At 42.3% G+C, this 144,179-nt stretch overlaps 1 protein-coding gene and 1 long non-coding RNA gene across 2 annotated transcripts in view; one reads left to right on the top strand and one right to left on the bottom strand.

Moving 5' to 3' along the window:
• Positions 1–29,549, top strand: part of LOC309683680 — an 81,484-nt gene extending 51,935 nt beyond the window's left edge. Inside the window, exon 3 of the long non-coding RNA XR_014270232.1 lies at positions 29,491–29,549. This is a non-coding gene — a long non-coding RNA (uncharacterized lncRNA). The remainder of the gene's footprint in view (positions 1–29,490) is intronic.
• Positions 29,550–43,669: 14,120 nt separating this feature from the next.
• Positions 43,670–117,883, bottom strand: ANO6 (anoctamin 6; the record flags this gene model as incomplete). The annotated part of the gene is made up of 20 exons (XM_082498358.1): positions 43,670–44,524; positions 45,459–45,564; positions 46,026–46,225; positions 52,026–52,231; positions 53,011–53,141; positions 56,059–56,156; positions 56,732–56,901; positions 57,786–58,011; positions 59,528–59,605; positions 61,075–61,220; positions 64,612–64,672; positions 65,945–66,050; positions 67,376–67,510; positions 67,941–68,056; positions 69,903–70,016; positions 70,375–70,653; positions 72,281–72,346; positions 80,803–80,931; positions 90,527–90,603; positions 117,796–117,883. The coding sequence occupies 20 exons, from the start codon at positions 117,881–117,883 to the stop codon at positions 44,318–44,320; spliced, it is 2,739 nt and encodes a 912-aa protein (XP_082354484.1). The 3' UTR covers positions 43,670–44,317.
• Between the last annotated feature and the right edge of the window lie 26,296 nt (positions 117,884–144,179).

Below are 144,179 nucleotides of genomic sequence, written 5' to 3'. Positions count from 1 at the left end.
TGTGATCTTGTCTCCCCTGAGCCTTCTCTTTGGCAGACTGTAGAAATTGAGTTTCTTCTGTCTAACCTAACTCACTAGATACCTTTTAATGTTGTTTTCTCTGTGTATGTTTTCTGTGGTTTCACAGCACTTCCAAGCTGTGGGGAGCAGAGTGGACCCAAAACAAGATCCCAGTGTGCTTGCCCATGGAAAGCACTCTGTAGCACATATTACCTTTACAAAATGGCAGTGTACTCATCCCTCCTGAACTTTTTCTCCAACTCTTAACGGGAAGGAAAGCATCAAGGAAAAGGGATATCCGCTAACCTGTCAACAATTTGTTGATTTAAAATCTGTGCCCAGTCTAAAACCCGTAAGGCTGTGATTCACCATGCAAGGCAGTCCTGAGACTGGATTACAGTTAAGAGTCCTTTTGGCTGAGCCTTATCTAAACTGCACTGGCTGAATACATTGATTCTAATGAAGTTATTCATGGCTTACATTGACTGATTTAAAGCCTTTGTCTTTCATGCGTAAATCTGTTCTTCCAGACGTAAGGTAGATGGGAAATCTTGTGATTAGCTGCAGTGAGGATACCTTAGAGAAGATAACTACCAGAAATGCCGCAGGGCTCCCTCATGTCCTGGATCCTTCTCAGCAAGGGACCGTGTAATAATTTACAGAATGACTTAATTGAAGAAGCTATGGAAGTACAGTGATCAGAAAATTTACAGTGGTCTCTGATGTACAAGGGTACTGTCAGCAAGCACTAATGCCTCAGCTGGTTTTCCTCCATCACCTTGTCAGTGCTATTTATTTTTAGACCCTGATGGTTTAATCAAGTGCCATGCGGGCTGAGGTCTCCACATACCTGGAGGTCATGGCAGGCTACAACTGCAGGTTGCAAGACCCTCATGGCAATGACTGCCATTCAGCCCTGTGCAATCTTGTTTTATTGGAAGTTATTCGTTAAAGCAGATATGTTGAATTGTCCAACATTTAAAATCCTGCTTGGTCTGAGAAATTTTGCAGCCGCTACTCATGCCTCTGAAAATACCTCATATTGTTTAGTGAGTATCTCTGGAAAAATAAAAGTAAACTTAAAACAATACTTTTTCTAGAATCCTTGTTTATCTCAGGATATTTTCAGCACACCACCTCCTCTTTTTGCTTTAATATAGTAAGTGATAATTGCACCCCTTGGGTACATCTTGGCTGACGCCTAAAACACATCTCGAGCTGTTTTCATATTACTATGAAAAATTGTTTGAAATGAGAGGCTACAAGTCCTATAATACCAGAACCACAAAATGAGGCATCAATAAACCTCTCCTATCATTTAAAAAAGCTAAGTGGTGCTGAGATTTATTAAATACCAAATATAATTCCATTGGTGCGCAAAATACCGTAGCTCCGTTCGGTTGCATTAAAAACAAAGGAGGAAATATAAGAATAATGAGTGTTATGCATTTAGAAGTCTCATAGAGCCCAGATAATAACTCTGGTCTTGACTTGGCAGTACACAAAAGATCTACCCTGTGCCACAGAATTTCCCAAAAACTCACTGGTACTAATAATGCTTAATGGCTTCAGTGGAACTAGAATTTCTCCCTATGAAAGTTACTTTCTCTGCTGTTATTGCAAATGAAGTCCAAACTAAATAACATAATTAAAATAATGTTGTGCTTTCTAGCACAGATGATGCTATGTTTTGTAGGCTTCCCCATAAGAGGTAAGCAGTGTGGATCTTGCCTAGTACTTGCAGGAGGGACCACCTGGGAATCCCACAAAGTGCAGTAGGCATAGTACGAGAAGTCACGGCTAACTGTCTGACAAGCGGGAAGCCACAGCAGACAAACTAGAAAACACCATTTGGCTGTAACAGAGGACCTCAGGGAACAGGTAGGGAAAAGATGAAGGGAGCGCAGCAGGTAAGTTCATGTTTGCAAAATGATCCTCTTCCAAGCCTGGACCTCATGTCATAAAGCAGTTCAGGCTGTCCACAACTGCCCCACAGGTTTTGTGCAGGCTTCTGCACAGGGATGCATTCAGTGTGAAGAAGGCATTCTAAAATATAGACGCCAACAATCATTCTTAGTCCCTGTCCTCTAAAATCATAGACATTTCTAACTGAGCAGAGAAATATTCTTTACATGCCAGTCTAAATTCAGATTTATTATGGAAAAATGTACAGTAGCTTTTCCTTATGTACAAGACCCCCATGGATTCCGAGACAATGGGATCAAATTCCACAGCAGTGATCTTTTAATTTCAAGACAACATTAATTTATTAGAACATCTTGCAATAATCTTCCTTCCCATCTTCCTCCTGGCCCAAGAAGAATCCCATGCAACCAAAGTTTGCAGTTAAATGTATTTGTTGACATGACATTTGTTAATGATTTTTCCACTATCCTTCACTTTGAAGATATTTTTTTCTTAAGATTTCTGTACTGCCTGGCTTCAATTCCTAATCCTGCACAGAACCCACACCACACAAAAGCAGGTATTTCTGTCAAACACTACCTGGCACAGTGGAGAAGGGCAGAACTGAGGGATTGTAGGTCTGCGATGGAGAGGAGCACGAGGTTGCAACTCGACAGCCCACATCTCCAAGATGTCCGGACTCAAAATGCATGTTTGTGCTGTGCATGAAGGAGTGGGACAGGGATCCTTGAGCTTTCACCTTGCCGAGACAAGAGGACCCTGTGGAAGGTGTCTGGGCTGAGTTATGCCAGGCAGCTGGCCACTGTCTGGCACCACCCTGCAGTCCCAGCTCGGAGTGTCCACAGGGAGAAAACACCTCAGCTTTTTAGGGGTAGTTCGTGCCTCTGAGGTTTTCTCTTCTGCTAGGAGGTCCCAAACTGTTATATTAAAAAAAATCCTAAAACACAATTAAGATTTTATATATAATTTCACAGCAAACATTAGGTTTTGGTAGACTGAATTACCAGGAGATTTGTGGATTCTTGCAACTTCTTATGCAAGAAGATGGAAACTTGCGTGTATCAGATGTCAGCCTTTAACAGGTTGCTTGGTGCAACAGGAAAACATCACTGAAAATGCCTCTCATCACAAACCTCAAGGATGCAAAGAACAATGCGAACAACCTGTATGTGTGATACAACAGCCCATTATCTGCTTCTTAAGTAATTATGTTTTAGAAACGAATCCCATGCACACGTCTCTAAGAGCGAAAGGAAAGAAACAAAACAGGTACGGTATGAAATGTGTGCTGCTCAGCCTTCAGAGAAGTGGGGAAAAGGTAAAGAGAAAGTACAATTTTGTATTCTGTGAATTCCAGTTCTTAAAAGCTGCCTGAGCAAACTATCTACTGTTAGCTGCCCTATAAAGAAGAATGGGAAATGGGCATCTGAAATATATGAAAGGAACAATAGTCTAAAAGCTAATTGCTCTTATTTCCATATAATTCAAAAAGATAAAATTGCCTGAGCAATATGACAGAAGTAATTTACTCCCAGCCTGTGAATAACTTAAGGCTTACATGTTTCCCTATTCGAGAAAAACTTGCGGAGGAAAGTTGAAACAGTATGCTTATGTATGCATTTCTTTCCAGGGTGAGGTTTGCCATTTAAAGATGGTATGTAGCTCTTGAGCCCGAGCAGGGACGAGTCTCCTCCAGAGAAGCACCCTTCCCCTGCACAGGGCTCAGGTCCCTCGCCACAGCTTAAAAGTCAGCACACACAACCCTTTTTTGTACTAGCAAGAACTCCCGCTGTCCCCAAAAGCCTCCTGGGGAGGGTCTTTGTGGTTCGTAGTGCCTGACTATATGTTGTAACCCTCTCCCCGCAGGAGCGGGGCATGGGGTGGCTGAGAAACCGAAGGTCCATGGTGCCAGAGCTGCACTCGGCACTGGTCCATCAGCCTGAATTGCTGGATCTCTGCCTTGCCTTGCAAAAGCAGACGACGGCATCTCCTGCCTTAGCAGTAGACTCCCATAACAGGGAGCACTGCTGTAACTGGAAGTAGCAATTAAACTCGATACTGGCAGTGCTACATAGCAGGACTTCAAGTTTAATAGCTCAAAAGTTAGGAGAGTAAAAGTAATCATCGTTCACACAAAAGCACACTTCAAAATGTATTTCTTTGAAAAACTAAAGCAATTAATCTAAAATCACCAGGACATAAAAAATAATTAAATCTATAGCTCTGAGTGAAAGAAAGTATTGTCACTACTATCATAGTATCATAGACTCATAGAATAATTCAGGCTGAAAAGGACCTCAGAAGGTCACTAGTCCAACCTCTTGCTCAAAGCAGGGTCACCTCTGAGCCCAGACCAGGTTGCTCAGGGATTTATCCAGTTGGTCCTGAAAACCTCCAGGGAAGGAGACTGCACAGCCGCTCTGGGCAGCCTCTTCCACTGCCTGATGGGGAAAAAGTATTTCCTTTCAACAAATCTGAATGTCTCTTATTTCAATTTATGCCCGTTCTCTCTTGTTCTCCTGCCATGCACCACTGTGAATAGCTCAGCTCTGTCTTCTTGCTAACCTCCCCATAGGTACTGGGGGGCTGCTGTTGGGTCCCCCCAAAGCTTCCTCTCCTCCAGGAGGACCAAGTCGGTTCCTTCAGCCTCTCCTCACAGAGCAAGTGCTCCAGCCCCCAGCCAGCCTGGGGGCCTCTGCTGAACTCATTCCAGTTTGTCCATATGGTTCTTGGCTCAGTATCTAGATGTGGGGTAGCAGCTGCTGAGAAAGGGGGGATAATCCCTTCCCTCAATCTATTGGCTAATGCAGGCCGGGAGTGCTCCCAGTCACCTTCTTCTCCTTCATGTGCCCAGAAGTGTGCTCCAAGAGGACTCACTGAATGATTTTCTGAGGGAATAAAGTGAGGCTGACCAGCCTGAAGTTCCCTGGGTTGACCTTTGTGCCTTTATGAAGATGGATGAAACACTTGCTTTTCTCCAGTTGTTGGAGACCCCACAATGATCTCCATGACCTTCCAAAGATGATCGAGAGCAGCCTTGCAAGGGCATCAGCAAGTTATCCCAGCAACGTTGGATGTAGCCCATCTGGTCCCATGGACCTGTACAGTTGAAGTTCTCATAAGTAATCCCTGACTCAACTCTCATCCACTGCTGGCAGTTCTTCCCTTTGAACCCTGGGAGACCTTGTAACTGAAGATTACAGCAAAGAAGATGCTGAGAACCTCACTCTTATCTCTGTGTGCTGTCACAATTCACTTGCCCAGGCAGCAGTGGCCTTGTTTTCCTTGTTCAGCCTTTTATCATTAATGTAGTGCCTGAAGCTCTTCTTATTGCCCTTGATATCCCTTGCAAGTCTCAATTCCAGCCGAGCTTTGGGTTTCCTGATATCATTGCCTGGGCAGTATTTCTAAACTTCTTTGTAGCTTGTCCTCCTTCCACCTCCTATAAGCTGCTTTTCTTCATTGGAGCTCTGCCATGAGCCAAGCCAGCTCCTGTTACACCCACCTGTCTTCCTGAATATCAAGGTGGACCCCATCTGTGCTTGGAAGGTGCAGTCTTGAAAAGCTTGCCAGCTCTTCTATGCATCTTTCACAGCTGCCCCATGGGATCCCACCTACCAATTCCTTGAACAAACGGCAGTCTGCTCACCTGGAGTCCTGGGCCTGTGCTGTGCTGCACTCCTTCCCCACAGGATCATGGACCCCACTATTGAGTGGTCACTACAACCATGGATATCACGGACTATCATGTCTCCAAGCAGCTCTTCCTTGTCAGTGAATAGCAGATGCTGGGAATCATCACCCTGCTTGATCCACCCAGTACCTCTATCAAGAAGTTCTCCCTTGTTGCAAAGCAAAACATTAAAAATAGGTATTGAAATGATAAAAATATGAGCCAGGTTTACAAGTTAGCATTCAATAAACCATCCTCTGTATTTCAAGCCATCTCTGAGTTTGATCAGAAACCTATTTTATGTAACAGGGGAAGAAAGAAAAAAACCCTTTTCGTTTATGTCTTTTTTTTTTCTTTTATGTGGAAGGAATGCAATAGAAGAATGGACTATTTTAAACTCTGTCTTACTGCATGAGATTTCCAGCTATTGAAAGGTCAGAAAGAACCCTGAAAGATCCATGGATTGTCTTCTGGAATGTGAGAACAACCAATTAGGTCAAATTACATCTCTGCCAAATAATGCAGAATCTAATAGTGATCAATATAGGATGCCTAGGGTTTGAGTATTAGAAAGAATACAAATGAAGGATGCCCTTGTGTGGAACACCATCTGGTACCCCAGGACACCGTCTCATCTTCAGCAGCCATTGGGTTTGGACTGTTGGAGCTGCAGATTGCACCTAAACCAAGCTGCTAAACAGTCCTGGTAATCCCCTCCTTTACAAACTCACCTAATTTCCTTTAGAGCTCATTTATAACTTTGGTAACAATAAATTACACAATTAAATTGTGTGTTATCTTGGAATAATGCTTCCTTTTTTTTTGTCTTAAACATACAGTAGAGGCTGTCCTCTAGCTCCTCTGCAACAGGAAACAATGGGAAACAATGAGCAACAATTCCCCATTCACCTTCTTTCCACTGTACACGGTTCTCATAGATCCCCATCAAGCAGCTCTCAAGAGTTTTCTTTTCTGATAAACTTCTCTTGGGATACATGTTATATGTCCATCTGTCTCTTATCCCCTTCCCATGTGTCTCTCCCACAAACACCAGTTTGAGAACTGTTTACAAAACAGTCCACAGGTCTCCTGGCAGACTCTTAAGCAAAACACAGTCTCTAGCCAAAGTCTGTGTTTTGGAAACTGTGTTTCTTTAGTAAGTATAGTTTCGGTTTTATTTGATTATCTCCATTTGCTAAATGTGGTTAGCTAGCATTTTACAACAGCTATATTTCATCAGCTGGAAAGACGGGAGGGACTCCGATGCTGCATTTGGAGAAGGGAGTAGGAGAAAGATGTCAGGAATGGCCTTCACCAAGGTCTTTTAAGTTTTATGTATGTAGAGGGCTCCCCACATCCTGTGTCAAGGCGACTGCCCTGTGGAGGTCATCCCTGCCACTCAGGAATTCAGGTGGGAGGCTTTGGATGAGGAATTGGAGATTGTGAGGGAGAGGCAGGACAGAGATGCTGAGGCGCTTAGCCCCGGCGCAGAGCGCAATCGGGCGTTTGCCCCCTGGGCTGTTGGCATCCTACTAACACGGTGCCCTGCTCACCGTCCTGGCTGCCTCACGACCTCAGGAGCTCGGTTTGTGCCTTTCGTGCCACCACCCTTTGCCTCCGCATGTGACGTGGGGCAGGGAGCAGCACCTTCGCCATGCCACCACCAGGACACAACTCTTCCTCCGTGTCAGGGCTCCAGCAGAGCATAAGGCAGTCTTGAAATATTACTCTCGGTGAAGTCAGTGGGATTTTGGGCATTTTTGCCTTGGCTTTAGTGACCTCGGGAGCAATAGCTGTATAAATCAGTGCCAGAAAATCATTTCTTGCTGTGAAGGTAGTTTGAGCACACAGCAGGTGACAGGGGTGACGCAGCAGCAGGTCGCAGACCAGCTCCGCCCACAACTCCCTGCACTGATGTGTGAGGCTTTACAATTCAACATGGGGCAGAGTACCTCCTTTCTATTTTTTTTCCTTATGGAGCTGGTCAAGGTGCATTTTACCCTTTTGTTAGCAAGCCAGGTCCAGTAATAATTTTAATTCTCAGGGGAGGACTTACTTTGAGGATAATTCTACTGGTCATTCGGTTCACAGTCAAATGTGTTGTCCTTACGAAAACCCAAACTCCTTCCCCTGCCTATCATCATCTCTCCTGTAAACACAAAACCCACCAGTCAAAGACATTATTCTAAATATAGCTGGGACAGGACAATGTCTTGTCTTTTCCTCAGGATGGCCAATAATTGTGACCGAGATTAAAAGAGGAAAGAAAAACAAGGCAAGGCTTTCATTCTTTCCTCGGTGACGTTTGGTTTTAGTCAAGGCTTTGGGAGACATAGAGAAGATTCGTCCAGTCTATCGTATTTTATGTCTGTCTAACTGATTTCTGTTTTGAAGTCTTGGCTGTCAGACACACGTTTGTAGTTTGTGGATGGAGACAACCAATGGGGGACTTCCTCAGATACAGCCTCTGAATTTTCAGTTTAGAGAGTCATACGCTGTTTAACCTTTTTTCCAAGCGGTGTAGTAAAGTAAATCAATGCTCATGTTTTCTCTTCCACAAATAAAGCCTTTTGTTTTCTAGCAGCGTTGATGTGCTAGTGCACCACGCAGACGGATAGTTCTTTTTCTAACTATTTTCACATCACAGTGAAAGGAGTAACCTGAAGGTACTTAACAAAGTTGATGGGCATTTCCTTTGGCAGTACTGCCCATATTTCGAAGACTTTTCACTTTCTTGCGGTTTAATCATTTAGCGCATTGTTTTAGTTTTCTTTAGCACAGTAATGCGGTAGACCTTTTCCTCTTATCTATCCAGACTTCTCTGCTAATGGCTGCAAGCCTTAATTGTGTAAAGTTAAAAAGAGAAAAACGTAAAGCATTAGTTTTGCCAGTGCAGATAACATACAGGAGATAACAGCATTTACCTATGACTTTCTCCAACATAATCTCTTACAGAGTATACTGAAAATATGCAGACAGGCAATCTGCGTAAGGTTTCTGAGAGTGCTCTGGACAATATTTCCGACTAGATCCTCGGCTGATTTAAGTTGGCATTAATGTTTAGACTACTCTTTAAAATTATTTCAGTTATGCGCACCGAACTAATGTTTATCTCAAATTTAAACAAAGTCTAAAGATGGCCGACGATCACAAACTCTTCTAACCAAGAGCCCATTTATTCCTACTTGAGTGACAGAAATTTTAAAGCTGGTTAAAACTGCCATGCAGCCAGGCGCTTTTCACTGAGTAAAATGAAAAATGAAAATCCTGGTTCAGAAAGGCTGCCGGCATATATTCAGTCTCTTTGCTACTCTGTAGAAAGAATATGGTACAGAAAAGTTCCAGAAGTTTTCGGGGGGGGTGGGGGGTGGGGGAGTCCCTATTTATTCCAGGGGACTCATCTGGGGAAAAAAAAGAGTAAAAATAGATTTAAAATAAATGTTCGTGTCAACCATTAAATTACAAACTTACCAGTGATGAAAATTGACAAATATTTAAAATGTGCTTTGCATGGGCAGTATTTCGTATTATGATACTTTTCTTCAGAGTTTATCAGTTCAGAGTTACAATTCCCATGTATCATCAACAAAATGTACTGTTACTTTTGAATATGATCCTATTGTGATGAATATTAATAGGAATACCATGGGTATTTTGAAAATTTTTCTCTATAGATGTCTGTATTCCATATTTGCATTACAACATCAGCTTAAATTCAGTTAAATCCTATTTCGAAACTCCACAGATACTCTTATTTTCATTTGTGATTAAAAATATTGATGGTTTCTGTTTTCAAGGGTTTTTTTAAGAGACAAATTTATATACCTTAGTTCATCGTACATCTTCATCTCTAATACTAAGTTTATAAAACATTAATTAGATGTAAATAATGTGCACATTTCTTTTATATATTATCTAATTGCACTTATTTGATACTATCCAAGTTACACATCCTGCTTTTTTTTTTCTTCAAGGTATACATACAATTTAGTTTCCACTTTGTTTAGTTTTAGTTAGCAAGTTTCTGTTACAGATTTTATTGCTTCACTCCTCTGTTTTTGGTGAGGGTATTTTCCTCTCGAAACCACACTCATCCATTTTTCCATGTGGAGCTGTAGATGGACCTCTACCTCTGGAAAAATTGGAAAAATTGTGGTGTTCTCCTTCATTGGCAATCTTGGTGGGCATACTTTATTTTTATAGGACTTGTAGGAAATGTGGCTATAATTTAATAGGAAACATTCAGTTTAGGATTTAGACTTTTGGTTAGACCTTGAAAAGAGTTTGAGGAAACTGCCGTACTTCATCAAAGTGCTTGAAGATCCTATTTCCTGAAGCACGAGGAAAAAAAAAATCAATATTTTATTAAATAAGCTGTTAACCACAAAAGGTTTAGATCATCCAGCATGAGTTTTTGAACAAGGGAGAAGCAAAAAAAAAAAAAAAAAAGAAATTCAGAAACTTTGTGCTCTATGTCCCCGTGGAGGGGCTGGGCGAATTCCTGCCTATGTGCTGAACCTTTCAATGCCAGTCGTGGCGTGGGGGGGGGATCTGGGGGGGAGCAGAGTCACCGCAGCCAGTGCCGCCACTGTCCCCCTGCCCAACCTCTGCTGTCGCTCCTGCTCTGGGAACAAGTACTAGGGGGTCCATAATGAAAATTGAGCTTGTGCCTCTTTCCAGCAAGAAGGATTACCTCTGCATTTCTCCAAACTCTGCAAAGGTTGTGGTTTAAACGCTCTGTTTAACCCCACATTAGTACAGGTCAGTTGAATATTGAGTTGGCTCTTTTATTTTCTTTCAAGCAGGGCAGAATATAATCTGATGTATTTCTAAGCGGTGGCAACACCTGGAAATACATCTGCTTTCTTTCCTGCATGGGGATGTTGTATACCAATTGTGACATGGAGAAGATTTCTATTGCTTTTTAATTTTTCTTCTGCTATTTTTCGTAGTCTTATATGTGTTTGGAAATTCTCCAACACAGAAACTGCTAATTCACAATTTTTTGTTGTACGTTACTGGATTTGCAGTTTTGGCAGTTCTTAAGAATTGATCTTTGATCAGCAGCTTACACATTTTCTGAAATGCATGTATTCAGACTGTTAAAAATACTATATATTTACATAAAGTATGGTATATATTAAACATAATTCAGTTTTGCGGGATTTTTCTGAGGTCACTTGCTGTGGAAGGATCACAGTTCTGATCAATCTGTTAGATCTACAGGTGCTTCAGTGTTTCCTGCCCTCTGTCACCCTCTGTTTTCTGTTTCATTGTGCGTTATTAGGACCCTTTTAAACTTTGTCCCCTAAATTATGCCCCAGACAATTACTCACTGGCCTTGTGCTAAAGAGAGCTCTGGATAATCTACCTGCAGGACGGGAACATACTTCCCTGGGATTCACAGTTGACAGCCCAGCGAGTACGCTGTCCTTCTACTTAGACACTGTGCTGCTGGAGGATTAAGAAAGGTTTAAGAAACCACATGTTTATTTGACTTATCTTCCATTACGTACAGGGTTAGTCCAAGCTTTATGTTTCTCTCAGCTCTCTGAATCCTTCACTCTGCACAGGCTCTCTCGGCAGTCCCCTGCCTTCCCAGTTGTGTGTGGCCGGGTGGGTGATGGCCCTTCTTTTTGCTTTTGGTTTCTTCTCTCATCCGTAGTTTGCCCTAAAGGTTGCCCTTGAACATCTTCCTTCTGCTGTTCCCACCCACACACCGCCTCTTGGGAGCTGCTTCAGTGCAGTATGGTGTTTCACGGCTTTCACTACTTTAGGTTCAGACTGATGCTGTTAACATACCTGTCATGACAAGCCAGTTCTGAGACTTAATTTTATTTGCTACCATTTATGATGGTAGAATTACAACAAATAGTGAATAAGCAAGCCCCGTTCATTTTCTCCATAGCACTCGATTTTATTGACCTTAGATGTCTCTTTTCCATATAACAAGTCCTGCTGAATTAATCTTTCTCCTTTCAGAAGATACTCCAACATTTGGACCATCCTCTTTTTCTTTCTCCTACACTGTATTATTTCTGCTATGATTTTTCAGATGATGGGACCTGAATTGTCCCAGGGTAAATTCACACGGTCTACACAATGCAGTAATTTCATTCCTGGTTTGGTTTTTATTCCTTTCCTATATACTGACACAGTCTTTAGGTTGGGACTCCGCAATCACTTGGCGCAGCACAGGGGAGCAGAGAGGGCAATGCTGTTCAAATGTTCTCTGCCTGTGATCGTGATTAATAAATCTCCTGTCTGACCTGTCCTAAATTGTACTTGTGTTATTATGCACTTGGAGTTCCCAGATCTCCAACACTTAACAAAGCCATGTGTCTTTCTTACCGCTGTTAACAGTGAACTGAGAGCTTCCCACAGACCTACCAGCAGTGACTCCTAGTTCTCTTTTGTGAATGGTAATAGCCAATTTAGAATCCATTAAATTATATATGTCTAGTTAAGGTTATTTCCCTCCATATTCATTACTTTACATTTATTGACATTGAATTTTGTCTGTTATTTTACTGCCTGCATACTCAGAGCATGTTCATCAGACTAAATGTAGATGAATGCATTTGAGCCAGCCGCTGTGTGCTCCCGTTATAGGCAGCAGAGAAAAAGAAGCATTTCTAGGGTTGTGATTCCTCCAATTCTAATGTATATACCTCAAACAGATCAGAGGAATCAAGCCTTTATAGTGATTATTTCTCTCCACTGAGTACGAAAGGAGCCTCAGGTGACTCATGGTTTCTCTAACAGCTATGTTGTAGATGTCCTTGGTTAGGTAAGGTGAATCCCACGTGTGTCCTATTGCGAGCTGTCGCTATTACATTGCAGTCAGCTTTTGTTTATATTATCCTAAACTATTTTGTGTGATCAACGAACTCTGCCATGCTGCTGTTCACTTTTCTCAGATGATTTATGAGTAAATGCAGCACACAACTTCATAGATGCTAGTGACACTCCTCTGGAAAACTCCCTTTTTTTAAAAAAATGACATTTTGTCCATACCCTTTCTTTTTGACTATAAGAGCTTTATTTATTTAAAAACCTCTTGGGAAAGACCTTGTCAAAACCTTTTTGGAAACATAAGTACGCTGCATCGACAGCACCGCCGCAATCTGTGCTCTCACTGACTCTTTCCAAGAGCTCGGTGGATTTATGAGGTAAGATTTTCTCCCTGCAGAAGTCATAGTATTTTTTTCCAGTTGTATCATGTTTGCCCAGGGTATCTTAGTTCTGCGCTTTATCATAAGTTTCCCAGGTCAGTGTTCCTAAGTCAGAATTACAGGTCTGTAGATGTCTGGAACTTTCCTAATTTTCTTTTCCAAAACGGGGATCACATCTATGCTAGGCACCAGTACAGGTTAGGGGCTTACCTGCTGGGAGATAGCTTGGAGGAGAAGGATCTGGGGGTTGTGGTAGACAGTAAATTATCCATGGCCCAGCAATGTGCCCTTGTCGCCAAAAAGGCCAATGGAATCCTGGGCTGCATAGGGAAGAGTGTGGCCAGTAGGTCGAGGGAGGTCATTCTCCCCCTCTACTCGGCACTGGTGAGGCCACAACTGGAATACTGTGTCCAGTTTTGGGCTCCCCAGTTCAAGAGGGACAGGGAACTGCTGGAGCGAGTCCAGCGAAGGGCAACTAAGATGATTAAGGGCTTGGAGCACCTCCCTTATGAGGAAAGGCTGAGAGAGCTGGGACTCTTTAGCCTGGAGAAGAGAAGGCTGAGGGGAGACCTGATTATGGCATACAAGTATCTAAAGGGTGGGTTGAAGAAGGATGGAGCCAGGCTCTTTTCATTGGTTCCAAGTGACAGGACGAGGGGCAATGGGCACAAGTTAGAACACAGGAAGTTCCGTTCAAATACACGGAAACAGTTCTTTATGGTGAGGGTGACAGAGCACTGGAACAGGCTGCCCAGGGAGGTTGTGGAGTCCCCTTCTCTGGAGATTTTCAAGACCCGCCTGGATGCAGTCCTGAGAAATGTGCTCTAGGCAATCCTGCTTTAGCAGGAGAGTTGGACTAGATGATCTCTAGAGGTCCCTTCCAACTCTGATAATTCTGTGATTCTCTGTGATCTGCTTTTTTATTCCCTTAGTACTTCTTAAGTGCTGGGTTGTGCACTGCAGTTAGCAGTCCTTTTACAATCCCGGGGAAATAGGATACCGTCCCGCTGATTCATTACTGCCTATTTTATTGATCTGTCCTAAATCTTCCCCTACTACCTTTGAGCCGCTCCTATTTGTTCTCACCAGGAAAGCCCATGCAATGGGAATCTCCCCGAGATCCTCTGCCGTGGTTACAGAGTCCACTTAGCTTTTCTCTTTCTGGAAGCCCTGTGGGCCTTATTGATTACCTGGCAGGCTGCCAGCTCGCCGCCTGTTTGGGAAAGGTCTGACTACTTCTTTTGATTCCTTTTGCCAATGGTATCTCAAAATGTTTTTCTGACCTGCCTCCTTATGATTTTACCTTTTGCTTACCAGAACATATTCTTTACCTGCCTCCTAATGATTTGTCCTGTATGTTGTTTATAGCGATCAAATATTTTTTCTTTCTTTTTGGGTTGTAGAGGAGCAATATTCTGTTTACAGCGGATTAGATTAAGTGAAGCAATGACCTTCATTAGGCAGATATTATTTCCCGATTATTATGGTGAAGAGGTAGTTCGCCTATTTCTGCTCCCAATCTATACTTTCCATAATGGGAAGGAGAATAATTCCCATTAGTCTGAGATGGCCGAATGTAGGCAGCAAAGGTATTTGTGCTCTGGGACCCTTCCTTCCCATGCCATTTTTAGAACGCTCTCTTCTCCATTAAAAAAAAAGAAGAACCACCTTCCATTTTTAAATTAATTGAGTTAATATTGTTCTCACAAGAGAGGAACTTCCTCAGAGGAAGGTCAATAACATAATTAGCAAAACATAATTAAGAAAATGGTGCTGAAGAACCAAGTTGCTGGCCAGATGCTTCTCTCAATACGCCTGGTAGACCCATGGGGCTGTGGGTGAGGTGGGTGTATCCCTAACACCAAAGGCCAAAATCTGCCCTGAGAGAGCAGAGCGATGCAGGGTGAGAGGCAGGGTCTGTCCTTTGGCTAGGCTTGTGGAAAAGATAGAATTTGGCAAAAAAAGCTCTCGGGGCTGAATATCCAGCACTTGAAAATCAACACACGCTATTATTTGGTTTTATAAGCTCTTGATCTTCTGCAACTTTGCATCACAAGTGCACACAAAATGCGTCATTTACATTCTTTTTTTCAAAAGTTAGATTTTCATCACATATTAATTCATAATATTCAGTGTTTTCAATATGTACTTTGATATTTATTTGCAGATATGAGCCTGACCGAAGCCTGAAACAACAAAAAGCCTACTAATGCAGTCCACACTGTCAAATTTTTGATCTTAATGAACCCTCTAATCTCTGGGAGGTTTTTATAGAGAGAATCACAACTAATTTGGAATAATAGCCATATTTGAAAGTTTGGACCTTTGTCTGTGACAGTTCATAAAGAGAAAAATCAAGTTGTCCAATAAATTACTGTCCTTGGTCTGTTAATTATCACAGGAACAGAAGAATGGTTGTATTTTAACAGACCACTAGTCTGATGAGTCCATTGTCATTTCTTGCACAGTGGCCAATACAGTATGTTTCAAAGAAAGATTCAACAAATCCTATGAAAATATTATGTAGAAACCTGCTCACAGGAGCAGTTCCCAACTTCTGGCAGCTAGTGCCTGATTTATGGCCTCGAGCACGGCAACAAAAATCCTAAATGGTTTCATGCGTCTTTTCCCAAAATGACCCCTTTGAGTACCTGAAAGACTGTAGACCAACACCTTGGTTCCACCTGCACATTGTGGTTTTGGTTTTATTTTTTAAAGAAGAGTTAATGGCATTTTGGGTATTTACTTGGTATCTTCAGAAAAAGACACTTGTATTTGCCTCTGTAACAGATACTGGAAAGGCAGTGGAAAGGGGAATTTCCCCATCCTGTTCTATGGGGAGAATTTAACCACCGCATTAACGGAGAGAATAAAGTCTACCTTACCTCTTCATTTTTGCTTCTCAAACTCCAGCCTGTGTTCCATCAGAGCACAATTGGATTTAATAATACAGACACCTTCTCGCTGCTGCTAACTGGATTAAGACCAACAACTAATTTTACATACAGCAATGTCATTTGCTGATTGCTAAGCACTGTTATCTTTCAGTCGCTACTATGCAGAACCATTTTCATTTAACAAGTCAAAATCTGCTGGGATTTTTTATTGCTTGTGACCCTTTTTCCTCATGTGATTCAGTTCTCACCTGGGTACATAATACCAGTGAGACTGTAAACTCTAATCATTTAGTCATGCAGAGCGCATCTTTAGGTGTTTGAACACTCTAAGCATGGTTTTCCTGATGGTCACTGACTAACATGTGATTCCAGATTTTATTTAGTGGCCTGTGATTGTTTCCATAAATATATGTTTGGGCATGGATTGAATTCATTTGGCAACACTACTTAGGCATGAATGACTGATGAACCATTACAAGTCATTGACTGTAGAGAAGGTTAATCAGACAAATGTTCTCATTAACCTGAATCTGATTCTCCTCTTCATTATTGAAAGTCAGATAATTTTCATTTTCACTGTGAAGTCAAGGAATGAGTTATCTTATTATAAAATATGTTTATATACATATTAGGAGTGCGTGTAATTTCTATGAGAGCTTTATAAAATAAGGAATTTATTGTGCAAAAGCATTTTGTAGTGCTGTACAATGAGACCCCCCCCCCCCAATGTACATGTAAATGAACAGAAGACCGTTCCTTTCCAGTGCACAAATGCATGAAAATGCTTTTCAGAGACTTCTTTTGTCAGCTGATGACCTTGATGGCTCTTCTTCTTTTCTACAATTTTTCTATTATTTCTTGTGTTCTTGAGGTTTGTTGTTTTTTGTTTTTTTTTATCCTGCCCATTTTTTCTTCGTTGTTTTATGTCGATGTTTCATTTTCCTCAGGCTGCTTCCTTGGTTAAAATACATGATTTGCCGTTCTCATCAGTGGTGGTCCTCGCATTATTTTGTCTAGCCTCTTCCCAGTCACACAACCTTAGTAATCTCATAGGTGGCAGACATTTGTCTTCTAGTAGCGTATTTATGTTTTTAAAACAGATCTGCTCATTGTGAGCTTTATTTCTCAGATCACCAGGTAAACCCTTATTCATTTATCTTATTTGGCAAGCATGCTAAGCAATATTCCATGGTGAGTGGTATGTAGATATCAGGTCAACTCATTCCTTGTGTCATTCAAAAATCACATAGTTATTAATATAATTTTGAGTTATTAATGGCAGTGTGCTACATGTATGCCTCCATCTACACGTGGGAGAGGGAACAAGACTAAATGAGTCCAGGGTGTCCTCCTTTGCAGTTGTTGGACTTCCCTGTAAGGTTCATGTCGTAGAGAAGGAAGCAGTAGTATCTCTAGCACATCCTACATGCATATGGGGGTGTCAGGCCATAATTTAAGTACTTAAAATCTTGTCTCTGCTGCTAGCTGACCCTGGCAGGATCAGAAGTCTCTAGGCACCTACAGAATTTCTGTCAGTAACATCCTTAATTTCTTGAATGATAGGTTAGGAACATGACCAACACTGTCTCATTACTGAGAGTGTTCTCAGATATCCACTAAACATCTTTGTATTGTTAACCAGATCAAGGCTTTGATTTCTTCTCCAATTAATGTTTCATATCAAATAACTGAATAATCCTGAGAACAGAAACCAGAATGCAGTGTTCTTCTACTCCAAGTGACTAGATTAGATAGCAGTTGGGCAGCCAGCCCAACAGACATGCAATTGTAAAACCTGGAACAATTTACTGGGGGAAACTGTGACAGCATCATCCAGTTATATGCTGGTGGCCACAAGGTCTAGTTTAAAATTGCCTTGGGCAGAGAAGAGAGTGGAGCCAAGTCCTCACTGCTCCTAGAAAGTGAGAAGGTTGCAGCAGCAGCTTCCAGGGGCTAAGGGAGAAGAGGCTTTCACAGACAGTCCTCTAGTGCCAACTAGGTGAGAGGGTTCCCCGTTCCTTCCGGTGGCCTTCCTAGATTCAGAGGCATGTGGATGTCTCCACGTATTCAGCAGGGAGCCTAGGTGCATAACCCAGGGCTGGTTATTTCTGGGGGGGCCAAGATCTTGGATTCATCCCATGTAACAGTCAGTCTAAATTATTGTCTAGAGTTCTCTGTTGACTTCAGAGGAGCCTAGCAAGATTTTTGTTCCCAGCTAAGGTTCCCAAAGTCAGTGGGGATGAAGCCAGTCGAAAGTTCAGAATTGCAACACTCAATATTGCAACATCTAAAGCCTTTTGTGGACTGATCTGCTGGGGAAATTCTGGTTAGGTAAACGCAATGGTGTTTTACAATTGACTGTAATGGCCCTAGAAGTCATTTAAAGAATTCTGTACAAAAGCTAATGCTGCTACTCTAGAAGTAGGTATTAACTGCCTTTGCTCCAGTAATATTGAGGGATCAAAGCCATTCCTCCTAGGTCTTGCTGTAATGAAAGATGGGTTTTAACTGTTCTTTAAAAGCAGTGAATCTTTTCAATTCTTTTTCTCCTAAAAGCTCTTTCTATCAGATGTATTTCGATAGAGATAGAATCATGTCCCTGTTTTCTTACTAAATGCTCCTATTTATATGTTAAAAAACCTGGCAGGTTTGCAAGTACTGAAAAAAATCTCAAGGGGACAGCATTTTTGAAATGGAATGGGATTTAAAGTGAGAATTCATGAATATCCCTTTGGCTGGGTATGACTGCAAATCTTACAGAGATCTGTGACACGCTCTTCTTATTCAGCAGAGTCCAGCTGGGAGCTGGCAGGTTGTGTCTGTGCAGCCCTTTGCTCTCTGCCTAGGTAGAGAAGGAGGTCAGCTCTGGAGCCCAGCTCAGCCCAGCCTGGTGGTGGGGAAGGATGTGGGTGCTCTGGTAGAGGTAGGAGAGGGGGCTGGCGCTGGCATGGTGGCTGTGGTACAGCTGAAGAGTGAGCTGTCTGCGGGGGTTCATAAAACATGGATGACTTTCATGAAACTGCGCTACTTGGTTTGGTCCTTGAAGAAATTCAAGATTGCGGCAACCTTTCTGAGCTCATCACTAACACACATACCACTAGACATCTGGTTTGGCTTTTGCCGGTTACTTCTGTATTAATACTGACTCTACAGATGTCTTCAGAATACAAATCACCATATTGCACCACACATCCTTAATACAGAAAGCAATTATAGCCACTGCCAAGTCAAAAACTTCTGCCTGAGGGAAGATCTTGAAGGCCTGCGGCATGAAGGTGTTGCTGTGAGATAGACCAGTGGCCAGTTATTCCAGCACTGCCTTGTTATGTGGCTCAGCTCAGTTCACTTCATCTGATCGTGCCTCCATCTTACTTTTTTTTCTACAGTGCACTTAAACTGATGGATGAAAAGGGCCCCAGGAACTGAGAAGGGCCGGAGGAACTGCTGTCAGCTGCCAGGGGATTAGATCAAGCACTGCCAGAGCTATAGGATGGTAGGAAGGATGGCACCACTCAAGATGCGGGTCCAAATATATATGCCTGATTAAAAGTCACAGAAGCCCAAGAAGATATACAAAGATAACTCATTGTTATACTTAATGGGAGGTTGATCATATCGTATCGTGTTTCCTTTATGTTACAGAGTAGTTGGACAAAGCAGAGTCCGGCCACATCAACAGGCATCATCTGAAAACCTGGAAATACTTCTGGAAAGAGACGGAGGGACCACAGCTGCTTGATTCAGAAAGCAGATAAAAAAGTAAATGTATGAATAGAGTCAATACTGAGTGGAAGATGCACAAAATAATAAATGTTATAGAAAATCAAGGTCTTCCTTTTATTCTTGAGCATAATGCCAAAACAAGGCAATTTGACAATGGCAGTGAAAAGCAGCATATCCTGAGTGGTGCATTATTAATTTATGGTATTGATTGATGCATCAAAATGAAGGATTTAGTAAAAATAAAGACAAGGAAACATCTCTGTATGGAGAATGAGAAGATCTAAACCCTGTTAGACAGCACAAAGTGACGTAAGCCACGGGAACAAAAGGCAGGCCTCTAATTAATTGGTAGTGCGTTTCTTGTCCCTTCATTTTTGGCAGTGATCTGAGCAGGAGCCTGAGATGGCCAGATCATTTCTCTGGTCAGGTGTTGCAATTCTGTGCAGACAGGTTTAGGCATGATTTTGCTAAAACACTTGGTAGGGCTTGTGGGTATCCACATTTCCAGCTAAAATATGTTTGACGTGACTTCAGATGCATGCGCTATGGACAACCTGTTGTCAGCAACAATTGCTTTTCACAATCTAAGCAGTGCTAAGGAAATTGAATTTGGCAAGAAACTTAACCGAAGAGGAGTATGCTCATTCCTGAGGTAACTCCAGTGACCTCGCTAGAGCCGCTCTGGAGTTCAGTCTAGCCTTGACCTGTTTTTCTGCAGTTCGCGAGTCATGCAGCAGGAGAACTGCTTCTCCTTCTGCTGTTCCATCCATCTTTGTTCAAAGTAATAACAAGAGAATTCAAAAGGGTTCAGGGAAGGGTGACAAATACGACTGGAGCGGAGGAAAACTCTCATATCAAGGGAGATTGATAAGGTTGGAGTTGTTTCCCTTAGAGATGAGACAAATAAAAAGGAGACATAAAAAAGGAGACAAAATAATAAATAGTATAGAAGGACTCATCCACACACCCCTTGTGATCTGCTAAAGGACCTTTTGAGGTCCCTGACAACGTAATCGAATTAAGCTGCTGGTACCTGCCTCTCCCCGGCAGCTGGGCTCTCTGCCCCATGCCTCTTCTGCCTTTTGGGGTCTAAAGGCTGAAAGCCATTAGTATAGGGAAGGAAGGGCAGGGGCAGCTGTCGTCTCTGTTTCCCTCCCGTGAAAACAGGGATAGTCACAGAAAGTCATAGAATATTCCAAGCCAGAGAAAAGGGGGATGCTTTTCCACATAATACACAAACATCCACTGAGCCAGACAATAAAGAATGGTTGAAGAGATTGTGTTTTGTAACAAGACTTTCCTGGGCTGTAGGAGTTGCTGGTGAAGCTGGGTGCAGCTGTGCACGCTGCGGGAGGCTGCAGGCTGATTTCTCCATCCTGTGAGCCAGGCTGGGTGCCCCGGAGGGTGGTGGTGATTAGAAGGCTGCTGCCCTCTCAGCCAGCTGCTGTACGTCTGCCCCTGGTTACTGCTAACAGGTACGCTAGCATGTTTTCAACAGCTTCCAGCAGTTGGGGTTTAGGGGAATCCTAACGTGGCACATTCATTATGCCACCTCTGCTTAAAGCGGGGGATCTCATAACGTCTAATGCTGACCATCTGTCTTCTGTCAGGGTGGATGGACAGGGTGGGATGGACCGTTCCTACAGCTCCTGTGCTCCTGGGTCTGCATCTGCCAGCACCAGGACCATGTGGCCACACTAAATCCCTAACTAGTAATTTCTTCCCCAACAGGGAAATCACTCCTACCTTGACTCCAGAACCTGCTATGTGTTGTCCAGAAGAGAAGCTTTTGCAAATAATTTCATTTTAGAGAGGGGTCAGTGTTTTTAAAAGGTGTCCTCCTGTGCTCTTTTGAACTCTATCCTTTCTTAGTTACATCCCTGGCCAATCCCGTCCTGTGGCCGAGAAGACCACCTAGTACCCTTTTGGATCGGTTAAGGACTAACACACCACCAAAGTCATCAAAGTTTGAAAGTCATAAATAGAAACAGGCTAAAATTACATGACATGTCTTTAACTTTTCTAGCAGCTCATTGCCTTCCCCAACTGAAGGAGTACTCCACACCCTGCCATTCCCACCTCCACCTCCTGCCTACCACTGGTGTTTGCTTTGGGCTCTGTTGAGCTGATGTGACTCACCACAAGGGCAAAAACCTAACATGATAAAACCCAGGAGCAGTCATCTGTTGGGGTGGCAAGCTGAACCGGCTGATTGCAGCTGAAGCGAGTGATGACTGGGTGCTGCTTTTAGTTGCAAGGCACCCAGCTTAGGGTTTGGGGTTGTGGTGTTGTTGTTTTTTTTCTGCTTGAGGTAGTGTAAAATATCTTTTCTATATCTGTCTTCTACAACCGCTTTGATAAGCAGGTAGGTGATAAGGCATTGTGCGATGCAGCTTTCCCGGCTGCAGCTAGTCCAGTCTCCCTGTCTAAAATACGCATTGGTCCCAAAGGATGACACACAGCCCAGGGCAGGATGGCTGTACCTGCTGCCTGGGGCACTCACCCGGGCTGGCAGAGGTCTAGTCTACTCTTTCTGTGCCAGTGTTTCAATATTATAGAGTACGCTGCTTTTATTGGGATGAGCAATTTGATAATTGATGAACTGATTAAGAATCTCTTGCTCTGTTGGCGCCGCTTGCTTTCCAAGAATGAAGTTTGGACTCGCTCACTCTTTCACAGCTAGGAGCACCCTGTTTCACACTCCACAGGGTTATCACACGCAGCGGGGAAAGAGCAGACCTGCCCTCCGCTGCTTTTGCTGCTGAAGGAACAGTTAATTTCCCTCAATCACCTCTCGCTTCCTGAGAGCCTGTGCCGGCACGTGGGAAGACGCCTGGCTGCTCCCGCGGGATGCGCTGTTCCCTGGGCAGGAGAGGGGATGCACGAAGACAGGCAGCGAATGTGCTTCCCAGGGAGAGGCAAGGCTGAGGTGTCTGAGGCTTCAGCCACGCCGGGGAGTTATCAGGCAGATAACTCAGGCAGAGTCAAGCCGTTATCCGCCATCGTCTGAGCCCTGAGAGTCGACCTAGCGTGGGTACGTACCCCGTGGTCAGCGTGGAAAGCAGTATCTCACAGAGGGATGAAAGTGGGTCGGAGCGAACGCGGTTTCTCACACATTCACAGTAGACTGGCAGCAGAAATGCGTATTCGGTTACCACGGTTCAGTTGGTGTTTGGTAACTCTGAGTGATGGTGAGATATCACGAGACAAAGTCCTAAAAACACGCTACTTCGTGCCTCTATTTCATAGGAAATAACCATCATAACAATCCCTGAGGACTAACTCAAACGAGTTCCCTAAGCAGTTGATGATAGCGCTGGCCTTTCTCAGTAAATTCAATTTTGTGTCAGTGTACTTCATTCTATGAATTTTTCATTTTTTGATGCACAGCTTCAGCAGCAGCGGGGATGGAGAGTGCCGCGTCTATGTCTTTCACTTGGTGGTTCGCTCACAGCACATGTGGGTTTGTAACCCAACAAGCCCCAGAAATGGTAAAAATGCATCACCTGCCTGGGCTGGGTACTCCGGCTGGTCCCTTACTGCCCAGCAAGCATCCGCAGGGGTGGCTGCAGGAAGAAACACGATCATTTGGGAAACGGGAAGGACCAAGGCAGGTGCCAGGGCATCGGGACCCACTCACAGGGATGCAGCCCTGGGGATGGCGGTGGATCCCTGCTCCTGACCTGCTGGGACATCTGAGTCTCTGGGGCTTTTCTTTTTAACTTCTCTTTCCATCTTAACTTCTCTTTAACTTCTCTTTCCTTTTCAACTTCTCTTTGCCTTATAGACTCTTCAAATTCCAGGAGTTTATTCTTGTCTTAATATGAAGCGATTTACACTGACCATTCTTGTTAATAGCTGCTAATTAATGGGAATTATATTCTTAAATCTCCTGTGTTTTCAAAGCAAACTCAAATTTGTAAGCATTCATGGGAAGAAAAAAACGACGAGACTAGCTTCTGCACTGCCTAGCTGATGTTATACAGTCTTCTCTGATTAGCTTTTAAAAAATATTTTTAGTGAAGTATGCAGCGTAGAGCCCTAGACACGGAGCTTTATGGTGCTTCTCACTTCAAACACAATATCAACAACCTCCCCCCCCAAAAATAGAACAGATTGTAAGTATGTAAGGGACTCCCTTTTTTTCCTCCTGCAGAGAGTCTTTACTTTTGATATCAAAAGGCTCGGCTGCAGCAATTCCCCCAGCTGCTTCAGCCTGACTCCAGCGATGGTGGAGGCTGCAGGTGAGCTCCCTGCAAAAACTGGGGCACCCCCCAAGTTCAAAGCAAAGCAGCTGGAGCTGGATGGGATGCGCTCTGCTGGCACATTTCCTTTCATTATTTTTTAAATTCCCTTTACTATAATATTTTGCTATATTTCTGTTCTTTTTTTTTTCCCCCCTCATTTTTTTTCTGACCCAATTAATGTAGTTTCACTTGAAATGGTTTGTACAGTCGTTAGAGGGGATTTGGGGAGAAATGGCAGCTGTAAAGTAGATGCTGGGATGCTTTATCTGATAGCCCTCTGTGGCTGCCCCTCTTTGTGTTCTGAGGTCTTTGTACATGCTAACCTGACTTAGGTGAGCTTATCTAAGGAATTTAGGCAGCCACATAGCTCAGTTTATGGGGGATTGGGTGTATTTGGGAAGTTTATGTGAAAATTGAGTATATATGTGGAAAAAAAAAATAGAATAGAAAACAATGTAAAGGAATTGCCTTTCTAACACCCAGACAAAAATAACAGGTTTGTGTAACCTAAAGCACATAGGATGAGCTTTCTGATGACTGAGCGTAGGAATGTTTATTTAGGCCCCAAATACCAGGTCAGCAGGTTTTTTTTGACTGTAATGTATGTGAAGAAGTGAAAGATCTTATGATGTTAAGATGTTATGAAGACAGGGTGAGAGAGTTGAGGTTGTTCAGGCTGGACAAGAGAAGGCTCCAGGGAGACCTTATAGAGGCCTTTCGGGTACTTAAAGCGGGCCTACAGGAGAGGTGGAGAGGAACTCTTTATTAGGGAATGTAGCAATAGGACAAGGGGTAACAGTTTTAAACTGAAAGAAGGTAGATATAAATTAGATGTAAGGAAAAAATTCTTTATTGTGAGGATGGTGAGGCAAAGGAACAGGTTGCTGAGGGAAGTTGTGGATGCCCCATCAATTGGAAGTGTTCAAGGCCAGGCTGGATGGGGCTTTGAGCAACCTGGTCTAGCGGGAGGTGACCCTGCCCATGGCAGGGGGGTTGGAACTAAATCTCCTTTAATGTGCCTTCCAACTCTTAACTGTTCTATGATTCTGTCATTTGCAAAGTTAAGTGAAAATGTAACAGTGTCATGCAACAATTGCAATATTTTTTCAGGTGAACTTCTGAAATTTAACCTTTATGTATTTTATTTTCTTTAAAGCTATAATTAAGAACATATAAGATTTTCCATCCTGACCTCTGGCTCACATCTATTGAGCATATTTGCATATACTTGCATATTTGTTCTTTTCTAGAATAAAAGTCACTTGCTTTTAGACTGAGCAAAATTTTATCAAGGGGTCTTCGGTAGGAAAATGATAGAAAATCATTTCTATGATAATAAAAACATGTATATGATAATAAAAATGATAGAAGATTCATAATCATTTCCATATTTTGTGAGATTGTCCCAACTTGAAAGCTTCCTAAGCTACTCTTCAGAATATGGATGCAAAGGTTAATTTCTAAAGATATCTGGCATATTATTTTTATAATGGCATTAGAAAACTGCCCTGCATTGCTGCAAGTCAGGAGGGATGGCTATTTACCACTCCTGCTATACCAGCCAATCTCTAGAAATGTGTCTGGCCAAAACAAAAGAAGACGACAAGTGTAACAATCTGTATTTGTATTTTATTAACATTCAGAGTGGGTTGCCTTTTCACGTTAATAGGCTTTTAATGATTTTGCATAGGAGAATGTCCTGTTGAAAGAAAGAGGGAACAGCTGATAAGTTCAAATGTAGGAAAAATAATTTAACGTAACTCGTGTAGCATGGCAGCGTATTGAAATTTATAATGTAACTTGTGCTGCCTCAGTTGTGAAATGCCCTCATCTTTATTCTACTCCATGCAGTTTAGTAGTCAGCTGAAAGACTGTTGCTAATAACTGTTTATCTTTAATACCTTCACTAACAGCATTATTTTGCAGCCCATTTTAAACGCACGCTGCATTTTAGAAATAGGCCCTATATTAGATCGCATCATAACGGCCTCTATCCCAGAGGGCAGAAATAAGCTGCTTAAATAACTTCATTATTGCCTTTGTGAACGCTTATGTGGGCAACCCTGAGACTTGTAGCTTGTTGGACGATGGGGCTGGATTGCTGAAGCGTGGGCCGGTGGCTGTATCTGTTCGCTATTAACAGCGGCGGTTGTGACGCCGGCAGAGGGGGGGGTTCTTCACTTACCCCCCTGCAGCCACCAGCAGGACCTGCCCCGCTGTCAGCGTTTGGGAACACACTGATGGATGACAGCAGGTTTGCCTCTGACGTGTCGGCAATTCTGAACTTTATTAAAGCTGCCTTTCACTTGAGTTAAAGGCAGGAAGGATTGAGAGCTGGGCGGGGGGGGGTGGGTGGGTGGCTAAATTCACGGAAAAGAAAGCACCTACAATCAGAAGCACAATAGATAAATGAGTGCAGAAAAAATAACTCGGTCGCTGCCTTGCTCCTGTTTGCCCTGTCTTTTGAAAGTGCAGTGAAACTCCATTTCTGTACCTTTAGATGAGGAGCAGAGCGGTATGTGACTTACGGGCCTTACCTTACACAAGGAGGAATTGCTCTCCTAATCCATCAGACAGGTAAATTGTATTGCATTTAGCCAGGAAAAGGTGGATATTGGAGGAAACAGCCCATTAAATTACCATTTACTAGTGCTAGAGAGATGTTTCTGAAGAAATAGATCACAAAGGTGTGAGAGAGCAACCAAGTCTCTCATCAGTTCTTGGTTTTCAGTTTGGAAGAAAGACGGCGGCACCCGGCTCTGGCTGAGTCACACAGCTTAGAGTAAGTCCCTTTAAAATCTTCTTATTCGTTACTGCACAGGCGAGAGACACGTGTGCTACACGTGTCGTGCGTTATGTGCAAGCGGTATCTTGGATGCTGTAGAGGACCTTTCCAAAATGCCTCCTGGTAAGCGGGATTAGACCCAAGCCTGGAGGAAAGCCTGCCTCCACCCCAGGACACGAAAGTGCATGTGCTCTCAGCCACCCTCTCACCAGCCTTGGAAGTAAAGTGGGGTTATCCAGTCTTTACTCCTATTTTTTTTTTTCTTTTTTCTGGTGTTTCAAATCCCAGCACAGGCTGGGTGAGGTGGCGGGGCAGGGTCTTGTTTGGGTGCAGGCTTGGGGTGAGGTGTTGTGGGAGGGTTGGAGCCAGGCTGGTAGCAGAGGGCTGCCTTCGCACCCCAGAGGTTTTGGCCGCTGGAGCACCCTGGTCCTCCTACCTGCTTTGCCTCTCCCCAGCACCTTCAGGAACCACTTAGCTCATTAGCACAGCAGAAGGCTAATCAAGCAGCAGCGTTGACTACTTTTCCAGCTGTAGGGAGAAAAAACCCTAATTTGGACTCTGGTTTGGGGACTCAACCTCAGGATGCCTCTTCCAGATGAAGTTGCACGCTGTGGAGTTGATGGCTGTTGCAGGTGAGGGTGTTGTGTGTGAAATCCTGTCTCTCAGGACTTCAGCAGAAATCCTACCTTTTCAAAAGCAAAAATGTTGGTTTTTTTTTTTTTTTTCTTTTTCCAATTTCTTCCACTCTGCTCCCACCGACAGATTTCTGCTCGAGGTTTGCCTTTTCATGAACCGGTATTTTTTCTTGAAGAGAGATAGGCTTTGTTGAAAAACTCCTAGTCAGCTGTATCCAGGATGATTGAAAAACTTCCCAGAGAGCCAGTCCTGGTAGCAAACAGCTCGCAAACATGGCCCTCAGGACTGGAACAAGCCCTTCAGAAACAGCTCCAGGGTGCTGTGGATATGGTGGGCGAGCAGAGGAGAGGGAAACCCAAGGGCTGGATGTCAGTTTGTAAAAGAAAAAAAAAAGTGCAAAAAAAAAAAAAGTATAAAATGTAATGCTTGACTTTGGATGTCCATATCTCATGGAGAGAAAATGCAGCTGCTGGAGAACACCCCCTCCTGCTTTTCCTCATTTAAAAATGCAAGTAGGAGTGGGAGCCGGAAGCCCGCTCCCTCTGCAGGCACCCATGATGCTGTTCCCCCTGGTGGGACCACGCTTTGCCTTGGGGCTTCCCAAAGCAGTGAGAATACTTGTGCTAGTATTAGTAAAACTCGTCTGGTTTTGTAATGAAGAAGCCAGGTTTTGAAATAAATCCAGTCTTTAAAAAGTGATGCAAATCGGTATTTCATTTCATGCAGTATCATACATTTCATTTTATATCTAAGCTAAAGCATCACTAACAATTGTAAACTATATATCAGAAAATATTGCATTCCTTTGTTAACTGAAATATTTTCAAGTTTTTTTTTTCTTTTAATTGCAAGATTCTTTGTGAATTGTGCTTTTTCCCAATTTACAATCCTGAAAATTTGTTCAGTCACATTTGGTACATACCTAAGATCCAGATCCAAAAAAGCACTCCCATGTCTTACCTAAAAATTCCTCTACCGCTTAAGTTTACAAGTGTGAATCTTAAAAACCGCCTAGCATCTGTGTAGCTTTTTTATGGACTGATACAAAAGTGATGGAACTTCTCCCACCTTTCTGCAAGTTATAAAAAACATATAAAGCACTGATCAGGTTTTCATTCAGCCTCCCAACAAGGACAAAAACTGAACACACTTGACAGATGCAGTGAAAATCAGCCAAAAAGTGAAATGAAAACAATCTTAAAATTGACTCTGTTTGGCAACTAACATTTCAGTCCTGGCCAGCATCAGCTTTTGGGCTGTAAATGGCCTCAAAGCCTATGTTAATGTCACTAATAAGGGAAAGGGTCACATAAAATCTGTATTTTTTTTATTTTGGTCAAATTGCATGATAAAGCTATGAAAAATTAGGCTTCTGGTGTCACCTACTCTATGTTGTGAACTTAGATGTATTATAGCAGTGATACTTCAGTCTTAGGGCTTTGTAGAATTATGTTACTTTTCATACTGGGAGATCTATAGATCAATATGAGCATATACATATTTATATATTTTTATATTTTTTAGCTCATTCACACACTTGCTATGGAGTGAATATCTTTCACTCTTATTTGTCATCACTAAGCTGATTAATTTTAATTGAATCTGTTAATGTAGAATACAATTTCTTTTTTCTATTAACATATACAAATCCTTGTAGAAAGCTTTCTGGCTGAAGTATGGTGTTTCTGGTCCAAGCTGGGAGGAAAGAGGAGGAGGAGGAGGGAAAGGAGGAGCAGGGAGGAACATTTCTCCTCTTCCTCCCGCGGTGGGTGAGTGTCCGGGGCCCATCCAGAGATGCTGAAGGCCTTGATCCAAATCAGACCTCCCTGGCTTCAAACTTGGCAGGAGCGCACCCAAATACTGTATGGTAGCTGGGATAAGAGTTAGCTGGGAAGGACTCTCCGAGTTTCTTCTAATGAAATAATTTTATACTGTCATTTTAGATAATTATGCATTGGCATAGGGACCTCAAGCTGCTTTCCCCAAATCCCAGGTGAAAATGCTTTATTCCAGCCTTTTCCAGGCTTTTAAATCTGTTTGTGGAAAACTTCCCAAGGTCTTGGGTTTGCCTTGAGTTATGGAATATAAAATAGTTTGGACTCTTAGAAACTCTCAGGGGAGGGAAAATATTTCCCTTTCAGCTCTAGTAAAAAAAAAAGTTTCTTTTCTTTTTTACTCAGTTTTAAATGTAGCAAAGAGATTGATAATTCATTCCTGAAAGTTGTCTTTTCATGGAGCAATTGATGTACAAATGTTAGCAGATTAAACAAGCTGCTCTTGCTGTATTGGAAAGTGTTGCAGACAGCAGGCCCATAAATAGATTGAAAAGAAAAAAAAATGCTGGGAAATGCTTGCCATGAAATTAATTATGTGTTTAAATAAGAGGAGCTGATTTCTGTAAAACCAAGAGTGCTTTTTAATCTTCCAGAGTGGTTCAGAGATTCAGTCCTCAAGTGGAAGAAGTCCTAGAGGGCAGCTCTAATGTGTTGGTAAGCAAAGGACACGGACCAGTGAATAAGACAATATCTGTTTTATAAATACATAGAGACACCTTCATCTCTGTAATGTATTCATCATGCAGCAGTAAAAGCACTTTGGCCCCATGTCTTGAGGAACACTTAAATTTTACCGTTATTGCAGCACATTACATGTCCTGCTTGATGCTCCTGCATGCTCAATGTAACTTTTGGGCTTCTAATTGGCGTATGTTGGGAGGTATTTCTTTATATTGAAGTAATCACGGGCCAGATTTTTAAGGATTGTCAATATGTTTGGCTGCAATGGAGTCAATGGGACAAAACTCCTGTATACCAGCTAAGGATGTGCTCCTGTGTCCTTAAAAATAGTCTAACGAGGGAAGGACCCATCTACCTACTGAGAGGTTTCATGACCTACTTCAGCAGCTCTCCTCGTCATTGTTTGGGAAGGCTCTGCTGGGCTTCTGCTTCTTCGTCTCCTTGGTCTCCCCTGAATTGCTCACAAAAACCAATTCCACCAGAGAGAGAGACAGCTGCTTTTGCATATATTAATTATACGCAGCTCTATAAATGATTAATAAAAGATACCACTGACTTTGAGGCCTTCATCCTGGTGTTGCACAAGGCACTCGGGATGAATGATTACCCTGTCATACAGACTGTTTCTAGGTGCTTCAATTGAGCACTGCACATATTGGACGGGATCATACAGCTGCTTATGGCACACCAGAGAAACTTTGTCCACCACGTGGATGGTCAAAATCAAAATGATCAATTTTTCAAATTGCTTAAGGATGCATCTGTGGGACTGCTGTAAGACATGGACTGCAAGGTTCCTTCCTTCAGCATGCTGGGGATCTAGAGCTCATCCAAAGAGGTGTTTAAATTTGTGATGATATTTAATCACATGTGCAGACATTTTGGTGGATCCTATGAAGTGCCTAGTGCAGAGCGAGGTCCTGCTGCTCCTCCAGCGATGGATGTGGTCACGTTGTCTTTTTCCACCTGTTCGCTCGACAAAAAATCACTGCACTTTCTGCTGTGCCTCTCTCTTGTCTCTGTGACCTTTTTGTCTGTGTGAGGTCTATCCCTAAAAAAGAATAGACCTATCTTCATTTTTAAAAAGCTTTGCAGAGGTGAGATTGTGCTTAAAAAAAAAATAAAAAAAGGAAACTGAGAAGCTGGGGGCTTAATGAATTAAGTTGTCCATATATGATAGAGAACAGAAGCAGAAATACAACCTTGCCTGGCCACCTGCAGAAAACTGAGACAGTTCTTGTTTGTCTCCACATCCCAATGTCAATCAAAATGGATCAGAAGGATCACACCAAAAAAGTGCCAGTTTTTCTCTGTTGATTATGAAGAGATCCTAGGGTGGCTCGCTCAGATATAGATGTCTATGCTCCAGAGCCCTCAAACTTGGGGAGGTGAGGCTTAGCCTTTAAATCCCTGTTTTCCCCATCCTCTATCACATTCTGTTGGGGTGACAGTACACAGGAGATGTTCTATATGCCGTCTCCTTAGCACAAGTGAGTGACAGGCCACAGTCATCACAAACATCCTGTTCATCAAATAATGTTCAGTGTTAAAATGTAGTTAAAAAGTGGCTCTGCTGATGTGGAGCCTGTAGTGGTGTAAAATTCCCACAGAAAACTTCTCCCTTATGATGGTCTGCAAATGGGAGGTGGAAAATCGGGTTGGGTTGTCCCAGATGGAAGGATAAACTCCAAAGCGTTTCGATCCGCAGCTGAAGCCTCGCTCCTCTTCAGAGGAGAAAATGGGGCCTCAGGAAAGAGTTTGGTGCCTTTGTGCTGGTTTCTGAGTGAAACAAACCTTTCAGGGGAAACAATGCTAATAGAGTCATCGCTTTGGCACATGAGCCCTGCTGGAAAGAAAGTCTGTTAATCCCCTCTATAGTCTCTCTGTTTATACCCTTAGGCTGCACATAAACTGGCCAAGTACAAGAACAAAAGCAGACTAGAAATATCTCCTGTGACTGTTGTTCTCATGAGCTATTATCCCCTTTATTAAGGATTGGGCGAAGAACAACCTCTGTTAAGGACAATGTTCTGCGAAGAAATGTGATTATCATGCTGATTTAGGTGAAACTTGGCCCCGTGGCTTGCCTCTACCTCTGCCCTCGCTGCCCATTTTTCTTATTGTGCTTTTAAGTGGTGGTGCCATCAGCCAGGCTGGAGGAACGCCCCAACCCCAGCCGTGTCCTTGCTCTGCTTGGGGAGGAAGCCTGGGGGCGGCTGGGCTTGCACATGCACCAAGATGGCTATCAGCCTGGAAGTACAGATTATCTTCTCAGCCATTACTTTCAGACATTCAGTAATTTGATTTTTACAATAAAAAGAAAAAAAATAAATCTTGGCCTACGGATTTATGTGTCATCTTAGAGATGGGGTCTTCTAGAGAAGGGCAAGGCCCGGGACTGTTTGCCAGATCACTGGTGTTCTTTCTTGTTTCCTTACTTGTGAATATCTTAGATGATCTTAATGTATTTGATATTTCGTGTTTCTTCAATATATCTGAAGCTTGTTAAGAATTGTGATTATCTTCTCTGCAGTTTTCTTTTCATGAAAGTAAAAATCCATCTCAACGTCCTGTTTCACCATGACTAAATGGGGATGTGCCTTCCTGACCTGGAAGGCTGTACAGCCCAGGTTCCTATGTGCCAGTCAAATACAAAGATGAAAACAGGCCGAAGATGGCTTTTCTGATCTTTCTGCAAAGCACATTTCCAGAGGCTTCTGGAGAACTTCATCCTTCATGGAAATGCACCACCGAGTGGGAAGATGCTTTGGAAATGTAGAGTGTAAACAACTCCAGTTGTTTTGCTAGAGAAAAAGGAGAGGGAAATTCATCATACTTGACTGTACTGAACATGAGATTTCCTTTTGTGAAAGCTGTTTGTCTGCATCAAGAATAGCTGTGAGGTACCCTAGGTTCCTGCAGTCAGAATTGTTGAAAAGATTTGATTAGATTTATCTGTAACAGTTTTACAAGCTGTGACCAAATGTAACATTTCCATTCGCATATTGGAAGTATGATTGAGGATAAATCATCAGGTAACGTGGACTTAAGGAGTCTATGAACTGAATGATGGAGATTCTTGAAGTAAAGTAGTAAATTACTTTTTTGGACTATGCGGTTACAATTTTCTAACCCTTCCAATGTTGGATAATCAAAAATTTTATCTACAGGATACCCTGACCTTTCAAGTCATAATCCCATTTAAGGCCAGACAACAGGGATAAATGAAATCAATTCAAAGAGTGACACATTAATTTGTGTATTTGTTGAGCTATGATACTCATCTGTGAAATGAAAGTAAGCTACTCTAATAACAGCTTAGTTATAGATAGGCCAGATGAAGCTGTTGGTATTTAAAGACAGAGGTTGTTCATATTTAAAGAGATGAAACTCCTGTCACAGTGGAAAGAAAAAGCAAAAAAAGATAATGAGATAAAGAGTGGTAAGTGTTTAGGGTTATGTCTGAGGCTGGCCAGGGGCCAGATGTTGGACTTAGATGTGGTGGTGCAGGATTCTTATGACTGTACTGCTGCTGAGAGAGTCCACCAGTGTGGGGCAGAGAAGAACTGCCCCGATGCCATTTTGACCATAAACTACAAAGCGCAAGTATAGCCAGTCCTCTTTCTTTGCAAGACCAAGTGAACACCAGAAGCAACAGGAGAATGCAAAGATTTGGGATTTTTTTCACAAATGTGACTCATTCTGGGATTTCAAAGTGGGTGAATCGGGTATTTCTAATTTTTATAAAAGCAAGACAAATAAGAGTATGTTTATAAGGTCATGTGCACAAATCAGACAATCCTGAATCTGGAAGAGGGAAAACCAATACACTTCAGAGTCAAGGTTGAGGCATGCTTCTATGTTATTCCTGGGTGAAGAAGAGAGAAGTTGGAGACCCTATTGCCCACTACGCTGAAGATTGTCTCTTTGGGCTTGACTGCTGGAATCCACAACTTGTCTCTGCCCGTAAATCAGGAATTATCTCCTAAGAGCGTGTTGTACAGAGCCACTAGCACCTATGTAGGAGCTATAGTAGCAAATATGGGAGGAGAACCACTGCGAATATCTTGACTGGTTATTATAAGAATGTCTTTCTCTATTGAAAAAGGTCTATTTAAATATTTCATAAGTTTTTCTTTTCCTCAGAATTCACCTTTAATTGAAGAGAGAGATGTTGAAAATGGAAGTGGTCTTCCGGAGCCAGCTGTTTGTCAGCATTGTTAGTGTCTCTTTGAGAAGCCACTTCTGAGAAGAGGCCTCGCTCCTTCCCCGGCCCTCCTGCATCTTCCTGGGCTGAGTCTTGGGAGATGTCCATCTTCCTCGGGGAATTTGAATTCAGTCCGCTTTCACTTTCTTTCTGGCCCTGGCTCTGCATTTTGAAGATTTGTACTCACAAGTTAAGGCATCCCATATTGCTCACTCCTGCTCCAGTAAAGACCAGGTTTAATATTAATCTTTGTTTACTCAACAATAAAAGTTGTATTCAACCTAAGATCTTTTAAATTTAATACTGATAAATAGAGCACTTTATTAATGCATGCTCACACTCTGTCTTAGTCTATTATATATGCGGTGTACAAATATGATGCATTGGCTTTGTAAACACACAAATAAAGACAAGGAGAAAAAAAGCATTTGCAAACCAAGTTACTTTTCTGTGAAGTAGTGGAGCTGTGAGAGCTGCGGTTCTTCCTGTGCGAGGCTGAGGATGGCTCTGCTAAACTAATGCGTCATTACCCCTGAGAGGGCAGCTCGGATCCCCCAGCTTCTGGCCGTGTTCTCCCTCACCCCTTGCACTGGTTCTGGTGCTGGCTGGATCTGTAACGAGCCAGTTGCACTTGCTAATCCAGAATAGAACGGAATACACAACAATGGAATTAATTTTCTGCTGGGTTGGTGAGGTGAGTGATTTTCACAAAGGGCCTGAGAAATGCTGTGCAGAAGTGCACGGTGAAGGCTGATGGAGAGGGGGAGCGAGGACCCTTTTGGCTGCAGAGATCTGTTAGACCTACTCAGCTGCCTCTTCCACCTCCCCAGCCGGGATGTGGGTCCATGAGAGTTTAAAGCAATCCAGATGGGTGTTGCTGTCCTATCCTGCTGTGCTGTGACATGATGTTCTGCTCTTTCCTTGCACCAGCAGTAGTGTCCATCTGGCCCAGCGATGAGCTGGTTCAGTGTGCTAGACTGGCAGAAAAATATTTAGTAGTTGTATTGTTTTAGTTAGGTCTCTCCCAGTTTTGCATCTTAAGCTAGTTCTCCATGACGTCAAATGAACATCAGTTATAGCAGAGAAATGTGTCGAAAAGTGCTTGGGGACACAGGAGGTGGTTGGACTATGGCAGAGGTGGCTTAGATTAGTTGAAACTGTGGGCTGCAGTTCTACAACTTACCTGTTTTCTGCCTTTCTGTTTCCCCTTTGCTTGGATGAATTTGGGAAGCACAGTTACATTTTCTGCCTGATTGATTTTTCAGCTGTACAAAGCCATATGTATACAACGGACCTAACTCTGATACCTGGTTTGCAAAAATCTCTGCTTACCCACAGGATGCTGAGAGGACCCTACAAGAAGGAGAATCTATCTAAAGAACAAAGGTATTTTAATAATTTTAGTAAGTTCATACACAGACATGAAAACCAAAATCCAAATAACCAACTCACATTCACTCGCCAAAAATGTCTGCAACTGATGAGGTACAAAAATTAGCAAATAACTTACCTTAGACTCTGATAAGGTTAAACCAGGTTGTAAGAAATGGATGGGCCTGGAAATACACGTCCATCCATACATCATACAGCGGTGAGAAAAAGTTCCAGCCCTGTTCCCATGTGTACCGTAGATCATACTTTAACTGCTTGCTACTGTGGGCATCCCTCTTGTAGTAAGGTCCCTGTACGTGATTGAGTTTGTGGTTCGGGTGATACCTCAGTGAGCTATGAACACCTTCTGTGTGCCCGGGACTGCTAAAGACCATTGGAGAACTAGAGCAGTCATTGTCTTTGATTTAGTAGCAAAACCTGTTTTCATTACTTGGTTTCAAGTCCTGAGGACAGCCCAAATCCTCCAGCACTGGAGCCTTCAATAAGACATTGTTTGCTCTGCTGCGCTGTCAATAAGTTGTCATTACTTTAGCTGCAAGATAAGAAAGGATTTGTTAATGGCTCCTCTTGGGGGATGGTGACATTTTTTTCCCCTTATAGATCACCAGGGAAAAAATATGGGAGCAGGCTGACAAGGAAAGAAAATCAGTTCAGTTTATTTTTTGTATTTATGCCTCCCAGTTAAAGCTTTAAGTTATGAAGAGCACAAATGCAGCCTTTTTCTTTTATTTGTAGTCATGTGTGAAAACTGTGATATAAGATGCAATGTGCGTACTGTATATACCTTTTTAAGAGAAAAAAAGAGACACTTTAGCATCTCTTTAAAAGCAAACTGCTGTGAGCAGTAACAGGTCTATAACCTATCATTAATCTGGAAGAACGATAGTCCACGAGAGGCAGGTAAGTTTTTGCCTTTCCCAGATCTAACTAAGTAGTTACTAATTAACAGCAGATATGGAAAAAAAAAAAAATCAGGTCTTGCTTTGGCCTAGCTGTCAGTGCTGTAACCCGGGGGCTGCGCAGCTGGGGATGGAGCAGCTCCCGCCCTCGCCCCGCGACCTCTGCCTCTGGCCTAAACCTCCTGCAAATAGCCCTGTCTGGTGTCACCTCTGCCCCCAACCGCACAGCAAGCTTCTACGGGCTGCCCGACACAAAAATCCTTGGTCATCCTGGGGTTTGCAGAGACCGGGTGACATTTTGGCAACCGTCTCAGAAATAACAATGCCTTATTCTTTGCAAAACTGCATTAAAGACAACAGTTAAGGGCCTGATTCTGCCCGTTTGTAGCCGCCTGTATAATCTTCTATGTAGTTAAAGTTATGAGGGCATGTCTGAACTTGAAAATTCTCTTGGCTTCAGGTGAAGCCTGAGCTCAAGGCACAATAGCTACCCCTGAATAGGGATATTCAGAGGACCCAGACCAGGTGCCAAGACCAGCCCAGGCGTTTGCAGTCGTGCAGGGGGACTCTTAAAGGCACAGCCTGGCCCCGTCAGCTGGATAACCAGCTCAGGAAGGCAGGAAAGTCCCTTCCCCCCCCCCCCCCCCCCCAACTCATTAAAATAATTGTGGGATGAGGAGTACGTTTGATTGCGTTTGGGTAGATTTCTGGGGCTGGAGCCTGCCCTGCTGCTGGGCTGCCTCTCCCACTGCCCCGTCCCCCACGGCCCACCCTGCGTGACCCTCTGCCGGGCTGGCCGTGCGAGCACAGCCACCCATGTGGCCACAGCCGCTCATGCCAGCACAGCCACCCGTGCCACCGCGCTCACGCACAGCTGCACAAACAGAGGGGTTGGCAGGAGGCAGCCCCGGGGTGGCTGGGAGGAGGCAGAGCCCCTGCCCGCTTACGCTGGCACCGCCACCAAAATATTTTCGTGGGACAAGTAACCTTAACCCCTGGCTCACCTCTTGGTAGCCGGGCTGACCTCAGCTCCCTAAAACCCAAGAACGTGACAAACCCGTCAACCCTTGGTGGAGGGGATGGATGTTGAGGGCTGAATGCCAGGCTGGGGGTATCGGCCACTTATTTCCACCATCTTGCCAGGCTCTGGCAAGCGAAGGCCCTGCAGTATCCTTGCCACAGAGGCTTACATGTAACTCTGCTCACTCTGAGCAGCCAGACCGGTTTAGAAAATGACTGCATGAATGAGCACAATACAGCTGTAACAGGAGACCAAATGGGATCCCAGAGAATGGGGCGGTAAGATGATAGCCACAGGTGGCTGTGGCTCCCAGCACAGCTTATTTAGCCACTCGTTGTGTGACGTCCACCCCGAAGCTGAGAAATGATGCGAGAGACTTAAATGGATACTACCTCAATAGCTAAAAGAAAACAAATCCCTGATATTGTGTTATAGCTATCAGAGTTGGCTGTAATTTCCCTCATGTTGCACAATTTAAGAATTTGCGTTTCTATTCCCCCCTCCCCCCCCCATAAACTCTCTCCTCATATGTCAGATGCGGCTTTTTGGTGTCCTGACTTGTGCTCACTGCACTGTGGAACACAGTGGGATTTTCTCCATGGTCTGCGCTGCGTGCTTTTTCTTCTTTTTTATCTCTTCAGCATTTAGCAGATTACCATAGCCTACATATTTATAGAGAATAACATATCTTGATACAATTGGATGGAAAGACTTTTTTTCTTCACTGGAAAAGAGCATCTTGCAGTGTGAGGCAGGCCGGGAGTTACATTCTTTATAATTGGCATCAGTGTGTGCGTGCGTGTGTGTGTGCTTGAAAGAGGACAGAGGATACGTGTTCACATGTGCACTTCCATACCGTGTGCTAGGACTGCCTGGAATAACCACAGAATTGACGAATCCATTCTAAAAGCAAGATAATTGATTTATTTCTTTGCATTATTGCTGCCTGATAAACTGTGACTTTAATCCCAGCGATTAGCATTGCTTTTACAGCATAGTTGTATCACAGAATGCAATAAAAATTGTAGAAAGCAACTTTAAAACGCTCTTGTTTCGATGCACTTCCAGCTTGTAAATAAAAACCACTTTCTTCAACTTTCCTGGAAAGAATTTCTTACTATTATCAGGCTATTAAGATCCATTATTTTCTTATGAGGAAAGTGTTGCCCCAAGCCACGTGGAGGTTATTTATGATTAACTACATCCATATCTGTGCTGATTTTGGCTGGGATAGAGTTAATTTTCTTCACAGTAGCTAGTATGGGGCTATGTTTTGGCTTTGTGCTGAAAACGGTGTTGATAATATAGAGAGGTTTTTGTTATTGCTGAGCAGCGCTTACACAGAGTCAAGGCCTTTTCTGCTCCTCACACCACCCCACCAGCGAGCAGGCTGGGGGTGCACAAGAAGCTGGGAGGGGACACAGCCAGGAGAGCTGACCCCAACTCACCAAAGGGATATCCCAGACCACATAACATCGTGCTCAGCTGGGGAAGAAGAAGGAAGGGGGGGACGTTCAGGGTGATGGCGTTTCTCTTCTCAAGTAACCATTCCATGTGATGGAGCCCTGCTTTCCTGGAGATGGCTGAACGCCTGCCTGCCCATGGGAAGTGGAGAATTAATTCCTTGTTTTGCTTTGCTTGTGTGCACGGCTTTTGCGTTACTTATTAAACTGTCTTTATCTCAACACACTAATTTTCTCACTTTTACTCTTCTAAGTCTTTCCCCCCTCTCGCCGTGGTGGGAGTGAGCGAGCGGCTGTGTGGCGCTTAGTTGCCAGCTGGGGTTAAACCACAACAGTATCTTCCCAGTGTTTTGTGTACCTGTTACTGAACCATGGTTGATGCCCACGTAAATGCAGATAAAAATAAAGCTCGCAGCCACCAGCGCTGCTCTCCCGTATAGGAACCGCAGCCTTATTTAGTAGACTAGAAATGGCGTGTGGGCATACCAGAGAAAAATCTGGACTTGGTGTGAATTGCTGATACTTTTGCCGGCACCTCTGGTGATGTGCAGGTGGAGCTCAGTGACGAGGTGGGGTGTACCAGCTGGGGCAGAGCACAGCTTGCGTTCACCTGGCACATACTGGCTACCCAAAATAAGCGCAATTCATCCGCTCTGTGACAAAAAGAATTTAAACTAAGCAGGCATCACCAGAAGTAATACGCCACGTCGGCTACTTGTGTATTAAGTACAAAAATACTAAAGCCTGTTCTCTGAAGGGTTTTAAAAGTATGAGTCAATTTAAAAACACACCGTCCTCACGTAGATTTGGCCTATGATGATACTATATCCTTCTGCTTGTAGGACAATAACCCTTATTATGCGTCGTCAAGAAGTTTCTTTTGTTCTTGCTCTGACAAAGCCAAATCGATGCAAGAGCGGCAGAACTGCCTGGGTACTGGCATCTGTACGACACGTAGCCCTTAGTCAGCAGAAAACAGGTTGGAAGCAGTAGTACTTCTGCTTCCATAGCTATCACAAAGCTCCTGAAAGCAGATCTTGGGAAATAAACCCAACACACCTCAATGCAAAGAAGGTTTCCGTTTAAAATGTCTCTCTAACCTTGCTGTTCTCTAACTCTTAGAAAAGGATTTCCTCGAAGTAGAGGAGTCAGAGCAGATGCAGAAGAGACCTGATGGCTGGCTGGCTGGCTGGCAGGGAGAGATAGAGAAGGTGGATTGCCCGGAGGTGGGAGCATCACAGACTCAATCCAGATGAAGAAATAAATGATGAGTCTGAAACATAACACAGGGTTTATCATGACAGGAGTGAAAGGGTATGAAGACCTAAACTGTTTATTTGTATGAGAACATAATGGTCCTTGTCATCGACTTGGTGTTGAAAGGAATGACTTCCATCTAGAAGATGCAGGAAAAACAGGAGATAAATTTCAGCAGTAGTAAGAGTTTAATGGAAAAAGACTGAAAAAGAGGCAGAATATGGAAATTAGACAGGGATGACATCGTAAGAATTTAAATGTGGCATTGGGCAGCAGCATTACCATTCATGGATAAACAAACAATGCTAATCAATATCAGATGTATTGTTATTTTAAAATAGACTTTATTTAATGACAATAAATATAAAACCTTAATATTCAGAAACTAATAGCAAACATTCTTAAAAAAATACAAAAAAATACATTCTTACATTCTGAATTTTATCAACATACACAGAGTCTAGAACAGTGGCGATGGTCTGTAATTTATGCTGCGTGTTAAGGCAACAAAATGGTTATTGGTCCAAATTCACCCTGACTTCAACAGATCTGTATAAAGTAAGAGTCTGGCCGACATATCAAGTGTAAAAAAGAGTAAAATTGAGTCATAGTTTAAAACGAATGTTAGTTTTCCCTTCGAGCAGATCTTTAAATATTATTAAAGTGACCTGGCCTAAAAAAAAAACAAAAAAAAGTTAGTTATGAATACTCATATGTTGGCAACTGCTCCCCCCCCCCCAGCATTTTGTTGTGATGCCTGCGCAGCGCTCCCTGTGTATAAGCAGAGCACATTTCATCAGTTGGAGGTAGAGGCTACAGAAATTGCACAGCTTAAATCAAACTATTAAAATGCAATTATTAGGCACTCTGTTGGTTTCCCTCTTCTTTCTCTCTCATTCAGAACTGTGCTGTGAATAACACTGTGCACATGGCAAACTGAACTGAATTCCTGATATAACGTCTTCTGAAATTCAATGTTACAGCTACATTAGCACGGAGCGTGGCACTTCAGAAGCAAATCACTAGAGCAAAAAGTTGATGTTGACTAGGTGATGCCCACGCAGTGCTCACTGCTCTTTTCAGCCTAGCTCTGGTTTTAGCTCTCTGGACTAAGTGCCTGTCAGAGACCATCAAGTGCATACCTAAAACCTGCTTTCTGGTTGAGTTTAAACCAAGAGGAACTCAGTCCCTGTGCCCTGAGACCAGTCTGTGATGGGAAGCTCTGCCCAGAAAGCGGGGACAAGTGGAAGACTAGTTTCAAAAGCACACTCCTGATCTGAACAAAAATGGCAATGTAGTAACACACCCAAAGCTGATTAGGATTTTATTATGGGAGGAGCCCAAGTCGTAGATATACACACTTTGCTGATGTAGCACGTTTTTTTTAAATCATTATTTTAAAGGCAGGAATATAAACTCTAGATGACACTGAGGGCCAGCTCCCCCTTTAGGAAATACTGCCAACTGATGTTAAAAAGGGCAACTGAGAGAGGCCACAGGAACCAAACAAGGAGCAGAAGACCAGGCACTCCTGAAAATCAGCCTCAAGCTCTGCCACTGCTCACAGTGTGACCCCAGGCAAGGCACTCAATTCCTTTGTTTCCTAGTCTCTTACCTCTCAAAGAGGGCAATAAATGCTTCCTAAAGACCAAATAATTACCCGAAATGGTCCATTTTGTGCTGCATTTTTTCCCCTTTATCACAGGATGCCTCCTTGCCTGCCCCAGCCCTCCAACACCGCACCTGAAAAGGTATTTAAGGCACTCTGGCGCTGTCATCACTGATGGGGGTATGAAAATGGCATCTCTCAGCTCAACACAACTACAGATGGGGAAGGGCCAGCTCAAAGCTAAAACCAAAAGCTCCAAGTCTGAAAGGAGCTGACTGGCCTTTTTAACTAAACTCATTTTGCACAGGGAAGTCCCAAGCGATTCACTAAAATTGTTCCATGAAACAGTTTTTTGGACAAAAATTTGTTTTAAAGAGAAGTTTGGTATACTACGCAGTGACCGGATGCACACAAAGTGAAACACAGGTGGTTCCCTCTGAACCTCAAGAAACACCTTTTCAGTGTGAGGGTGACTGAGCACTGGCACAGGTTGCCCACCGAGGCTGTGGAGTCTCAATCTCTGGAGATATTCAAAAGCCATCTAGGCATGGTCCTGGGCAGCCTGGTCAAGGTGGCCCTGCCTGAGCAAGGCAGGGTACGGCCAGATGACCTCCAGAGGTCCTTTCCAGCCCCAACCTTCCTGTGATCCGGGAAAAAGGTCAAACCAGTATCGAGGGGATATATTTTGATACAAAATCCTGTCTTGTTCAGAAACTTGAGTGTTTGTCCATCTGTCCAATTTATACTTGCTTCCTGGTTAATTGAAGACTTGTCATGATTCTGTTGAAACCAAAATAAATGGCAATGGGTAGAATTCCCTGTGCAAAGAAGCACTGGTTCCATCACTGCTCTGGTTGACTTGTCATTTATCGTTACGGTTTATCTTATTACTCTGTCCTGGGTCTTTTTTTGTCTTCAGGTGGTGTCTACACACAGTTTTCTGGGCATTATAATAAGTAAGCTTCGGTCCTTCAGTGCCAGAAATGCAAGCGGTTCTCTGGAACCTGAGTTTCTTTCTTTTATCTTTCCTTGATTTTTCAACCAAACTTTCCTCTCACATTCTTCTCCGTACACATGCAATCACGCTAAGTCTTGCTGAATAAAGCTTATGTACCATAACTGCTGAAAGGACTCCCCTTCTAAACTCTTAAGTCTCTTTTTCCCTTCTCTGCTTCTGTCTTTGAAGAGAGGTGGGGGGGAGTGTCTGTCGGTCCCATCTGGGGTGCCCCACATCCCCAGTGGCCAGTTCAGCCTAAACCACCACAATGTGCTACCTCTTCTGGTTTAAATGTCGCCATTTCAAAGGACAGGCTTGAGGTACACAGCAGTCACTATTTGGAAGTTTTGCTACAAAATTCAGACATTTGATTCCTTCTGATTATTAGTGGGATAAAACACGTCTTATAAATGCTACTTAGTTTCTACAAATAAACCTCTTAATATGTAAAAAAATATATGAGTAATCTGCCTAAAAATTCTGCGTATCTATTACATTTATGAAGAGTACAAAATTACAAATGCATCAGTAATCTCCTGGTTTACAGAGTCCAGGCATACTTTTGCTTTTTTTAACAAGATTTTGGTTTTCAGAAGTTGTAGAAATTGGTCCACTAAAACTGCTGAAAGAGAAAGCACGTTATTAATCTGGAATATCACTGCTGCAGACACAAAGCAGAGCTCTACATACATGCTTAATCTGTAATTCCCTAACGCCCAGTTTGCAACTGGAGCCAAGATAGCCAAACAGATCTGCAGCCTAATTTGAGGATGACTGATGGCTCTAGCACATGGATCCACACCTCTAATGTCCTTCCTAGTTATTTAAAGCTTCATAACACGGTTAAGGCATATTAAATGGTTTATTCCAATCTCCAGTTTCAGTAGATTCATGGTCTTGTCAGAATTCACTTTATCACGCAATGTTGTACCACAACAGGTCCAGCTCCACATTCTTCCTATCTCGAAATATTGCAGGGAAGAGCACGGTGCCTCTGGTGTGGGAGAAAACTGCAAAAGACAGCCCTCCACAATTATTGATATAGTACGTGAAAAGACTTTTAACACTCATTACTGTTACAGGTAGGAGACCTTCAAGGCTATGGTCACTCAGAGCAGAACGGGCAAGGGAACTGATGAAAGTCCATTGACTGGGGAAAGATAAAATGCCTGAGTTTTCTACTCACTTAGAGTGCTGTAAAGTCAGTTTGTATGCATTGATTTCAAAGGTAATTCTCCTGTTTACACAGAGATTGATGAACAGGATGGGCTTACAGTCCTGCTGCTTCTTGTGATCCACGTCCATGATTAATTGAAATATCTTGTTATCCATTTGAGTCTCAGTATGCATAGCTAATTCAGAGTAGCACACAACAGCTCTTAGTATGTCAATTCCAATGGCTTAACAACATGATTTTCAGTTGTATTTTTCTTCTCTTTCCTTCCTGGTTTGGCTTTGCCTCTTCATTTTGTAGTTGGCGTTTGCATCAGCAAGTAATCAAAACTCGTTCAGAAGACATGATGGTATTCTTACAACAAAACATTCTTGTTCTTAAGTTTTTATTCAAGTCAAACGAGATCTAATAGCTGATGCCTAAATAAAGTGAAAAGCACTCTATGCATTTGAGAATTAATCTGCATCTTCTTAAGATGAAAAATAATTTTTATCTTCACATGTTAGAAAAAAGTCCTAGTAAAGCCGTTAAAAAAGTTGATAACTCTTATCTGAGTCACAGTGGTTGCATTTGTCCAAGGGAAACTGGTAAATGAGCAGGTAACAGTTGCAAGAAATAATGTTTAGTAAAGGGAATTAATCCAAAGTGTTTGATTAGCTATTGGTAATATCTGGACAGGTATTAGTTGGCTAAATACTGTTATTCCATACAAAAAAGTAATTATTCAGCTTTAGGTCGGAAAGTGCTGTCGACTCCTTTGATAATTTTGTCGGCTATTTTCCCCATGGTTTTTTTCACAACTTTGAGATCGTTCTCATGCAAGAGTTTCTGTGTTAGGTACTTCTCTCGTTTGACCTTGCTCTTGGTCTTTTGTGATACATCCGGAATTACATATGAAATAATAAAATTCACAAAGTATATGACATGCTGGGGAAGGTGAAAATGAAAAAATGTCAGTCAGGCTGAACAGGACGTTATTATTATTATAAATGAAATCTCACGTTACCTCTTAAGACTCTGAGCTGGTTCTGTACCAGTATCTATCACAGTGGAATGGTATTTAAAAAAGCAGACATGACTAATGAATAGTATAATTGTCTGATAAACAAGAATTTCTGATTTTCTAATCCTGATTTTAACAAGGACTTCTCTGCCTACTTTGGGGGAACCCTGGTAGCCAGTGCTTCCCTCCTGCATGGAAATATTGGTTACAGTTTCTTTTAAAATTGTTTTAGGTTTGTTCAAATGAATCTGGGGCAATGGACTTTTCTCTGCAACAGGAACCCTGATCTAACCAGTTGCGTGTTTCTGATGACTTCAGTAGTCCCTGGATCAGTTCCTAAGTATATTTTATAATTAAATAATACCTAATATTCCTCTCCCTTCATCTTGGACCGACCCCTATCTTTTATTAGCCCATACTGTAGCTGCAGAGGAAGGAGCAATTGCTTCTTGAGCATCTAGAGACTCACCTCTTGCAGTGATCATCTTCATAGACTTCACTCTGCTAGTGCACGCGTATTATCTATATTTATTCATGAGGCTGTGCACAAACTTCCTTTAAGTATATGTAAAAACATTTTTGGTGTAACTGTCCCTTCTATTTCTGATACTAAAAGTAATTTTACAGTTCTTGAGGAAAGAAACAGCAAACACGTTGGGCAATCCTCAGCTGATGTCATGACTTCAGAGACTTCTTTTCTAACGGCACTACACTTAATTTACATCTCCCAAGCTCTTGCCCATGCTAGCACACATCACCAGCTCTGATAGCCGTGCCTGGGCTGAATGTCTTTGAAGGATTTTCTGCACGAAGGGAAGAGAAGTTTAAATAACAATGCTCCAAACCCCATACACTTACTTCCATGACAATGATGAAAGCCAGCTTGGCTGCGATGACATGCCAGTAGTATATGTTGTGCTCATACTGGTGCTGGTGACCAGCAGGGTAGCGGAGATCCCGGTATCTGAAAGCAAGTTAGGAAAGTCGGGAACTTGTCTCAGGCATCTCTGCAGTACGGCACTGCGGCCAGAGGATGGAGCAAGACACGTCCCTGCTTAAGGCGTCCAGGAACAGTTAGCTCCACATAACTGCAGTAACTGGTAAAATCGCATCTGCAGAATAAGCTATATTTGGTTGAAATGACCCTTTTTTTTTTTTTTGCCACGGTATGAATCACTTATAGAACTTTTAAAGTGCCTTTTTTGATGACTATCTATTATGAGAAAAACAAAAGAACGGAAGAATTTCCTGCACAGCGAAAACTTTTGGGCGAATACTTCCACTCAGTTCTGCCTTTCGAAATGTGCTGGCTTTTACTGCGTTTTAACATTTCTTACCGGATATTGTTAACTGAATTGCATGATTTAGGTATTAAAAATCATATTTATTTCTGTCATTGGAAAAGAATGGTTATTTGACACTTGCCTGCATGTTGTTTGGTTCCCAAACCAAGGGGAAAATGGCTTGCTTGCATTCTTGAAGTCTGATATATTGAAGACAGAAAGTGTACTGTTTATATACCCTTTCATAGTGTGACTGCTGTGACTCCCATACGGAGGGACTGAAAAGGACCAGTAATAAACCAGACGAGGAATCATGTCAGATGTAAAAGCAATGATCATAGCCTGCATTTCAGAAAAAGAAGACAAAAAAGCAGAGCAGCGTTTAAGAAATAAGCCTTAATATGCATGGCTTTGCCATATACTTAGTATCTCAAAAGTTACAGTATGAGCTAAAAATAGAAAATATGTACTTTTCCAGTCAGTGGTTCCCTCTGTAAATTAGCACGTACTCACTCACAGGCATACAACAATCTCTTTCTGGAATGTGCACTCTGTATGGTTTTTAAATTACACTAGCTCTGCTGGATGCCTTAAAAAAGTTACACCATAATACACTTTGTTCCTCATTAGCACGCAGTGGAGGTCAGCAGCCAAACTCACCTTAAAGTACTCTGAGGTAACCTTCAGCAAACGTGTTTGCTACCAGATGTACTTATGAGATGCTTAAAGAAATCCTGCCTGGTGAAACTCACGGAAACAACGGAAGAGTCCTTCAGTAATAGAAAATTAAATTTCACCAGGGACCCTTAGATTTGAGTAAAGGAATTAAATAAATTATACATATATAGCCGATCCATCCCTGACCCCAGAAACATCCCACTCTTTCTGAGGCGCCGGCCAGCCCAACTCCATCTTGGCAGTTGATGCCTCATAAGTTTCATTGTCAGTACATGTGTGGAAACTGCTCGTGATGCCAAGATAATCTTTTTGGTAGCAGCTGCATAGCACTGTTTTACATATGACGTGGCCATTTGTTTTTATCTTGCTCCCAAGAGAGTCCCTGTCCTGCTCAGTCTGCCAGTCACAAACCGGGTAGGAAACTGGATCTGTGGGTTTGTTGTGGGAAGTCTTTTCTAAACTCATGAACTTCCCAAAACATCCTGTTCTTGAGGACAGGTTAACTATGCTTAATCCAATCTCCTCCTCTGCTATTGCAAATGCAAGAGGTTCCCCTATGAGGATGACGTTCCACTGGCCCGATCTGCAGCAGAGTGCCCAGCAAGAGGCCACCCGGCCAGCCCATGACGATAGGTGTCTCTGGTGCCCAGCACCCAGGAAGGAGTGATGAGCGAGCTGCACTCCAGGGCTGAAAGAGAAGTCTTTTGTCCCATTGTCCCACTTGACAACATGGATGGGAAGAACCAGGGCAGAGACGTGGAGGAGAAAGGTGTGAAGTAGGGATCTAATGGGATCAGGGGGAGGCAGATTTAGGCAAAGTTGTATAAAAGGGGCAGAAAAAAGCCATAGGAAAGGCGTGGGACAGAGGAAGCAGCAAAGTTAAGCAGTAATGGGTAACAGAGGAGCATAAGAGCTGGTTAATATCAGTATTTTATTCTCTTCATGCCAGTCTGTGATTCATGCCGTCTGCATGCCCTTATTTTCATGAGATAGGGCAAAAATTGTCCACCCTGGTGCAGCGTTCCCAGCAAGACAGCCCCAACCTGAGGGGCTATTTGTAACAGTTGAAAAAAAAGGGAAGGGGAGAGAGGAGAAAGGTACAAAAAAAGCAGACCTCTCTTCTACAGTTCCTCAAACAACACTTTGGTGGCAGTGCTAGCTAAACCAACCCCCCTCCCTCCTGCCTTTGCCCCTAGCAGTTCACTCATGCATCCATGCAGCTGTGCAGCAGACCACATCACGGCACTGATCTGGTGGGGAATCCCGGCTGGATCCACTCCCTGATGTGGTTCACGGTGTGTCTGTCGGAGCTCTGGTGCCAGTGCCACACCAGAGAGAGCAACAAGGAGAAAAGTCAGGGAAGAGAAAGGGCAAGGAGTTGAAAAGGGTGCACCTCAATTACCACCGCTGCCAAATGTTGAACACTAAAACAAGACTTAAGATTGAGACCGTGGTCCAAAATCTATATTTGGCTTTCCAGAACATTGTTACAGTTGAGTTCAGTTGAAGGAAAATTAATTTGGCTGATGAGAAAGAAAAGGGAGGCGTCCTAAGACTAAAATAAACTCATTTAAAATCTTCAAGGATACTAAGGATACTTTTTTTTTTTTTTGGTACTGTACTCTGGCTTGAATCAAGTGTAGTTGGCATGCACTTTTAAAAACTGTTTTTAAGCATTACATGTCAGTGTGCAATGAAGTGAAAATTATGTGTTGTTTATATTTACACGAAGAGTAGGTGGTTTTGGCGGACAAGAAATATATATTACTATGTCTTGCAGTTGCAGGGAGAAGACCTCGCACCTAAATTACTCTGTTTTTAACTGAAGTACAGCACAGAAAGTTTTAGTTAAATATAATTTCTTTCTGTTCATTAGCTCATCTAGTCAGACCAGAAATGAACTAACAGCAACTGAACAGTAAGGCAAAAAAATCCCTTCTCCCTTTGGACCAAATGAGTTTGATACTGCTTCTGCGTATCATTTAGAAAGATGCTGGAATATGGTATTTACACAACTTAATATTTGCTCTTACTGAATTTTTTTGCAAGGCCCCAGGTCTCTCATCATCCTAAATCTGAACCCCATCCCACTCTCCTCCCTCTCTCGGAATGAACTCCAGATGTGCTCCAGAGAGCTGTAAGGACAGAAATACGAAAGCTAATCTTAGGGCATCCTCTCAAAGGAAAAACATTTTTTCCTCCTGAATTATGGTCTGCATTTTGGGGTATTGCACTGGAGAACTACAAACAAATAGCACATTCTCTGCTTCCTAAGATTTGCTGCACACAGTTTTCCATTTATACCATAACTAATTAAAATCAGTCTTCAAATCAACAACAGATGCTTTGGTATCATGCAACAGCAAGTCCGGTGCCTGACTGGCAAGTCGCAAAACTGATAGTTTTGTGTAAAAGTTGCTTGCAAGCTACTAGCAGGTCTTACAAAGGTACTGCACAAAGGAAAAGATGATACGCTACCCAAGTCAAATCAGCTATAACAAGTCACACAGAAGAGAAGAAACACTTTCTGTGTACTAAGGAAAAATCAAGGCAAAGAGGGTAAAGGAAAGACTGATGACCTATACTAGATCCTGGATGTCAAACAAGAAAAAAACGTACTTAAAGGAAGAAAACGGTTTCTAGCATTTGATCTAGTATACGGCTTTATAGCCCACGCTTCATTAGGAAGAAACACTGATCTCTTTGAGGTCCTTACAACACCTGCAGCAGGGCCTTTGGCACACGACATGGTGCTGTGCCCCTCACATGCCGTCAATATACTTCTGCACATTGAGGACTCCCCTGGTTTCAGCGATGCTTTGAGGGGTATAGCACATAAGGAGGAATTTGGAGTGAAAGAAGTTGCAAAGCTCAGATTAGCCTCAGGTGTGCTGTGACTGGGTAGCGACAGACAATCATTGCTGGGTCATTTTTCTGCAGAAAGCGGGACATGAATCCATTCCTAACAGAAGCCTACACATGTCTGAGTCACCACAAGGTCACCAAAGCCACTTTAACTCTGCCCTGAATATCATAAGGACTACGACTTAGGTAGTCATAACAATATTTTAAAGCAAGCTCAAGATGTATACCCAACTTTTCATTTCATAGTGGTATTACAAGATCCAGCTGGATTGACGAGGGAAGACAGTTAGCTTATCCAATAGCATAACATATTTGTTTTTCTTCCAGGAACACAGAATTTTTTTTGCCTTTTATTTTATAAGTTTTCTAGCAGCATAGTTCAAAAGACGATATGGATGCATCAATAATGTTGCCTGTACTTCTAGCTATGCTAGATGAAGCTATGCTTCATCTGGGAATTTGCGTTGTCTGCCGGGATTTCCATCATTTGCTGGGAGAGTTATCTTTAACAATTTTTTGCACAAGCAGTAAACCAAAAGAGCCCAAAAGTATCTCCGGTGCCACCTGACATTTCTAAAAATCTGTACATGTGTTACCGAAGTTGCATGGCTTTTGTTTTAAATTTTAACACCAGATTTACTAGTAGGCCTTGGATGTTTCACATGCCTATGGAACAGCTGGATTTATGTTTGGTTTGCCTCAGCAGAGCACTGCAGAACAGCTGGAGCATATGCACGAGCTCGCTGTCTCCCAGATTCTCTTGTAAATTCCATCGTCAAGTTCTGCTGATTTTCTGTAGTGCGAAATGAAGTTCTGAACAAGAATAATGGTCATTTTGGGAGGCTTTTCAATACCTGAAAATACATCTGATAGCTGAGCCTGACACATAAAGTTTTCCTAATCACTGAAATCCACCCTGGACTTCTGTTTCTATGTGGTACCACCCCCAGCCCCCCAAAATAATGAAAACAAGCTACTGAGAAGATGACAACCCAATAGGCAGTCAGGTCATGAAAAAAAAATCTTCCTGTTCTTTGAAAACAGGGCCCCCCTCCTTTCAGGGCCAAAACAAAGACTTTTTAAAGTGGGGGAAAAAAGAGAGGCGAATATGCAGGGACACTCACCTTGGTGTGGGGAGAGAAGGTGCATGTACCTGTTCCATTATTTCTGAAAAGCCAGACCCCTGCAGTTGAGACCCCAGAACAGCCAAGCACCGAATGACTATAGAAGGTGCCTGAGATATACAGAAAAATAAGCTCACACCCTTTATTTAAATTTTAATTGCTCTTTTACTTGAAATAAGTCCCCTAACTATCAGGTTAGTATCTATGATTGTAGAATCATAGAATGGTTTAGGTTGGAAGGGACCTTCAAGATCACCTAGTTCCAACGCTCCTGCCGTGGGATAGAGTGCTCAGCTCCATCTCCATCCTCTTACCCGAAGTCCCCCATTCTCCGAACAGGCAGAGCTTCCTGTGAAAGCTTGGGCTAAGATGAACTTTGGTCTTCAGGCTCAACTGTTTTCTCCAGAAAATCCTACTGAGCGCAACAAGGTACTGTTACTGCAAGGACGAGGTCCTGGAGGAAGCGGCTACCTTTCAAAATGTGTCAGAAGGGACCCCTGATCTCACCGATAACAGTAGCAAATGGTGACATTGTCAAAAAGATTATTAACCATGGATAGTCTGTGGTGTTACTGTCCCTGCAGAGGAAACCAGTGGTCACTGCTGTTTTGAGAAAAGCCAGCAGTGGAAATTTTTTGAAAGATAATACATATTAGCTACTGTTTAAGAATAAGTAATCAAATAATTCACAGTGGTAAAGTCCAATGGGTTATTTTTCTCCCCACGATGCAGCCTATGTATAAGATATTGGTGAATTAACGATATGGGAAATTTGAAAGGTCTGAATTTCATTGTTAGGAGTATATTTATCAGAAAGAAGTTCTTTTTTCCTAAATATTTTAAAGAAACCCTTTCAAAATTAATTTTAAATCCAACTGAAAAAGACATTAATTTGCAAATTCTCAGAAAATTCATTCTGATTTCAAAAGGTAAGTGCTGCAATTTTCAGCACATGTTGTATGTATAAGTACAAAACAAAGAAGCTGAATTTCTGTTTTAAGTGCAAAATTGCTTAAAGCCAAATTCAAATATGAAGGCACTGACCGTAACAATTGTAACAATTAGAAAGAGCAATCAATTATAAATTAGCTAAGCTGAAACCTAATTTTTTCAAAATTAATGCATTTAGCTGTAGACTGTCTGAAAAGATCTCTGTACTATGTGCTATAATTTTAGGAAAGATGTGCTACAGTCTTCATATGTAACAGATTTTTCTGAAGATGCTAGCTCCTCTAAATAAAATGTCTTTATTCTTTAGATGTAGCATTTTAGACAGTAGCCATATTCTGTTTCCAAAACATCTGGAAAGTAACTGAGAGGCTATTGCACAGGGGCTGAAGTCTTAAGGGACTGATGCTCATAATTCGTTTAAGATCATTGAAATGCTACATCGCCACACATGGTGTTCCCACGTTTGGACGTAACACCTGCAGTGAAGGCATTTTACCCTTTGCAGTTGTTGGCCCCGTACTTACATTGGTGACCACCGCCAGAATGGCTATGCCTTGCATGATGGGCTGCCAGGCGCCGATGTCTTGTGCCTTCTGCGGAACCATGCGCCTGAACTGGGTCGTCAGCTTCCACGCATCCAACCGGATTTCCAACATGTTGTTAATAAGAGCCAGAAGAGGAGCCAGGGGGAACGACGCCACAAACAGAGTGACAAAGCCAAATTGTATAACTGTCAAAGGGGGAGAGGTTACATACATTGATGGGGCTTTCACTCACTGGAGATAAGCACATATGAGCACATATGCTTTATATACTCAAACCGTGGGAGAGACATCTTCTGTATGAGAAGATAGGAGTGCAAAGTGCTGAAAAACCCTGCCAGGTGGAGGGGCCAGGAAAACGTTACAAGTCACAACACAGCAAGAGAAACTATTGTAGGTATTTAAACATCCGTTTCTTTCTTGTGTCTTCATCATGAAGACTTGGAAATCTAATGACTAACCTAGTCTATCTGTCTCCGTGCTGTGCTGGATAGCCTCAACTAACAATCACCTTACTGGTGTCCAGGTGCTGCAACAAGTATGCTGGCAATGGTGTGACAGAATGGATGGTGGCAACAAACTGGAAATCTGCCAGCTCCCAAGAGACCAGCAAGTCCTGGTGACCGCAGGTCCCCATCAGAGCAGACCGACACAGGGCTCTACTGCACAACACTGGAACGTGGTAGTGGTCTGCCTTCTGGATGCATTTCGTGGAGGATGAGGCAAAGAAGCAGCAGTTCTTCTCCTTGTACAATCATGTGCTGTTTCCTAGTTATAAACTGGATCGAGGCGTAGCTGCTTAATAAAAGCTTGCAACGCTATCTATAATGGCTCATCAAAACTCGCCTTGGAAAAACATTCATGTCCTCTGTCTATACGCTTATTAAGCATTGCTGGTACGAAGATTTTCTTTAGAGCATGTTCGTACCCAGCAGCAACACTGAACCCCAACTAAACTGCCACTTACCCATTTCAAGATATTCGTAAAACAGTCCAAGTTTTCCAATGGGCTGCAGGTGGTAGTCCTGTTCCCAGCGTGGAACAACTTTTTCTGATCGAGCAGCTGCACAGTATCTTCCGATTAGATTCTTAACCCAACTATCAGCCAGGGAGAAAAAGACCACTAAAATAAATAAAATAACCTAAAAAGTTCAGTAAATGGAAAAAAAATTACATTCGTGCTGTTATAGCTTTGAACAGTGGATTTAGTTATTCTTGAATTACTGAAAATTTCCTTCAAACATGAGTATAATCTTCTGTTGCCTTATCCTGAAAGCAGTTATTTACAACCATAAATAAGAGTGTAAAGCTGTAATGTAACAGAATCATAGTGATTTATATTTATGTCGTACAGGTAAATGACCACATAAAATTCAAGGTAACAAAAAAGCTAGTTAAATGTAGGCCTGTGGTTGGACAGTTTAATTCCTTCTGCTGACAAAATTAACAGAATCATGGAATGGTTGAAGTTGGAAGGCACCTCTGGAGGTCATCTGGTCCAACCCCTTCTTGCACAGGCAGGGCCACCTAGAGCCGGTTGTCCACGACCATGTCCAGACAGCTTTTGAATATCTCCAAGGATGGAGCCTCCACAACTTCCCTGGGCAACCTGTGCCAGTGCTTGGTCACTCTTACAGTAAAAAATTGTTTTCTAATGTTCAGGGGGAACATCCTGTGTTTCAGTTTGTGCCCTTTGCCTCTGGTCCTATCACTGGACATTAGTCACTGAGATTAGTCTGTCTCCCTCTACTTTACTCTTGCCCTTCAGGTATTTGTACACATTGATGAGATCCCCTGAGCCTCCTCTACTCCAGGCTGATCAGTACCAGCTCTCTCAGACTGTCCTCATATGTGCGGTGCTCCAGTTCCTTAATCATCCTTGTAGCCCTTTGTTGGACTTTCTTCAGTATGTCCATGTCTCTCTTGTACTGGTGGGCCCAAAACTGGATACAATACTCCAGGTGTGGCCTCCCTAGTGCTGAGTAGAGGGGAAGGATCACCTCCCTCAACCTGCTGGCAACGCTCCTCCTAATGCAGTTGAAGATACCGTTAGCCTTTTTTGCCATAAGGACACATTGCTGGCTCAAGTTCAACTTGGGTGGCCACCAGGACCCCCAGTCCCTTTTCTGCCAAGCTGCTTTCCAGCTGGGTGGCCCCCAGCATATACTGATGTATGGGATTGTTCTCCCCCAGGCGCAGGACTTTGACCTTCCCGTTGTTGAATTCCATGAGATTCTTGTCAGCCCATTTCTCCAGCCTGTCAAGGTCCCTCTGGGCAGTAGCACAACCCTCTGACTTATCAGGTTGGTGTTATCAGCAAACTTGCACTCTGTCCCCTCATCCAGATCACTAACGAAGATGTGAAACAGGACGGACCCAGTAGTGATCCCTGGGGTACACTGCTAGTGACAAGCCTCCAACTAGACTTCATGCCACTGATCAGCACCCTCTGGGCCTGGCCATTCAGCCAGTTTTCAGTCCACCTCACTGTCTGCTCATGCAGCCCATACTTCAATAGCTTCTGTATGAGGCTTTTATGGAAGACAATGTCAACAGCCTTACTGAAGTCCAGGTAGACAATATCCACTGCTCTCCCCTCATATACTGAGCCAGTCATTTCATCATAGAAGGTTAGCAGGTTGGTCAACCATGGCTTCCCCATGGTGAATTCATGCTGACTACTCCTGATGACTTTCTTATCCTTCATATGTCTGGAAACGGTTTCCAGGATTAGCTGCTCCTTCACCTTCCCAGGGATCGAGGTGAGGCTGATATTCTCATCCGAAAGGCTTGCAGGAGAATTTAAGAAAACTGATGAATTGGCTGTAGCCATTTTCAGCATCAAAGAACCATATTAAAAAAAGGGGGGATGGGGGCGAATGTCTATCAACAGAGAAAAACCCCAAATGGTTTATACTTGCAGAGATGCAGAATGAGAAGGCAGTTAAGAACCAGACCCAGAAGTGATACTCAGCACTTCAACACCTAAATGTTACTTGTCACTCTGGGAAGTGAATTAAAAATTCTGGTCAGATGAATTTATTTCCAGTACACAGAAGGGGGAGTCAGTTGTCTATGGCTGGAGCTGACATCTGCAGGCATGTTCAGCCTAGGAACCCTTCCCCAGGGAAAAGAAGAGGTTGAAAAGACGGATGGGTCTACAGGTCCACCCTGCAACCAGCAGCACACGCAGAGCATTGGGGTCTGGAGGAACCGTACCTCAGCAGAGCACCCTAGCCTCAGCCCTACGCAGTATTTATGACACACTTTGAAATGGGGCCACTGTGCAGCAAACGAGGACAATTCGTGGGCTTGGAAGAACCACAGCCAGAGGGTATACAATGCCATGGGCTGGTGCTTATGGCATTCAGGAGGGCATGAGCAAACTGGGAGTTCCCTACTCCAAGTAACATAACAGCCAGTGATCAGCATAATAAAGAACAAGTCCTGCGAGAAAGAACAGGGTCCTGCACAGTATATGAACCTCAATGAAATGGAGGGCATGTGTGGTTAGCACTTTGCTTATTGTTTACATTAAAACATGACCTTACAGAGTTCTCTCCCACTGAAAGAGAACGTCTAGGGACTATGAATGTCACATATGACTGTAAAACTAAATGAGTTAACTTAGTAACTTATACATGACTTTTAAAAGCCCAATGTCTAACAACAAATCATTCCACTCAATATTAAGCAGCAGTCTTTAGTTTAATACTTTCAGACCTTCTATTGCCTCAGTTTTAAATATCCAACCTGAAATACATTGAGTCTGATTTGCAGAGGAAGGAAGCATTTCTGATTAGAACTAAAATCAGTCAGAACGACAGAGACAGGAGCTCAGAGCTACCAGACCAAAAACATCCAAACTGTCTAAAAAGGCCCCAAAAGACTAGCCATATTCTTCTAGAATACGATATGCGCCTATCAAATTTAGTGTCCAAATGCCTGAACGCATCAAGCAAAAGCAGTACCTTTCAAATATGAAAGAGCAGATTACTTAATAGTTTGAACTTACGGAAGAAGCACTTCTTGAATGTTGTTCCAGATTGCTTTACCTCCTACTATGATGGCAAGCTGAGTTGTGAGTTCAAGGAGACATCCGCCTGGATCACACTGAAGGTTGGGAGAGACATGAAACATTTTTGAAGTTGGATAATGTTTCAGGCATGAATGAAGCATTGAAAATAATGCATTCCTGGTTTATGATGATAACATTTCTTAAAGCAATATAAGACGACTATTTAGGCAAACCTTTCCAGTAAGGTATGCAAAAGCCAATTCCAGTCATGTGGTCACATATGACAGGTTGACAAGACACCAGTGAAAGAGTGCCATACCAGGTGAAGTCATGCAGATCTGTACTGTGCTGTCACCAGGCGAGGGTCACCCAGCAGAACAGGAATCCTTCTGCTGATGTTCTCCCTTTCCTGTGTGCCAATTTACAGATTGTCGGACCATGGGAAAATAAGCTTGTCTGGGTACGCGTAATGCATTTCTAAGCCCAACTGGTCTCGTGTCATATTCTTTTATGCTAGCGGTCACTAAGGAGGCGATTGGCTTGGGAGGCAGTCATGTTTTGAACCCTCAAGTTAAATATGCACAACTATGCTATACACTCCTAACTGCAGCAGAATACCTGGACTAATGGCTCCTGCTGCTTAAAACCAAACATTATCATACATTCTTACCTCTTCATTGCGATACTTTCCTAGCCAATAAACTGGATTTCCAGGGTGACCTACAAATTTACCCTTAAAGAAGGCTATGTAGAAGCATGAAGAATAGTAGTTGACAAACTGGAACAAGAACATCTTTGTGGTCAGACTGTTTTCATAATCTGTCTGTGTCCTTGGAAGCTCTGCAATTAAAAAAAAATAATTAAAAAAGTGCCAACCAACAAGTAACCTACAAGCTTCTTTAGAACCTCAGCTGGAGAAGTACGTGTATGCCTTGTATTCCTTAATATGACTGAGAGCATTATGAATTAGATTGTACATAATCCCCATATATACTGTAACCATTATGCTAATTCTAAAACTATATGGGTTGTAAAAAGGAAAGAACTTTCCCCCTGACAATAAAGAAAAAGAACAAGCAAAAATTCTGATAACTCAGGGAAAAAAAAGCACCCAAATCCAGCACACTCAGGAAAGATGCAAATATAACACTTTGAACTGATGAAACAGTATTAAATGAAACTATATTAAAACACTGCACTACTTCACACATCTAAAGTAAAATAGCTACTTTAATGTTGATGGTCTGGATATAAAGAATAATAATATTTGCAACTGTTTATCTATTTAATAACATGGAAATGGCATCAAGCTTTGGAAAAGTGACCTTATTTCATTCATTTACAAGAAAACAGCTATTTTCCCCATAAACAAAAGCTAATGTAATTGAATGTGTTAGGCGTTACTGATCTGTTTTCATAAAGCTTGGTTATTATAGTAATTTTCTTTGCTTTCCCTGTTTCACAAGCACAAAACTGTAAACAATTGATCTTTCATGCTGACTATACAAGGAGTTTTCAGGCAGAGAGAGATGAATATCATATAGCTTTGATATTGAGAAAACCTGTATTTGAAAGTTTCTAGGTGGTATTGTGTGATTTGGTGGGAAAATTCTGAAATATATGGTACAGGTGTCCATTTATTGGCATTCTTATTATACACACAAATGCCACTTTTTCTTGCTATTTTACCCCAAGTTTCTATGTGAGGTACAGCAGCGGCATACCGAAGTCAGTAATCAGGATTGCCACTTTTTCATAGATGATGTTGAGAACCATAATGACTATAAAGCTGATGAGTGAAGCAGTTACTGAAGTGGCTGTCTGTGGAGTCAGGTACTTGCGGATCGCCTCCGTTCCGTTAATGTGCTGCGACAACGTCGCAGAAAACACCAGGAAAACCGAGAGCCTGTAGACAATGATTCCAATAACTGAAGCAATAATCAAAAGAATCTGCCAAGGGAACGCAAGAAAGATGTTAATATTGAACCACTGGCTTTGGGAAAAGGTGAGTTTGAAATACTTTTTACAATAGGCAAAAGGAAACCAATTGTGTGCCTGTCATTCTATCGTGTCAGATGAGTGCGAGGGGATGCTCAAATAAGATAGAAGGCAATAAATTTAGAATCCATAAAAGAAGACTTTTTTTTTTTTTCATGCAGCATAGTCAATCTGCAGGAAAGAAAAAAGATAGTCTGGTTTATGACTATTAACAAGGTTTGTACTGATGCGAACAAAGATAATGAGATGCGTAATCAAATCTTACACCTCGAGGCACGTGATGGAAGAAATCTCCCTCTTTTGACAGTGGGCAACTGGCAGGATGGCAAATGTACTAGCAAGTCCACATGGGTTATGGAGGGGGCTGTACCTTCTCTTTCACATGGTAATATTACAGACCCCTCAAAGGAATAGACAAATTTTAAGCCAAGTTATGTAATCCGCAGGAGTTGTAATAATGATCCATGCACCCCATCTTGCTTGCCATCTCCTCTCTTTCTGCTTTTCCTCCTGCTTTTATTTTTTGCTAGTTTTCTAGCTATTATTCAGACTGACGTCCACAGAGCTGTGATTTTTTTTTTTTCACTATCTCTGCAAACTGCCATGAATCCACGTACCTCCCCGCTCCCGGCACATAATAAGAGAGTGCAGCAACACAAATGACAAAGCTAGACCAAATCTCTTCCCTTCAACCTGAAGTCCTGCCTATTTAAATCCAACAGCAAGCCAGTATTCTTTCCCTTGTCTTTCAGATGTGTTAACATTGAGGCTCTTCTGGGCTGCCAGCCACCACTCTATCTCCTGGCTGTCTCCTGTCACCTAGGATGAGGTCTTTTCCAGCTGCAGTTTGTGCTACAGGCGAGGAAGACATGCAGCATGCTAAAACACTGAGCTTTTCAAGGCGACCTCTCTGGGTATGCTTGCCATGTTAGATATTGTTTCATGGGTGACTGGGCTGCTTTCACATTTTAGTTGTAATTAAAGCAGCGGCTCTGGAAGATTAGACAGTGCCCAGCTTTGCTCTGTTAAGTGAAATGAAAAACCTGAAAGAGGCCCAGGACTGTGAGACACGATATTGAAGCAAACGGCTGGAACAAGTAGGATAGAAACTGGCAGGGAGGAGAGTACATAAACAGTCTTTCCTCTGCTGCCCGCCCCAAAAGCAAAGACATTTATCTTAAAATAATCAAAGAAAAACCAATGGACCACATTCACAAGCATAACTCACAAGCTACAGCTGCAGGATATTTTGACATATTTTCGTTTGACTATACGCTAATGAGTATTTGGTGACTACAGCCACCTTCTCCATGTGGCTCCATAGCTTAATGGGCTTGGCTTATGCATAAGGTGGAAACACAACTGAATCTGTTCCTTTGTTATCTTTTGTTCAGTTCAGGAGAATCCCTTTTTATAGACTTTCTGGAGAAGTGAATTCATGAGGTGAAAGAATAAGAGAAGAACTTACCCAGAAGAAGATTGCACTTGTACAGAAAGTCATCCGTAGGCACTTCCCACAGGCAGTGTATGGCACATGTTCTTCTTGCTGTAAAAGATTTAGAAACAAATCAAGGATGCACCCAATCTTTTCTTCATATTTTTGGGTGCTGCAATTTATGATATTGAGGGCAGAAAAAAGGGAAGAGTTCTCTGGGTTTGTGTCCCTTCCTGCTTTGTTGTCCTGAAAACTCACATTTATTCATGATTTAAAAAGTCTTGCCTGATTACATGTGTCTTTATCTTTTTTTTCTTTGCTGCCCGTTCTAAGATACAAATGACTTCCATAGATGCTTCCACTCAGCTCTTATTGACTTCAACAGTGACAGAGTGCATAGTCTTTTCCAATGGACCCATCCTTCTTGTCTGATCATGGCATCCAAAGCCATCAGCTTTCAAACCTCCTTAGCTAAAATTAGCTGGCACTAAAATTTTGGTCCCTGATCTCCGTATTCCTCAATTTACCCCATAGGAACAATGGGATAGCTTTCCCAAGGAAAATGCCTACCTCAATATGTGAAAATTCAATGAGTCTTTATAGGATCTCTGAGGAGCAAAATAATTATATTTTTGCCTATTCTTCACCCTTTGAACTGTCTGAAAGGAACTTTCTAGCTATGACTTTATACCTTAAAGGTGGCAGAGGTTTATAAGCTTTTAAAAAGAACCAGTTTTTTTGTAGTACAAGATATAAAAAGAAGATCTATATAGGACAGTTTCAACTATGGCAGTTAATTTTTAAACTTTTCAGGTGCCCTCTAATAAAAATCAGTGTAATGTGGATGGAATGTGAAGGCGATGCAAATGATCAGATAAATACTGGAGTAATATATTGACAGAGAATAATAAAAAGTGAAGCTAAGCTGGAGTGAGCTACAGAAGCTAAAGCTACTCAAAATATCTAATAAATAGAGATCTAAAGTACGATCCTCATAAATATGAATCCTATTTCATTGAAATGAGGATTATCCTTGTCCCTGTGAGTTTGCTGCTATTGAGCGTAGCTGCAGCCACACGCACTTAGCAACAATACCTATTCATACATGTTTCAAACAGAAACACCTTTGGTTAAAAAACCAGTCTTGGCATGATATATAAGGTAACATCTTCCCCTCTATTTCACCCTTTTTTCCTGATGCATTCTTAGGCAAAGATAGCAAATGCTCTGTGATCTTGGCCTCTGGCAGCAACACTGAATCATTTCTTGGGGGATTTAATAAAGTAGACTTAGTCTCCTAAGCTGGGGACGATGCTTACTTCTGTTTATTTATGACACAGGAACCTCAGCAGTGCAAGCTCCTCAAACAGGCAATTACTTTAAGGTGCCTACAGTTAGGTATAAATTCCCTCTCACGCATCTGTACTTTCTAAAAGTTCACTATTTCCAGACCAGCTTATCGGCTCTCCTTGAAGCACTGCTGATTTATACAGCTCCAGTGCAGATTCACCATTTCCACAGTGTCCTGCCACCACGCGTCTATCGCAGTAGCCATCACCGGTTATCAGAATATTCCTTACCTGTGTGATTTCGTTCATTACTACATGAGTGCATCGAGCTTCATATTCCGGGCGAACTTGTTCTTCTTGCTCTAAGTACTCAACTGTGTCCCATTCATACTCCAGTTCAGCTTGCCGTCGCTTCCAAAACTCCAAAAACAAAGTAACTATCCAGAAGATAAACAAAAGGGAGCAATACCATGTGAGTGTTGGACACTGCCTGACCCCTTGGGCTATAACATGTGGCTCATGTTTTCCATACAGATTTCCACAGACATGGAATAAAACCCTTATTGGCTACTTTGATGATAAAAATAACTGGGTCTCCTTCTTTATGTGATTATTGCTTTGGATATACAGATACTTTAATAAGAGGAACCTGAGGTAAATGGTGGTGTAAGCACATGCTAAAGAATACAGGTAAATTTATTTGCTTTCTGCCTAAGGCTGGAGTAAGAGTACTTTGGATTTCATACTATAGACTACTTTTGAAAAAGTTTATCATGGGATGAGTAAGAGAGCAAGTTGGTTGGATAGGCGAAGAAAAAATGCCGGAGAGTGCAGGACTTCTAGAAAAGGAAAACACAGTATGCCAAAAATTGTCACAGGGAAAAGCTCATGTTCATTCAGTCTGCAATTTTTGTGCAGACAAGTTACCATTCTGCAGGTAATCAATGCTAGTTCAGGTAAAGTGGCTGAAACAGCCATCTTTCCTCCTCTGCTCGCATGAATCTGAAGGGGCTGCAGCTCTTTTTGCATGCCCTGGAGCTTAGAAACTCCCTGGAACAGCAGTTCCCCTGGACTGTGCTCCTACAACTGGAAGCGTCGGGGTCCAGGTGATATGTGATACTGCAGATGCCTAAGTGGTACTGGTGAGACATGGATCCAGCCAAACTCATTGCCTTGGCCTGAGATGTGATGCAGGTAGATCTGGCAGCAGAGGCAATGACAGACCCAGCTGAGGAGGCTGGGAGGGACTCAGGACGATGGGTGTCAGTACCAGGCTCCCCAGTGCACCCTGATGTTTTATTACTGAAGACTCAGAAGACTCAGATCAAATGAGTGGTGTGGCTCTGCAAGCACTGCCTCCAGGAGGAGTCAGTATCCCATCGCTGCACTCCTCATTACTCCTGTTGTCTGGGAGTAATTGACCGTAAAAGACTTGTCTTTAATTAGTTTGGCCCCTCATCCTGACTGATGAAACATCGATGGCATGCAGTTACAAGTCCAAACATTAAAGGTTATTTCCAAAAGCAGGTGTGGTCAGTAAACCCCAAACTGAAGCATTTAAAAACCAGGAAACTCCGTGGACTGGGCTGTGAGATGACCTTGGCGTCTGCACACAGGCGAAACCCCAGGAAACCCTCCTCCCCGCATTGTTCAGGGGCCTCTTTCACAAGGGCTTCTCCGCTACTTCATGCTTAGGAGCACAAAGACCATTCCAAGCAGTGGGCCAGAGGATCACATCTGCCGTCTCCTGCAGAGCAAGGAGGTTAGTCTTCCATGAACCTCTAACCGCTGGTTGGGGCCCCAGCCCAAATCACAGGAAGCTACAGGCTACCCAGATTTGCTCCAGCTGCAAATCCAGCTGCTGCTGGGGAGTCGAGAGGTGCAGGACCTCCTTCAGTGACAGCCTCTGTGCTAACAGCGAAAGCAGGGCACTTAAGGTGGGGACAGCCCTCTCAGCCCCAATACAAAGAAAACTTCTACTCACTAAAATAAGCCAGCAACCAAGTTGCATCTTTCCAAGCAGGGAGGAGCTGCTGCTGGATTTGTTATTTTCCTTTTATTTTTAATCAGTGTTTTGTTTTTTTTTTTTTAACAGTGGAAGCAAATGAAGTTTCAGAATCAGGAGATCCGAGCACTAATTCCACCTCACATCGGTAATTTGCAGTGTTCCCTTCCACGTGTCCCTCAAAGCTGCCGTTCAGCATGGCCCAGGTATTCTGCCTCTGAAACTGTGTCACCAAGGACTGAAAAGAAATGCCTCCACTGGAGAACATGTGTTTGTTTAACTGATCTTGTTCAGGGAGGGGATCCAGTGATGGCAGCAAGTGAAGTGGAAGCTGCTGCTTTAGGAGCTTCGCCAATTTAGTCGTGCCATCACGGGAGAAGTGGCAGAAGCGCTGGGCCAGAGCATTAACGTATAGAGGGTTAATTCCTGAGGCCAAATTCCCTGGTGTTTTATAGGGCTTTGAGATCTTTGAAGGGAATATACTAAAAAAATACGCAATTATTAAAAAGTATATTGCTGATAATGATGCAATAATATATCTAAAAATCTAATATTCCTTTAATTGTTTTGGACCAGGAGGTCTACAGAAGTATTAGAGCAAGATGAAAACTACAGCTGGAATTGTAGCGGAACCAGGGGTCATTTGGATGCAGTACAGTTTTGACTGAACTTCTGTAATACAATTCACCTCTTTGTATAGTGGACTTATGATAAGAATACTAATAGACCTTGTAGCCACCACTATAACCATGCAGCTTAACTTTGTAATTATTACTCTTGGAACCATTCTTCAAAACAGGAAACACCATTTTTAATTAAAAAGGAAATCGCAAATAAATTAACTATTCAGATGACAGGAGATGATTACGTTAGTATCAAACTTCTAACTTTTTCTTTTTTATTTGTTTAGAGAATTTCCTGATGGTATTTTGATTTTAACATACATTTTGAAAGAAATCTTCTTTTTAAAATGTTTTATCTTATAACTCTCTAAAGCAGTGGCTATTTTGAAGCGCTTTAGGTCATCATAGGAAAATAAAAATACAGTGTTTTAAAAAGAAAGCAAATTATATATTCGTGTAATGAATTCAAAGTGCTATATGAATTATTTTCTCTACAGTACCCTGTATACAGACCTAACATATAACTTATTTTGGTAATTTCCAGATAAGAAAGTACAATACAAGCTGGTTAACAAAGTTGCTAATATGAACAAATGCAACTGTTTCTGGGAAAATAAACCTTGCCTAATCCCTTAAATATAGCACCAAGTGGTTTCACCCATGGGAAACATCCTGGTTTCAGTTACAATTTCTCTTCTAAAGGATAAATATAGTGCTTGTAACTACTACACTTTGTATAGTCAGTTTCTTAAATAAAGACAGGAGGAAAAAATTCCTGGGAAATATAATGAACGGCTATTTTTCAATTCTCTTGCGCAGTCACACAGCTGTTAATAGGCACAGGCAGCTCCAAAACTCTCTGGAAAAAAACCCCAGCTCCTCTGCCAGATATACTTAAGCATGTGGCTGGCTCCCGCTGAGTGGACGAGGCAGCTCTAATCACTTCTCTCAGACTTTTCTCCAAGTTAAACGAAACCAAACAGACACCGAAGACCAACTTGGAGTTCTACAATTTTTTGCTTTCTTAAGATGCTAAAAAAGAGTTCCTGTGAATGTACGTATCTTCTACGGAACTACCTACTAGTGAATTCCTGAGTGCTAGAAAATGAAGTCGTTGCAAATTTATCTGTGTTTTCTTGGCTGATGCTGGAGGCTTGGCCAAGATTAGATGACAAACCACAGTTGTTAAAATCGACTTACCCCATATTCCCATAAATACTGCAAACACCAGTGTTCCAAAGCTATCAAATATGCAGAGTTTCTGGAAAAATGGAAAAGAAAAAAACGGCTTAAAATATAATCGACCATTTTTTCTCTTCTATACTGACCCTGAACAGAAGCTGCTTACTGAACATGTTGATTTTTAGCTTTTATGTAGTTTAATAAATAATCTTTATTGATAGTATTTCCTCAATTTCTGTCAATGTACACCACCCTCCAGTAAATTAAGGAAATTAAATGCAAAGCCCAGAATTAAAACTATAATCCAAATATGCAGCAAGAGGGTAGTAAAACGGTGTACTACCAAACTTCCTTCCATCTGTTGCATAGGAAGAGGAAAAACAGTGTTTCTGCTCTGGGAACTCAGTATAGAGTTATGTATTTTTAATACAGCCACAAAAAGGCCATTGGACACATCTGGTTCTCATGAGCAGGATGACAACAAATCAAGCTGGTTAGTAAGAACACATTCTGATGAGATACCTCTGTGGTCACAATTTGCCTTTTCTTTCCATCATAGCCTTTTCCCTGTACTCTTACTTATTTACCCTTTAAGTGTGCTGAAGCAACACATTAAAGCTGGGCAAAATATTTTTGATGAATAGCTGAAAAATTGAGTTTCGGGAGTGATCGTATCTATGGAAAGGAATGACAAAAGGCTAAGATTAGCCTAGTGAGACAAGGTGATGGAGAAAGAAAGCAAAGTTCCTCTAGATAGGAACTCAGAGCAAGAGTCTGGCTGTGTCACGGCTAACAGGACACGGCTGTGTCACAGCTTCTGTCACGGCCAGCATCAGCCTCTCCTTGTACCCATCTCCTCTTTGACAACACGGGTCAAATTCAAGGCACAGATCCAGATAACTTCTTTGTGGAGGGAGGGGGCAGGATTTAATGTCAAAACACGCTTTAAACATTTCCTTAGCAAAATTGATTCAGAGCTACTGAATCAAGACTTTAGCAATTGGATTGTTTTTTTTTTTTCCCCAGAAAAGGAAGAAGTACCCCCAAATGAAACCAAAAAGTGTTTAGTTTTCAATTAAAAAACCACTTTAGTCCTGCATCAAATATGTGAAACAAAAAACTATGTGAAATAAAAACCCCAATTTTTTTTCATCTTATATCAAATTGAAGCAATGAACGTTGTTGTTTTCACTTTTCAAAGTTCAGTCGTTATGTCAAAAGGAACAACTATTTGCACAGTTCTAGCAATTCTGCAGGACTTTAGTGGAGGAACAACACTGTTTTATATGTAGTACTAGAGAAAGTGCAAGTAAAGTTCAATAGCGTGTTTAGAAGCTGTAAATGTAGTTACCTTGGACGATTCACAAGTGATGGTGAGGTTCCAGTAGGTACATACTTTATCACACTGAGGGCACATTATGATATTACCTCCTATGTTGGGATCACATACTTCTTGGCTAAAAACAAAACTAGTCAGTCACTCACCAACACTAAATTCCTTAGTCCTTTTCGCACATGAGTACAGTGCAACAATCTCAGGGAACTGAGAAATAAATTACCAGTGATCTGCTCTCAAGAATTCCCTCCCCGCCCCGGCAACACATCCCCATTTCCATTCTTAGCCCTCATCCCAAAAATGGATGATATAGGAGGGAAATAATTTCCATCCCTCATACATGGTGGTAATTCTCAAAACTGGTCACATGAAAAATAAAACAACTCTTCAAAGATCTCACACTCTTCAATAGGAAACCCACACTTGCATGCTCACATGTGCTACCCTAGCAAGTCCGAGGGGAGAAGGAAGAGGAACACTGCCTACCAGAGCAAGGAACAGCTGCAGAACCGAAACGGCTACCTAGTCCCTGTCGTCTTCTAAAGAGGATCACATTGGAAAACGTGCAGAGGGGGGCTGCTAGGATGAGTCAAGGAATGGCAGATCTGTCATATCAAGAGATAGCAAAAGAGTTGCCATCTAACTGGTACGTACTAACCTAGTACGGTGAGGCTGAAAGGTGATTTGATAAATAACACCATTGGGATAAACACCAGGGAGGGAGATGAACTATTTAACTAAATGATAAAATTGGCATAAGGCTAAAATGGGTATAAATTGGCCACAGGAGTGAAGCTCTGGCACAGCCCTTCAGCATGTTTTATAAAGATAAGCACCCTTCCAGAAGGGGGTATACGGTGTGATGGCCTGTAGACGATTTGGCACAATGACCCAGTTTTTTTTTTTTTTCTTGGGTAGTTGTGCCATGGTTGAATTTCATCATGTTCTGATGAGGGAATCTGTGTCATGGGTATGCCTCTCCTCCCAGCGTATGGCGGGCAGCTGAAGCCCCCTGTGCTGTTGCTCTTCCTGTATTCTTCTCTCAAAATAGAGGAAAGAAATTTTGGGGGGGGGGGGGGGGTATCAGGGTCTTTGGATATCTCCTTTAAGGATTACCACAGTGTTACGGCAATTTGTATCGACTTCTGATTGTCACCCTTTTCTTCATGTTTCTACACTAGGTGTGGTGGACTTAGTGCAAAATGTAAATAAAATGATGAAATAACAAACTCTCAGATGCCTACCACTGTAATGGTCCATGGGCATCCATTACTCTTCTTATGTCATATTTTATACCTTTACCTTCAAATCCACAGCCCTTGCTGTTCTCAGGCCCTTTCATTTTGCCTTTTGTATGATGCAGTGTCTTGCAAACCCTGTACGGTTCCCCTCTGTAGGGGACTGATCAAAATTGCACGTGATATTAAAATAGGCCTGATCAGGTACCTCCATGTGCAGTTGTCCTTTGTCAGGCATCCATACAGAAAACAGCCAACTCCCACAACCGCAGCCACAATCAGCATGTTAGTGTAAAAGCCCAGCCAAGCAAAGTAGATTCCAATTTTCTCTCCATAGTATTTCCTGTGGAGGGGAAAAGGTGTTTTTTTCTGAAATGCAAGTAAATTCTCTTTTCCTTTTCAAATGGCTCTTCATGTAATACATTTTGTGCCAACTCCTATTGTCATATTCCTCTGGTTTGAACTTTGGGATTGCAGAAGTATTGCGGCTAGGTATTTCTATCACCACTTTTATGCTTTTATAAGAGGATAGGAAGGGGAGGAAAAAAAGGAAAAAGAGAAAGATCATACCTCACAAAGAAAATTTTTAAGTGGTTGCCTTTTCATGAATTTGCTTATCATGAAACCAAGCTCAACGTATGCTCCCACCCATGAGCAGATATGGGTGTATCTGCCCTCAGAACTGAGCTGTGTCTCTCTGACATCCCCAAACCCAGACCTGTCATGCAAATTCCTAGTTCCCTCTGCATTAGTCCAGCCCCAGTCACACCAACCTGATGAAATCCAGGGGCTGCAGTTTGAAAATGTTTTTAGGATGAGCCCATTCTCTGTAGAGAAGATAGCGTTCGCTTGGGCAGTCGGGATCAGTTGACGGGTGCCTAAAACTAGACTGCAAAACAGAAAGAGCGTGAGAAGCAGATACTGATAACCCAAGCAGCACAGATCAGCTCTCATCTCTGCAGGCTCTGTGCCATGAAGCCAGAGCCTGGAATAGCCTTTTAGCCCAGTCCCGCTGCAAGCCAGGAAGAGGAGCAGGAAGGCAGCTCTGGGAGCGCACCAGGATTCAGGAGAGAGGGTTATCAGAAAAGCACCAAATGCTAAAGCAAACGCTTTACATATGTGAGCTGAAAAAATCTAAGCACATGTCAGCGTCTTGGCACTTAAGAATAGAGAATAGAAAAGGATCCATTCTAATTAGGGAACAGGACTGAATTAAAATGGATTTTAAGTAGCTCTAACACGCTAACATGCTTTGCTTCAAAATAATATTGTGCTGGAATGAAGGCTGGAAAGTCTGAGAGATAAATCCAGGGCTTCTAGTCTCTGTTTTAAATTTAAAAGAGAGTTCGCATGGAGATAATCCTTGTGGTTTTTCTAGGTTATTTGAAAACCTATTTCAATAAAGCTTATTTCATTGGAGGGAATTTTCCATTCTTATCTGTGGTGCAACAAGGCAAGTGACATTTGTAGAAATCTATAGGCTGCTTTTGATTTTCAGAGTAGCTGTGATATATGATTTTAGTTGTATAAAAAGAGAGTCATTAATTACTAGGCATACTGAGTCCAAATTCCCCATGCCATGATAGAAACAGCCTGCGAGGCAGGTTTTAAATCTTTAAAAGGAAACCTTAAAAATGGATAGTCGCGAATGATAGTAATTCTATCCTGTAAAGCTTTAGGTTACTTACAAGAAACATGATTTGTCTTGATTCTGCCTTAAAGATGTCCTTGAAACCCTTGGAGGCCTGCTGAATATTTTAAGCAGAGTCCAACCAGCTGAAGCAGTTCCCATTCCTGACCTCCCATGTTCTCCCTGTCTTCTCAACAGAACACACCTCGGACACGGAACGGTGGCTCTGATGAGGGAGGAGGTGTGGGGGTGTGGGTATGTAATAGGTGTAATGCAGAGAATCAGCACTCAGTCTTTGCTTACTGTATCCCATTTGTGGCCTCACATGGAGTTTTTCCTTAGTCAAATACTCTGAAATTTGATTTTTTTTCTCCTTCATTTTCTTTTTCTGTGCTATTCCTGGCCTTCGTATGCAAAACGATTTTCAGATAACTTGCCTGATATAATTCAAAAATAAAAAGCTTCTGACGTGTAGTCACAAAAGCTGGATTTATTATTATTGCAAGGTGAAATTCAAGCCAGTTCAGCTTTTCTCCACGTGACTCGGACATCACCTGTGCGGTGCTGGACTGGCCAGACAGAGCCTTCCTGCAGAAACCCGAGTTTCCCTGCACATATGTCGCAATGTTTGGGATCTGTGGGAATGTTTCTCGCTGTGTGAGACTGTCACGCATCCTAAGATGGGATTTTTAGTCTACATCTTTATTAACAATGTTGATGTTTTACATGAATTTTAATACTGAGAATTTGAATACTAAAAAAGAAGGGACAATGTTAAAATTGGTTTAGAACTGACGATATAGTGCATCATGGGAACTCTCCCTCGGGCCAGGCACTTTACTGAACTACATCTCCCAGAGAACACAAGGTTAACACCTCCTAAATGAAATATATTGTTTTTCAGTTATGGAGCTACATTTTTAACCAGCAGTGCTTTGGAAGAAAATCTCTTTAGCCAAACTATGTCCTATTCTACTCTATGGATATAATAACCAGTCAAGGTGTAAGACAATCAATAGTGCTTGTACGTTCTGATAGAAACCCCACAGATATAGTTCAGACCTCTATTTTGAAATATATTTTAGTTTACAAGCACTGGACTTACATCATGAAGGGGAAATGCCGCTTTGTAGATTCCGGTGTCCAGTAATTTGTTAATGCCAAACTTTTTCACATTGTTTTTGGTTGCATATTCCACACGGGACAGGATAAAATGAACCTGAAATTTATAAAATATTTTTGTGTCTCTTGCAATCTGAAAGTAATCATACAGAACTATACCTGTTTCTGCATATAATTGAATTAGGACAGGGTAACAAGTGCAGACAAAATTAATTGCACAGGGTATATGAACCATTCAAATCCTTCCTTTAAATTCAGGAGGAAGAGAAATGGGACAAATGTAAGGAATGTTTCCCTTCTGGATTGTCCAGGCTGTTTCATAAATGACACAGAACTATTGTGTCCCAAATATTTCTAATTTTTCAGTATGCTGTCATGAAGACAATTGCACTGGTATGATTAAAGGAATCTTTCCTTTTTTAAGATGAAATGCCAGAAACACTCCATGGACTCACAATTCGGCTTCTAGTTGCAGGATTGAAAAATGTGTCTTTGTCTTGAATATAAAAGTTGGACAGATGTTCCTTTTGAAAAGGGGCAGTGAAAAACTCTTGCTCAGGTTTGATGATATTTTCATCCACGCTGAAGAGTCTACTAAACCAGTTGAACGCCGAGTCTCGGGTTTTCAGGTCACTGGGTTGCAGAGGCAATTTGATGTGCATAACCTCGGCGTATGTGCACAGCACTTCCCAAGGCGCATGCACTTTCACAAAAATCAGTTTTTCATCCAAAACCTGAAATGGAAGAGTATTAAAAATATGCGTGTAAGAAAATGAAAGCAGAGGACTTTTCATAACACTTCGTAAACTATCCAGAATTTTCTTTCTCTTTACAGCTCACAGATGACTTACTCAAAGTCGTATTTGTTGTCCATCTATCTTAGCAAACACATCATTAGCTTCTCTAAAAGCACTGACATGAGGTGGAAACACTCAGGCATAGAAAGGTATATAAAAAAAGACAGCTAAATGTTCCCCTAAAGCTTAATGTTTACATCTCTGCAAAGTATTTTACAAAACAATTTAAGTTCAACAATGTTTCCCCCATCCGGGTTCGTTAGGAGCGTTTGTACTTGTAGCCTGGCAGGGCAGCTGTGCCTTTGGAGCTGTCGGTGACTCCCCAGCAGCTCAAGTACAACCCCAGGGTGACATGACTTGATGGAAGCAGGCTGGGCACCCGTGGGTGGTGCTGGGCAACACGAATTCCAAGCTTCATAGGGAGAAGGGGGAGAAGGAAAGGGAACTCAGCAGAGAATGACAGCACGGGGCGCATTTGCTCCCAGTTGCACGCCCAAACCAGCACCAGCGTGCAGTGGGAACCCTGACAGCCACACTTGTCTCCTGTCTACACGCCACCTTGTAGACCTTCTATTGGCACCCAGCCACATGAAATTACATTATGTAGCTCATTGGCTCAGGAACATCGGTGAGATATCTGATCTAGCCTGGGGAAGCTTCCAGTTTCAAAAGTTTTTCAGTCATGACCGTGGCAGAGCTACTGAAAACTGCAACGCGTAAGTATAGCAAGAGGGCCACATCGGACTTCCAGCAAGTGGTTTACTTTCTGACGAATGCGAAGAGCCAGGCTGCATCCTTGGACGTGCTGCAGGAGCCCTCACCGCAGAAATCAAATAAATACCGTGATGCCATGGATTCTGAGTATAATTTGGGAGGAAGGGGCAAAGCGACCTTTTCTGGAGCTCAATATAGACAAGCAAACAACACCAAATTTAGAATGGAAGTGATTGTCCTGGACCTCCCTGGGAGACCTGGACAGAGTGCTGCAGCCCTGCAGGGCAGGAAGGACAGGGGCTCGGAGGGGCTCTACCCCTCCCTGCAAGAGACAGCAGCTCCGGCAGCTGCTCTGCCTTATCACAGCACTCGTGAACTGCCCACGGGTGACTCCGCAGCCCAAAATATACGAAGAATGATAGTTACAACCACTTGCATGGCGCCAGGCCTTGCAAGGAGCGGGGTCAAGTGCAGGAGCCCTGCACTGCTCTTCTGGCAGGGACATTCTGCCCTGGACACCCACTGGCTTCCCACACCTCCTACACAGCCAGAGTAGGAGGGGAACCTCTCCACAGAGTGTAGACAGTAATTTTTATCTTCCAAGCCCTGAGCAAACACAACCTATATAATCTCCCAACTTCCCATCTTTTATTTTGCAAAGGAAGGAACAGACACAAAGTTTAAAAGATATCACGTCAGATCACAGAGGCGCTACTAGCAGAAAAAAGGTGGGTATTTTTCTCCTCAGAGGAGAGAAAAGTTACGGTAAATTCATATATCCAGTTCCCCTATTCCCATAGGGGTGGCTTTGCTCTCAGACACAGCCGTTCACACAGAGAAGAGCACTCACCGATCTCGTTGCTTCAAGTTGCAAGCCGTTGTTTATCAGGTTTGATTCATACACTTGTCTCTTCCTCTGTTAAAAGGCATTGAACACTGTAAAACACCTGTTCCAAATTTCACAAATATGTATGCATAGAAGAATGGAATTGCCTCCCAAAATGAAGACTCATTGCGTTGTTAGCTCTATAGCCCACTTGACAGCTACTGTGGATCACCATTAGTAAGGCACAGTCTACCTAATCCTGATCAGGTTTTTTTCTGTCTGATATGCAATATTGCCATCAAATGCAGTTGTGGAGAATTCACCCTCTTAGTTTCTGGTACATTACCGAGGTAAAAATGTGCCCCAAATTTTGAATTCTGAGAGCATTACCTCTGAAACTTCTGATCACCTTTACCTTTAGTCACTAATTGAACTACTGACGGCAGCCTCCCTTCCCCCATTAATCTGCCCTTTAGAAAGTCTTCATCTCAAGGGCTTTCCACCCTTCTTTCCTTCCAGTAACTTGTAACTTCACTCTTCTTTCACAGTAATTATATGAGTTCACACAGTGGTTCAAACTGTAGTGGCCCTCTACACTTCAGTCCCTGAATAAGCATCCCCAAAGGAAGAAGCCGAGAGCTGTAGGACTTGTAGTGTCAGTGATGCTATTCTAGGAGCGTGCAATGTCCCCAGAAGGACATGGCAAGTTTTCTTCAGTAAAGATGAAATTCATGGATCGTTTTAATTTCACTTCACAGTTACCAGCACCTGGCAGGTGGTGATTTACAAAAAATCTGAACTGTCTTTGCCATCTTGAATTTGCTTCTCCACACACATGACCTCCTGCCAAAAAATACACACAGAAACAAGCAGCCCCTCTCCCGACAAAAGACAAAATACACAACCTAATAAGGGATTTATAAGAAATTTTGAAAGTTCATATGAAGTAATCCAATTTAAAAGCTATATCTGCATCGACAGGCTAGTTCCCCAGTGAGCTATTTGTTTATGTAAGTCAAGGGTAGCCAGTTCTCCCTGGCCTACAGACTGCATGTCAAAATATCAGCATGGGAAAGGAGGGGACAGCTATAGGCAGCTGGGGCTGGGGGAGGGCTTCTGTGAGCAGTTGGCCAGAAGGAGATGACACTAATGCATGGGGGACCGATGGCTTCATTCCTGAAGCAGGCTAGGCATGCAGCGAAGTTCTCAGAGTGACTTGGTGGTACTACTTTCTTAGTCCCAGATTGCTTTCATGCCACTGGCCAACCTTTTGGTTGTTTGGATGCCCTGTGCTTAAAGGATTCTGCACCTCCCACTACAGTAACTTAAAAAGAAGAATGGTCGCCTGGTTCTCTGTAGCCAAACTGCCTGCCTTAAGATCCGTGCGTAAGATCCAGGCCCGTTGCTACTGTGAAGGACCAGAGTCAATGAATGACCCTTTAGACAAAGTCTTAGGAACTTTGATAGGTACATGGGAACTGGTCTTCAGGACTAGACCTGAGATCCACTTGCTCTAGGGGGCAAAAAACAGATGCTTCAGCAAAAAGGGCAAAAATCTTCCACAGGCACAGGTCAGTTGTATCTCCACAGGCTGTTGTAAATCCCCAAAGCAGAAAAAACAAGTTTTCCAAAACTCTAGCAAGTCTTGGAGTTAATAATTATAGAACTGAATATTAACATAAACAGCCTATCCCCTTCATACTTTGTTCTTTCTCAGCTGCAGCACCTGCATGTGGCAATGGTCATGATGGACTAATTTCATATTTTCATATTAAAAGGTATTTCTTTTATCTGTTCTGGGTTTTCTGCCTTTTTATTCCAGTGAATATCACCTTCTTCTCAGGTTAGGGACAGGAAGAGCCAAATCTGTTTTCTACTGTCATCAATACTTATAACATTTCTCCTTATTCCTCTCTTTTGCCAGGATAAAACCACAATCCTGAACTTCGATAGCACTCTTCATGGAGGTCTCTCTCCATGTCCCATTAATCCACTTGTTTATTGGTGACAGTATAATGCTATTTATGTTTTTTCATTGTGTATATAACGTGTATCTATATGTAATATGCACATTTATAATATATTGTATATATCTAACACTTTCTATTATCTAGAATTTTGATGGTAGCTGAACCTTGAAGCGGACACTTAATACAGTTGTTTCCTGTGACAACTAAGTCTCTTCCTTGTACTAACGGCACTCACTTAGAATCCCAAATATGAATGAGTATTTTCCTTGCAGTAACGTATTTCCTTGCATTTTTCAACGTTTCACAGGTAACAGTGCTCTCCATTCTCCTTCAAAGCTAAAGGTTCACAGTCACCTTGGCTTCTGAGTAAACTACATGATGATTTCCTCTGCAATTTTTGTTATTATATCATAACTCGATCCCCTTACCAGATCATTAATATATGTAGTACACAACACAGGTGTTGTTTGTTATTCCGTTTTTAACTCTTCTGCCATTTCATCCTACCTCCTTGCTTCTTCCATATTCATGTTGCTTCATAAGGTGCGTAATACTGAATCATGAAAATATTTCAACCTGAATTCTGCTTTGTTTCAGCAGATAAAAAAGGCAGAAGGTTAAATACCTATTTAATTTCTTCCTAAATAGCATAAAGATGGATGCAGGGCAATTTTCATTTGTAGAAGCCTAATACTTTTTTTTTTTGTTTAATCTTACCATCAGATTGCTTTAATAATTTATTATGGCAAGGAGTTCCCCAAATTAATTTTGCCCTCAAAATCTTAGAGGAATATTGACAATATTAAGGTTTCTAATAATGCATTAATGCAAGGAGTGAGAAACAAAGCCCCTGGGAGCCTTTGCTAATTAGGGGCTTTGCTATTTTATATAAATGATTGAATTACGCGTATGATGATCTATGGAGGAGCCAGACTTTTACCCAGAGGAGTCTATAGTGGTTTTGCGTTGACTGGGGAATACAGCATAAAGATATGATAGCTTATTAGGCTGGAAGGTGGAGACTGTCCAAAGTTCATCTTTGTATCCGGCATTTTGCTCAGCTACCTGCACGGCTAAGTTGTGATAATAACATAATCATGGTACTGCTGCTGATCTAAACCTGAAATACATTTTGATGACTGAAGGGCTATCCCATAGACTAAGACACTACAGGATACATAATCATATACGATCTTAAGAAAGTGAAAGCATAGTGTAAGTAAACGCCAAGTATTACAGGCATGTAGAAGGGTTAGCTCTCAGGAGCTCCTTTTTCACCATAATGCTTTCAGCATGTGGTGATTACCTTGCCAAGCTGAGGAGACTAAGAAGATTGTGGGTCTGGAAATTGGTAGCAGACCACTAGCAGTTTTTCTCCTTTGTGTTTTGTAAACGGTAGGAGGCATGTGCTTTGATTACAGTGACAGAAGAACGCCAACTCCTATCTTTGTTTAGTTTCTTTTGCACAAAGGTAAAAGTTCCCCACAACAGTATCCGTGTGGCTTCAGGGGAGAAAAGCCTAACAAGGACAGAGAGCTTGAATAGCCACCTCTGCCCTACCTGACAGGCAAAAGAGAAATCACAGTCAATAAGAGAAAGAGCATGGGGCCCAAAGCCTCCCCCGTGGAAATTGGCTAAAGGGAGCAGAGAGGATCACTGTCTCAGTATTAGCTGCCAACTCTCACAGTTCCTTTGATGGTATTTGAAAGCTTTTCCGAAAGTCCCAGCTGTCAGCATCAGGAAATTAATTGATTGAGAAGCTCCGCTTCTGTAATCTTCTTTCCCTTAAGTTTGAAGATAATCATAAAAATGTGAAGCAGAATATGCTATAAAGGCTGACTCAAAAGAAGTAAACCCAAAGAACCCCAATCACATATTTTCTGAGATACCCTCTGATTTTAAGCCAGCCTCGTGATTTTCCGAAACCTGATTCATGACCACACAGAACTGGCAAGACTGCAGTCTAGCCCTGCTCTCAACAGCGGCTTCTAGTTGTTCTGTTTGGAAAGGGCCATTTCTGGTCCTATGAATGTATGTAACTTCAGAGGAATCCCCTCCTTCCATTTGTCTTCCCATCCTTCTGTCATCCTTCCTTCCATCCATTAGGCAAAGTAAAATTTGGGTTTGGGGTGGTGTCAGGAACAGAGATTTTTTTCCTGCCATCCTCTGCTGCCTCAAATCACCGCTTAAAATGGCACTGAGGTACCCCTCTTGCTGTAAACCCAAGTATTATTCTGTCGCCGCAGGTGTGACGCGTGCTAAACAGCAGGAGAAGTACAATTAGTTTTTTTAAGTTCTCCAAGCTGTTTGTTTGTCGGCTACCTAAACTGAAAAAGTCTAGAGGCAGGAACTGTTCATTGTTTGCTTATGAAGACAAACTTCTCCAGCCTTGCTGAAATTCTCCATAAGACTGTACTTAAAAAAAAAAGATGTGTGTAATATTTTCTGTGAATTATAGTTTTCATTTAATTTGAAAAAAAAACCCCAAACCCTACAAAAATTGTCTGTTTCTGTGAAGCACAGATTACTTCATGGCTGGAAATGAAGGTTTTGCCCACATTCCTACTTAAATTACTGACAGTCTTTCCGTTTATTTCTGTTGGGGGAAGCAGATGGACTAGAATGACGTTCTGCATCGATCTATTTTTAATTCACCTTTCTGGTGCCAACCCTTTAACTTTCAACAATGAGCTCCTTGAGGACCCCAAGAGATAAAACTGGCATTTTGGAGCATTTCTGGAAAGACTGGTGATATTTAATTTCTATTCTGATGATAACTTATCCTGACAAATAGGGTACATAAATTGTAGGTTTAATATACATACTTTGGGCAGGAATTTCAATTGCTTGCAAGGTACAGTTTCCAGAATCTGCTCCTGACAGTTTGATTTTCGCTAATGCTTGCAAAATTAATTGTATACCAACTTAAAAGTGTTTGGGGTTTGAATTGAGTTGCATATCTGTACCTCACCTGATAACTTTTCAATCTGTCATCTATGTTAGAAACTTCATGAGGATGTTATTTCAATAGTTTGACTTTGCCTCCTTTAAACCAGATTTCGGAAAACCATGAAAAGCACAGCACCACTGCGCATCTTCCAAGTGTTTCAGAATCCCATATTTTTGTTCCTTCTCTCCAAATCACCCCAGTGTTTTCAGTGAAGTTATTTCCTTCACTTCTCTGAGATGTTTTCCCAACAATGCTGCTAATTCATATAAATTAATGCTAGGACATTTTCTCAGTTGCACTCACGCAATTCTTTTGAAAAAGGACAGAAAGCCATTCAAATCAAATATAATGATGGTCCCAGGACCTGATTCTTCTCTTGCTGGAGAAGAATAGATGGATCTGTGCCCCATTTCTCTGAATCCAACAAATCGGCTACCTAGGTTGAGGTCTGATTTTCAGATCCTTCCAACTAAATTCACTAAGTGTTTGGGGATGACTCCACTCTCAGTATCACACAAAACCACCCAGTGCAGTACTCAAAACTTTTCACTTGAGAAATGCAGATTTATAGATATCCACTAACAATTTAAATTCTGCTCCAATTTCTACATCATCCAATCAGGTAGTGTGCAGTGCACATCTGACAGAATTTGTCCCAGTGACTACACTCTTGGTCCCCACATTTCACAGACCTGTAACGTTGCACAGGGCCAGTGGAGACCTTGCTGCTGACCTCAGTGAGGTGAGGATTCCACCCTACGAGAACAGACTTCACTGGATCTGCTATTCTTTAATAACCTGGAATTTCCAAATTCTGTGAACAATAAACCTCTGGATAATAGCTCTATAAAACTGTCAGGAGAGTCAAAGAAAGAGGAGCATGAGGAAGGAACCTATTCAGGCTTAAAGCACCTTGAATGACACAAGATACTGCTTATAAAATTTGGCATTTTCAGTCAATCACTGATCACAGACAGACAGTATTTAAAGCTGACAGCAAATGGCAATACTCATTTTGATATCTTGTATATCACCACAAGAGTAGAAGTCACTTGCCCTAGAAAAAAAAACATAACCAAATAAAAAATGGTGTCAGTAAAGACAAGCTATCACCTAGGTTTTATGCCAGTACTGACGAAACCTGTATGTATCTTGGGCAGCACAATCCCCACAACATTTTGGGAACAGTGGTTGGCCAAAATGTTAATTCTCTCCCTAGAATTCCAAGGATGCAAAACTGTACCATAAATGTCATCTTCCTTTCCATCTCAAACATAAGGTATGCATGTTTTGTTTCTTCTTTAAAATTTTCTATTCGGGTTTATTTTTTTGTTACTTCTCAGTTTGTCACCTTTCACCCCTAGCAGGAGTGTGAGGTAGGTCCCAAGGCAGCATCCTGCATGGGAGGAGGTGCAGCAAGAAAAATGTTATCAGTGCTGCCAATATCTGTGCAGCATTTGCTCAGGGAACGAAGATTTGCAGCACATACAGCTCCCTCCGCTCGCATAGCAAGTGAGCTCAAGTGAGACAACGGACCTCTCTGAGATGACTAAAGTGTTTGTGTGCTTGGAGCTGACCTGCGCCTATCCCATGCTAAAAAGTTAGAAAGCTCTTCACATTTTAAAAGACTGTTCCTGCAACAACAGATAAAGGAAATGCATTTCTAAACTGATGACACCTGTATGTGAGGCATTAGAGAGGGAGACAGTACTTCTGAGTTGTATCACAGGAGTCTGATTATGACCAGGTGACTCATTTCACCTTATGTGACAGACACATTGAACAAACCCCTCTTCTCACTTCCTCCACCTTTCAGTGCCCTCTGGTACTTTACCCTACGCGTAACGTTTTGCCTGTTTCACAGTCAGCTTTGGATTTTTTCATTAGTTCTCCAGCTCAGTGTCATCACACTTGTACCCTTTGTTCTTGTCCTTGGAAGTCCTCTGTCACCGCCACTTCTTTATCCTTGTCTCTTTCTATGCTTTCTACTGCCCTTTCAGCACTGTATGGGTTTCCACTATCAAAATTCTTGCCTGCAACTTCCACAGTACGTCTACGGCTTCAGATTCTCCCTGTCCACGGAAATCCTGGCTCTGAAAACTGCTATCAGCTTCCTTCTGACACACCCAGTTCACCCCAACTGTGTCTCAATCTCCTGGCCATACTTCTGTCCATACAGCCAGGCCGCACAACTGGCTCTTGTTCATTTTGCCGTCCACCAAGACCATGAGGGCCTCTTCCACAGAGCTGCTCCCCAGCCACTCAGTCTTCACCTTATCTGATCATCAGTCTAACATACTCTTGTTCTCACATTTGTTGCATGCAGGTAGACCGCTTGCTCTTCCTCCGCACACCACAGGCTCAATGTGGCTGCAGATCTTTGTGGGACTGAGACCTTTGAAAGTAAACTTTTTTTCCGAGCACCTAGAGCACTACCTGCAATCTCCTGGTCTAATTATTCACGGTTTCACTCTGGCTTATGTCCTAACATTAATGCTGCACTAAAAACACTAACCCATTGCTCACATGTAATTTCCATCACCGTTTGGACAAGACGCTCATTATATTTTTAAATACATTTGGGCAATGGCCAAATATTATAAACATAAATGTAAAATGTTAATTGATAAAAACAATTGTTTCCAAAGGGGCAGGTTTTTGTTTCTAATTACCTCTTCCAATTAATTTTTATTGCTGATCCTGTGATCATGTGTAATGCAACATCCACCCACTGCAGGACTCCCTCAAACCCTACTAACGACATTCCTTATGGCTGCCCCGTTAATGTCAGTGACAACGCTGTGTAAATGAATATCAACCAACTTAGCTACGGGCCTTTTTACTCCTACTCTTCTCTTTCCTAAACTGCAAATCATTATTGGTATATGAGCTGCTTTCAGTGATATCTTTGTCCTTGCCTGACTCTACCAGAGCCTGCTGCTGGGAACATGGAGAGTTGCTACATCAGAGAAGGAAGCGGGCGGGTGGGAGAGTGCAGATGTCAAGGAGACTACAATCCCAAGGATGGATATTTCTCAGCCAGTTCACAATTGAAATAGCTCAGTGGCATGGCTGAGCTTGTTTATGTGGCCCTGGGTGCCATAATGAATGCAGTCCATTGATAGACCTACTGGAATAATTAAAAAATAAGAGTGAAAAACCTATGATTGTCCTTCACAGTTGCTAAGGAGCATCAAGCAGTCACTGGCTTGAGTCAGAATTTTTTTGCAAGGTCCCTGGGAGGGCCAAGCTGTTGAGGTGTCAAGGGAAGGAGTGGTACAGGGAGAAATTGCCCTAGTCTGAAGATCTTCATGTCTAACTGGGAACCTGATACCAGATTTTTCTGCTCGCACCTCCTGAAGGGTTCCCTCCCAGAAGGATGCTCTGAGGTCACTTACCACACACTGACAGACACACTGTGCAGTGCTCTGCCCATTTACACACCAATCTACGGCTTGAGCTCACCCTGTTCCCTGCTCAGTTTGATGGGCTTCAGTCTCCCAGCTCCCAAGAGCACTCCGAGGACAGGGCAATGCAATTGCCATTCTGAGTGAGGGCACTGTCCTTTCTGCCCACTGCTCTTAACATCCAGCAAACAGTTCAGATTTACACTGAAAATAACTTACCTTTTGCTTTTTACGATCACTTCTCTTATGAGTCATTTTTTTGCTTTCATCTTCATACACCAAAACAAAGTCAATTCTTCGCTGCCCATCACTGAAGAACAAGGAATCAGGCTTATCATCAAAATCAGCCTGGAAGGCAAGTAGGATAGGTTAATATGAAGAACTCATCGGTTCCTCACTTTGTTCCTGTTACACAGTATTTCAGTGAACAGAGAAATTCAACATATCAGACTCATATAACATGAAGACCAAAGTGACAACAAAAGTAGCATGGAGTAGAAGGGAGGGAAAAAAGAGTTTGGGAGGTCTCTGCATGACATAGGAACAGCAGAACTTTGACCTAATTTTGTTCTTTCAACATAGCATATTACCTTTTGGCAATGGGAGGAGCACTGGGATGCAGCATCATTCCCAAATAATGCATCTGTCAAGTAATTTGCATGCCGTCATGGATACAACATTAGATAGTCTGTCTACAAGATATGTTGTTGCCCGATGGGAGTCTGCGAATTAGTGCGTTCCCATCTGTCCCCTTACCTGCCAGAAGTTTACGCATCTCTGCAATCCAAAAAAAGACCCAAACAAAAAGCCCAGTAGCTTCATGCACCCTAATACCCAAACCCGCTATTGCCCAGAGAACAAGGAACATGACCAGGCTGCAGATGAACTCTCAAAATGGACACATCCTATGTGGATTTATTTCTCTTTTTATTCACAACATCTCAGCAAGCAAAAAAACATTGTTGTATGCCACATATCCATCATGTTATAATACATGCCAAAATCAAAAGGATTACTATATCCATAAGCCATTATCTAGTCCCTGGAGGAAAGTAAGATAGATTGTCATATCCACTAATAACATCTTAATGTGTTATTTCATGTGTGAAATGATACAGACACATTGATGTCGGGGGAACCTGAATCCTCAAGTAATGATTTTGTAGATTCTTAAGAGTACTCTGAAGGCACTATCACATGTAACAACTCCTTCTTTCAAGTAATATATCTCTGTAATGTTACCACAATTGTCATGTAATGAGCACCAAACTCTCAGGTATTCGGCCAAATCCATCCATGGAGGGCGGTGCCACTGAAGCTGACAGATATCGAATGTCTGAAATGGGACTCAGCGCTGCATTAGAGATGGTAAGACCTCAAAAACTGGCAAGATGCCCATACAGAACCACAGATGACCCTTGGCTTCCAGTTGGCTGGGCAGGCAGCGTGGCCCAGGGCAGGATCAGGCCAGGCAAAATGACGCAGAATAATCTCTTGAACACGCTGTGCCTTTGAGGGCATGGAAAAGATTCCGAGATGTCCTATCCCTGAAATTTCCCTTTCAGTGCAGACCAAATTTCATGAGGAATGCCAGGTCCAGTTTTGGGAGCTTTGGGATATCTGGTCCACAGAAAAGCACATGGAAATGTGATTATGGTGTCAGAGACCCCTTGAGTGCAGACTGAAATGGTGGTCCTTCAACTGTGATAAAACTGAGAAGAATGCCAGTCTTCAGCCAGGAGCATCCCAGTTCCAGGGGGCATAAAGTGTTTTAGGAACCACATTTGTCAGTGTTTCCAAAACAAAATCTCCCCAGAGTTTTATTCTAAACCTCTCCCTGTAGACTATTTTGTTACTGTTTGTTGTCTGAGTCAAAACAGTCGACCACGATGTGTATCCCCGTAATTATGACAAAACTTCCATATTTTAAATAAACTCGGGGGAGTTTAAACTCACTTTTTTTTATGTTGTATGTGCAAAAGCTGGGATCTGCTGCAAAGAGGTCCCGTTAACTTAGCTGCTTCAAACAGAGTCTGAGCAGATTCTTGATTAGAACAGTTCTCTTTGAATCCCACCTGGGCCTAGCGATTTGTGACAAACCTCACAGCAAGCAGTTGCTGACATACATACATGCATACATATATATGTTGACATACGGCCAATATACACATATATTCTACATAAGTTTCATAACCTGGCCTGGATTCAGAAACTACCTAGGCAGTCACCCAATCAACATACAACTGCACACTGTGAATAAAGTTTTAGGAAAAAAAAAATGCTTTAAACTTTCAGATGGCATCACCAGCCCACAATGAGACTGAGTACCTCTGTCACCTAAAGCACATAAATTTCTAAGTTCTTGAGAGCTAGAGGTGGCATAGTCCCATCAAGCAATGAGGCTTCACCCTGACAAGTTTTCCTCCCGCCGAGGCCAAGCCCTGGGTGTGAAACGCAGCCCTGCCGCGACCGTTCCCAGTCTCATTTAAAAACATGATCGCGATGATTTCACGTCGACTAGATTCCCACTGGGAGGAAAGCATCAACAACAACGGCCAACAGCCCCCGTTGGGAGACGGCTCGGGAGCAGCAGCAGCGCGGGTGCGGGGAGGCGACGGTGGCCGGGCACAGAGCCCGGCCCCGCAGCCGCCGCTCTGCCCCCGGCACCCCCGCACCCTCCGGCCAGGGCTAAAATTGCTGCGTGTTGCAACGCTGGAAACACAGAACCCAAACCTTGTGATAATGAATAAGGAGGGGAAGTGCTGCCGCTGCATAAAACCAGAAGGTTTTTTAATTGGGCTTCTTCATTTTTTGAATGGTGGGAACAGCTTTATAACTCCTCTGTAAAGAGACAGAGTTTCGTTGTGAAATTCAAGCACTTGAAAGCATAAAAGCAGGAACAGCTTTGAGGCTTTTTCGCTACAGCTTTTAGCTCTTTTTCCTATATGACCTGTTCACAGGATAGAAAAGAAAGAAATGGCAGACAGCAAACATCAGATCAAGTTTTGATCTAACAAGCTTTGATCATAATCTGTGATTGCATAACTTCACCGTTGACAGAATTTTCCTTTAAACGTAGTCTCCTTTAAGCTTATAAAAATAGTATACAATTTGGCTTAACTGGATTGTCAATAACCAGATGCAAAAACTACCCGTTAACCAGTATTCTGACTCACGGATTTACTTACATACGTGATTTCATTCACATGAGTATATACATGTTGCCATACACATACACCTTTTTCCATATATATAAAAATCAAACTATGCATATATATAATGGAATATAGCTGAAAGATTAATCAATATTGTACTGCATGAATCCAGATACACAGAAGTTCATACTTATGAAGCTAACTTCTTAAATGTAATCTCTATTGCTTTTAATCACGAGGGCATTGTTCAATTGACCTATCCATAGACACTTTATACACCAATAAAATAATAAAGAATTGACTCATTAAGCCTGAATACTTAAGAGATCAAGATAAGACCCACACAAATAAATTGTAATGTAGCATTAAAAGTTGCTCAATTAAAAGTAAGAAGTAAAACGCAAATGGGAATGTAACAGTTAAGGTTCCGACAGCCATATTAACTGAGATGTGTGGTGTATCTTGTAATCCCTACTGGATAGTTTGTAATGAAAAATCATATATTATTCAACATAATTACCAGGGGAAAAACAAGACTGGAAACCAAAATGATGTGCTGTACTCTGAAGTTAATAATTCCTTTGAGACAATGTTTGTTTTTTAAAAAATATTATTTGACAGTATTACAAATGTTATTATCATACAAATGCACACAAGCTTGTATGCACAGACACATAACTTAAGGGGTCTAAAATTCCAATACATAGTTTTTCTTAAGTATCAGTAGCAAATTATAACCCAAAATAATGAACAGGCCCATTGATGCCTCTTTGTTGTGGAAGAAACAAACTCAGGGCCTATTTACTGCACTTTCTAATTTTCGTAGCCTCAGCATAATCACATTTTAAGTACTGACGGAGGCAATCGGTTGTGCACTCTAACGTTATAATAATACCCTAGTGGACAGGAGGTTAATATTGATTAACACCATTAATAAATAAAGAAAATGTAATACGTTTAGCTGTAAAATACTCATTATATTTCGCACGTACTCTGCGGTGCTTCTGAACTCTCCAAGTGCTGTACAATCAACTGCTCGCCTGCCTCCGAGGGACGGGGAACTATTAGCTGCTTTATTAACAGAAGGAATCCAAAGAAGGGGAGGGCCTGCCAGTGGATAAAGCTTTTTGGAACACTCAGGTGACACCTACGTGGGTTAGCCGAGAGGCAGCACGGCCACGTTCATGCGGGTGTACCTCTGCGTTTCAGTTCAGAGCAGGGTCAGATCAGGGGAGCGTCGGTGGCTCGTCACTACAAGGAATGAGACTGGAGGTAGCCTGTGGCAACAAAAAATGCCCAGAAATGCATATAATGCAGCCATCACCTCCTCAGCACCAAATGCCTTGTTCTACAGGCCCACTGCTTGGGTCCTCGCTACCAGGTGATGGAGGCGCAGCTGGTGGTATCCTGCCGGAGCTGGGCAGTGCTGCACTGGTGCAATCGCACTGAAGGTCCTTGGCCAGCCCTGAGCAGCCCTCGGCCATGCACACCCCCCTGCTTGCACACCTCCTCTTCATCCTCCCTGACTCCGGCTCCCCACGGCCACCTCGGCAAAGGAATAAGGAACTTCCTGCGCTCTTTGCTTATCCAGTACAAGCAGTCGTTGGTAAACAGTCTCTGTCCTCCCACACCTTGGGACAGAGTGGCACTTGGAGAAGGGACAAGTGGGACACGAAGACAAGCTTGCCCCCTCCACATAGGGCTGTAAAGGCTGAGGTAACTGGTTTGGCTCCAAGTGACCATATCATGGAACCAATCCTCAGCCCCTTGACTCAGAGCTTCTTTCCAGGAGGGAGATGACCGTGTGCTCCTCCCCACATATAACCAGGCTTGCAGGTATGTTGCTGTGTCTTACTCTTGAGACCATTCCTGTAGTCATCGTTACATGTGAGGCCTGCAGCAGAAGATGAAAGGAGACCATGCTAGTGGGAAGCTCCCTTCAGCAACAGTGATGCCCCATGCCAGGGCAGAAAAACCGGTGGCACGACAAAGAAACTCATCTTCACTTTTCCAGGCTTCTCTGGGCATTACATTGCTAAACACACAGTGGGGATAATGGTGGGAAGGGCAGCACGGAGACAAGCACGAAGAAAAATACATGCACCAGAACTGCAGTTATTTATTGTTTGCTACACCCTGGACAAGCACAGTATTGTAAGCTGTTTTTTTTTTAAATAACAAGAGATTCTGCAGGAATGACTTATTTTACTAGAAGGATAACAGAGGTGCTTTATTTTGTTCGCATGAGCCTTTGGTGTGACTGTCAATAGCACCAAACGTAATCATTACTGGAGGGATAAACTACTTGTCTGTGACCTCACATAATTTTCAGATACGCTTGAAAACAGCTTTCTCCAGCATGCCAGGGAATAAATCAGTACTGGGAAATGAGAAAGAAGAGCAGAGCCTGTGTAACATCACCTCTGCTGACAGGCACCTGCTAAAAAACCCTCCGGCTGGAGCACGGCGACAGCCTAGCAGAGGACCCGCAGGTTACACTTCAGTTGTGGGTTTTACGCAGGTGAAAATTTTAGAGTGCCTGTTCAGGAACACAGTTATTTCTCTCTACAGGCCTCAGGAAACTTCAAATCAAGTAAATAAAAAGGAAACAAATTATATTACCAGGACATCACAAAACATAATTATTTGTAAAGTGCTTTGAGATCGCCTGGAGAAAATGTTACAGAAATGTAAAGTTCTTACTATCCCAGCCATATAACAAGATCTTTTACTACTTTATGTTCTAAGTGATCGATAGAGACAACTTTCTGACATTAAGACCAACACAACCATTTACTTGTGGAAGATATAAGATATATATGATACATAAGATACTTCAGGAAGATATGTTTATTTGCATACCACATACTTATGTTGGTCTGTCTCCGTAGGGCCATAAAACTGTTGTGCCTTTAACATTTCTCCTTGTGACTCACATTTGCTAATAACAACAGAGGGCTGTTTTAGTTCTGTTTTTAGCAACAATGAGGTTACCAGCAAGCATTTGTTCAGAAGGGTTTGTTGTGGTTTGGTTTTTTTTTTTTTTCATTTCCTCAACATGCAAAGAAATTTTTAACACGTAACAAACTAAAATAAACTGAGACTAAAGACACAGTAGAAAAATGCGGGGCGTCATTACGGTCACACATTGCTGTCAGCAGAAAGCGGCTGGTAACCGGCCAGGCATCGGGATGCCTTGTCCCCCTGAGCTAAGTTTGGACCAGACACCCACTTGACTTCCTGCCTGAGCGTCACGTCGCTGCTGGCCGCAGAAGGAATTCCAGTCACTCCTGATTAGAGAGAGACCACATGTCCGTACTTTTAAAGACAGGTGACGACAGTACTCTGCTGAAAACCTGCTTTTCAGCACCTCCCGTCCTTCTCTGGATGCAGGAGGTGGGGAATTCACTCCCTTAGACTTCCCTGGAGCCTTCTCGCTGCAGAAATTGCATGTGAGGGGCAGCAGTAAAGACAATTTGAAGAAGTTATCTCCTCCTCTGCAGATGTTGACTTATCAAAAGAAATCTTACTGTTACATCCAAATTCAAACTAATCTACCTATAAAGCAGCTAAGACTGCAAAAAGAAACATCTGAGAGCTGGAAAATGCTTGAATTAAGGCTGCTTGTGCAATTTTGTCTTCCTTGTACATATTGATTATGATACATTACTGAAGTGCACAACCACATGCCATACTTCTACCCTCCTTGAAGTAGTTAGGGAGTACTCCTCCTCATCTTCTTTTTTCAATGTCTTTTTTTTTTGTTACAGCTCATCTAAAGGGCCCGAACTCCTGAAATAGGGATTTCCCTCTGACTATGCCTATGGTACTCTCTTCATAGAATCTCAATATTCTACAAATGTTGAGAAACTTAATTTCACAAGATCCCCCCAGGAGAGAAAGTAACAGTATAACCCGTGTTTTAACGGTGATCCCATAAGGCATCTAGAGATCAATACCAAAACCCGATGACCCGTCTCCTAAATTTGGAGTTTTGACACTCAGGAAATAAACAAAAGCTGGACGTGACTTTGCAAGTCTTGCACAGAAACCCTAGAGCAGAAGCAGGGATAAAGGCCAACTATCAAGGACTGCACTCAGTTTCTCTACTCATAAGAACCTTTCATTTTTTCCCTGCGATTTCCTGCCACATTTACACCTTGCTGAAGTACTACAAACAACATCCTCACAGAATTTGGGCTTTTTGGAGATTAATGTCCTACTCGTGTGCTGAATGAGGCAGGGACCTTGCGGCAATCTTAGCGCGTGATCCTCTAATTAGAGACAGCACCAGAAGAAGAACAAGACCATTTCTATTAGCCAATAACTTACTGAGTTTCTGCTACTCCAGGACGACTTGCAAAATCAAATGCAATTTCTGGAACACTTCCAGCTGCAGAGGATGATCTAAGCTTAGACAACAGGCGCAGTACTTCCCTTCTAGTCAATCATTTAAGGTTAGGCTTCCTATTCACTTTCCATTTCTAGCTACAATGAGCACTAATTCATTTCACGGACAGGCTCACTAGATCTCAATTTTATCTTTCTGGTCCCTCCAACCCACTGAAACTGCCCAGTGGCCGACAAGGAGGACCTGACACAGAAGGAGCAGTGCAGAAAAGATGCTGCTAAAACTAAACAGAAATTACAACTGCTGGTAAACATGAGTAAGCAAAAATAAAAATTGATTTTGGCAGTTGATTTTCAGAAGAAATAAAAATAAGTTCTGCCAAGACTGCTCAGAGGAGAATGTTCTAACCACAAGGTATATGACATTCCAGCTGTTTTGATGCTACTTCGCTTCATATAAATACATAACAAATTTTTCATTGAACCACAAGGAAAGTCTAAGAAGGATTTTTATAATGCCCTGGTCAGGGCACTCAGTTGGGAAATGGAAGCTCTTGGTTCTACCTCATGCTCCAAAAAATGTTTAAATATTTTTCCAGAGGCTGAATCAGCTTGAAATGAAGAACACCCTGCCGCAAAACGCTGGGGCAGGGGTAGGGGAGGTGAGGGTATCCAGCTCCCAGAAGAAAACATTTCCTGGTACTTTGAGTATTTGTTTCCTACAGCACAGGCAGTAACAACCCCCCCAGCCCAGAACTATGACAAATATTTTGCCAGCTAAGCTGCTGGAGCAGCTCCCCAAGGCTCTGGTGCACCTTGGTGCAATGAAGACTGAATCCTTCCCTTCATTTACACTGCTCTACTACTAAGGAAATCTTTTGCCTCTTTCTTTTATGATTCTGTTTCCCATTTCAGTTTGATATGGATCAAAATAGCTGTCAGTTTGGTGGCCAGGCTGAAAAATAAATTCTCGAAACAGCTCCAGTCATAACATCTACATGTAAGACAGGCCAGGCTTAATTCACCTTTTTGAGTTTGAGTTTGAATGCTTGATTGGCATCTTTTAACTTTTAAGCTCTTTTTTCATTGTATTGTATGTTCTCCTATCTGTATAAAGAAAACAGTGTATTTACTTATAGCCAGAGAAATCAGCACTGGACCTCTGCAGTCATAACACAGACCTCCTCTGTCCAAGCTAAAGGGATAACCAGTAGCAGCAGCAGCAGGATGCCATTCCTGGAGTAGGATCTGGTAGATGGCAGTGAAAGAAACGCACAGGCAGGTTCAGTTATTTGTAAATAGCTGATGGTTTAAATGTCTCCTTGAACTGGGCTGACTGGGAACCAGCTCCAGCTCTCACTACTTGGTGGCACCACTACGGTACTTTCTTGAACGATTTCTCTGCGTGAAAACTGTCACGAAGCTCTCAGGTGCTCAAAATTAATTGGTCCAATGAGCAATTCTTGACACTGTTGAACCTGTTTCTTAAACCCTTGTTTCTCGTAACACTGATGCACTTTTAGAGGTAGCTTGAATAGAAAAGACGACCTATACCCACCCAAAGCCAGTGGCGCTAATCTCTCTCATTAGAGTAAGGAAACACAGAACAGGCTTTTTTGATTTATATGGCGTTGTTCTTTTAGCTTTAGGATAAGTACATGATTTTACACCTTTTTTAACCCAGGCTTATAGCTATCTCCTTGTGCAACTGCTGACCACACTGGTACCGTTCTAGGGGAAAAAATAAAATTGGACTTATCAGCATACCAGCCGGGCATCAGGTTGGCAAAGCACGTGCCACGGCAGGGCTTGTTGGGGTCAACTGACCAGCCCTTAGAGATAAACGAGATCCGAGGTGGGGGATCGTCAGCTACAGCCAGAAGCCTGTTAGCTGCAGAAAACGTTAGGCGAGCCAGGGAACTTGAACTTTGGATAAAGGGAACGGACACCTCCAAGTCTTTTTTCTTCTTGCCATTCGGTCTCTGATTGGAGTAAGGAATTTCTAGGTGTCTCCAAGCTTTCTGTAAAAATGAATCCTGAACTCACATGTCAGCCAACTGATACCCGGGTATGCATGAATCTATAGGGTATGTGTGTTCATATGTAGGGTGTGTTCATAACTATTTATCCTTGCATACACACAGAGAAATCCTATACACGCATGTAGAAAATCATATATAGAGAGGATGTGTATGTGTGTATATCAGTTTATAGCAAATATATATTGGTCACTTTTTATTGAGTCCAGTGCCTGTGTCAACCTGCGCTTTCACATCTGAGTCAATGACTTCAGGCACCTTTCGGGAAACAGAGATACAGCAACTCAGATCCAGTCATACAGACAAACTTCACGTGCTGCAAATGCACTGTGCTGACTGTTGCACATCTATACGAGAAAAAATTACAGGTAGTCATAGTTACAGTAAAGAAGTACCCACCCATTCAGGAGTATGAAGGTTTTGCTGATCCGGCACAGTTCCATAAGAGGGAATAATCACTTGGTTCAGTTCCAGGACTAAAAATAAACATAAAAATTTTAAAACATTTTAGCATTTTGCGTGGTAAGTGGGTGTTTGTTTTTTTTTTTTTATTTTATTAAGGGTTTGGGGAGAAGCCACACTTCAGAAATTGCACTTATTTAGTGTTTCAGAGACAGAATGATTGTGGCTCTCACTTCAGTTATGATCAGCAGGTGGCAAGAGAGCAAACCATAAATTTCACCAGGATGACAAGCTAATGCTAGGAGAGCATCCTGACCAAGCTACAGTGATGCAAAGCATCCATTTGCTAGTATGTGCTATTTAGCATTTCAGAAATTCTAGCTACACTCTAGCAGCAGTTAACGTTTATCTTTCAGTTAATTGGGGTACCAGGACTGGCTCCACCTGCACAAATAACCTTAGCTCATGCTAACTGTACTTGTCAGACAATAACAAATAACAGTACCAGAGAATTCTTCAGAAATCCTGGAACGGGTGTGATACAGGCAGTGATGCTGTAACATTCACTCTACAACAGGAATGATTTTCACAGAATATAACAACACACCTACAAGTTCAATGTGTATTGATGCCCCAGTGACTCCTCACCCATTTTGCCAATATCTGTTAAAAACCAACAACCTGCAAACTGGATTGCTTTCCTGAAAATACAGCATAAAATAAAAATGATCTTGTGAAGTATGCTACTCCATGAAACCATTATCAAGCACACTGGGAAAACTGGCCACCAGATCAAGCACTGGATAACGCCTAAATTCATCCTAACAAAGCTGCTGGAAATGAATTACAGAAACACTACAATTGCCGCAAGGTATTGGGTTTAGTTTCTTAACAAATATTTTTGGGTCTTAAGAAGAAGTCAGATAACATCCTGAGGCTGAAGATAACATCAAGTGGCTGAAGGGAGAAGGCTGCTTTCTGTCTATGCATGGCAGGCAGACGGACCACATGTGTTATTTTTAGATCCTTAAAATAGAGAGGTGTCTTAGCCAAGTCAGTCCTGCACTGAGGAAAGGGTCACGGATATCAAAGGTACCTAAATGCCAGTGTTGTCTAGAAAGCATAGCCTCAACTTATCAAAAAATACTATAATACTAAAAGAAAATCGCCAAACTCCAAAATAGTCTATTCTATAGTACTCTTGGAAGGAAAGCTAAACACCCATTAGATACAATGCCAGGACAAACATAACTGATATGCCTGTTTGTTTTGGGTTTGGGTGGTTTTTTTTTTTTTTTTTTTGCTTAAAATCTTCAATGATATGTGGCCAAATTCTCAAGAATTTTTAGGAAGCTTTTTTTTTCACTGATGATGCTCATTTATACCAGCTGAAGATATGTCAAAACACTTAGAAATGGAGCACAACAAGACTGCTCTTTACAAATCAGCAGAATTCTCTCATGGCTTCTAAGCAGCTGAATTCTCTGGTTTAAATAATCTTTCATAGAGTTTGGTAGGGACTTTCTTCCAGATGTTGAGCTGTCAGTTTCCAGATCTCTATTGCGGTGATAGTGTATACTCTGGGGAGGAGACAAAAGCACGCCCATGAATATTTCCATCAACATCGCTTCAGAAACATTTGAGTCATAACCCAAAGGTTGGCCCAGTTGAATAATCAAAGTCCCTGAAGTCTCAAAAGCATTAACATCTTTAGAAATGTTTGCCAGCCTTTAGAGGGAGTGCAGGAAAATGCGGACTAGTGTAGCACACAAACATCACATGCTGAGAGCAGAATACGAGGACTCGGAAAGCACGAGCGTATCCCAGCAGCTACTGCAAGACTGCTGTATGTGCACAACATTATATTTCAATGGCTTCAGCTCAGACTAGTGTGAGAAGGACAAATACATATCCTTGATGTCAGCGTAACCGGCATCACCCTACGTTCCTTAGGGCATTCTTTCTTCTCTATCCGGACACAAATATACGCAGATACAAAGTGCTTCTGAAAACCCACAGAAAAGGGAATGTTTCTGCCCACATATAATGGGGAGGGTGAAGGAGAAATATAAGCATCTTGCTTTGAAATATAAACATCTGCTCTCAAACTCTGTGCACCGCTACACAAAACAAGCAGATGCGGGCACAGACACGAAGGCTTCTGCCAGTCACCGAACTGCAGTAACGAGGATCATGACCTAAAATGGCCTTTTGGTAAGTCCTCACGATGTGAAACTACACACCCCTCATCAGTGCTGCCTAGAAATCCCTTCAGCCAGAACTGAAGAGAAGGGGGAAATGTGGCATTCACAGCAGGATGGATAACTCCAGTTTTCCCAAATCCTGATGGATCTGGGGCTGGCCAGGAACACCCTCTGGAAAAATTTATATGTGAGTACAACTTGCTTCTGCCTCAGTGTCTCTTCCCCACGATATGGCGAGTGTCATGCACACTTTATCAGTATTTAGCATCTCAAACACATTTTTACTTGAAATACTGCTCAGTACAGTCCCTGCGCCATTGGTCCAACAAAAAGACTCATGCAAAAGGCACCTGCTGCCCTCACTTCTTATGGGACATGAGCCCAGAACTTCTCTCAAATTAAATACAGAATAATGTTTGTGTGAAGCCAAAAATACAAAGCCTTGACAGTACCTGAATGTGTACTTAGATAACATTTGTTCTGGCAGTGGTTTGCAAGGACAGCTGTGCCAATTTGTGCAGTTTTTAGCTGGAAGAGGCCACTCTAGTCTCTCAGAAGTATAAAAATGGTACCTGCAAAACCTCAGCTTTGCCAGAAAAAGCTGCCCCCACACAAAGTGCTTTTCCTGCCCCACAAAATCACTTTATTTATTTCTCCCACCTCCCCACCAGCACTATGGTAAAGCCAGTTTTAAGGATGGAGGACAAGAAAGAAAATTGCAGCACAAAAGTTTGGGGCTGGACATCAGGAAATACTTTCTAACAGCGAGAACAGTGGCAGAGCCTGCCTGGGAAGGCAGGTGAGGTCATGGGAGGTCTTCAACATCAGAGATTCTTCAGTACAGATTAATTAAATATCTTGGAACAATCTAGGCCAAGTTGCATCTGGCATGAATCTTAGGAGGATGGCCTAGGTGAGCTTTTGAGGTCCTTTCCAGATTCAGTTTCCTCTGAGTTTAAGTCTTGTCATAGAGTTCTCATAGTTATGTCCAAAAAAGATCATTGTGCTGAGATTTTATATTAAAATAATAGTTCTGCTTACCTATTTCTTCTTCTCCTGTTAATGTTTGGGTCAAAACACATCAAGTAGAGATGCTTATGTTCTGCCACTCAGCCAAGTAAAGTAAAGAAGGTGTAAAGGAACAAACAAGTCTACTGGATTTGTGCTGGCATACTCTGATTTTAATTGGCTGATGCATCAAGTTCTATCTTTAAGCAATCCTGGCAACATATGCTTTTGTCAGAAAATTTTGTCTAATTTCTTTGAATTGTAATAATAGATTTTGAGTTCATGCTCAGTGCTACCAGTCGGTCTTTGACCTAGTCCTTACAAAAGATGCTGTTGTAAAAATTTTAAGTTCTGAATTTGTGCGTGCTACTTTACAAGAACATCTCCGTGGTATCTGAGCTGCCAATACATCAGTGACATTCCCAGCCACCTGGAGATCGTTCTGCAATCCAGGACACTGAACTGCGCTGTCAACATTTCACACCTTACCACAAATATGTCTATACTCCAGTACTACGAAGTCTATGTTGATTACACACTGCTTCTTTATAACCTGTGTACATCCCATGCTTTGGGCCAGGCCATAGGAGATGAATCCTGCTGTTGATTCTATCAGTGATTTGTTTTATGAGCTTTCTCTATGGATCTGTTTTCTCACGGGTCGGCTAGCATCTCTGACTGGATTGAATAAAGATCCTAAAACTCCTTGAGAGCCAACGTAAAATGTCCCGTCTCTTCATTAGTTAATTGATATTGACAGTGGATGCTTTTGCAAGTTCGGTGATCTTCCCATTGAATGATTCAATTTTAAAGGCTTTCATGAACATTACTTAGTAGCAATCTCTACCTATTGCTATGGCAGAGGTGAGAGGCTATGGCACACTGATAGGCATGGAAGCTGCTCTCCCTTTGGAATAAATATAAACAAGAATTAAACCTTTCCTTGGGGTCTGAATTGTGAAATAGTAGAAGCTGCCCAAAATACAGGCAGTAGGGATGAAACAGGTCTTTTTGAGACTGTAAATTAAGAGGCCTGAGAATGGAAAAAAAAAAAAAACGGCGTCCAGAAGAGAAATGAAAGATGCTGTCCAAAAAAACAATAATGACAAGAAAACCGCAAAGATATTGGATAAGCTGATGTTTGAAAAGACCATGGGGCTTGGCTCTAAAAACAAGGACATTGCCAAACATGCCTGAAGCTGCCAAACCTTTCGTGCCAAAGAAATTCTTGGCTATCATCAATTTCATGTCTAACGGCAATAATCAAAGGTGAAATAGGGCAGCAGCACTCTTTAAGCTTGTAAAACACCTACACAGGCCAAATTAATAGGCACAGAATTATTCTGAGAAGTCAAAAAAGGTTATACAACACCACACTCGTAGTACCTGGTACTTCACTTCTCTCAACAAACCGGTGAGACGTTGCAAAGGACAAGATTTCAGCCCTGGCACCAAACATGGTACCTCATGAGCAATCATGCATGGAAAGCCAGGAAGTGATCTCTGGGATCCTCCAGGGTCCCCAGGCATTGCTGCTTTGCTGTAGATATCATATCACCTCTCACTTCCCTCAGAGTATCTCGTAAGAGTACTGACTGTCTGTCACAGAAGTCTGAAAAAGTGTAAGTCCCAAATCCTTACAGGGGGAAAAAGAAATTGATATAATATTGTGCTCTCCTAAGTACAGAAGCGATGTGCTCAAGAAGATCTGCTCAGCCCCTCGGTGGGATTTGCCTGCTGCGTGGGGGTGCCTCCTCCACAAGCAGGGAAGTTTACAGTATGGGTCACAGAAAAGGAGTTGTTGCAAAGCTAGACCGCGGTGCTGGGGCACGTCAACTTATCTGCATTACCTGGCTGCACACACAATGCCATCCCCCAGCAGATGCAGGTGGAAAGCACGGGAGGAAAGGGTAGCAGGCATATACCAAAGGAGAACACTGAATAGATGGCACGCATCAAACCCACGCCCTCGCTTGGCTCACAGCACTGCCCTCCTGTAGCCGTGCCTTAGACAGCAGCATTCACTGCATGCAGAAATGTAAAAACATAAATACACAATTAGACACACCAAGGTCTATTTTAAACCTCAAATAGATTGCAAAAAAAAAAAAAAAAGTATAATAACAAAATACTTCTCTGACTGGCAAAGACCAGGAAATATTTACACGCAATTTCTATCTGAATCGACATGTTCCCTGAAATGTTACTTTGACAGCCCCGTAACCACATTAGAACCGAAAAAGTAGTCATTTGTAAAGTCTATCCGTCCTAACGAAAATCAAATTAAAAGATCGTATCAGGTTTGCCACCGTGAGGCTCAGAGAACGGGATGGAGTCAAATTGTTTCCATCTGGTGGGATAAACAAGAAGATCCAATGATGGTGGGCTTTGCCCAGATATTGCTTTCTGAGTAGAGCTGATCCTGCATCACACACCTCCTCAGAAAACAGACCAACATTGTGGTAGTATCTTCCCATCTCGGCAGGCTGCAGTCATGCTAGCAGAAGATCGGTTTCGTGATACCATCATGCACGGCACCCAGGTGGCAACCAAGCAAAAAGCCCCACCTCATGGGTACCGTCTCAGAGCCCCACCTCATGAGTACCATCTCAGACAGCATGAGAAGGCATTAGGTAAAATACTGGATATGAACTGAGTCCTGGAATGAATGAAAACTACTCTGAAGCCTATCATCTAATCAAGTCAAATTACTTTCACCTTATTTCATAAAAAAGAGCAAACTACTGCTGTCTGGAATAAAAATAAAGTTTCAGAGAGATTCATGTTGTCAAAAAGGATGAGTGTTGACACATCCAAGAGAGGGTACCATGTGAAGAAATGGCAATCACTGTATCAAACCTGAGGAAATAATAATGACGGGAGAACGTCCTTAGCAGGTGAATCGGTCTAAAGATCCAGAGTCATCCCTGAATACCAGCTGGGGACTGCAGTAAAGCCACTGTCCCGAAAGGAACTTTATGTAGATGGCAGCTTCCTTAAGAATGTTCAGTCCTCTGTCTCTTGGTCCAAAAATAACAAAATTATGGTACTGAAGAATATGATTCTGTCCTGACTTTTGGGGAGAGAAGGGGGAGAAGAGGGGGACAAATTTATGCCATGTTGTTTTAAACGCCCCAGAAGATCAAAAAGGCAGAGAACTGACAATACAAAGGAGTTTCCCTACTGAGCAAAGAGTTTGCTTTTCCAAAGCTTAACACTTACCCAGAAAAGTGTGGATATTGTTATAAACGTGACTACAAGCTCTGGGGATATGAACAAAGAAAACTTTGACTATATGCTATTTAGACTAGACAAAACAACGGCCTTCCTTCCTGTTAATTTACATCAGATTATATATATGTGATATTAATTATATATGTATAAATTAATATATTAATTATATAGAATATATAAAAATAAATCTAATAGCTATTAAAAAAGCCCATCAAAACAGATCACAACCCGTTTTAAGGGCTGATCACAGAACAAATATTTTTTTCAGTTAAATGTAACCTATTCAAGCCATATGTAATATTTGCTGAAATCTGAAGTGAAGTAAAACCATCGCACAAGTCAACTTTCTCTAGAAACAGAAACTGTTGGATTGATATACTGTTTTTTGACAGCCACAATCTCTTTCGCTGATGCAGAATATTTCTTTATTGTAATTTATTTCATATGTTCAGTTCATCGTATAGGAGTACTCCCAGAGCTAAGAAACTATTTAGGAGTTGAAAAAGCAAGAATATGTATTTTCCTTTTTAAATCTATGAATCAAAGAAAGAAAGAGACACTGAGATCCATAGCTCTAAAACAAAATTAATCCAGGCCATTAACTTCCTTGAGCTACTTCCTTTGTTAAAAAAAGTCAGTTTTAAATATAAACTATCCTTGATGGTCTTGATCCTTATGTATCAAACCACATATAAAATAGTTTTGTTTAATCACCTAACAGTTTTAAACAACAACAAAAAAAATCAAATCCTCCTTAGCTAGGATGATATGTTAACCTAATTTCTTTCACTTTATAGAGTAAACGAATAAACACAAAGAGTTAAGAGAAGAATGTCTTAGGTTGTCCTTCCTAAATGTAGGTCTGATCTTTTTACCTTGCTCTTTGCCAGGTGGAGACATTATCTTTTTGATGGTTAAAGGTCTGTCTGGGTTGAAGTGACTTTTCCAGACCAGCTCTTCTCTGGGACACAGTCTCTTCTCCACTCACATATGAGGGCACCCATTATAATCACAAATTATCGATGGTTTCACCTCATTCCACCAAAATACTATTGGCTTGTGTTTAATAGCATTCATTCTTTTAAGTTCAGTTATTTGATTGGAATGTGTTTAAATTAGTTTTATTTCATACCTGTAGACCTTATTTGAAGAATACACACTACTAAACCCCATATTCTTCACTTTCTGAAAAGTTATGTATTTGAAGTGAAATTGGATTATTTTTATAACAAACTATACTTAATAACCTATTACTTATAGTTAATAAGAGATCTACACAGCTGCCTTCCGTGTGAAAGTCTTGTTCTCTTCTTATGGATGCCTGCGGTCTTACAATACATGAGAAAACTGATGACTGATTAGTACTGCCAAAATGGCTTTCCAAACTGTCAATAAATTACATTCTTTGTGCATTCAAACAGAGCAGACCTGCAGGTATCATCAACCCCAAACCTCATCTATGCCACATAATAAGAAAAACATCAATTTTAGTTTCAGACGCCCGAGTGTACCCAATGTGAAGCTATAGACGCTGCTGGATCACAAAGGAAGTGAAATGGCTTTCTTGGAACGGGATTCTTTCTTGTTTCAAAGACTATTCTTGCCATCAAGTTATCTTCTCTTACACCTGTGCAAACAAGGGATTGGGAACATGTGGTTTGGCTTTCAAAAAAGAAATACTCTTTCCTGACTAACCCTAAACAGGAAAACATTAAGTTGGGAGCGTAGTACAGAGTGTTGCTACTCTGACACCCCATGTCCTGAAACAGCCAGCTCAGGGTCGGGGTAGCTCACCAAAAACACTAAAGTAATTAGCAGGCAGTTATAGAACAAGAAATTAGACTTTGTGGAAATGATCCTACTGATAGCAATGCCTAAATATTTAAGAGGCACTCATCTGGAAGGTTGACGTGGCTCAGTAACCAAATTGTCAAACAGTTCTTATGTGTCCCGAGCTCGAAGTGGGATGCTTCCCCAAAACCTGTGGCAAAAACCCTAAATCATTTCAATGAGACCTGGACTAGCCCCAACTTCAGCTCCGATAACAAACACTGGGCTAATGAATTTTTAGTTACAAGTCTGTGAATCCAGAATAATCCCCTGAAATGCACACGCTGGCTCCTGGTTTCACTGCTACAACGCACGCCAGAGCCAACCTGTCTGCACCCAGCCTGCACACCGCACACCAGCTGACTGCAAATCACTGCAGAAATTCAGTTGCTAATTAGACTATTCTAAATGCTTTTTTCTGAAGCCCAACAGTTTACCCACCTTCAGCTGAAACGGCTGTCAGAAAGAATTCTTTTCGTTCTCATCTGTCAATAGGCAATATACAGATATAGAAACAATTTTTGGCATTAGAATGTATTAACACCCCCCACCTGCTGTAATTTTAAACAATATTTGGTATGCTTTTTGCTTGTACACGGAATGCATCCATGTCAAATAGCTAGCTAGCTTTGTCAGAGAATAAACTAATGGAATAAACTGATTAAGTCAGAAGGCTTCAGACTGATAATCTTTCCAGGCATTAATCTCAGGTTGGAATACAGGCTTGAACCATTCTCTCTTCTCCACATACACCTTCTTATAATCTATTAAGTAATGTAATTATATTAGACTGATGCAACAAATAAGCCTTCTTAAATTTTTTCGATTAAGGGCTGCTCTGTTTCAATTATATATGGAATTGGGTAGAAAACTGGTGTAATGTTGACTGTCAAATAAGCCTGTTTCATTATTGATTCAAACTACATCACATTGTTACACACTGCAGCACACATACATACATACTTTATTTCTTTCATTTTTAACAAGAGTGCAAACATTGTCATTCCTGCTGTCAAAAATGCAAGTTCTTACTTTCTAGGGTTAAGAAAAATAACTATCTATCTCAGTCACATTAAGAATGTAAGACATAAGGGATCAGCTGGGTCACTGAGTCCAGCACCAGCTTACAGATAACTTTGATTTTTAGTTTCATTAGTATCTTCTGAAAGAAAATTTTCTTTACTTGGAATAATCTTTAAGTCTGAAAAGGGGATCAAGAAGAACAGGCTGCTGTTTTTCGCTTGCAGTAAATAAAATCCAGGTGGCAGAGGATGAGATCCACTAATTCTAAAAAACCCGAAGGGCATTAGGACAGATTTGCAGAAGGTGTTAGGCCGTTAGGCATATAAAGTTACAGATAAATTCCTGCTGAGGTATTCAAAAGTGTCCAGGCAGACTGACAGTTTATATACCAAATTACATCAAACACAGCATATGGCCCTTAGTGACCAGAACCAATCCATCAATTTCATTAATTGAGTCATCAATTTCATTAACTACAGTTAATGTTTCCCTTGCTTAATAAATTATTTTAAATGCTAAATGTTTTATAAATGCACTTTCTTCTTATGTATACAGCATATTTAAAGTAACTAATAAACACGCTTGCACGCTGTTTTTCTGTATAGTTAATTAACTCTACTTACCAGAAGATGCATCAAAATACAAGCTCAGGATAAATAGTTATTATCTAGTAGGTAAGAAAGAAATCATTCAACAACAAATTAAAAATGAGAGCAAGTGTGCATTGAGCTATATACCTGCTGAAATTAAGTGTGTGTCTATGAAATTAAAGAAGGGATGTAGGCGCCTAAAACAGGATTTGGGTGTAACCCAGACGTTAAGGTCTGGAAATACAAATCAAAACACGCGGCTGTGCAACTGCTGGTGAACAGGAGCCTCCTGCATTTCCCCTGGGGGTCACTGGGGACCAGGATGGGTGTAGCCCCTGTGGTGCCTTCAGCACTGTCATTATTCAGCATAACCAATAGTTTTACTGTCTTAGCTGCTCTATCAATCAACAAGAAAAACCTCTTTCTCTTAGAAAGCCTTTAAAATAAAAATTCAAAACATGATTAAAAACTCTATACAGGTTACTACTTATTACCACCTGTAAATTAAATCAGTAACTTCAATCATTCCACTTTGGTTAATACTGCTCTGCATGGTAGAATCTGGTTTTCAGAACTCTTAAAAAAAAATACAGAAATTTATAGCTAAATGTGGCAAGTGAGCAGATCAGTAAGACTCCAAACCCAAACTCACAAACACTGAAATAGTGCTGGTTCAGGACTGTCTGTCACCACTGATGCTTACTTTAAAGAAGACAGAGGAAGGGATTGGATCCTGGTCTTCCCATTTTAGAAGTGGTTCTTACTACATGAAAGGTAAAAAGTGACACCACTTGATCCAGCACAGGAGATGCTGGTGGATTTTAAAGCAAAGGAAGTAATTTTTTATTATACATCCCAAATTGTTATCCTTTTTGTCTTCAGGACCCCATCTCCTTTCGTATACCAGGTAGGGTTGTAATGAGGATGAGTCCAGGACTGGTCAAGGAGGAGGACTTGTCCACCTAGACCTTTAACTTGGTTTTGCAAAAGATGGATACGCTATAGAGACTGTGGGAAGATTGAAAGGAAGAAAGATTATCTGATCGTCAAAGATTATCTGATTGGGTAATCTGTCCGAGGTTGTGTTCAGTCTTGGAGAAGCGGCCTCTGCTCCAGCTTCAGCATCTAACAGATGTGATGCTGAGCAAGATACTTGAACAAAGCGTTGCCCGGCTTTCCACCGCAGAGTTTTCGGGCTAACTGCCCGGGGTGTGACATCCGGGAAGCTCAGCGCTTTCACAGCAGAGCTGGCAATTTGTCACTAAGTTAACTGGAGAAGTACGGTGCGGTACTCGGAATCAGCAAGATTGGGAAACGCTCTTCTTTCTGCAGAATCAGTCCCAAAGCTTTTGTGATCGGTGAGCATTTGTTTTTTGGACAACCTTGCATGAAACGCAGCGAGTTAGTTTATCAGCCGTAAACTCAGAACAGTGTTAAGACCTAATTGTACAAAAGTGGTCGAAAATGAATTATTTTCTCGTGGCCCTGCCGCAGACACGTTCCAGGGAGGCCTGCTGTGGGATGCGGGCTCTCTCTGTTCAGCGCCTTCTCTTTGCACAGCCCACTCAGAAGTGTTTTACATTCCCCACATCTTATCACTCCAGCAGCCTGCATTCCTATCACATGGGTCCGGATTCCTGAAACTCCAGCTCTCCCTAAAAAGGGAGTTAAGGCAACCTGACACTCTCGTCCCTGTCGGATATACTGTCAGATGTGGTAAGAGCACCATAGAAACACAGAGGGGGGAAAAGGAATGAAAATGCGCAAGGCTTAGATAATTGGAGTTAAACAAGGCTTGGAGCCATGCTCCTAATGAGGAAGATAAAAAGAAATCTGCAATTACTACCAGTTTACTGAATGAGGCAGTGGACTTAAGAGGAAAAAAAGAACAGTATGATTGTGTAATTAAAAACTGTAACACGCATGCAAACAAATGGCAGGGAAATCGAAGTTGCCTGGGCAACGTTAATGCTGACGTTGCCCAACTTCTAAGTGCTTGACTTCACAACCTTAATGGTAACAATTTTTAGACATAATATATAATTAGCCACAGCCAATTAGGGATGCTATGGCTCCTGCTGGTAACCGGTAATATTTACACTTAAATATGGAGAAAGATTACTGCTGGTTATACTGTATTATTTAATTATACAGTCAGTTTAGAAATGAAATTATATCTGAAGCATTTGAGAGATTCCCTTGAGCAGAAGTGATGGAACAATTATTACTGCAATTTGGCATGAGGAAACTTTGCTGAAAGTCTAGAATTTCACCTAATCAGACAATTTGATTAGTGATCCATGTGTAGGAGCACTCTGTGCTGCTGCTGAGTAATTTCAAAATGCACTGTAAGAAAAGTAATCATAATAACTATGGACACTTTTCCTTAGCAACTCGCGTATCAAATTTATTAAGTTTCAAAAGTCAATTCAGAATAATGTAATTAGTGTAAACTCAGTACCATGATGGAAAAAAAACCCAGTGCGTTTTAGCTTATTACAATCACTATGAATATAAAGTTCTGGTTTCTGCTGACAATTCAATTCATGATGCCCAGCAACTACAGCTGGTCAAGGTCTGACAGCTTCATGCCAAACAGCTGTGGCTTTGAAGACACAGAGGTTTCTAAATTACTTTCTGGGAAAAGAGGCATTAACAAGAAGGATGCCTGTGTGCACGTGGCTTTCTAGTAACAGTAATGTGGGCAGACTGATGGAAAATAAGAGTATGCTCTTTCTGCCTGGCGTTGAAAAGTCCAATATACAACTAAAGGAAAGAAATAGATGCATGTGAAAATACCAGCTCAAGAAACTTAGACACACAGGCACATTTGGAAAATACGAAGGCAATAAAACCAAACTTCAGAGTGATCACAAACATTTTTCCCTGGACTTTGAGAACCTGGAAGTAGAAGGAGGTAAGGCCTCAACAGTTATTCCAGTCCTCTTACAAGACAAGGATGGAAAAACCCAGTGGATTCCTTTGGAGAGAAAATGCCATGCTGAAGGTCCTGGTGATTTCGGTCACTGGTAAAGAGGCCCCAGCTTTAGGTGATGGGAATGTACAGATCAGACATTGCACATTTACCAAACCAAGCCTTAAGCTGAGGCAGGGTTGGTAATGCTACCAGCTTACCAAGGTAATGCCACCATCAGACCACACCTGTGGCTGCAATTAGCCTCTTGTTGGGATGGGTGATCTGTGATCTGGCTTGTAAGCCTGATTGGTGGCTTGTCCTTTCTATCAGATGTAAGATGGCAACGCACCACTTGCCTGTGGTCATTCAACTGCAGGCCTTAGCGCTAGCTCCTGTCTTTTGTCCTTGGACAGACTGCCTGCTCCCAGTCCTCAACTTTATCTTGTAATGGACTCTTTGGCCTATAGCCTGCCTCTGTCCATGCTCTTGCCTTGCCTTTTGACTGTAAGGCTGCTCACTGGTTTTGCACAAGGTCAGTGATTTTTAAGAAGCAGAGAGTATGTGCAGCCAAAGAAGAACAAGGGCACATAAGAACACAAGACTGTGCTTATGGATCACCTCAGTGGTCCACCTAGCCCAGCCTCCTGTCCCCAAGAGTGACCAGTGGTGCTCTGGGCCAAAACCACGATTCAGTGTTCTGAAGTGTAAGATGAGGGCATGGAGGCAGTGAAGCTCCCACAGTACACAACCAGACAGAAGCAGTATATTTGTGGTTTAGATAATCTCGTGACTTTTTAATTAATTAATTTCTCTCTCCAGCTTTTGAACCTGCAACTGCTTCTTACACCTCTTGGCACTGGGAAGAGTGAGGAGCAGTAAATTTTTATTCACCTCCACTCCATGAGGTGGCATATCAGAAATCTTCTCAGATACATTACATATTGCTACAGACTCCGAGGCAGATGCCACAGAGACTTGAGGAAAAGTATCAGCAGTGCTGCCCATGGGACAACGGGAGCTTTTTGAGTGCTTGATGCGCAACGATGTTAATAATGTACTGGGTATCTAGATATTAATTATGTCACCCTGAGATTTGTGCTTATCAGCACCACATATAGAAGGATCATTCTCTGGGCAATGTCATACTTCAGATTTCAGCACGGTCACCCACCACCATTGTGAATAGGTTTTTCAGAGCAGGAACAGCGGAGACAGCTTTAGACCCACCAAAGTAAGCACATGCTAGTGTGGTGTAAAGTGCCATTTCTAGACCTCTATAACAATTGTTGCACCTTCCTAGAAGATTAGCCACACCGGAGTGAGTAAATTCAATCTAAGAACTTGTCAGGAAAGAATGCAGATGAATTTTAAAGTCCAAGTCTGCTTTTGATTGGCAGGTAACATAAAAATGTGGAAAATAGGTATTTTGATAGCTTATCTCAGGAGGAAGCAAAAGAAGTCAGGACTATATACTAATGACGCTGATGAAAAATGACTGGGTTTGAATCTCAGATACCATTCAGGTATAACAAAACCAAGCAGCAAAAATAATAAGGAGGAAAAAGCCAAACAAAAATTCCCTTGTTTTCCTCCTATCTCACCTATATCACAGTGCAATTCCATGAAATCTTAAAAAAAGCCCACAAAAGAGGAGATGCAAGCTTTGCTTTGGAAAGCATGGAAAGACATTTTACTGTGGTGTCTATAAAGAGTCCCGCTAATCTGTTTTATGATGTTATGATCATACTAGATGGCAGTAACACAGAAACAACCATCGAGCTTGCTCATGTCATACAACATCACCTCATGGGAGTACAACCAGTGCTGAGAGACCCAGCCATATTCCTCTTCACAAACTCATTTCCACTGAGACTCTAATCCATTTCTTCAAAACTGTGGAAGTGTGAGGATGTAAAAAATCAGTTTTCAGATGAAAAAGAAAACCACGCAGCCTCTACAGAGTTGTTTTTCATTTAAGCTTCAATAAGGTTGCTTACATGTCTCATTATAACAGTAGAAGAAAAGCAAGTGTGACGGGCTGATACGAGGCTAGTCATAATCCCTTGACATTGGCTATGCTGAGTTTTGTTTTATTTTTTAAGAGGAGACCACAGTGGCTTTACTGCAGACTGTATTTTTTGTGTCAAAGGGAACAAATATGACCTTTTGAAATGTGTGAATCCAGCTCATAGACTGTAAGGCAAGAAGGTACCAACAAGGTCATCCAGTCTGATCCCTGTTACACAAGCCAGAGGATTTGACCTCCTAGCTCTTGTGTCAACTCCAACTTCTGTCTGAAGGCAAATAAACTTCTCAGTTCCAAAGATTTTACTGAATTGAAGACTGATAGAATGATATCAAGGAGACCTCTTAAAATGGACAACAAATCAGGATCCGGTAAATCCATCCAAAAAATTTTCTTTCTGTGCAGCACATAGCAGTGATGGGATATGTTCATGCTGAACTCACACCGCTAGGATTTCAATGGTCACCTTTCCTGTAGCCAGACTTTGGTTTAGGTTAGTATCTGCAAAGCGGAGCAATCCCCAAACACGAAATCACCAAATGAGTCCTCTCTTCCCTGTTTGCTGCAGGTTGGTACTTTGGCTGTGCAGTCCCTGAGAGCACCTTATGTCACTTCTGAGCAACATTTCTCTTCTGCATGAGTCAAGTCTGCTCATATGGAGTCAAACTCAGCACTCTGAAGGCCAAGGCAATCACTGACCCTAAAGGTGGCATGATAAAATGAAGAAAATAGTGAAGGAAATGAAAAAGAACTGAAAGACTCTTCCTGAAAGCAAACCGGATTTCTCTAGAGCTTATTTTTTGCATGCAAGGTGTTCTTGCTGTGTCCTGAGGAAGGTGACCTGAGGAACATCCTGTTGAGGACAATAGTCACTGGGTTTGTTCAGTGAACTGTATGCAATGAGAGATGCAGAAACTCCTCTGATAGACACATTTGGTCTTATCCTAGAGTGTAGGATAAACATCTGTCCCCAAAACATTTAATTAAACTCAGAGGAAACAAACAAAAAAAGAAAGATGAGGATACACCAGCCACAACTGATAAATGGAGTATCATTGTTTAGACAGATATTTATCCTTCCACCATCAATAGCTTTGGAAGATAAACCACTGAAAAAAACCACTGGAAAACCCCCACTCTAAACAGCAATATACAGTCTCTGGGGGCTGAGACTGCAGCATTTACACACTTAAATAACTTTATGGATGCTGACAGTTCCACTTAACTCAAAAGGACTGTTCTCATGTTTGTGTCATGTTTGGCTTGGAAGGCGTCCCTACACGGACTGGTGCGCAGAGATGAGCAGCAGCTTGCTATCTCAGAAGCTTATGCTGTTGTGCGAGGACTAGAGGAGCAAACTCCAGGTAATCCTGTAAAAATCAGGATTCCTACCATGGGCTGAGAGGAGCACATGACATTTTGACAATGTAACAGCTATCAGAAGCACTACACTACTTTGGTAGACATCATAAAACGTCACTGTTTATATGAGTTTTCTTCCCCTGAAAAATTTCAGATGGGTTGTTAGTGAGATCTGATTTAACTCAGCTCTGCTAAACTGTAATATGGCTGATATTTTAAGAGGTACAAAGGATAAAACCAAGAAGCAGTGTTTATCGGTTTTGTGCCTAGGTCACATGCATTCCCAGAACCTGGCCTAATCAACATGCATATCTCTGAAGGCTGATTTCCTGAGGGACTGTGACCTAACGCTTCAGTGGGGACTGCAGCATTAACCCTCTGGTCAAGAGTACGATAAGCTGTTTTTTCACCTGCTCCAACGCTGAAGCACATCATTGCACAAAGGCACTTGGACTTCTGCCAGTGCCTGAGAGCTTTCTTGAACCTGAAGGAGTTTTCATTGCTTAAGGTAACGCGAGGTCGGGTTTTCTTTCCCCTGTCCCAGAACAACTAACCCATATCAGTTGTCCTTAGGCAGGAAACATAAGCATACTGTCAAAATTACTGCCCAATTACATGGGGAACGAGCGTACCCTGCCTTCGGTGTGTTTTACAGGAGGGCAGCCCATGCGCAGCGGTTGCCCCAAGCTACCAACACAGCTTTTTTTAGCAGCCAAGCTGATCCCATGGTGTTCCTCACCAATGCCAAGCCTCCGGGCAGCTGTGGAGCCTTTTCATTGGGCACTGAAGTGATTAACCAAATTGTAATTGCAGATCGCTGTTTGGTTAGACTTCAATGCCTATGGATCAATGAGCTATCTAATTAGAAATCTTAAGTTTGAAATAAGTTTCTAAAATTATACCCATTGCTCTTAAATTTGCATGTCTCCAAGGAGAGAGATTTGAATTTCTGTAATGAGTTTCTCAGAATGTTTGCTTTAAAGTATTTCTTACACTCAGCGGTTATGCAGTGTGTTTACAGGAGGGTCCCAAAAAGATACTTTTAATTACTTTGACTATGAAAATATTAAGTTTAAAGTCAAAACCTACAAGCATTTTTGAGCTATTTTGTGTGTGTAGATGCAATGGCTCATGTCTGTAAGCTTTCCCAGGGTCGGACCCAGAGTTTAGAAATAACCTGTATACTTTTGTTTCCAAATCAGGAAATACTTTGTAGTCTTAGCAATTGAAGGAGCCTTCAGATTTTTCTTCTAACAGCTGCAGTTTAATAACCACCTTCCACCTAAAGCCACCTTCTTCTGTGCGTAAAAGGTTTAAAAGAACTTGCAAACACCAATAAACTTACAAAAACATCTGGAGTTCTATTTGGTAAGACTGTATTGCCCTTAAAGCTTTTCCTCTCCTCACTTTAATATCAGCAAGGAACAAGTTAAAAAAATAAAAATCCAGCATTGACTCATTTATGCTTCAGGTCACATTGATTGCTTCTTTTTTTTTTTTTTTTTTTAAATAATACATTACATGTTTAAGTCTTAAAAAATATTGTAGGAGTTTTTGCTGGGCTGTTTGTCTCAAGCACAGCTATCAGTTTATAGATTAAACTGTCCTTTTGTGCAAATTCCTTCTTGTCTTTTATAGGCAGCAGAATAATTAAATGAATTTAATTATTTTTCCTAGAATAAATCAGTATATATGGAGATGATGAAAGATTTAATAAAGATATTTTCTCCATTAGGGACTAGTTCTGCATTCTTTACTATGAATAGCATTTACAAAAATAATGCTATTCCCACTGTAGTCAACGGGACTGCTCACAAGGGTAAAGTGTGCATTGTTTGACCTCATACTTGTTCATTAATGCCTATAAAAACTCCATTAGACTACTTAAGGAAAAAACACATAGAAAGAGAACACTAATAATTTTACTAATATTGCACACAAACTAATAAAACTCTCTGGCATTGCTAAAGCCCTCTGGATCATCATCTCAATCTTGGTTTTTTAAATGTTATTATCTCTAACTGCAGTGCCAAACCTAGAGCAGTGGAATTTTTTTTGCAAATAATTAATCGTATAAATATACTCTTTTTATTTTCCCTGCTGGATAAATTACCTATGGACACATTGCGATTTTTATTATATATTAAAAGTATGCATGACAACACCACAGGTGAATTGCTTCAATTCACTGCACCCACAGTTATATTACCTTAGTCCCTTACTGTAGTTTATTTTCCTGATGAACCGACTTGGAAGAACCTTTATGCCACTGGTTATGAGTTGCTGACCAGACAAAGAGGCAAATAGCTGCGCTGGTTGGCTTTATCTTTATGAATACTGACATGAGTTCTTCCTCTTTCCCTTTTACTTTCTTTCATGGTCTGTACCCAGGTCTCAACAAACGTTTCACCTCTACTTCCATCTCCTCACTCTTTCCATGTCTTCAACACTTCTTAGTATACCAGACCCTTCAGTCAAGACCCCGGTCTGCGCTTCAGGAGTCTCTCCACTGATCTAAGTTCTAGACTTTGGTGCTATCTCAGGCTCCCTCCACCGACAGCAACACACCTCAGCTTCTCCACAGGCAGGACGTGGCTCTTCAACTCCTCCACTGTGCCAGATCACAGCAGTGTGTCCTTGGATTACTGAGATCGGTTCCCGGCATCTTTAGCAGGGTGGCTACACTGACAACGTTTTGTAACCAGCTCTCATACTTTCCACCCTGATCTGCTATCCAGATGACATTTTCTCAGTTAAATATTCCTCCCACAAAGGAGGGAAAGAACCCGTAATCTTTCACCCACTGAAAAGTCACTAATCTCATCTCTTCTCCTGACCAAAAGGCATTAGCTCTGGCACCACCACAGCACGGGAGACTTAGTGGACCTCAACACAACTGCTTCTTATTCCCAATCTTCATTCCAAATTCTCTCCCCCACCCAGTTAAAATTCCTCATCTGACTGCAATTTCCAAAAGTAGTAGTGGTTGAGGGACTTGTCACGGGTCTCTGCTGCAGCAGTGAAACTGGAACCAGGATCTTCCTGCAGACGCTTTCAAAGTCAGATGCCTTCACAGAAGATCCACCCGAGGAAGCCCACAGGACAGAAACCCACCACGGACACCGGAGTTATCAGACATTTAGCCTGCTGCAGCAACTGCTCTCAAACAGCACTTGAACAGAACAGCGGTGGTGGCTGTTTCCTACAGAAGAATACCGGTGCAGCAGCTGATTCCGATGACTGTACTGTAAGCAGCCTCCTGCACAAATATTTAATGTTCCATGATAAATCACATCTAAAAAATGCTGGAGAACCTGACTAACGAGATTAACGGGGCCAGGGGAAGTCTATGAACAAAAAAATGAATGGAAGGGAAACTATAAAAGCAAAGCAAAATCTGCTATTGGTGGCGGTTCCTAAAAAGCTTTGATTTTCAGTTCTGTATAAAGAATATTGACTCATTGTTTTAGTTGGAGATTATTTAATGTAAACACTAAATTGAAGGGTTCAATCTTATTCAGCCTTTATACAATATTTTGAAACTGAGCTGCAATTTCTACCACATGAGGCATAAAATCAATTAAAGAATGTTTATGCTCCAGCAGACTCGTAACTACACTGCTTAAAGTTCAGTCAGTTTGAGTTTTGAGACATTTTTCTTGATTTTCCAATCTGAATCTGGTATTCATTAAAGATGTTTAAATGTAGTCTCTTTCCAAAACCATTTGGTCTTCCTGGTTCTTCCTGCTAACGGGGTCTATGCTGGTCTGAATCTTACCCTTTTACAAACATAACACACACATTTTATTAACGTGACAACTGCCATTAGCAAAACTATCTAGGCTCGCCTATTTGGAATTCAGCAGGTCAAGTGCTGCATAGGAGATGGACCATCTAGACTGATCAGGTTTGGAACTGAAGGCTTGTGAAGGGGAAGCTGCTCTGACATGGATGCAGGAAAGGGATTATACTCCCATTTGACAGCATCACGCAATGGAAGAATATGTGCCAGGCTGCCTGATGGTAATGAAAGTGTAAGTCTTCTCCACTGCCTACCCTTTGCCTCTCCGCAGCCCATCCCTGATAAACCAGCAAGTGCTTTAGGTGAGTCATCTGCATAGGCAGAGTACTAAATCATGTATACACAAACGTGGGGCCTGAGCACACCTTGGCTTCCTTGGGGAAGGTATCCCATGTATACATAAGGAGGTTGGGGAGTGATTCTGAATCTTGGAGAGGAGGGGGGACTGCACAAAGATTAAATCAAGCCATTTTGAGGTCCAGGACTTTTTTTTAATTAGCTCTAGTGATGCTTCAGGATCTCACTTCTGAAGTCCATGCAGGGAATCATGCCTATGCGTCTACTGTTGTTATCATATACTGAGTTTGGGACAGGTCAGAACAAGGGGTAGAAATAATTCCATTGAACCAAGCAAAAACACCCTTCAGATGCCCTCATAATTCCTCAGGAAGCAATCAAGACACTCCTCCTGCCGTGAAGCCTTCAGATAGATGTAGGATACCCGAGTAAAGTGTGAAGGGTGGAGAAGACGAAGGGTGCTGTGCTCAGATGTTTGCTGTCTCAGACTGATTATCAAACAAAATCTATTGTTCGATGGCAATTAGCATGACTGTCAGTTTTCATTTCCCACAGGAGACATTGGCAATAAGAAAGTAAAGGGTACAGTGTCCTTCTTTATAGCTTTGCATTCCTGCCACGCTGCCACGGATACACACCAATGAAAAATAAGGCCAAAACGCCACGAAGACTTAAGCTGCCACTGTAAGGTGGTTGTGTGGGGAATACTTCTTTCGGTAGCCAAGCCAATTTATGCTGGCTTGACATGTTTGTGACGTTACAGCCTACAGCTTTCATTTCAACTTCCAGATTCATCAGACTTGAACCCTAACACGAAATGTTAACAACGTCCCAGTGGGCTCTCATCGCAGCCAGCGCAGCAGATGAACACATACGCTCTTCAGTTGGAAAACTGTTCCACCTACACTCACACTGAGCCTGGATTTGAATCCAAAAACAGTAAAGAGTGACAAGTGATACTAGGCCCATGCCTTGGTGAAAATATTTTTTAATTTTATATTAAAAACATCAATCAAATATCAGTTTAATAAGACATATTCTAGAGCAGTACTTCAGACTGTTAGAAAGGACCATGCCAGAGCCACGCACTGAAACAACAGTGACAATCCAGGAAAAGCAAACTTATTTTTTCTATTTGTTAGGACACAGAGCTCAGCACTTGCGTAACATTTCTGTTCCCGCCTTTGTTTTCTGAACGTAAGAACAATAAACAATCCAAACCCATGGCACCGTTCTTCAGTGCCCTCCTCCTTGACGTTCACACCTTGTTAAACGCATTATCCTGTTAAACCCACACCTGCAGTAGCTCCACGTGCTTAAGGCCCGCAGCACCTTTTTCAAAGTTCTTCTCATGTCAAGCACAGGATATTTAGTTTTATTACTTGTGCATTACTTATAACGCACAAAAATAAGCAACTCTTTTTCCTGACCTACCCCAGTCAATGCCAAACTTAGGCTAATGCTTTTTCATTCGACTTTTTTAGGGGGGGGGTACAAGAATGTATTATCTCAAACTAAAAATAAACAGTAAAAGAAAAAAAACCCATCGTTCTTTATAAGGGGTAAGCTGGAAGGCACTACAAACACTATTTAATTTATGACAGTCAATTGCACTCATACAAATCGCCCTTGTGTTTTGTATTTTTTTTTTACCACAGCAGAAAACATCAGTTTTAGCACCAGTTCCCCCTTGGGGTTTGCCACATGTCTAGTGGCGAACTAGACCTTAATTCCACAGCATGCAACCCATCATTTCCTAGGAAATGGCAGGTACCAAGAAATATTAGGACGAGGTGATTTAAACGATAACAACTTTATTAAACTTCCCATGCATACAGTAACAGATCTTATTCATAATCCTTCTCTAATTACTTTTGAAAGGTCCATTTGTGTGACACACAGACTGACACGACGTCTATTACGGCACGCATAGATCACCCCTTTCAGGTCTCTGGTCTCCTGAAATTTAAGCTTTCTACCTGCAACTCGATACACTGCATAAATTGCAAATCAGCTGATACTAGGACATTTTTTCTGAGTTCTTGACTGCGTTGCTTTCATTAAGCGTAACACTACAGAACTGCTGGAGGTCTCTACCATGTAATACAAGCCTGGCTGTTTCCTGCATATCAATTTTAATAAGTTTTAATTTTTACAAATGATAATGTTTGAAAAGTCATTTAAAAAGTCTGAGATGTTGAGGGTGCATAGGGTGTTCTTCCTTTTAAAAGAACTTGTAGGCTGTTTAAAAAGAGGAAAAACTTTAAGGAATCACCCGTGATAAATATCTGACATAAAATCAATGACTTAATCAGGAAAAGAAACAAAACTATTACTATTAAAGTTGTGCAAATGGCACAAGTTGATACAATGGTAGAAAACAAGTCTGTCCTACAGATTGCGGAGTTATCTGTAAACCGCACTCATATGTTCAGTACAGCTAAATCTAAAATACTAAGAATACTTTCAAAGTACAGGAAGCTTCTAATGGACAATTCAACAATGGGAATTCTGTTATAGCAGAAAAACTTTAAAAAGAGAAGGATCTGCTAAATTTGTGAAGTTTATCAGTTTCCTAAGTCCCTTCCTGATTCTTGAAATACTCTAATCTCCTCCAGAGTTTATGAATTATAAATAGCTGCAAAACAGTAATTATATTGTAGTTAAATATTTATACTCTCACTATGTGTTTTTTAGTGGTTTTGTAGAAAAAATCATTAAATCAGAATTAAAAAGTAAGTGGTACCAGCAGTGTACTGTTCAAATGCAACCATACTGGGTCACTCCTGCGTGGCTTGGACTCGGTGAAAGCGAAGTGGGCAGAAAGTAAGAAAATGAAGTTACTGAAGTATGAAGAGAGGAAGAAATGTAGGTAGACCATCAGGGTAACAGATATAAGAGGAAGGACACGAAGGTATGAAAGGTAGTTTAAATTTTGAGCATTATTACAGGCTGGTGTTTCCCGGACCTGTACAAGTCCCAGTTCTCCATGAAGAGTCTCTTGCTGCCTCAATTACACATCAGAATAAACGAGACATATGTCTACCTTCCTGCTTGCTCCTGCTCCTCCTCTCCTCGATGCACACGCACAAGAACGGTGTCGCAGACAGAGCGCAGAATCGGGAAGCAGAAATTCTTGACTCTCAGCTCATCAGACATACCCATCCCAAAGTCTTCCTCAGGACAGGGGGTGACTGAAACGTGCCCCAATAGTTTTTAGGTGAATTACAAGACGGAGAAGAAAAAGAGAATAAAACCAGGTGTGGTAAGTGTGGACTGAGGCTCTACTCATTACTGTAGGTAGACTGAAAAGCAAGATGTTGCCCTTTCAGAAACAGAATTACTGTTTTTTAAAGAATCTGCTTATAAAGCCTTGCATGTTATAAAAGTATCGGATCTGATCCCTACACCTACTGCCCAGTAGACCACTTTTAAATTTCCCACAGTGTGGGGATTACAGTCAATACATTTGCAAGACAACGCCACATTTTTCAATCAAGGAATCGAACTGTTGAGACTTTCCATTGCTTTTACAAGGCTTCTACAGAGAATTGACCATTTCACAGCATCACAAAGGGAAACACTGGAGTACTTTGTAGAACACTGTTGGTATACTGTACATTCATATCGGAGTACAGTATCAGTAATATTTGTAGGGCCATATGAGAAGTAGGTCAAGCTAATAAAACTGTTGAAGAGGAAAAAATCAAAGCTCTGGGCAGGCAATATGCTAAAATTCAGTATATGCCGTGAGGAAACAAGCAGAGAACGGAATGGTGAGCAGAAGGACTGAGGTGAAGAATAGCTACACCTGCTTTTCACCATTCGGATTACCACGTCACCCTGTAGGACAGGGTTCCAGTTGTACAGTGAGCTGCACAAAACATTATTTTAGGATGCAACTCCACAAATAATGTTGCTTGAGTAAGCCGGTACTGTTGCACATTGTTATTGTAGTTGGTAAAAACATGTGCTGAACAACAGCATGAAATATTTTTCAGAAAGAAGAGCTGGAATTCTCATCAGCACAGTATTTACATTGCGTGCCAAGAAAAAGGTTAACATGTGAACACCCTTTTCTTGGTCATCTATAAAGCATGGCTTGATAACTACTGCAGCGGTGTCAAAAGACAGGAAGATGTACACTCAAGGAACAACTAGGAGATATTTTTGAGCAAACGCAAGACAGCAAAGAGTGAGCAAGATGCTAACATAACCCAGTGAAGAGAAAAGTATTTCATGTGGAATGGTTAGGCAGAGTGGATGCCTCTGGATATTGTCTGCAGAAGTTAATTTTTCTGGAGAGCGCACTCAGATATTCTGTAAATCCCCAAACACAAGGAAACTAATTTAGACATGGTATGAGGTTTGGCACCAGGGAAAGAAAAACTTTACAGTTTATGGAACTGTCTGACGGTTTCTACGCAGAAAATAGTGGGTTTGGAGAATTTTAAAAGCTGTGGCAACCACAGGTCAATATCCTTCCCACCATTTCTGCCTGGTAACAAGACATCTCGGAAACAAATCGATGTCACCAATGTAACAATCCTCTTGAAAACAGCCTGACTCCAAAAGAAAATGTTGCCCATCTTATTTAAGCACTGGGAAGAAAAAGTTTTCTGCTTGACAAAAAAGCCTATCCTTGGGACAAAGACTTTCTTCCTTAACACAAGTCTGACCGAAACAATCCATTTCAAAGCGATGTATGGCCAGCAGCAAGGTTGTGGTGCTTTCCTATGGATTGGGACTCAAGAGCTCAGCTCTTTCCCTGGACATCTGCTTCTGGCGTGAGTGGTTTGCTAGTCATCAGTGTAGATAACCAAAACCAACTGTATGCCAATACCAGCCAGAGCGCTGCCTTTACGTGCCATGACTACAAACTTCGATATGCCATTACAATGCTTGCCTGATGAGCTATAAATACTGAGGATTGATCTTGAATAGAACTGGAAAGAGTTAGGAGGAGTCCTGCATACTTGTTAAAGCAGGGATGGCTTTCCTGGGAAAAACGCGGATGCAAGCGGTCCAACAAAACCAGAGGAAGATGGACGATTTACAAGTTTCTCAGACTAATACAATAGCTCTCCTGTAATTATACCCAATGTAAAAACCTCAAGACTGTTATCCATGTCTTTTGCAAGGCAGAATAGCAAATGTGAGAGAGCTGGGCACTGCGTAACAGGCTTTGCATAGCAACTCACAAAATCATCACCGCTCAATTTTGAGTCAATTTTGCCACATAGCATGTGTTGCTCCAAACTGCTGTATCCTGCAAGCAGAACATGCAGCTCGTGATTTGCTGCCTCTGGGAACTGAACTAACCCCAAATTTGATAGTCATGAGCAGGAAACAATTTAGTTGTTCTCTGGGGTGAAGAATGGAAAGAAAAAGGCATGTGTTGATTAATACATTGCAGTGCTGACCCACCCTTTAATTTGGAGAGTGGAGTCAAACAATTCCTCTGCCTCACTTCACATGGAAAAATGAATTTGTCTTTGGACTAATACTGTAAAACAAGGGATACTCCCACAGCATCTGAAACAAAGGCTAGTAATGTTGGAGGAAAGACAGTCCCTGATTTCCACAGACATTGGGTGAGGCTCAAACTTTATACACTTTTGGAGGGAGCTAACTGAATAAATGAGGCAAACTATATTGGCCATTATTAAGGATTAGTATTTACATGCAGCATAAGTATCAGAGTTAATACCACTAGAACTTTTTACTAATGCAGAAATTCAGTCCCAATATTAAAGATCAAAATTCAGTACTTGTCTGTAAAATTATTCACAACCCTTGAACACTAATGAGCAGGAACCCCTTTTTATTTGATAAAATTTATATAAACAAACCTATCTCCTACTTGCTTGTCTAATTGACATTTGCTTGCATTCCTTGCTTGTGAGACTCATTTTAACAAGTTAAATAGAAATAAAAGACTTCAGAGTATCTGGGGTACTGCAGCTGAAAACAGCTTCTGAATTGAAGCAAATCTCTGTCTCTTTAGTGAAATGAATAGACCTCTTCAGTGTGAACCAGCTGAGAACCAACCCCTTTTGGGCTGTTTTCTGGAAACGCTTTAACAGAATTCATTCCCACAGTAAATACAAATGGCATTGTCCTGGGCAGTGCTGCAGTTGGGACAAGACTAACATACACTGTCTTTGAAATTAAAACACTCTGGTCATTTTACTGTCCGCATTTCTGGTAGACGCGCTATGCATTTTTTTTTCCCCAGCAGAATTACTATCTTTCTACGCTTTGCCAATTTTCTCCTTTAGTGTTTCTTTTGGGGGGGGGGGGGGGGGTAATTTCCCCTCTCCTTGCCTTGGCTGTCAAATTAAGGCACGCAAGTCCGGCAGGAGGAGGCGGGCCGGCTGCTGTCCCTCCAGGCTGGTGGCAGCCGCAGGGACCGGCCCAGGGGGATGCTGCGTGCACGGGGGGTGGGGGTGGGATGAGGGTGGTGAGGGGGCGATGGCATTCTTCGCGTTTTCCAAGGGAACGAGGCACCTCGACACGGGCTGTGCCTGTGCTGGGAGATCGCTGCCCACACCGAAAGTCTCTCCCAGCATCGCACTTAACTGCGAAGTGCTGCTTCGAGGCCGCCTCACGCTTTTCCCTCCCAGGTGAGGGAGAGGAACAGGTGAAGTTTTCGGTGCCCCTCTGCCGACTAAGCCGCGCTGGTGCTACGACAGCGGGAGCCGCTGCGTGAGGAAACCCCCGCGGCTGCCCCACGCCGCCAGCGGGGACAAAGAGATCACCCGGTTTCCACGGGAAAGCCATCAGAAGTTGCAGCAGAAGGAGGTGAGCTGTGGTGGCGGCACCCTGCCTGCCAAGCCCCGCCGGTCCCCGGCCCCTGCCCTCCCCACCCACGACACCGGCTCCGCGACGAACTTCCCGCAGCCCCGGGACACGGACACACGCACGGGGGGAGGGGGTGTCACAACCCTCTCCGCGCCAGCCCCCTACTCACCGATCTCCCCATCATCATCATCTTCCTCTTCTCCCTCCTCCTCCTCCCCCTCCAGATCCAGCAGCACGTCTTGATTCTCCGCGTTCATCTTCCCGAAGTTGCGGCTTCCCCACCCCCCCACCCCTCGCCGCCCCCCGGCTCCGGCGCCCGCTCTCCCGCCGCCGGGGAGCCCAACCCGCCCCGAAGCCCTCCCCTGCCCCGGAGGCGGAGCGGCGGCGGCGGCGGGGCGGGGGCGGCGGTGGCGGGGGGCGGGCGCAGCGGTGGCCGCCGTCGCCGTCTCCGCCACCTCCCGGCAGGCTGTTGTGCCCATGGGCGGGCGGGCTGAGCGCCGGGCGGTGGGTCACAGCCCTTCCCGGGGCTCTCAGCCTCGCACAGCTCCTGCCCGCCCAGCGCCGAACCTCGGGAAGGGTGAGCTCTAGGCGGGATTGGAGACGGGCAGCGCTGGATTTAATCACAGAATCATAGAATTGCGGAGGTTGGAAGGGACCTTTAAGATCATCCATTAACCATTAAGTCCAACCATTAACCTACCCTGACAAAACCACTTCTAAACTATGTCCCCAAGTACCACATCTACCCTTCTTTTAAACACCTCCAGGGATGGCGAATCCACCACCTCCCTGGGCAGCCTATTCCAATGTTTAATAACCCTTTCAGTGAAAAAAAATTTCCTAATATTCAATCTAAACCTCGCCTGGCATAACTTGAACCCATTTCCTCTTGTCCTGTCACTTGTCACTAGGGAGAAGAGGTCAGCCCCCACCTCGCTACAACTGCCTTTCCTCAGCCCCTCACATCATTACCGCCTGATAACTAACCTGCACTTGGCCAGAGCTGGCAGAACAGGGAGAAGGCACCTACTGGTCTTGGGGCAGAGAGGGGCAGAGCTTGTTCTTAAAGTCGTGCACTGAAAGCAGGTGCATTTATTTACTTCATTATCAGCATTCTGAATGATTAAAAGGGGAAGCTGGAAAAACATTATCTTATTCATTGTGCATTTTGTTCTGGTTTTTGCAGTTGGCCACATCATAGAATTCATATATGTGATCATGGAATCATAGAATCGTCTAGGTTGGAAGGGACCTTTAAGATCATCGAGACCAACCATCAACCTAACACTGCCAAACCCACCACTAAACCATGTCCCTCAGCACCACATCTACCCATCCTTTAAACATCTCCAAGGATGGCGATTCCACCACTTCCCTGGGCAGCCTGTACCAATGTTTGATAACCCTTTCGGTGAAGAGATTTTTCCTAATATCCAATGTAAACCTACCCTGGTGTAACTTGAGGCCATTTCCTCTTGTTCTAGCAAATCAGATCATAAGCTTACCAAACGCCATGTTAAAACTAATTAGGGAACAGTTTTTCTTAACAGGATCCAGAGTGAAGACTTTACAAAGATTATTCTGCTGTACCTTTTGGAAACTAGGTCAGGAGTGAAAGCCCTGGGTCTCTTTAACATATGTCATGTTATGCACCGAAGCATTGAAGGACTCACCATTGCTAAATACTTCTGAAAATGTGAAGCCCACATATGTAAGAAACCCCAAACCTCTAAGTTTTGGCAGAGTTATTTGGAGAAGGTAGCAGAAGTTGAAGGGGGAAGAGTCAAGGACTGAATAAAAAGCCCATCTCTAGAGCTCTACCTTATGTGTTCAACTCAGTTGACTGTTTCACTGGCGAGAAGTTTTCCTCATCTCCCTCTTTGTCTACAGATACAAACCAGGAGAATTTTGCAATACAGGGATCGCAGAACTGTCACTATGCAGAAATGCCGAGGGGGCAGAAGTGCTGACAAAAAGGGATTTGAGTGCTCAGCAATCTACCAGTCTACTCACATCTATTGGTTCCGGGGGAAAAGTAGAGAGTTCCTCAAACGGAAAGACATCTGGAGGGATGCCCAGAGAGGAACTAGACCAAGCTTGAACAGTGGGAAGAAATGAAAATAGGACTGGAAAAAATGCATTGAAGAAATGGAGGAGTCCTGTTTAGGGAAAGAAGACCAAGATAACCCTTTTTCTTCTGTGTAAAGCAATAAATCCCTTAAAGTAATCTATTTTCAATCTCTATTCTATTGCTGATACCAAAATGGCCCACAGGACCCAGGATGTGTACAAACCTTTTGTCAGATAATCTTGTTGCTTGCTAATATGGTTATCTGTTGTCAGGCAGCTGCTGTTTAGGGTCACAGCAGTACAGCAAGTCTAAGTACAAGCGCTTTCAGACAAAAATTAGTTGAGAAATTTAATTGGGAAGTCTTAGAGCAGCTCTGCTTAGCAAAGACCTGCTCACATTGATCGCTTGAAAAGAGAAGTAGTCTGCAAGGACATCGGTGAATTCATCACAACAGGAACTACGTCTCCCGGCCTCATTGATGCCAGCACCGGTATTAGCAAATGAGCGTTATCTGCACCATCTGACACCGAGCGTTTTTCTCACTCTGTTAGATAAAGAAAGCAGCATAGAGCTGAACCGGAGAAGGAAGGCAATATGATGGGGGGATACCCAGGAGGGGGTAATGATGCATAGTGAGACACGCATTTTCTTGTGTCCCAAGTTTGATGTACAGTGTGCTGCCCTGTGACACAGCCAGTCTGCCTCTGACCCTCTCAGCATGTGCCTTACTCGTCACAACTCCTTGTAAGGTTTCACACTTAGTGAGGTTACAGGGACAGAGTGAATGACCTCACTCCTTGCCAGGAGCGTTTACCCCAGGCTGCCTCAGCCACAGACACCACGTGGTTTCGATGCGTCCAGCAAACTGTTGCACTGACATCTTTATATACCTCTATTGTGTAATATTCAGGTGCCTTCCTTCCTTGTGAGTCCTCTCCAAACTGTGGTCCCACTGGTGACATCTTATTTCCTAAGTGATGGGAGGAGAGCGGGGATTGTTACAGACAAGGTACAGCCTAATACTGTGACGTGAGATTTGTGCACTCTCAGATACACACCAGGGACATCATTGTTACCTTAGTTACCTACTTTCTATTTTCACTTTTCATGAATGAAAATGTAATACAGAAGCTGCAAAATGAAAAAAAAAAAGTGTAGAAAAGAAGAGCACTCCAAAAGCAGGCTATACACAAACTGTTTTTTTAACTTGAGCCTACTAAAAATGCAGGTAGAGGATCTACCTCTTCAGTCCTGCTCTCGCTATAAGATTTCTCCCAACAATTACAGAGCACAAAGATTTTGTGGGCTTCATTCAGCCTTCAATACCTGAACGTTCAATCTCATAGCTTGCTTTAGGGCCGAGCTTTGCAGTTATCTGAAAAGGCCATGGGAATACTGCATCTAAAATTCCCCTAAAACTTTTTGAAAATGCATAGCTATTTGGGCTTTTTTTTCTTAACTTTATACCTGATGCAAATATTTCCATGTGTACTTTTGGCAAATCACCAAAGCTTCAGAAGCTTGGTTTGGTTACTCCTGAAAAACAGAGATTAAAAAAAAAACCCAACCAACCACCAAATGAAGAGAAAAATGCAACAGCACCACCCTGCTGCCATCTCTTTGTCAGACGGATAATAACAAAAGATCCACTCGAATTGCAGTTGTGTAACATCTGGCTGACGAATAGAGTTTTTCAAGTCAGCTGAAAAGAAAAAGTTAAGCTAAAACAAATTCTCCTCCCGCCCTCCCCCCCCACCCCCCAGCATAGCTGTTTTTAATTTTATTGAAAAATAAATAAAAATGTTTTAACATTCCTGGTAGTAAGAAACAGAGCAAAGTCCATGGAGCCAGTGGAAAATCACTTCCATGGGTAAGGGTTTCATAGCAACCATACCGACACAGGTCAGGAAGAGACTAAAAGAGATTATTTAGTCCAGTGGCAACAAAAGTTTGGCCCAGGCACCAAGTCTGCAACTGACATGGATCTGTGCTGGCACCAGGGTCTCCCGGTCACAGGGCCTTTGGCAATGAATCTGGCACTGAGCATCAAAAATGTGCTGTTGATCACTGGTCTGGTCCAGCCCCCAGCGGTAGAACAGGTCATATCCAGACATTGGTGACAAAGATTTGCCCGTCATGTGCTTCACAGTTGCTGGTGAGGGGACCACAAGGTCCCCAGGTAAGCTCTTGCCAGGGTTTCACGCCTGTCGATATTCAGCCAAAATCTTTTTGCAGCAGTCGAAGCTGTTTTCTTCTTGTCCTTCTCCCAGCATCCATGAGAAGAGCTGGTTGTTGTCCTCTTCATAATAACATCTTACATATGGAAAACTATCACCTTAATTGCTCTGAAGTTTTTCTCATCCAGGGTACACAAACCCAGGTCTTTCAGCCTTCCAGCACATACTACTGTCCGTGCTTTTCCTCTCTGCTAAGAAGTTAGCGTAAAAAATTCAGTGTGAGGCTCTATGGAAGGAGAAGGTGATATTACTTTACAAAATCTCCAAGTACATTGGCTTTACCCACTTACAGTCATTTTTTCAATCGTTTATTCACTTACACTCTCACACCCACATACTCACAAGAACCAAGATGTAAGTGTTTGGGTGGTCTGGCCTAGGTCACTTGTGTCCAACACGGAGGATGAGGGGGCGTGGAGTCTCCATCCTCAGAGATAATCAAAAGCCACCTGGACACAGTGCTGGGCAACCAGCTCTAGGTGGCTCTGCTTGAGCGGGGAAGTGGGACCAGATGACCTCCATAGGAGCCTTCCAACCTCAGCCGTTCTGCAATTCTGTGAAGGGACATCAGGTATCAGGTCCTCGTCACATCTGTTAAACAAGGACAAACTAATTTTTGGACAGGACTTTTATACTCAAAAATTACTACAGCATGATTCTTTCACATCAGAATTTTGCTTACTTCCACCTCCATAAATTTTAGGCAAGTCTGCTCCAAGTTCCTTACGGCCACAGTCTGTATTCCAGCTGGGGTGAAAGGAAAAGGAATGGCATAGGTGATGTGCTGTAACCTTCTTCCCATCTTCCTTTTGTTAGATTGTAGGGTCTTCTGCTGACAGGTAGACTGTGGTTGGCTTTACTGGAGCACGGGTCTCCCGGGCTTAACACAGGCAACAGTCCTCAATTTTACCCTCGTAGACTGTGTCCTTGCTCATGAATGTGGTCCATTTTTACATTGTTCTGCTGTTTTCTTCTTGTGCTTATGCAGCTATATCCACTCATACTTAATTTCTGCCATCTTAATATTTCCATTACAAGTCAGTACCTTTGTACACCTCCTTTCACTGCCTAACCCTTTATTTTAAGGTACAGCACCCAACAACAAATGCTGTATTCCAGGTAAGAACTCACCCACAGTGAATACAATTGCTGTACCCTTTTGAATGTGACGCTCCTTCTAACATATCCCGGAGCAACAATTACTTTTTCTGCAGCAGTATCTTGTTGTCATCTCATATTTCTATTGCACTCTCCAGGAAGTCCTAGATTAATTTCTGCAGTTGAGCTCTTTGTCAGGCTATTTCCCCTTTTGTATTTCTGTAGTTGATTTTCTGCTTCTAAGTGGACATTTACCCCCCCCCCCCCCCCCCGTTTTTACTATATTGCCTCATTTGATCAACTCTTTCTCATTTGTCAAGATAATTTTGAATTCAAATGTTGTCTCTCACAGTGCTTGTGAACTGCTGGGGGCTAAAATCCATACTGCTTAAACCATAGGCATAGCAGAATAAAGACCATGAGCATCAAGCAAGCAGGCAGTCAGCAAATGTGGAGGACTTGTAGGTCAAGTGTACTTAAGAAAAAAAGCTTGGAGGGAAAGAGTTTTGTGGGAAAGCCATCAGTTATTGAAAGATACTGTATTAAGGCCGCTACAGCAAATTATAGGAGTGAAGACAAAATTTGGGAAGAATAGCAGGAGACAAGTATCGCTTGTATGAGGAATTCTTTAAGGATATGAAGGTCAAAGTGGTGGGATTCATTGCAGAGCAGAGAACACAGCTGTCTTTCTGTTCTGCATTCTTAGGTGGAATGAAAGAAGTAATTATCCCGGAGACCAAACAAAGTCTATTACTTCACATTTCGTAAAACATTAGACTTTTTAATAACTGCTGGGATATTGTGCCTTTGTGTCTGAAAGCAGGTGAATTTTAAAGCATTACTGAAAGAGTTTGAAACTCAGTAACAGAAAAGAGACTTTTGAACCACTCTATTAGATAGCCTGCAAACCCCCCTGTTCTAACAGAGAAATAAAATCAGGGAAAAAATAAAAACAAATAAAATGGTCATTCCCCACAACAAATTCCCTTAAGTGCACCAAATTATTGAGAAATTTGCTGCATTAAAAGTCAGCAGAAGAAAACGTAGGGAATGTACTTCCAGTTCACCAAACCATATATTTTCCGCGGTACTGTTAAATCAGTGCTTACAGTCTGTTCAAGACTAGAGAAAAATGACCGTGAAGAGTTTGGAGTTCATTTTGTTTCACCGAGCTGTTGTGCTTATTTCAGTATGATTCGCAGACAGGGAGAGCAGTGAAAGGGAAATTAAAATTACCCAAACACTGTATAGCTCTAATATTTTTCTTTTACTTTGGTCACGTTTCCAATAGTATGTAATCCTCTGAGATTTCTTAATTCTCACTCGCATGCAACCTTCAGTCTGAGATGACAACTTCAGTCTCTTTTGCCCTCTATTGAAGTGAATTGGTAATAACAATTGCCAATAAAATGTGAGCTACAATATATAAAAGAGGATATAAATAATTGATCTCAGACCAGTGGCGTGTGTAATTACTTTATGTAGAAGTCTCATAAGTGTTGCCAAGTCTTCTGCTGGCTCTTACCTATGTGTTCATTTTACCTTCTTTCTCTAGCTGTCCTTAGTATGGGATGCAGGCACGGTAATTACATGGCAAATTTTTTGTCTGGTGTTTCTAACCTATTTAATACAAAACTTTTCATTCTTAGGAAAGATCTATGCATGGCCAGTGGATATCTCAGAATAATAGACTCGGAGTTCAAACAGTTTTATTTTTCTAACACAAATGTCTCACCTCAAATATTTCAGCATATTTAAATTTCAGGGTGTTAATGGGGTTATTTCACCAGGTGAATTACAAACAATTGCATACAATCATTTCATTTGCAGTGTGCTATACCAGTTTTATGATATTTTAATTGTACTTACAAAAAAAAAAAATGTAGTCCCACATTTGTCTGGATGTCCCCATGTCCCAGGAAATGACTGTAGCAAATCTTACTTCAAGAGAGAGCATCTTCTCAGTCATCCTGCCTTACCCTGCCAAGAGCTCATTAGACTACAAACAATACTATAGGGAGGTGGTGTGGAAGGCAAAGTCACCCACATGGGTTAATTAGTTCAGGTATAGTACATTACTAAAATGATTCGTCCTTTCAGAGCTTGTGCTGGTACCTCTGCATGTTGCTGTCCTTTGCATGGGGATACACCATGGGGATATAGCTCTGAATTAGCTGCGGTATCTGGGCATCAGGTTCAACTGATGGAGAAGGTATGTCCCACACTTGTGAGGCTGCGAACAGATTTTGTGCTCTGAGAAGATGCAAAGAGCTACATTTAGTACTGGCCAGAACTCCACGGAAATCGTTAAACTAATTTGAGTGTAGCACAGCATTACCGTGTCCAAGTGCAAGTACAGTCTGGATAGGAAGGTAAAGGAGAGGAATACACACAAGCATGTCATATAACCGAGTGTTCAGACTACACTGGGCAGTGCTAACAGTGGGATATAGATTCTCAGAAGAGTAAAAAACTGAACTTACCTTGTGATAAATATACATGTGGGAGTTTTATCAATAATAAGGTCAGAAAGGGTTGTCTTGGCACAATCAGACCAACTCATGTGGGTTACATCCCCTCCCCTCATCGTCACCGTCTCCCCTTCCTGCGTTGGCCGATGCATCCCACACTGCAGCTAATGTTAATTTTTACTGTACTTCCAGCGGGATAAACGAGTGCTCCCTCCGCATGCTTTCAGAAAGGCTCTGTGATTGTGGTAACAAAGTGCTTTCAGTGACTGCTATTGTACATCTCCACCAATTGCAAGCACAGATTTTCCATTAGAAGTTGAAGAGAGGGGAAGAAGACAAATTCTGAAATCAACCCCACAATTAGATAAATGAAGACTTAATGTCAAAATACTTCACAGCACTTTTAAGGATAATTTGGTTCTATCCATTCTATCTAATGAAGCAATCTGAAAATAAATTGTCAATAACTGTATCCTGCAGGGATAGAATAGGACCTTCTGGCTTTAATGAAAAACCTGGCAATCAAGCTTCATAAGGCTTTACTTATAGCTGAAAGCATGAATATAAACGCACAAAAATACAGTTAGCAACAGTTTGATTCAAGTTTGCGATTTCGGTACTCAGCAGTTCCTCCCAATAGGCAGAGGGAAGCTTCAGACTCCTTTGGCTCCTTCTCTTCCAGCAGAAAGGAAACAGCTGTCTGCTATTTCCAGAGCATATTTTTTATATCAGGATGAGTAGCTCTCCTGCTGGGGCTGGTCTTAATTTGCAACAGTCCCTCATCTAATCTTCAGCAACATCCCTGCTGCTGGGTTGTTCTGCTCTTAGATGCTATGTCTGTACTTGCTTGTGGTCATGTAAGTGGTGTACATCAGTGAACTCCACGATTCATGACGTGACAGCGTTCTGTGACAGGCTGTAACACTTGCGCAGGAGTTGGAGGAGCACATGTGTCTGTCTGCATGTGCATATCAATGCCCCTTCCTCTCTTCTGCAAAAGGAAAGGGTCTGGTCACCGATCCTTCTTCACTCTGTTGTGCCAGGTCGTACCTCACTGTATTTCACCTTTGCTCCAGGAAGGAATTATGCTGATGATAGGCAGATAGGGAGAGTCCAGATCCTCCTGGAAGACGTGGAAGGAGGGGTTCTGCTGTATCCTGGTTTGGAGCCCCAGGAGGAACACTGATGTACTCTGCAAAGTCTCCTCATTGCACTTGAAAGAGAAATTGATCCGTTTTCGCATAACTTTCATGCCTTGCAAAATGCAAGGTAGAAACCCACTCTTATTTACTACTATGAAGCATTAAATATATATGTCTGCAGAGTGTGAGAATTTCCCAACCTCAAGGTATGACTTGGTTTTAAGCAGCTTCTTTTTTCTTTCCCCGTATCATTTTTCTCTTTTATTTTCTATCGAAAGCAAGCTTATATGAGCCTTAAGACGTTACTGGGATAAGACAGATTTTCACCAGATAGAAGTAGGAAAGGAAACAGATAGAAGTGCAAGGAAGCTGGGACCGCAGACTAAGTTACCCATCCTTTGCCGTGGTGAAAATCACCTGTGGTGATTTTAAAGTGAGGAGTTTGCTCTGTTTGTCTCTGTGGCTTCAGCCTCCTCAGCGCAGGCTGCTGCATCGCCAGGGACGTGGATGCTTTCTGCTGCCCGGGATCCTGTTTTGTTACCGCTTCCTGCTTCGGCCTCTTGCCAGAAAATCACCTTGGAAACCCAGGCACCAGTTTCCATGGTCACTTGGAGCAGCATATGTTTCCTTCCATTGCGTTGGGCATTAGGAGGAGGAAACCCACAAGCTTTTTTTGCCAGAGTAAGTTCGGTGGGATTGGACTCAAAGAGCTGCATCCTGACCTTATTTCCTCCATCAAATCCCCAGCAAAACCACGGGAGCTGCAGAGTGTAAACAAGGGCAGAATGTGGCTTTACATGGACATGTTCAGCCCGAGCTGTGAAATGACGTCTTACAAACAACTTGCCTCTGACTGATTACCAGCCCAGAGAAACGCAAGAGTGAGATAAACAGGAACAAAATGGAACTTTGTTATCCCCCAGATGCAGGCACATAAAATGCCACGAACAAGAAATAAAAGCCTTTGAAAGGACCCACCTGATGGCTGAGGTGAAAACCAGCAGCAGCTGGTCAAGCTAAAGGTATGACTGTGCCAGTATCCAGTACTTAGAAATGGCTTGGGGGTGGTTGTGGAAAAAAGTGTGAGAAATAGCACGAGCGTTTTTCCTGACTCTCAGGATCGTGAAATCAGCTAGTTGGGTTCAAGCACTGTAGGATCAAAGGCTAACCATCCAGATGAGGAACTTGTTGATGTCCTAGAAGAAAAAATAAGAATGCTCCTCAAGCTGGTGTGTGAAGACCTGAAGCTCCTCGTTGTCGTGACCGCACAGGCTGCAGCAGAAACATCTTCACATCAGGTATCGTACTCAGGGCAGGGGAAATACGGGAAATACATCATGCTCCTCTGTGGCCGGGACTTTTCCAGGCAAAGGTTGTCACTGTTCCCCTTTCAGCTCAAATCTAGTTTTCTTCTGACAGGTGCTATACCCATCTAGTTCCTTACAGAAACAAAGTTCCTAACCAGAGGGTCCAGGGTGCAGATGAACTGGTGAATCACAAAGTGATCAAGGCCACATTGTGATCCTGCAGAGTACCAGAATCTATTTAGCACTTTGAATCAGTTTTCCAGATCTGTAATTTGAAGCCATTGTGATTGTTTGGTGAACGGTAACTCTGCTCGTTGCAACTGGAAAGGAAAGCAAGAAATCCTCCCCATTTACAGGTGTGACCATTCTCAAAAGTGGATCTGAGACACCAAATCACTCCAGCTCCTGCTTCTTCATTCTTTTTTTTTTTCTTAACCATGCTTTCGGAAGGAAAAGTATTAGGGAAACAGTAAATCTGAAGTTAAATACCATAAGAATATTTTCTGTTAAATTGGATGTTTCAGTACGGGGATGTGAGTGGAGACACATCACTGCCAATGCACAGAAGGGTGTGAACAGATTTGAGCTTATTTTGCCCAAGCTATGAGCTGCCTCGATGCCAGCCAGCCAGTCCAGAAGCTACATAAACATGATAGCATGCCTGATGTGCTGCTATCTCTCTCTAAGCCAATATGCCCTTGCAACCCAAAATAGCCCTGCATATTATTTCCCGCATTATACTGACATATGCAGAAACTAAATTATAGGATTGCTGTGGCCCTTTCAAAACCAGTTTATAAAGAATCAGTCCAGTAAATTCCTGTTATCTGGGGCACACTCCATCCACATGGGATGGCCCATTAAATCACGCTAACTCTCCCAGCGAAACATTCGTGGAAGCTACTGTTGAACGATGTGTCGGTTCCCCGTTATGTGATACCCCCTCAGAACAGCCAGGATGCTTTTACTGTATCTGTATTGCCATCAGTGACTTTGGTTCCCCTGAAAGCAGCTGATGGTTTTCAGTAACCACAGCTCAAGTGAAGAGTTCACCTCCGCATTGATCAGTTTTGTGCGTACCCTGCAGAGGCGCGGATAGAGTTACAGCCTTCTCCTGCTAACAAGAGAGAAGGAAATCAACTCTGCTTGTATTAACTTGCAAGTTCACTTCGGAAACGTCTATTTGCACCTTCACTACCTGCTTATTTGCAATTTCACCACCATACTTTAGTATTTCATCAATGAAGTCCGGTTTCTAAACAGATACAGTAAATTCTGTGGGTGTACTGCAGCACAGCCTTCATCTTACCATGGGTAGGGTGCAACGAGAACTGGGTCCTTCCCTGGGCATCAAGACCCCCCCAAGGGGTTGTGTTCACTTTTAGTGATATTTTTTTGTTGGCCATACACTCCATGTAGATGAACTGCTCCAGCAAAGTCTAATATTTGGCCTGGCTCCCTAACCTTTATTTACTTCTTTGCTAGGAGATTACCTTCTTTCTAATTATCCATGCCTAGCCTGCAAACATCAGTTTCTCTTGACCTCCCTCCCTTTACTGGACAAGACTAATATTAATTCCGTTAAAGCTGATTTCTGCTAAAATTGTTTTCAATAATCCATTTTTTTCTGGTGCAGTTATTTAAGCCGGAGCAACTTGGCTTGGCTGTAGGAATGTGGCGTGTCAAACTAATTTGTTTGTCACTCTTTCTAAAATGACATTAAAAATAATTAAACAACATGAGATGGCTGCGATATTAATTGAGAAGAATGTAGGAAATGCCAAAATGCTGCTTGTCTGCACATCCTTTGTGGGTTTACCCAGTGTACTTCAGTTTACACTCCATAAAACAGCATCATGTTACTTTTTCCTCGTAAGTCTTATGGGAAAAAATAATAACAACAGCAGCAATAATAATAATAACAACATAATTACACATAATAATTATGCGCACAGAAGGTCTGTATAATAACTGATGCTCAGGAACGGAGTCTTAGCTAGCTAAAATAAGATAAACTTGGAGCCCTGCAATGGGAAGCCTTATGAATAAGTGCTTGTGACAGAGTCACTTCAGAGAAGGAGCGTCCGAGCAGAGCCCGTGGGAAATTTAGCTGGACGCAGCCCTGCTCATGGACCGTGGTAGATGCAGGATAGCGTGGCTAAAGCAAAAAGCCAAACGGTTTCTTCTATTAGTGGGTCCTACTTTCTGTCAGATGGGTGAAGCAAAGGTTCTGTAGAGAAAATAGTATTTAATAATGTAACTGCCGTTAGTGTCTGAATGGAAGTTGCAAAAGCCTTTTCTGACTTGGACATCCCTGACCTTACAACTTCCAAGTTTTTTTCAACAGCAGCCTTTGTGTGTGTGTAATACAAACCAGTTCATATTGTCCATACAGTATTTATATCATTTACAACAGAGAAGAAAACTTCTATAAAATAAATTCCCTGATCATGTCTGTGAGTGATGGATCTCTGCCGCTGAAACGACACAGAATATATTGCATCCAGCTTTATTCTCAGTCACTGAATATAAATGTCTTGCTCCACGCTGGACTAAGTTGCGCCTGCATGGTGATTTTTCTGCTTCCCAATGCGACCGGCAGCTCTTGAGTAGTCTCATCGAACAACATACACGTGCTGCAGCTACCTGCGGATGCAGCGCTCTTAACTTCCCTCACGTCTGCCAACGTTTTGATGGTTGGTAAGACCTTTTTAACACGAGGTCATGCATTAGAGAAGAAGGACACGGCATTTTTGCCAGGCACACGGACTAGCGGTGGGCTGCCTTGGCAGTGACCTACCCTTTGTGTTTGCAGCAAGAAGCTCCCGCTGAACCCACACACAGTCTCCAGTCCATCTCAGCACAGATAAAATGGATTTTGGTTCGGTTTGTTTGGGCTTGGTTTAAAACACAGAGGAGGTTGTACAAGCCACAAGGAAAGCATCCCATTGCTCTAGTCTGGAGGGCTGTGAAGAGCACTCCAATATTTCAGGGAGGAGATGAGGATTTAAACCTTCCCACCCCATTCCTGGGGAACGTGGGAATCCATCCATCTCTCTTTTAGAAGGGATAGGGGAGAGGGGCCACGTCTTTACGCTGGTGTGAGGGAAATCTGTTTCCTTTTCATCCCCTCTGTGCACGCCTCTCTGCTTAGGGCCCTGGAGATCCCTCACGTTTGTGGTACTTCTGCCCTTGGAGATGCACCTCTCCTGGTCCCACAAAGGGACCTAAACATGCTTTTTCCCAGATGTTTCTAGGGATCATCTTCCTGGTGTGGCCTTCCAGGGAGAAGGAACAGTGATGTTCGGTGGCATGCAAGAGACATCTGAGCGTGCTGCCACACTAAGGGACATCAGGCAGCACTGCTTTTTCAAATTACAGCCAGGCACAGCTGGCTGTGAGCTGAGACTGATGCATTGGTGGGTAGGTTGATGGTGGAAGGAGCCCAGTGTCAGACAGGAGTCTCCTGTGGTCATGAGGGGAACAAACCGAGGTCCTCAGCAACCCCCAGCTATACACCTGCAATTCCGAGACCGGCTGTAATGTCTGCCTGGCAGTAGCACAGTACAGTATTTTGGTTTGGTTTTATATTTCCTTTTGTTGAAGAAGAACATTTCTGACTCTCTAGTCTGAACCTTCAACTTTGATATATCCAATCAGCGCAGGAAGTTTTCTCTAGGAACCTCAGACCTTTGTAAAGGTCGAATCTCAAAGTCAGAATTTCATTCTGAACGACGGTTTCAGCGAGGGTTAGGGTGCATTAGGCTAGGGCTTGGGCAAAAATCTCCTCATAGCAGTTTGGTCCTAACAGCTGTTTTTCATTCAGAATGACATGTAAGAAACAGCAAAGCTCCTTCGTGGAATTAGATAGAAACAAAAAGAGCTGTTGCCAAGAACATGGCATATACACCATTGTAAGGATCCCAGATAAAAGAGAAGGTTATCTTTGGGCTGAATACAAATGCAGAGGTGAGGGCATGGTTTGATGGAGCTAGACATGAAGAGAAGCAGCAAAACTAGCACAGGCTGACACAGAAACATCAGAAAAGCAAGGAGGTAACCAGAGCAAGCATTAGACACGTGGCCTCATAAAAAAATTCTATAGCCAGAGACTACTTTCTGTGAGAGCTCTCCTGCAAGAATTTTGAAATTGAGAAGAAAACGCTTGCCCTTTTTTGATAACTTTGGCTTTAGTCTTTGTATGTAAAAAGGACAAAAGTCAGGAATAAATCTGAGTTCCACATCAGTTTTTCTTCCTGAAAGAGGCTTCCAGTAAGACTCCAAACGGTGAATAGCAGTTTGTATCCAAAAAGGAAAAGCATCTCTCCCCAGAATCTTGCCATCATTCCAGCAGGCTCTCTGCGGGAGGTGGGGTCCTGCCAAGCAGAGAGGAATTCAAATTGTAATAGTTTAAAAACATTGTAACCATTTAAAAAAAAAAAAAAAGTAAAAATTGTTTAAAAAAAAAAGGCAAAAAATTAAATTGTAACTATTAAAAAAAATTGAAACTCCTCCAATGTGCCATGCCATGAATAACTAATACAACAGTAAGAAAAGCAACACATAATTATCATTATAGCCTGTGCTTGTTTCATATCTCAACTAGAGGACCCCACCTCTCCTCTCCTACTTTCACACTGAGCGAGGAGACACCAAGCCAGCAGTGGTAGCACTTCTCCATGGAGACATGCTGTGCCCAGCCAGCAGGAGCAGGGTGTCTTGCCCTAGAGCTCCGACCTTGACCGGCCTGGAGGAACCTCCCTCTGCCCCTTACTCTAACGCTGTTTCCAGACTAACTTGCTTCAAGTAGCACTTGGAGCCTTGAACGCCAGGAACAGAGTTTTCTTCTGGTCCCACAAGGAGCTATAGAGTGTCATGGAAGCACCATGAAAGGTCTAACGGAGTTTGAGCATTAGATCCTCCTTCTTTGGGGCATTTCTTGCCTGTACAGTAGCTTGGGCTTGCTTGAAGAAAGCCTCTTCCTACATAATCTGCAAAGCTTCCTCATAGCTTCCTCAGAAGAGAAAAAATCTTCCTTTCCTGCGAGGTCAAGGGGCCAGCACCTGCGAAACATCCTTTTGACTCAAGCGGTCAAAGTTTAAAGAGACTGTATACCTGTATAAAAAAGGAAAGGGCGGTTGTAGCAGAAGGCCTTCTGGGGGTTGTGCAGACAAAATGAGTCACTAAGGGAATCAATGTATGAAAGTGAAAGCAGGTAGGCAGCTCAAGCCTGGAAGCGCAGAGGAGCAGCAGCTCCTGTGAAGTTTGTTTGTGCATTCGTTAACCTGAGCCTTGTGGGACTAGTTAGTTCTTCAGTGAATTTCCATTTCCTAGAGCTCTTTGAAACTTCCTGGAGTTGCAGTATTCCCTGAAAATCCAGGCTAGGCTTATTATTTACAATGTGTTTATCATTTTTGAAGTGCAGAATGTGGGAAAAGGGTGCTGACACCAATGGGGTACAGACAGAAAACGAAGCAAAATGATAATTTTCTAAACATATGCTTTCATTAAGAATGAATTACCAGATGGTTCTGGCAGCGTTCGTTATGGCCGGTGGTACAATGCACTCACAAATTCAAAGGAGAGCCGCTCTCCCTTGTGAATAGGAGAAGAGCTTAGTAGAGGAAATATTCTCAGAATAAATACCACCAGTACAAAAGAGGAAAAGGCTGCCCATTAGCTTCTAATAAAACTAGAAAATAGGTGTTTGTTTTAAAGAAAATAGAGTGGCCCTTGAAATTTGGCTGTTCCTATTTACATTTTGAAATGGGTATGGCCATACAAATGTTATGGGCTTTGAATATCTGGACATCGAGAAGTTGCCTCTTCAGAAGAGGTGTCCATCACCTAAGCCAAACTGCTGGGATCAGCCTGGCTTTTGGGAAGGGCACAGGAAGGCAGAGCGATGGGCATAGGCAAACCATGTCTTCTGGCTGATTTCAGGAGGTCCGGACCCTTCAGCCGTGCATGTCAGCACACAATAACATTATGCAGCTGTCCCCATTTCCTGCTGCCACATCGGCCACCTTCAGATGGCCTCAGAGTTCAGTGAAGGAGCCAACTGTCTACCTGGTATTATGGATATCTGGGGATTTTAAGGGGTCCTAGATGAATTATATTGCTAATCAGAACTCTAGATGAGCTTTTTCCCCAGTCATACCTGGGATGGCTTTTCATAGAAACAAAAGTAATTTATTAACTAGTGTTCATTAGGATCCATAAAATGGTGTGTGTAATGATGATATTGAGATGGGATGTGTGAAAATGGCATTTGTAAGATGCTTCACCCCTATAATGTCACTCACCACTGTCGGAAGCAATCTGTTACTAGGAAGCCTCAGCAGATGTTATTGCACTCTCTGGGGGAAGGGATGCCATTAGGCATTTTGGCGGAGGGAAAGGCCATTATGCTTGAGAACTCCTTTCCAATCCCACAGAGGTTAATAATTCCCGACAATTATTTCATTGATCTTGATCTAAGGATTACAAGACACCACGAGGCTAAGAAACTCTCAAGATGACAGGACAAATCACTGGTAGATCAAGGAGCACCAAAAGAAAGAATCCAGGCTCACAGGTCGGTAAAGAGGAGTATGTTTTATTTACAGAGTACTTGTGCCTGTCTATAAAAATGGATCTTTATGGAAAAAGTTAGCTGAATATTCCAGAATTGGATAGTTAGAAAGAAAACTCCTCATTAGCTTTGGATAAAATATTTTTTGATGTATAAGTTTTCCCATAAATAACATTAAATAAATTACATGAGTGCAGCATGTAGCTGATGCACAAGCATTTTTCTACAGAGAAATTCCTAGGGAAAACTCTTCAGCTGATACATACTGAAGTAGCTCCAGTGATTCCAATTGCGTTAGGAGACTTCCGTCTGCCTAGTATGTATGTATGTCTGTAATCTAGAAATACACTTAATCTGCCGCTGAAAGTAACTGAAAAAAAAAAAATCCTAATACAAATACAATGTTTTACCAATAAGATAAATAATATCAAATTGTCATGATCTTATAAGAAAGAGTATGTAGTTATTTCATCTGGGCACTTCTTAGTTTCCTGATCCCGGTTTAAAAGCATCACTGCTAGCGTGGAGGGATTTCCACCGCTGTATTTAGCACTATGCGGCAGTCATGTTAGTGCAATTAAACACACGTTCACTCATGCGTGCCCAGTGTAGGCACTAACGGCCACTTAACTAAAGTCACTTTTAGCCATAATTTATATGCAGCCCTGGGGTAGCTCGTTAGTTCTCTCTCACTGCTATTTACATACCCAGGAGCTTTGTCAAAGAGCTGGGCACGGTGTACAGCTACCTCTGCAGCAGGCGGCGAGCCGCTGGAGGGAAACCCAGAGCGAACCAGTCAGCCTGCTGGTGGCAGCATGCTCCCACGTACCGCCGCGGCCCGCGGGGACCCCGGCGCTCGCTCACCCCCCGCTGAAGCGAGCGGAGGCGTGGAAGCGGTCACCCAGGGGAAAAATAGAAAGAAAGGAAGGGAAGGAAAGAAGGAAAAGAAAGGAAGGGAAGGAAAGAAGGAAAAGAAAGGAAGGGAAGGAAAGAAGGAAAAGAAAGGAAAGAAGAAAGGAAAGAAGAAAAGAAGAAGGAACAAAAGGAAAGAAGAAAGGAAAGAAGAAAAGAAGAAGGAACAAAAGGAAAGAAGAAAAGAAAGAAGAAGGAAAGAAGGAGGAAAGAAGAAAAGAAAGAAGGAGGAAAGAAGAAAAGAAAGAAGAAGGAGGAAAGAAGAAAAGAAAGAAGGGAAGAAGAAAGAAAGAATAAGGAAAGAAGAAGAAAAAAAACCCAAAGAATAAAGGAAAGAAGAAGGAAAGAAAGAAAGAAAGAAGGAGGAACGAAAGGAAAGAAGAAAAGAAAGAAGGAGGAAAGAAGAAAAAAGAAGAAGGAAAGAAGAAATAATAAGGAAAGAAGAAGAAAAAAACAACAAAAAGGAAATAAGAAAGGAAAGGAAAGAAAGAAGGAAAGAAGAAGGAACGGAAGGAAAGAAGAAGGAAAGAAGAAAAGAAAGAAGGAAAGAAAAGGAAAGAAAGGAAAGAAGAAGGCAAGAAAAGAGAGAAAACACAAAAAGAGGGAAAAAAGAGAAAACAGACACTAACAGGTTGGGATTTGGAAATGTTATTAAACAGAGCAGGTTAGGTGATGTTACTCTAGGAACATAAGTTTTTAATTATTGTTTTAAAGCTCTGGAGGGCTTTAAACAATTAAAAAGTATTAGACATTTCATGGCATTTTGATGTAAATATGACCACACACAATGTAAGGAGGAAAACATTTTGTATGATTTATATCCTCATGTATGCACTCTGTATTTGAATATACTGATTTATTTCCCATGTACGTAAGTTCCTTTAGTAAACTGGATTTAACTCATAACTTATGCTGAATGTTTTGGTAATTTTTCCCCTGCAAAGCATTAATACACAAGAAATACACAAGTGCTGGTCAGATTTTGGCTCCCAGTTACTTATTTCAGTGCCTAGCAAATGATTTTTCAGAGGAAAGAAAAGCTTTCACTTGCACAAATGAACTTCTAGCACCAAAAATTTAGTTTGCCAACCCAGCTTGGGGAGTGCAACATGGAACAGCAGTGCTGTTCAACGCACGAGAATCTCAGAAACAGACTTAGAATCATAGAACAGTTTAGGTTGGAAAGCACCTTGAAGATCATCGAGTTCCAGCCCCCCTGCCACAGGCAGGGACAACTCCCACTAGACCAGGTTGCCCAAGGCCATGTCCAGCCTGGCCTTAAACACCTCCAGGGATGGGGCCTCAACAACCTCTCTGGGCAGCCTATTCCAGTGCCTCACCACCCTCAAAGTGAAAAACTTCTTCCTAATGTTTAATCTAAACCTGCCCTCTTCCAGTTTAAAGCCATTCCCCCTCGTCCTATCGCTACATGCCCTAGTAAAAAGTCCTTCTCCAGCTGTCCTATAGGCCCCCTTTAGGTACTGGAAGGCCGCAATAAGATCTCCCCGGAGCCTTCTTTTCTCCAGGCTGAACAACCCCAACTCTTTCAGCCTCTCCTCATGAAAGGCGCTCCAGTCCTCAAATCATCCTCGTGGCCCTCCTCTGGACACGCTCCAGGAGGTCCATGTCCTTGTGTTGGGGACTCCAGAGCTGGATGCAGTACTCCAGGTGGGGTCTCACAAGAGTGGAGTAGAGGGGCAGAATCACCTCCTTTGACCTGCTGGCCACACTTCTTTTGATGCAGCCCAGGATACGGTTGGCCTTCTGGGCTGGGATCACACACTGCTGGCTCATGTTGAGCTTCTCGTCAATCAGCACCCCCAGGTCCTTCTCAGGGCTGCTCTCCAGCCATTCCCCGCCGAGCCTGTATTTGTGCTTGGGATTGCCCCGACCAAGATGTAAGACCTTGCACTTGGCGTTGTTGAACTGCATGAGGTTGGCTTGGGCCCACCTCTCCAGCCTGTCCAGGTCCCTCTGGATGGCATCCCTCCCCTCCAGCGTGTCTACCTCGCCAAACAGCTTGGTATCATTGGCAAATTTGCTGAGGGTGCACTTGACCCCACTGTCCATGTCACTGACAAAGATGTTGAACAGTACAGGTCCCAGTACCGACCCCTGAGGAATGCTGCTTGTCACTGGTCTCCACTTGGACATTGAGCCGTTGACCGCAACTCTTTGAGTGCGACCATCGAGCCAGTTCTTTATCCACCGAGCGGTCCATTTGTCGAATCCATGTCTCTCCAATTTAGAGACCAGGATATCGTGTGGGATGGTATCAAACACTTTGCACAAGTCCAGGTAGATGACATTGGTTGCTCTTTCTTTGTCTACTGCCGCTGTAACCCCTTTGTAGAAGGCCACCAGTTTCGTCAGGCATGACTTGCCCTTGGTGAAGCCATGCTGGCTGTCACCAAGCTCCTCCTTCTGGAAGATTATTCCTCAAAATAGGTGGTGTCGATCCAAGTGAGTCCTTCCTTTACATCTATGTACTGGAAGCAAATTTGCAACAAGGAGAAGCTGCCCTGGTGCAGTGTACTCATGGAGGACCCATCCATTCCTCCCGTGGATCCTCATTAATTAATTAAAATTAAAATATAGGCAACATATTAAAAAATAGACAAAATAAAGATTGAAATCCTGAACATTTCAGTCAACTTTAGACTTTTTTTTTAGATTTACCTTCTTTCCTTTCCAACTTTAGCCCATGAAATCCACCACACCAAAGAAACAAAGGCATTACCCCATGTTTTGTTTTGTTTACTAAACAATTTACAGAATTACATTTTTTTTTTTTTTAGCTGGACCACTGTAAATTTCATTCAGTACAGCTGAGTGGGAGAGGGAGGGTATAGGAGAAGCTGCCAGGGAGCTTATAGTAACTCCCTCAGTTTCATTCACTTAGTGCTGTCCGAAACTCCTGTTCAGGCACGTCCCATCTTGTCCTGTTGAAGCAAGGTCTGTCTGGACCTCCCGTCAGTGGAAAACCAGAAGCAGTGAAGTTCCGGTTTGCCATGTCCAGCCACTCTCAGTGCCTGGTAAGCTCCTTCCTTGATCCCAACATGCCCATTTCCCCCTTTTCAGCAAGGAAACCCCAGGTACAGACAGCAAAGCAGCTGCTTTCACCAGCTGGATCTCAGTGTAGGATGATTTACAGAGAGGGAAGGAGAAGTGGCATGGAGAGCCACCACGTCAATGTAATGGCAGATGAACTCCTCTATAGGATCTTTCCTTTAGCAACAGATAAGGAAGCAGGACTATGCAATAACAGTTGGGGGTTTTGCTCCTCTCTTCGCTTTCAAATGCAAAAACTGCATCCTGTGTGCTGGATAACATGTTTTGGTGTTGAGTGGTGCTTTGAGGCTGTGTGTTCACTACACGTTTTCAGTTTAACACGTTTTCCTCTGTCTCTGTCTGCAAGGGGCACTATTTTTTCCCCAGAACACAACAATCTGTCCTGGTTTGAGGTAAAACAGGACCAATTTGGTTCAGTAACTTTGCTTTTTAGCTAGGTCTCTTCTAACTACTGACATTAGCAGCACATTTTGCAGACAATGTTCACTCTCTCAGAGTGATAAGACCAATGTTTATAGCTGATGCCCAGGCATGGGATGCAGAGAGGCTCTCGCTTATACCTATTGCCATAACAGCCACGGGCAACCAACTCTGTTATTTGCCCCGTTGGAGGGTCGGAAGCAGAAAAGCGTAGAGGGGTCCCACCTGTGGGGAGGAGTGGACAGGACAGGTGATCCAAAACTGACCAACAGGGTATTCCATCCCATCTGCCTCATGCTCAGTATAAAAGCTGAGGGATCAAAGGGTCAGCTCTTTTTCTTCAGCGACTGGTGTCTGAGGAGGACTCTGTCTGTTCTTCTGCCTTTGATCCCAATCCAGAATCCAGATCCTGAATCCAGTTTCCATCCATCACTGAGTCCAGTCTGGAACTTCCTCAGTGCCAGCCAGTGATGTGATTGTCATCCTGGGAGTTTGATATGGTTTTGTATATATTTCATTATTTTCTTTTTATTTTATTATTAATCTTCCATTAGTTTAGTTCCTTCTAAACTCAGAAGTCCCCTTTTCCCTCCTCTGCCTCTCTCTTAGAAGAGGGTTAGGGGGACCATCTGTCAGTCCCATCTGGGGTGCCCCACATCCCCAGTAGCCGATTCAGCCTAAACCACGACACAATCTAAAATGGAGGTTATCTTTATGCAGCATTCCCATCCTGGCCAAACACTTCTGTAGAAGCAATTGCCTTAATTAACAGAAGAAATGGGGTCCCTATAAGACCCTACGGGGTCCACTACAGGACCCCATTTCGCTGTGAAAGTAATCTCCCTAAGTTCTGTGTGCTGAAGTAAAGTAACTGGATTCAAAGTGTTTGCCTTTATATTTTACAGTCTTCTTCCTCTACTCTCAGCCACGCAAAGAAGTGTTATCTCCATTTTTGCTGTGACAGAATGGTACTTAATGTGACTCACTAGACTGCAAATCCACATGTAAATAAAAGGAATTCAGACAGGATGCAGCCATTGTACAGGAGTGATTCAGATGTTTTGATTTTGCCTACAAGGGAAATGATGTTTCATGGGCTGTAAAAATAGAGGAAAGTTAGTGGTGCTCACAGAGATTCATAGAATCATAGAATAGTTTGGGTTGGAAGCGACCTTTAAAGGTCATCTAGTTCAACCCCCCTGCAATAGGCAGGGACATCTTCAACCTAGATCAGGCTGCTCAGAGCCCCGTCCAGCCTGACCTTGAATATTCCCAGGGATGGGGCATCTACCACCTCTCTGGGCAACTGTGCCAGAGTTTCACCACCTTCATGTCTTGTGCTGTCTCTCAGAGTCCTCGCAAGGCTTCTCTCTAGCACAATACAAAACAGAGATGATATATTGATGCGATGCTTCTTTGAGAGCAGAAGGAATAGACCCTTCTGTACTTAAGTTGATGACAAAATATTTGGTGTTACACATTTTGCACCTTCAAGAGAAGATCCATTTTTCCGATCATTCAAGTATAAAGTTTTGAGGACTTGGCGAGGTTGGGGACCAGAGTATTCATTCTTCACTTTGTCACTGGTTTTGTTTTAATTCTGTCTAAGCAAATAATTGTTAGTCTACAATTAGTGCAGAGACAATCTAAGTCCAGCACACTGACTGCTAAACAGGCAGGCTTTTCCCCCAGGTTACCTATACTCTTGGAAAGATTTGTGGGCAGAGCTCTTGCTACCATTACTATACTGAAAAACGGTTTTTTTTCACCATGAAAAAACAGGTTCCAGTATACCATTTTGGAGAAATCACCGTCTTCCTGTAACAAATCAAGCTATTGCAGGAAAGTATATTGCTAATTTAATTGTTTACACTGTAACTTTCAGCAGATGCAAGCCTTTCAGTTTGGGCTCACATCTACTTGTACTCTTCACTATTATAAGTTGAGTTTGAAGTAAGTTGAGTTTGAAGTAAGTCGAGTTAGCCTTACCCTACACATTCTCCTCCACCCAGCAGATGCAGTCCAGGGTTTCAGTGGCAGCTAGGTGATAAACCTGGCCACAGCCCTGCGTGGTCGTTTGCCGGCTGATTTGTCTGTTGGCATCAGTGTACAGCCTTGTGTGAAGGCTGTTACTGGAAATGCATTTACTGAGCTCTGTCATTGCAAAGGAATGTAACAGGATAACAGGTTATCACTATATTTTTCTTCTTCCATCTTTGTCAGGTAGAAGATTGTACTATGTTTGCTGTCAGACTATTGCAAAATGGTATATGTTATTAATCTAAGTATATTAATATAAGAATATATATTAGACACTACATCATTCCAGAGAAAGGCTTCCTACAAAGCTAGAATTGTGTGTGCTTTTGGCTTTTATATCCCGTTTCTGTTCTCTCCATCACCAGAAGTGAGATATACCACCTCTGATAAGATCTGTTCTGGACTCTGTGAGCTGTTATAGTGCTTCTTTGACTGCTGAGAGTGAGAAAAAATTCAGCTAAAAGCTGAGCGATACATGAAATAACACATTATTGGAATGAATACTTACGATCTAAATACAAGAGACTTCAAGATCCAAGATATACAGCAATGCACGTTCTGGAGAGTTTGCTCCAGTTGCTCAGAGTTTGTTAGATCTCCTTATTCATTTGTAACAGTATAAGCCCAGTATAAACAGTATGAACAGTATAAACAATAGTTTTTTTGGATTTACAGTAAAGCAAGATAGAGCGGCATCTGGCTAAGTGACTTTTATTACAATTACGAGTAGTAGTATAAACGTTAAAATATAATTCAGAAGTTATACAGCTGCTAAGAGCAAAAAAAATTATAAAAGCGTATTTCCTGCCTACAAGACATTCTGCTTCTGTTCTGTAAGAGACTATGACTGTGTTTATACTCCTGCTCTTCAGAGCCCTGCATAATATAATAGATTTTCAAAATAACTAGGTTCCTTTTCATAGCTTTCATAGACACACAGGTCAAGCCCTCATATCCAGGCGGCAAGATATAGACTGGAATAAAACTTACCGCGTATAAACTTCAGATTCCTGTATTTTGCAAGGTATAGTATTTTTAAAGTACGCTGTATATCTTTAATATATATGTTTATATATAAGCACACATTGTTCTTATTTCTTAGGAGGGATTTTTATTCCTCATATTGAAGCTGGGAGAGAGATAAAACACTTTCTGGAGTCACCTCTTTTGGAGTTCACAATTTTAATATTTTGAGTGCAAGTCTGCTGCATGCTAGACTGATGTCCAGTCGAGTATGTGCCTCTGAGTATGGATTGTACTTTCTTATTGAGTTAGAAAACCTGGCACACATGGTTTTCTCTGGAAAACACCAATGTCTTCAGGCCAAACGAGAACAGCAAGAAGCCACATACCATGCTAGCCTGAGGAGCCTCATGATTAAAGCAACCTGCATGGTATGAAATAGCAAATAGAAATGAAATTGGCTGACCACAGCTTTAATCCTCATGCTACAAAGACCATACAATCAGAAGATGTTATCTTTTTCCTTAACTACTGCATCATCTACACCAGGCTTCATGAGACACATGGTCTGAGCCAGACTGTGACAGATAAGAGCATAGGTCCCCATTCAATCAGTGCATCTCAAACCAGCCACCTGAAATCACACCTGAAAAGTGATCTAGAAGACCTAAATGATGAGTGGGAAGCTGTCTAACCTTAACTTGTGGAAAACACGTGACAGAAAAGCCTAACCCCCCTACTTGCCTCTATGACTAAGGCATATTTCATATACTCGTATATACTCATATTTCATATACTTCACATACCATTTGTTCAAGAACCGAGAGCAGGTTTCAAGTCTTCCTCTGAGTTTGCGTTACATAAATTCATAATTTAATGTGCACGGTGTTTCCTTGACGATTTCGCCCACTGCTCAAAATAATTTGTGACTTCATAACGTTTTATTTATACAATAATTACTTTGATTCCCATTAGGCTTGACTCATAACTGGATTGTTTCATTGTAGTTAGTTTTCCTAAAATTAGAATATTTTGGTTCAGATTTTAATTAACTTTGAATTGCTGAGTTCATAATTTTTCAAGAAAAAGCTTAAAATCCTGCAGAGTTGTTGTTTTCTTTCAAGGCTGCAACATATGTTCACCAATCATGCATGGTATGAAGTAACCTCAGATGATAAACTTGAAAGTCGCTTTGTTCTCCTGATCTGTTAGTCTCTGGTCACTTTGCTCACATTGCAGTGGGGAAAAAGGCACCTACTGTCTTGGATCTCTGAGTATGTCCTCATTGACAGATGGAGGAAGCTGGTTTTTTAAGTGCCCAAGTCAAATTCCAAATGGAACAGAGTCCTAAGTCAGGGAAGATGCTTTGAAGATGTTACTTTCATTTTACTCAGTATTGATAAAATGTAAGCTCATAATTCCCGTAGACACGCCTACTCCTGTGCTGGAGCTGCATGTCCATCCTGCACAGTGGTCTACCAGAGCCTCATCTTCTTTACTATAATTTTGGTGCCCTTGTTTTTGTGGTAACTTGCCAGGAGTGCTGCTACTGGAAAGTACTAGGTTCAGCCATGTAGGGCTTCTCCATGCAAAGCTTTGAGCTGTACCAAAGCCTGGGAAATTATAGTAGAATACGTGAGTTCAAGGAGCTTTCCTTCCCTACTCATGAACTCAGAGTTCAAAGTTTTAAAAGAGAGAACCATTTTTTTCAAAATAATTTAAGAATAATGATTAATATTTCAAGGATTATTATGTTTTATGATATTTTAATGATTAAATGAAATGTTGAACTACCGACTTTCAAAAATGGAGGATAGGCACCGAATATTTCTGTGAGAGGCAGCAAACAGTAAAATCAGTAATATTAACCCTCTTGGAGTGCCTTGGCAATTACCTTGGTTCCCCATCTTTCTCTAGCAGTCATGAGAGAGAGGTCAGTGAAGCAATTTGTCCCTTTGCTTTTCATGGCCTCCTCCTGCATTGTACGGCCTGGCTTGCTGTCCAAGCCTGAGAGGTCTGGAAATGCGGACAGGCTCATCAGCTGGTTTTTGAAACACAACTGTCATGGGCTCAGTTTTCATGCTGGACAAGGAGGTCTCCACCCGAGTCCCCCAGCGAGACAACCACAGTTTTGTGCAGTTTCTGCTGCCACGTCTGGACGTTAGGCCAGCCCAGCTCAGCATCTCAGGCCATCTCCTTGGCCAACTCGGGGAACGCTCAGCAGTGTGCGAGTTTCTACACAAAGT

The sequence above is a fragment of the Vanellus vanellus genome (genome assembly GCF_965231255.1).
Source record: "Vanellus vanellus genome assembly, chromosome: 1".
Lineage (NCBI taxonomy): Eukaryota > Metazoa > Chordata > Aves > Charadriiformes > Charadriidae > Vanellus > Vanellus vanellus.
Note: the sequence above shows the minus strand (reverse complement) of the source record. Positions and strands in the feature narration are given on the sequence as shown.